The sequence below is a fragment of the Chiloscyllium plagiosum genome, unplaced genomic scaffold (genome assembly GCF_037043375.1).
Source record: "Chiloscyllium plagiosum isolate Xiang-an unplaced genomic scaffold, Cpla_swu_hap1 HiC_scaffold_18, whole genome shotgun sequence".
Lineage (NCBI taxonomy): Eukaryota > Metazoa > Chordata > Chondrichthyes > Orectolobiformes > Hemiscylliidae > Chiloscyllium > Chiloscyllium plagiosum.
Window position 1 is genome coordinate 35667045 of NW_028270156.1, and position 113327 is coordinate 35780371.

The 113327-nt window shown below is 41.6% G+C and overlaps 1 protein-coding gene across 6 annotated transcripts; it reads right to left on the bottom strand.

Annotated features, from left to right (window-relative positions):
• Positions 1 to 15524: 15524 nt before the first annotated feature.
• On the bottom strand, positions 15525 to 100892 carry LOC122557767 (uncharacterized). Of its 6 annotated transcripts, XM_087996481.1 has the most exons (20): positions 100740 to 100890; positions 89313 to 89651; positions 84411 to 84725; positions 83199 to 83309; positions 73455 to 73529; positions 69995 to 70069; positions 69299 to 69370; positions 65588 to 65716; positions 63665 to 63739; positions 62967 to 63029; positions 58018 to 58146; positions 51952 to 52080; positions 48974 to 49045; positions 43696 to 43824; positions 41818 to 41946; positions 37934 to 38062; positions 35989 to 36060; positions 35291 to 35353; positions 27140 to 27268; positions 15525 to 21695 (listed from the first exon to the last, which is right to left on the bottom strand). In XM_087996481.1, exons 1-20 carry the CDS (start codon positions 100789 to 100791, stop codon positions 21676 to 21678), a joined length of 2307 nt encoding a protein of 768 aa, XP_087852607.1. In that variant the 5' UTR covers positions 100792 to 100890; the 3' UTR covers positions 15525 to 21675. The 6 variants fall into 6 exon arrangements, with proteins under 6 accessions (XP_087852607.1, XP_087852608.1, XP_043561672.2 ...); XM_087996482.1 differs by lacking the exon at positions 69299 to 69370; XM_043705737.2 differs by lacking the exon at positions 48974 to 49045.
• Between the last annotated feature and the right edge of the window lie 12435 nt (positions 100893 to 113327).

The following is a 113327-nucleotide window of genomic DNA, read 5'->3' on the forward strand; positions in this document are numbered from 1 at the left end:
GAGGAAGACCACCTCATCTTCCACCTCGGGACCCTCCAACCACACAGCATCAACATCGACTTCACCAGTTTCCAAATCTCTCCCCACCCCCCACCACCTCATCTCAGATCCAATCTCCAACTTGGCACCGCTCTTTTGACCTGTCCAACTTCCTTCCCACCTATCCACTCCACTCTGCCCACAGACCTATCACCATTACCTCTCACCTACCTTAACCCCCCCAGCTCACCCCACCACCCCTATTTAACTCTCAGCCCCCTACCCCCTCCACTTTCCTGATGAAGAGCTTATGCCTGAAACATTGATTCTCCTGCTCCTTGGATGCTGCCTGACCTGCTGTGCTTTTCCAGCACCATACTTTTCGACTCTGACTCTCCAGCATCTGCAGTCATCACTTTCTCCTAAGTTTCTTCATGGAAAGGGGTCCCATTCTTTCAATGTGAGTGTGTTCTGTGATCATCAATTCAACTTGTTAGAAGTTTACATTCAGTAATCTGGGAGCTACCATGATGCCTATATCCTTGAAAGTCCTCATGTTCAAGTCGAGTTTGTAATACTGTCTGGATGGATTGTGCACATATCCTTATATACAGGATTAGATAAAGAGAAAAAGGGAGGTGTATGGCTGATACTGAGAGCTCAAAAGAACAGAAATCTTCAAGGAGAACAGAATGTGCAAGTAGAAATTTTAAAAGGGAATTAGGAGAGCAAAAAAAGGGGGCATGAAAGAATAATGGTAAAATAAAGGAAAATCCTAAATTATTTTTCATACATAATGGATAAAAGTGTACCTAGGAAAAGCTTAGAGCCTATTAAGGACTACAGTGGTTTTCTGTATTCATTCACTGGATGAGGGCATTACTGGATAGGCAACATTTATTGTCCATCCCTAATTGCCCAGAGGGCAGTAAAGAGTCAACCATGTTACTGTGGGTCTCTAGTCACACATAAGCAAGACCAGATAAGGATAGCACTTTCTTTCCCTAAAGGACGTTAGTGAACAAGGTGGGTTTTCTGACATTGGCTTCGTCATCATCATTAGACTCGTAATTCCAGATTTTTTGCATTAAATTGAAATTCCATTATCTGCTGTGACATGGTTCTAAAGCAAGTCTCCAGAACATTATCTGGATCTCTGGATTACCAATCCACTAATATTATTACTAGGCCATCGTCAAACTTGTACATAAAGACAGAGGACATATACAGGGTTTTTAATTTATAGCGGTGTTCACTAAAGGAACAATGCAACTATAGAAATCGGGGAGAAGGACTGTGATATGCTTGAAGAAATTAGCATAGCCAGAAAGGTGGTTTTGAGTGTCCGGCAGTGTTAAAAATAGATAGATCTCCAGGGTTGGATGAAATGTATCCCGACTGTTGAGTGCAGCAAATGAGGAAATAATAGGGGAGCTGGCAATAATTTTCCCTTTCTTTCTAGCTACAGGAGAGGTGCCAGAGGTCAGGAGGACAGCCAGCATGATACCATTACTCAAGAAGATAACAGGATCTAAGCCAGAAATGTGCAGGATAGTCAGTCTCACCTCTGTGGCAAGGAAACTATTGGAAGCAATTCCAAAGAGCAGAATTAATCTGCACTTGGAGAGTCAGAGATTAATCAAGGACAGTCATGATTCTGTTAAGGACTGGTTATAGCTGACCAACTTCATTCAATTTTTGAAGAGGTGATAAAATGTGAGGTTGAGGGCAATGCATTCAACATAGTCTAATTGGACTTCAACAAAGCTTTTGATAAGGTTCCGCATGGGAGATTGATAGTTAAGGTAAGGGGCCATGGGTGCCAAAGAAATTTGGTACATTGGATCCAGAATTGGCTGAGTGGCAGGAGACGGATGGTGTGAAGGGGTGTTTTTGTAATTGGAAGCCTATGTGTCCAGCAAGATTCTGCAGAGCTCAGTGTTGGGGTCCTTGCTGTATATGTACAAACAATTTAGACTTGAATATAGGAGTGTTGATCAGTCCGTTCACAGATGATGCAAAAATAGCTGAGATGATAAATAGTGAGGAGGATCGCCTCAGTACAGGAGGATATAGATGGGCTGATCAGTTTCAAATGGATAAAAACAAATTACTGCGGATGCAGGAATCTGAAACCAAAAGAGAAAATGCTGGAAAATCTCAGCAAGTCTGGCAGCATCTGTAAGGAGAGAAAAGAGCTGACATTTTGAGTCTAACTGACCCTTTGTCAAAGCTTTGACAAAGGGTCAGTTAGATTCGAAACGTCAGCTCTTTTCTCTCCTTACAGATCTGCCAGACCTGCTGAGATTTTCCAGTTTCAAATGGAATTCAGTCCAGATAAATGTGAAGTCATACACTTGGACAGTGCAAAGAAAGCAAGGCAATACATGACAAACAGCAGGATCCTGGCAAACACAGAAAATCAGAGGGACCTTGCTGTGTATGTCCATCAGTCCCTTAAGGTAACAGACGGGTAGATAAAGTGGTTAAGGAAGCATTTGGGATACTTGGTTTATGGTTCCTTTATGGTGATCAGTGGCAGGATTCTGAAGGATCAAGAGATGGAAGATGCACCCCTTCTTTCCTGGAGGAGCTAAACTGGAGACCTCATAGCCAGCAGTGGAGGTCAGCAATCTGGAACATTTGAATATTCTCCACAAATGCAGAAGGGATTTGTACTGGGGCTCCAAAAATGCAGCTTGGTTGCACAGAGGATCTGACTTGTGTTGAAATAGTTTAGTAAGGACAAATGGAACATTGCCCTCCCCCCCCCTCCACAACTCTGCTGCACCCTGAACATTACCCTCCCCCCCCTTCACAACTCTGCTGCACCCTGCAGTCCAGTGTTCCCAGGAACCTGTCAGCAATCTTCCTACTGCAGGCAAAAGGCAAGCCAAGTGTGAATGATGGTCTCCTCTTCCTAGACAATGTATACCACTCTAGGTTACTATCCCAGCTCCAAGGCTGAAAGGCCATCAATCTGTTCCAGGGTCAACGGAGCTGTTATTGTTGTTTCCAGTATCTGGATTGATGCCAGGTGGTCTGCCCAGTTTCATTTCCTGTTTGAAATTTTGTAGTAATAGCTTGCTAGGCCATCTCAGAGAGTGGTTAAGAGTCAACCACATTGCTGAGAGTCTGGAGTCATATGTCAGCCATGCTAAGTAGGGACACAGATTTCCTTCCCCAGACAGTATTAATGAAGTACTTGGGTTTTTCTGACAGCAAACAGTAGTTTATTGATCATTGTTAGATTCCTAATTCCAGATTTTTATTAAATTCCAATATCTACCATGGTGGAATTCAAACCTAGGGTTAATGGTCTAGCAATAATACACAATAATACACATTGCCTCCCTGTGCATTGCATTACAGTGATTATTTATGAATTTAGTGAATCCCTGGAGCCAAGAATAGCTTCTTTAGTTGTTGAGTTTAAGGTGTTTAGTCCCTGATATAGTCTGCAGAGAGAACACTCAGTAAGGTGCCATCTTGTTTGTCCCTCTCCACAAATGCAGAAGGGATTTGAACTGGAGCTCCAGCATTGCAGCTTGATTGAACGGAGGATCTGACTTGTATTGAAACAATTTAGCTACAACCCCCACCTTAATTGAAAATCTGCCATTTGACAGATGACATTTGTGAAAGGAACTTGCAGTGACCACCCGTGTCTCCCATTCCTCCACTCAGAAGATAGCTGGTGGATCTTGCTCAAGAAGGTTGCTCCATATGAACCACTGAGATATTTTAAAAAAATGGGTGGTGGGTTCTTCATGCAGTATCATCTCAAGGTATCGGTTCTTTCTGCATGTCATAAATACTTTTCTGGGTAAATTGATTCCTCTGCAGTTGTTGCCTTTACTCCAGTCTCATTTCACAAGGTTACTGCTGATCATCATTTCAGCCCTTCTTTACTATACTTTACAAGCAGCTTTTCCACAGAAAGCCCCTCCCGTGATGACAGCAACCCAAGAATGATTTCCTGACCAGGAATTTTGTTCCCTAAGATTTCTGATTCTGAAGGCTGTAAGCTTCACGCTTTTCAACTCTGAATGAACTTAACCATGTTATGGCATGGCTCTGTCAGTACGATGTATGTACAGCCAAATGCACTTTACATCTGAGCAAAGCCAGCCATGTTGCTAAATCCTACTGCCCAGGCTGCAGCACTGACCCCATCATAAGGATATGTGATGAAACAGCGCAATCTTGCACAAATAGCTTTGGTAACAGTCTTAATAAATTCCTGATTGGATGGTTGAGAGATCCAACAGGACCTCAGTGGTTCCTTGGAAGGAGACAGTCACATAAAAGTGCAACACAGCTTACACCTTGATTGTCACCCATTCTTTCAGGTTAAAGGTCCCAGTTCTGTAGTAGCCATAAATCTATGGCAGTGACCTAGGAAATGGTTAGTCTGTGCCAACACTGTAACTTGCTTCTCTGGAGGAAATGGCCTTGAGAATAGTTAGCTCTGGGCCTCCGGTAACTCCTCTGTATTCTGAGGGACCCTTCAGCTGTGACCTGTTCTTGTGAAGGCTGGAGGATGCTGTTGGTCCTGGGTTTCATGGTACATCTGTTCCTCCTCCATTTCTCTGTACTTCTTTGCACTACAGCAACAGTGATGAAACCTCTGCTGTGGCTCAATCCATCAGTTATGCTGCCAGTGAATCTGTGTGGGGAGCTGAAGAAATAGAACAGATCCTTTGTTATGTAAACTGTCAACATTCACATCACTCACAAATGATATACTCCTCCTTATAGTGCGATGTGGAACATTCTGACAAGGAATGCCACGAAATGACTCACATTAATGTCTCATTCTGATGAATTCATCTCTGACTATATCATAAAATGACAGATTAAAAGAGTGACATGAGGACAGAACCTTTCTCCTCCCAGTCCTACATCACGGATTAAAAACATCATAGCATATAACAGCCAGTTGCATTCTACTTACAATTCAAATTGAGATGGATTCAGTTCCTTTCCCTGTGCAACTTCTGAGGTCTTGCTTTGGTTTTGTGTTCTTTGGCCCAAAAGAGACTCTTTTGAGGTCACCTGGAATTATTTTGGCTTCACAGAGATGTTTACCTTCAGTCTACAAGGACCAGTAACATGGTCGAGATTCTTTGGGACCAGTATTTGCGCCGCACACAGTGATACACTGCGTGCATTTCACATGCATGATAGTATGATTGCAAATGACTACAGCCAGCACTTCATAGGTACATGGTTGATGCAATTACCCATTGAAAGGCCTCCCATTGCTCAGAAACAGAGTCTGCGCTTTTGGACAGATAACAAACAATGACTGTCCATTGTAGCTGCAGCCACAACCATTTCCCACTGTAGGTCACACCTGGGAATCCAGAGATCATGGATGGCAATGCAGGTCATATGTGGCACAGGATTCCTACGATCATCAGGTTTCCCCTCTCCCCTGGAACACCATGTCCCTTTCTATCTGGAATTCCCTGGACAGCCTATGACTTGTCAGAGAATTGAGCCCAATTGAACAGAGACCACACAAGCACAGATCGGGTAAATTTGACACAGTTTATTACAAGCGATATCATTGTCTACAGATTTAGTACCTGAGGACTGGAGGATTGCAAATGTTGTGCCCTTGTTCAAGAAGGGCAGTAGAGATGACCCAGGTAATTATTGACCAGTGAGCCTTACTTCTGTTGTAGGAAAGGTTTTGGAAAGGATTATAAGAGATAAGATTTATAATCATCTAGCAAGCAACAATTTGATTTCAGATAGTCAACATGGTTTTGTCAAGGGCAGGTCATGTCTCACAAGCCTCATTGAGTTTTTTGAGAAGGTGACCAAGCATGTAGATGAGGGTAGGGCAGTTGAGATGGTATACATGGTCTTCAGTAAAGCCTTTGATAAGGTTCAACATGGTAGGCTGATGGAGAAAATGCAGAGGCATGGAATTGAGGGTGATTTAGCAGTTTGGATTAGAAACTGGCTTTCTGGAAGAAGGCAGCGAGTGGTGGTTGATGGAAAATATTCAGTTTGGAGTCCAGTTACTAGTGGTGTGCCACAAAGATCTGTTTTGGGACCACTGCTGTTTGTCATTTTTATAAACTACTTGGACACAGGCATAGGTGGATGGATTAGTAAATTTGCAGATGACACTAAAGTCGGTGGAGTAGTGGACAGTGTGGAAGAATGTTACAGGTTGCACAGGGACTTTGATAAACTGCAGAATTGGGCTGAGAGGTGGCAAATGGAGTTCAATGCAGCTAAATGTGAGATGATTCTTCACTTTGGGAAGAATAATAGGAAGGCAGAGTACTGGGTCAATGGAAAGATTCTTGGTAGTGTGGATGTCAGAGGGATCTTGGAGTCCATGTGCATAGATCTCTGAAAGTTGCCACCAGGCTGATAGTGCTGTTAAGAAGGCATACGGTGTGTTAGGTTTCACTGATAGAGGGATTGAGTTCCAGAGCCGCAATGTCATGCTACAACTATACAAAACACTGGTGCGGCCACACTTGGAATATTGTGTACAGTTCTGGTCGCCCCATTATAGGAAGGATGTGGAAGCATTGGAAAAGGTGCAGAGGAGATTTACCAGGATGTTGCCTGGTCTGGAGGGAAGGTCTTAAGAGGAAAGGCTGAGAGACTTGGGTCTGTTCCCATTGGAAAGAAGAAGGCTAAGGGGGGATTTGATGGAGACATACAAGATGATCAGAGGATTAGATAGGGTAGACAGTGAAAGACTTTTTCCTAGGATGATGACGTCAGCTTGTACAAGAGGGCATAACTACAAATTGAGGGGTGATAGATTTAAGACAGATGTCAGAGGCAGGTTCTTTATGCAGAGAGTGGTAAGGGCATGGAATGCCCTACCCGCTAATGTAGTCAACTCAGCCACATTAGAGAGATTTAAACAATCCTTATATAAGCACATGGATGATTTTGGGATAATGTAGGGGGACGAGCTGAGAATAGTTCACAGGTCGGTGCAACATTGAGGGCTGAAGGGCCTGTTCTGCGCTGTATTGTTCTATGTTCTATGCACATTCTATGTTCTAAATTGACTAGGCTGACACAGAACTGACAGTCTGTCCAGGTAGACAAAGTGTTTTCTTCCCCGAGCAATGGGCACAGGCAGTTTTATAGGGGTGCAGTAATATGGTGTAAATTACAGTACAGTCAAGAGTAAAACATAATCAATGGGAAGACAATCAGCCATCCGGTAGCAGCAATCAGTCCGTGATTTAGTCAGGAGATTCCGATTCTCTGTGAGAGTAGGTGCAGGCATCAATGGGTTTCCATTGTGGTTAGTCAGCAAGCAAGGTACCTTGGTGCCTTTCAGTCTGAGCATCCTTTGTGGAGTTCCAGTATGTGTGAGGAGTGAGGCTGCCCATAGGGCTTTGGGAGCAGTTGTGCTTACTGAGCACCAGAAGTCTATTGTCAAGCTGTCTTGGGAAATGTATTTCTCAGTCTGGAAGTAGCTTGAGTCATCTCCTGTTTGCGGTCTTGTGTCCTAGTTAGCCTGTTCAGTCAAGGCTGAGGCACCCTGGATAGTTTCTGTTGTGGCTTAGGCAGACATAATTCCTTATGTTCTTTGTGGCCATGCTGAGGGTGGACAGGGTAGTGGATTTTCTCCCACACTACTGAACTCCTACATGTTCCCACCTGGAGCGAAGGCTGCAAATCTGATTATTACCCCTAAAGCCCCAGCTCTGCAGTTTAGTCCTGCCCTTCATTGTGCTCCACAGCACTGAGTTGACGGCTACATCCTAACACCGCTCATGTGAGCTGATAGATCTAGTGTTAGGGCCAAGGCAATTGATAGAATAGATGTCTTTTGGGACCTAAACTGGGAAACACAAAAATCCAGAATTAGGGAAGCAGAAGGAGGAGATCCAAGATGGCAGTGATCCAATAGGTCTGTCCTGCTGAGCTCTGCACCATAACCCAGGAAAAGTGGTGCATTTACCCTCCCTTTCTTAGGTATTGTGGCAAAATTCGGCAGTCTTAGATCCCCAGAATTGCTGTGTGTCAGTTTTGCTGATCAAGGAAGATGAACAAGGGAAAAGGACTGCGAGGATTGCACCATGCAGGGCATTCCCCTGCAGCTATGGACACGCCCGTGACCGCAGCGTTGGCTTCCACGAATGTCCCAGGGGACTTACCTTGGAGCAGAACCTGGTATCGGAGTTCGTGAGCCTCTGAGAGAAGATCAATTCAGCAATGGAGGAGACCTTCACTAGGCTGGAACCGACCTCGGTTACGCTGCAGAAGCCTGACCAGGAGACCCAGCATTTCGGGAAGCGTGTCATGGAAGTGGAACAGCAGACCGCGGCTTCTGAAACTGCAGCAGAATCCCCGGCGGGTCGGGTCCAGGTCCAGGTCCTGGGACAGCAGGTACGGGCCTTTGTAGAGTAGGTCAACGACCATGAAAATTGAGGCGTCAGAAGAACATCCACCTAATTGGACTGGGAAGAGGGAGGCCAGCTAGTCAGTTTTTTGGTGCGATTGCTCCCACAGTACTTGAAGCTGGAAGTCATGGCGGGCCTGATGCAGGTTGAGCGGGCCCATCGGGTTGCAGTGCCCAAGCCCGGATCGGACCAGTGCCCCTGCCTGGTCCTAGTGCGTCTCCAGCACTATAGGGATAAACAATTGATGCTAGAAGCTTCTAGAGCACTGGGGAAGGAGCCAAAGGCTCTGATATACAAAGGATCAAGAATTATGTTTTTCCAAGACTTTTCTGTGGTCATGATCCACAAGAGGAAGGCCTTTGATGAGGTAAAAAGGAGGCTGAGGGATTTAGATATTCAGTACTCTGTAAGATATCCAGCAATAGTACATTTCAGCCACGGAGGATCCATATTTAATTTTGACTCATCGGAAATGGCAAAGGACTTCCTGGAGACCTTAAAACAGACTGGCTGGCTCAAATAATACGGAGAATAGTGTTCACTTTGTTTTCTCTGTGGTTTGCCTGATTTACCTTTTGTTCTTTGAATATGTGGGGGGTCCGTTTTTTTCTTTCTCCTCTCCATTCTTTCTCTCCTCCCATTATCCTTTGTTTTTCTACCATTCCCTTTTCGTTTCTCTTTCTTAGTATGGGATGGAGGGGGATGGGTTGGGGAGGCGGTGGGCGGGGAGCTGTTTCACCAGGATTGACTTGGGTCAGATTATGGTTGGGAAGGGCTGAATGCCCACTTCTAATTTTCTTGTTATAAGATGCATGTAGTTTTTTTTTACTTGTTTTGCCTGGGTTTTGGGTGTGGCTTCAGCTAGAAGGGTTAGTGGGTAGTATGAGCGCCCCCTGTGGGCAAAGGGGAAAGTCTGCTCTTATTTGTTTTATATGTTGGTTCATTGTAGTAGTAGTTGTTAGAAGTTTTGATTTGGCAGCTTTTGTAGTTGTATTTTCAAGTTTATGCAAATTGTTTATTGTTTTCACTCAGCGCGCTATGAGTGGGGTTCTTCCTCCAAGGGGGGTCACGGATTGTCTCAGATGGCTTTGGCTAATAGTTTGTTTAAATGAATCTCCCATTTCAGCTGTTAGACCAAATTAAGGACCAATATGGGTGGTTTGTGATGCTTAAGGCTTTAATACATGGAGAGGAGTAGAGGATTTTGAACGTATGTTGCCCCCTGCCACACCCCCTCAAATGCTTAACAGATGCACTTTCCAGGTTGTGTCATACGATTATAGGTGGAGACTTTAACCGACCTATGGACCCCGAGGTGGACAGGATGCCTCGGGATCTCATGGGCATATACCCGCAATCTAGGCAACTGGTGGACCAGAGTGGGGACCTGGGGTTGGTGGATGTGTGGAGATGTCTTCACCTCGAGGGTAGGGACTTCACCTTTTTCTCTAATCCACACAAGTTCTACACTAGGAGTGACATGTTTTTTACTCCATCGACCTTTTTGGATTCGGTGCTGTCCTACACAATTGGGAACATAGCCATTTCTGATCATGCAGTAGTGTACATGGAGGTTAAGGCCGATGGTGATGGGACAGGCTTGTGGCATTGGCGCATGGATCCTATCCTCCTGAAGGACAGTAAGTTTACTGAGTTTTTCTGCGGGAGTTTAAAATTTTTTGGGATATTAATTCGGGTCCAGCCAGTAACCTGTTGGTGCTCTGGGAGACTGCCAAGACCCATGCAAGGGGTTTGATTATTTCTTACTCGGTGACCTGGAAGCAGCAGAGGGGAGAGCAGCAATGTACGCTCAAGGCCCGGCTGAAGGCAGCTGAGACAGCATACTTTAACAGACTATCTGTAACCAAGTTGCAGTGGATTACAGCCCTCAGGGCTGCTCTGAATGCTGCGCTCACCCAGACAGCAAAGAGGGAGATTTCCTTTGTGAAACAGCGATTATTTGACTTTGGTGATAAATCAGGGAGATATCTGGTGTGCCTGGCCAGAAAGAAGAGTGCCCCCCATTCTATCTCATCCATCAGAGAGTGTGCTGGTATTCTCACTTGCGATTCCAAAAAGATTAACGCTGCATTCGGGAAGTTCTACTCTGAGTTGTACCGGTCGGAGGGCTGTGAGAATAGATTGACAAAGATGGAGTCTTTTTTTAAGACCTTGGACCTCCCAGGTGTAACTTCAGAGCAGGCATCTCTTTTGAATGCCCCTCTGACAATCCAAGAGATACAGGAGGCAGTGACGCAGCTCTAGAGTGGTAAAGGGCCCAGCTCAGATGGATTTCGGAGTGAGTTTTATAAGGAGTTCATAGATATACTGGCCGGGCCAATGTTGGATATATACAATTATTCATGCAGTCAAGACTGCCTCTCATCCTCTCTGAGAGAAGCAAATATCTCCCTTATTCTCAAAAGAGGGAAAGCCCCAGAGGATTGTACTTAATTGCTATTAAACATGGATTTTAAAATTTTGTTGATAGTGCTGGTGTTGAGGTTGGAGAAGACCTTTCCGTCCATCGTAAAGGAGGACCAGGCAGGTTTTATTAGAGGTCACAGGTCCTCTAATAACATTAGAAGAGTATTAAATATGGTTCAGGTATGCCAGCAAGGGTCGATTCCGGGCTTGGTAGTCTCCCTAGATACAGAGGAGAAAGTGAAGACTGCAGATGCTGGAGATCAGAGCTGAAAATGTGTTGCTGGAAAAGCGCAGCAGGTCAGGCAACATCCAAGGAGCAGGAGATTCGACATTTCGGGCATGAGCCCTTCTTCAGGAATCATGGAAATATGGTTCCTGAAGAAGGGCTCATGCCTGAAACGTCGATTCTCATGCTCCTTGGATGTTGCCTGACCTGCTGCGCTTTTCCAGCAACACATTTTCAGCTCCCTAGATGCAGAGAAAGCCTTTGACTGGGTGGAGTGGCCGTACCTCTTTTATGTCTTGGAACGGTTTGGTTTTGGAGAGGTCTTTGCCAGGTGGGTGGCAGTGTTATATAGTGACCCTAAGGCAGCAGTTCTCACTAATGCAATAAGGTCTGACAATTTTCTCATTGGTAGAGGCAGCCTACAAGGGTGCCCCCTTTCACTGCTGCTGTTTACATTGGTGATTGAGCCATTGGCAGAGGCTATCTGGTGGAACCCCAATATAATTGCCTCAGAGGTAGGATCAGGAGGGCATAAGATCACCCTTTATGCAGATGACGTTCTTCTTTTTCTAGCTAAGCTGATGATATCTGTGCCCTGTTTAATATAAGTAATTAATCTATTTGGCTCTTTCTCAGGGTATAAAATTAATTTTATAAAGTTGGAGGCCATGCCTGTGGAGGATCTTGTCAAGAGTACCCGATCTTTGGAGTGGAATCCAATTCCTTTTCAGGTGGCCACAGGGAGGTTTCCTGTATTTAGGCATTTTTATAGCTCTGGCCTTTGATCAATTATACAAAGCTAACTTTGTGCAGATGCTAGAGAAGGTCATTCAGGACTTCAGCACTGGGAGGATCTTCCAATATCCTGGTTGGGTAGAATAGCTCTGGTCAAAATGAATGTTCTTCTTCATTTATTATATCCCATGCAAATGCTCCCTTTGAAGTTGCCAAGGGAAGCAATTAGGCTTAGCAGTTGGCTCAGTTCTTTTATCTGGCATCATAGGTGGCCTCTTATTAACCTTGCCAAATTGCACCTCCTCCAGGGGATGGGGGTTGTGGACTTTTCAGGTTGTAAGAAATGGATGTAGGATTGCTCGCTGAACTGGAAGGTTCATTTTCAGATGTTTTGTCTAGGCAACATCTTCAGTGAACCTCTGGATAAAGCAATGCTGATGATTCCTGTTTACACTACATTCCAATGTAGTGTTTGGATAAACAGGCAGAAAACTAGCCACAAAACGACATGACCCTCTCTCTCACCAATATCCTTTATACTGATAAGGAAGGACACCACATCGACTGGGACAACACATCCATCCTAGGACAAGCCAAACAGAGACACACACAAGAATTCTTAGAAGCATGGCATTCCAACCGGAACTCTATCAACAACATTGAGTTGGACCCCATTTACCACCCCCTAAGAAAAAGAACAGGAAATGATATCACCACAGGAAATGACATCACGAACCCAAAGAAACCTAAACATATAAATAGAAAGCAGGAATCATCAGCAGTGCTTCATCTGGAGACTCACTGAAGGTGTTACCTAGTATGGTGACGAAACATCTGAAAATGTACCTTCTAGCTCAGTGAGCAAACCTACATTCAGAACCTCAACCTTAGCTACAAATCTTCTCAAAACTCGCTACTTTTAAGAAATATCAATTAAGTTCCCTATTATCCTATGTGGCTGATTGCGCTTACCAGGAACTGTGGTCAATTTGGCTGGACATCGAGGCTTCCCAGGCAAAATGGCCCCTCATTAATTTGTTGTTATTTGATGAGGACTGTAATGGAGCATTGCAGAAATCCGATTGTCCTTAACACAGTTAAAGCATGGAAAATGATGCAACAAAGCGAGGGCAATTTACAAAAAACTTCCCCTTTTCCTGCCATAGTAGGAATGTTAGGAATCCGGCCGGGATCAATGGATTCTGGCTTTAGGGTCTGGGAGTCTAGAAGAGTCTCCTGTTTGGGAGATTTATTTGATGGGGAGGTCCTGATGTCTTTCCAGCAGCTGAGCCAGAAGTATGAACTGTCTAGGAGGGTCCTTTTTTGTTATTTTCAGATTAGGGACTTTATACAGAAAAAAACTACATTAATGGTTAGTCCCTGTAAGTCTGATGTGGAGAGAAGAGTACTTCAATTTGTGGGTACTCTCTCGGTCAGCACCCTCTATCATTTATTGGGAGGTAGTATATTGAAGGACATTGAGCAGCTGTGCGGGATCTGGACTCAGGAATTGGGGGTAGAGATCTTGTCAGAGGCGTGGGAGGATATTTAGGAGAATGTAAGGAAGATTTCAATTTGTAATAGGACGCAGGCTATGCAACTGAACGGGGCTTATCTGGCACCAGAGTGGCTTGCAAAATTTAAGACAGGAGCGTCTCTGATGTGCCCTAAATGTAAAACAGATAAATGGTACTCTTACTCATTGCTTGTGGTCATGCCTCAAGCTTTGTAGCTGTTGGGGCACTATAGCGAGTGTTTTGGAAAGGATCTTGGGAACCGAGGTCAAAATAGATCCAGTGTCCTTCCTCTTGGGTCTGTCAAGTCTTCGCTCTTTGGATGCGCATGGGAAGAAACTGTTTAATATTCTTTCATATTGTGCGAGGAAGAACATCCTGATGAGTTGGGTGTCAGAAAACCCCCCAGGACTCTCTGGGTGCTGTAACTTAGTTATGGAGCACATTCCCCTGGACTTACTTACAAATATGGTGCACCAGAAAATGGAACTCTTCTGCAAGACATGGTGGCCCTTTTTGAACTATATAGACGCAGACTTGTCAGCTATATTGGTCAGGGCCTTTGTGAGCCACGAGGACTATGTCTGACAGGCCGGGGACCCCTGGAAGGAAGAATTCCAAACAAATACGGGTATGCCAACTGATGCTCCTGGTGATGGGCAGCTTGGGTGGGGTTGCGCTGAATGTTGTAACTAAATTTAATTTACCTTGGTTCAGTCCGATTTATTTAGTTATTTTTGTTTAATGTATTTATTGAATTGTAGTATGGGTAAGTTTTTGTTTCTTTATCCTTTTTTTAAAACTGTTTGTGGAGTAGTGTAGTAGTTTGTTTACAGTTATTGTTATATTATAAAATTGTTATATTATTTTGTAGTAATTTTACAATTTTGTAAAAAATTCAAAATCTTTTTTTGCAGTAAAAATATTTACAAGAAAATAAGGAAGCAGAAGGATCTCAAGAGATTTGAAACTGGAGCAGGTCTGCTAGATGTCAAAGATCTGTGATCACTGTTTCTGATGTAGACATTTGAGCATTTATAAAGGAAATTTCAGATCATTTATTAAACTTGTTAAGAAGAGATATTTAAATGTGAAATGTTAATAAATTAGACAAAGAGGAATATACAATATGTGTCAATTGGGGAGCTTCAGTGAGCCAATTAAATAACAGGCTGTTGGTGCAGAGGTGTCAATCTCAATCAGGTTATGAAGGCAGCTTATGTTCTTTATCTTAAGTGTTATTCTTTTTAGTTTCTTGCCTCAGTAATTTCTGGTCCATCTTCTATCTGAGGAAGACAACTTCCTGCTGAGAACTGCCACCTGGCCCTGACCACTTGCTGATATGCCCTTTATGTAGGGGCTGCTTGTTTATGCTGTATCAATCACTTGTCTGAATCCTTTGGAGCAATGACCACTGGGCAGCTACTCATGATATCAGGATGACAGTTGTCCGCCTGTCCACCTTCATCTGAAAGCTGATTGTCATGCTTTCTGAGACCAAAACATTGGTCTCCAGACATTGTGTTGATAGTAAGGAGTATATGGCACCAGGTAATTCTTTGAAGTTCGTTCAATGGCACAACATGAACTCAGTGATTCCTGTGACCTTACTTGTACTTTCTCTTTATCTTTATTTACGAGAAATGTGAAAAACTGCTGTAACCAGCAGTGAAATCAGAATTCATGCTACACAGGAAATTGGAAGACAGGTTAGTTTTAAAGGGATGTCAATTTGCAAAGAGGGTTCCAGAGAGTTTATAAATTACAGAAACAAGGAGATGTAAAACTACACAAGGACTTGAAATGAGGGAAAATAATTTTAAAATCAATACTTTCCCAATTTTGTAGCTAACATAGATCGATGAGTACAAGATTAAAAGGTGATTACATCTCAATAGACAACAGGATGCCTGAAATGTCAATTCTCATGTTCCTCGGATGCTGCCTGACCTATCGTGCTGTTCCTCTCAAAACAGAATTCTGGAGCTTGTCTCCATGTAATATCTAAAGACAGCTAACAGTTTTTTTGCGTGAAAAACAATATGAGACCAAGATATGATTTAACAATAAAGGTAACACCACCACCAGTACTCAACACCTTGCTCAATCCAATTCATAAGTTGGTTATTTTGTCAAATAAATATTCAATATTGTAAAATCACTGGATATTTAGTTGGCTGTGAGACAGGATCATTGATAGTTACAAAGACATAACATTGAATACAAGGCTATCATGCATTCATAATGAACCAAAGAAAGATGCCCTGCTAAACTTTACCATCTGCAATCTGAGCTGTACACTGAAAATCTTCTTAATTGGTGCTAAATGAGAATCTAATGTCACAGCACACATCAGTACAGTGTAATGTAAAGCAGCCCAGGCCAGCCTAGTATCACAAATCAGACCATGGGTTTCAAATTGGTTTCTAACCCCTTCATGTGTATTGCTGGAAGGGCAAAACACAAGCATGCTTTTCATTCAGGACTGTCTTTCTTTTGACTTAGATAATGTCCACAGTCTGGGCCACAAACTACAGGAGATCACAGTTCAGTGTTTTGAATACCATCTCTCCCTTGAAATATTGTCTGCCGAAGTTCTTTTGACCACCTTTAGGTGAAACATCCCATGGTTTCTTCTCAGAATCAAAGAGATGTACAGCACAGCAGACCCTTAGGTCCAACTCATCCATGCTGACCATATACAGTACCATTTGCCAGCACTTGGCCCATATCCCTCTAAATCCTTCCTATTCATACATCCATCCTGATGTCTTTTAAATGTTGCAATCATACTAGCCTCCACCACTTCCTCTGACAGCTCATTTTCCATACACATACCACCCGCTGCGTGAAAAGTTGACTGTTAGGTCTGTTTTAAATCTTTCCCCTCTCACCTTAAACCTGTGCTCTCTAGTTTTGGAGGGGAAAAGACTTTGTCTATTTACTCTATCCATGCCCCTTACGATTTTATAAACTTCCACAAGGTCACCCGTCAGCCACGAATGCTCCAGAGAAAATAGCCCCACCTATTCAGTCTCTCTGTATAGCTCAAACAATCGAACAGTGGCAACATCCTCAGGAATCCTTTCTGAACCTTTTCAAGTTTCACAACATCCTTCCGATAGCAGGGAGACTTGAATTGCACACAGTATTCTTACAGTGGCTTGACAAATGTCATGTACAACCACAACATGACCTCCCAACTCCTATACACAATGCACTGACCAATAAAGGCAGGCATACCAAATGCCTTCATCACTATCCAATCTACTTGCAACTCCACTTTAAAGAACAATGAACCTGCGCTCCAAGGTTTCTTTGTTCAGCAACACTCCTTGTCTTAAACAAGGACATAAGGCTGAAAAGCTCAGAGATGTGTGGTGAAAGTTCAGTGAACGGATGGTGTGTAAGCTGCTGATTGTTACAATACCTTTCATGCTTTCAATAAAACCCTGGCAGATATGAGAAGCTGCAACACTCTGGTGCCGGTTGTGCTACATTAGTAACTGCAAAGAACTGACCTTTAGAAAGCAAGCCCAAATAGTTAGGGTAAACAGGACGTGAGGTACTGGCCATTCCTGTTGGCATTATGATATGAAAAATATAAGCTTGACACAAGATTTGATAGTCCCATTAGCTTCTATTGGACTGTTTCTTAGGCAATGTTTAAAACAGAACCCATCACATCTGTAGTTCAAAATGTTTGAATCATTCCCAAGTGCTTAATGAGATAAATTTTAATGTCAGTTCACTTCTGTCTTACTTCAGTCTTAAAACAGATCACTGACCCTTGGAATGATAAACATTGCTGTGCTGAATTGACACAGCCATTCATCCATAAAACTGCAGAGCAGAGACAGCATGTCATATCCTTCAGCTTCTACTTCTATTTGTTCTCAGGTAGCAGCGTGTAATCCACAGTGGAAATTTAGACAGCCAATGAAATTACATCCTTAGCTATCTTTTGATATGTTTGTTTTTCTTTTACATTTTGTACTTAAATGTCTGAAATGTCAGCCACTAATTCTGGATAATGATCCATTTTTGTGATCATATTAGCTTTCTGGTCAAGAAGGATATTTTACACATTAAGCATTAGGTCCGCAGCAGACTCAAACTGTAGAATCCAAATGTTGCTGGTAAGGTCACAAATTCAGGCATAAATATTAAATCTGGTTGTAGTCTCTTGTAAAGTTAAGATCTTCAAGTTAAAGCCCTTGTAAGGAACTTAAAAGATATAAAATATATTTCAAGATCAATATTATTCTGAAATACACTTTCAAAGTTTATTTTGTACAAATTCTTAGAAATATTGAAGCATGTATGTACTAAAATGCAATAGATTGTATGAAATTGATAGGCTTGCCTTATGTCGTACGCTTACACTAATCTTTGGTGTTGTTCCTATTTATCACTGGTTCAAACTGCCTCTCAATTTTTTGAGAGATTTAATTATTATTTTATTCTTTTCACTGACTGGAAATACTGGGAGGAACTTAATGAGGCTGGTGGCTGAACTCAACGATAGAGTTTATTGTACAAGGAAATACTGGAGCTCCAGGGAGAGAAAGACACTAACAGCACAAATGTCAGCTGTGATCCTTCTCTTCCCCCCGGAGCACATGTCAAGATACTTTTATACATTTTATGATATAATAGGTCAGTGATGAGGTTATTGTCTCTATAACATGGCTTATTGTAAACATTGCAGAATCGTTAATAGTTCTGGTGCAGTCATCGTCAATTCCAGCGCAGCCTTTGTTAATTTCAGCGCAGCCATTGTCAGTTTCAGCATAGGCATTGTCAGTTTCAATGTCTGCGCGGAAGTCTATTACTATAATAATGGGCGCTAATCGCTCTTCCTGAGAAGGACGATTACGGCAGCCCTGTCTATTATCGCTCTATATTGAATCCATATCAAACTGTTAACATTTCTTTTAGAGGCTGGACCAAGACACTTCAGCGGGCAGTTTATGCTACTGATGTGTATTCCCTCTCCCCTATCTGCCTTAAACTAATCAACTGGGTTATGAGTGCATTGTGCTGGCATTCTTGTGGCCCCAGGCATGTCTGTGTTTGCTCTGCTGTCTCTCTCCATAAGGTGGTCCAGCGGCCATCTGTTGTGTCAAGTGGCCAACTTATGGCTCAGTGGCCATCTTGTGTGTCCGTGTGCCTGGTGTCACCCTGCTCCATGCCATCTCCCACTTCAGTTTTACGGTAGAAAGATTAAAAGATGCTCAAGAGCAAAGAATTAATGGTGTTAAGATTTAATAGGAAGTTGTGTGGTTGGAGGAGATTCAAACAGTAAGATGTTTTAAGACCATGCAAGGATTTAAAAAGGAAGAATAAGAATTTGAGAACATGGATCGAGTAAATAGACTAGGTCTTTTCCCTGGGGTGGGGAAGTCCAGAACTAGAGGGCATAGGTTTAAGGTGAGAAGGGAAAGATATAAAAGAGGGGCAACTTTTTCACGCAGAGGATGGTGCGTGTGTGGAATGGGCTACCAGAGGAAGTGGTGGAAGCTAGTACAATTGCAACATTTAAAGGCGTCTGGATGGATATATGAATAGGAAGGATTTAGAGGGTTATGGGCCGGGTGCTGGCAGCTGGGACTAGATTGGATTGGGATATCTAGTCAGTATGGATGAGTTGGACCAAAGGGTCTGTTTCCCTGCTGTACATTGCTATGACTCTGACTGAATTTTAGTGAGTACGGTGGAGATGGGTGAAAAGGATTTGGAACATGTTATGGTGCAGGTAACAGAGTTCGATGTCTTGGATGTTGACAAGGACTTTCAAATAATAGGCATATCTGCAGATAATAAAGACATTGAATAGAGTTTCAGTGGCAGATCAACTGAGTTACAGGTTAGTCAGAAGACGTTATTGAGGTAGATATAGAAAGTCTTCATGAAGATGTGATATGAGGTTGGATGCTCATCTCACAATTAAATATGAGTCAGTCTCAGACAGTTGACAGGGAAAGAGATGTGATCAGTGGCTAGGGAATGGATTTTATGACAGGGAAGATCGACAATGGGACAAGTCTTATATGTTTTTAGCTGTGTCATGTTCACGGAAAGATTTTGCTGCAAAACCTAGCAAGATTTCCCACCGCATCTTACTAAACCTACCTCAATATCTCAACAGGTCTGGCAGTATCTGGTATTGCCCTATCTTACCACATGCCGTTCCCAGAACAAATTGCCACGGTAGATATCTGCTCAAAGACAACCGATGAATTTACACCCTTACCCATCCCGTGCACCTGCACCATCGTTCACCTGAACAATTGTTGGCAATCCAGTGTTGTTCTTCACTGGTATTATCATGGCACAATAGCCACAAAGGCACAATGCCCATGGCAGATAGCAGTAAGGCTGATACTCCCTTGCAAATGCCACCCTATTCTTTCACTGTTTAATCATCACACCACACTCCATTGTTACATTCTAAGTACCCTGTTCTCAATGCCCACTGGAAACCCACAACCTGTCACTGTCCAGTAGAGAAATATCACATCCAGGCAAACAATTGGACAAATCTGAATGTGAGCACTTTCATCTGTCAAACTGATAATTACTCTGCCCACCTAGCCATTTTCTAATAGCATTTCACATCTAGAGAATAGAAAGCAAGCTGGGCTCCATCTGGTCATGACAAGCAATCTGTCTGTGTGTCTGCATTCAAGAGACTTTAATACAGCAATACTGATAGCCTTTGGCTCACGTTGAAGTGTCAATGTACAAACAGGCGTGGCATAGCAAGGCAATGCTAGGGATGGACAGCATGAGTATGTGGGTGAGACTGAATGAGTGCTAATACAGCAAGTGAACAGTCCAAAGATGCAACCAGGTTCAATCCATAATTTGGGTGCCTGGCCATGGGTACATAGTTTTGCAGTCCCTTTTGCAGCTTTTCAATGCTTGATGCCAGTGTGTCCCTGCAATGAGAGTCAGTCGTATGCTTCCTAAGCAGTTTACAAATGTATTGAAAGATGGTCATGTGGATTTGACACATACCAAATGCCAATGTCCATGGCTGAGGGCTGTGGTGACAGGTGTGTAAAGAACTGAGTTGCAGTTCGGGTGGAAGTAACATGGAGGTTATTTGGAGTAAGTAGCGAGCTGCTTGTCCATGTCAAGGTTTCTTGATGTCTAGCTTGTTTGTTGAGTTTGTTAAGACAGGAATTGGAATATTAATGAGACAAGTTGGGTCATCAACAAGATGTTTAACAATCAATTGTCCTCTTAATTGACATGTCAGCACCACTCAGTAAGAAACATACCGCATCTCTTGTGACAAGTGTAAAAGGCAACAAGGAGTGTTCCCACCATTAAGCTGGGTCTCACTGGATTTCTTGTCCGATTCTGCCACATGTCTCACTGGAACCCACATTGCTCCGGCTATGATTCTGGCCAATGGCATTGCTTTTCCCAAAACATACATTCATGTGAGGGAAATTTCTGCTCTGCATCATGAATCTGACAGCAAACCTTTGGCAAAAGAATGGCGACACTGGAAAAGATTTTCCTGCAATAAATGTTAGGACCTGGATTACATGGCCTGAGACTTGGGGTGGAAGCAAGGTCAACCAAGATTGTCAAGGTGAATGCAATCAGTATCTGAAGAGATGATAGGTGAAATGGCCTAATTCTGAGCCGCATACAGTCTATAGTTCTGTCCTATACAAAGAATATTTAGAACACATTAAACTTTAAATAATCCACTTTGAAACTCAGAATTGTTTCAACAACCCCTGTAGATTGGCCAGCAGCTCGCATAGACAGGAACTCCTCCCACTGAAGGACAGAGGTACAAATCTTACCTCACAGGGCTAGGTGCAGTGAGGTTTGTGCTGGTGATGGAGGACTGGGGTACCACTGACCTAAAGGTGATGGCTGATTAGGATCAAATTTATTCTGTTGGTGGAGGGGTGAGGGTTGTTGGGCGAACGATATGTCCCCTTTCTCATTCCTGTGAAATTCTGCTCTGTAACTGTAATGTCGCTGCCCAGGGATGTGACTGACCTGATTACCCTGCCATTAGACAAAAGTATTTGATTGGCACTGTTTCCTTCATCATTGCTCCTGACAATCAATTTATCCTCCTTGGAATATCTGTGGTGACTTACATAAAACAATCAAAATTTTCTACCAGAGAGACGAGTGTTAACACAAAACAGGTAATTATAAATTAAGTTCTTCAATATGGCCAGTAACTTCTGCCAATGAAGATCCATCTGAAGTTTCTTCAGTAGCAGCAGAAGGATAGCATGACTCATCTGGTGCAGTTTAAGGTCTCTTCACATCCGTGAGCTCAACATGATTTTACAGAAGACTATCTTGATGTGGCTGAAATGTCGCAGCAAGTGTCCTTATACTTGATGCTTCACGAATGATTTGGACTCTCTATGGAAAGAAAACTGAATTCAATTATTGTAATCCAATGATTCAATTCTATCATCTAAAAAATAACACATTTTCCAGTAATAAATTGGGGAGTTAATTCTGAGTAATTTTCCAGCCAATTATCCTCATAAAGTTAGTCTAAGCAGGAAGGCTTGCTGTCAGCACCATCCATGCATGTTAACAAACTCTGCACTCATGGCAGTATATGTGTTACATTGTAGGACATGAAAAAACATTCAGTAAGTAATAGAGATGTAATAACAATTTAAAAGAATGAAATTCCATAATTTGTTTTTGTTTATTTGCGCATGGGATGTGGATGTCACAGGCATGGCCATTATTCATGGGCGGCACGGTGGCACAGTGGTTAGCACTGCTGCCTCGCAGTGCCAGAGACCCGGGTTCAATTCCCGACTCAGGCGACTGACTGTGTGGAGTTTGCACGTTCTCCCCGTGTCTGCGTGGGTTTCCTCCGGGTGCTCCGGTTTCCTCCCACAGTCCAAAGATGTGCAGGTTAGGTGAATTGGCCATACTAAATTGCCCCTAGTGTTAGGTAAGGGGTAAATGTAGGGGTATGGGTGGGTTTCGCTTCGGCGGGTCGGTGTGGACTTGTTGGGCCGAAGGGCCTGTTTCCACCCTGTAATCTAATGTAATGTAATGTAAAAAGGAGGAAGAGAGACATAGGTTGTGACCACAGTGAAGTGAATCAAATGGAAAAATAAACCTGCACTGCTGTCTGATTCAGCAGTGAATTTTCCAGCTGACTGCCTCGGCTGTTTGATTTTAAGTATCTCTGGACATCAGAATTGGTTCTAAGAAAAATGAACAAATAGCAAAATTCACAGCTGACCTTGGAGAAACTTATGTGGGGGAGCTCACAGCAGGAGAGCAGTTAAATGTCTAGTTTTAAAGTATAACCTTACTTTTTATTTTGTAAATTTAGAATAGTGAGTAAAATGGGTCCTTTTTTGATTATATGTTTTTATTGAGATCTGTCTTTTAAACTTTAAAAAATATAAAAACATAGATACTAAGTTAGTCTGGAGCAGTGTTTTTTAGCACAGCAAGACTATGCTATTTTTTGTGTATGAAGATTGTTAAGATGCAAAAATGGCCTTTAGTAGAGTGATGTGCTCTTCTTATTGCATATGGGAGATTAGGGATAATTTCCACGTTACTGATGATTATGTCTACAGCAAGTGTGTTTGGTTGCAAATCCTACTGGATGATATGGACCGGCTGAAGTGGTAATGAAGAGTTTACAGGATTTAGGAGGGGTGATGGATGGCAGTTGCAAGAAGAGAGATAACCTGAAGATACAGTCAGGAAGATGGCTTACCTCCAGGAAAGATAGGATAGGGAGAAAGGTAGTGCAGAAGTCTCCTGTGGCTATCCCAGGAAAATGTGGGGGTGATGGACTCCCAGGGGAATGTAACACGAACAGCCAGGGTTCTGGTATGGAGACTGTGATTGTGATAGGGGACTCTTTAGTCAAAGGCACAGATAGGCGTTTCTGCAGCTGACAGTGAGAAATCAGATGATGTGCTACCTCACTGGTGCCCAGATTAAGGATATATCGGAAAGGGTGCAGAATATTCTCAAAGGGGAGAGGGACTAGAAAAGGTCAATGTACACATTAGAACTAATGACATATGAAGAGATAAGGATGAAATTCTGAGGAGAGAATATAAGCAGATAGGAAGGAATTTGAAAAGGAGGTCCTCGAGGGTAGTAATATCTGGATTACTCCCGGTGTCACAAACTAGTGAGGATAGAAATATGAGGACAGAGTAAATGAATGCGTGGCTGAGGAGCTGGTGCAGGGGAGAAGGGTTCACATTTTTCGATCATTGGAATCTCTTCTGGAAAAGAAGTGACTGGTATAAGAAGGATGGATTGCACCTGAATTGGAAGGGGACTAATATACTAATGGGGAGATTTGCTAGGGCTGCTCAGGATGATTTAAACTAGCATGGAGGGGTGGGGGTGGAACCCAGGGAGATAATCAGGAAAGAGATCAGTCTGAGACTAGTGTAGTTGGGAAAAGGAGCAAGTTAAACAGTCAGGGCAGGTAGGAACAAAGCAGAGACTCAGATTGGACTGATCAATTAAACTGCATTTATTTCAATGCCAGAGGCCTAACAGGTAAGGCAGATGAACTCAAGGCATGATTGGGAATATGGAAGTGGTTCACTAGGTTGATTCTGGAGTTGAAAAGGTTGGCTTATGATGAAAGATAGAGTAGACTGAGACTATATTCATTGGGAAATCTGGAGGGCAAAAAAGGGAGCTTTGGCAAATGGGGTTAAGAGAATCCAAAGAGATTCTATAATACATAAAGGACAAAAAGGTAATTAAGGAAGGAATACTGCCTGTTAAAGATTAGCCAATGTGTGGAACCTCAGGAGATGCGGGAGATATTAAATGAGTATTTTGTATCGGTGTTCACTGTGGAAAAGGATATGGAAGACATAGAACATGGGGAAATAAATAATGTCTCTGGCGACTGACTGTGTGGAGTTTGCACATTCTCCCCGTGTCTGCGTAGGTTTCCTCCGGGTACTCCGGTTTCCTCCCACAGTCCAAAGTTGTGCAGGTCAGGTGAACTGGCCATGCTAAATTGCCCATAGTGTTAGGTAAGTGGTAAATGTAGAGGTATGGGTGGGTTGCGCTTCGGCGGGTCGGTGTGGACATGTTGGGCCGAAGGGCCTGTTTCCACACTGTAATGTAATCTAAAAAACATCTTGAAAAATGTCCATAACATAGAGGAAGAGGTGCTGGACATCTTAAAAATCATAAAGATAGATAAATCCTTGGGAGAAAGTGAGGACTGCAGATGCTGGAGATCAGAGCTGAAAATGTGTTGCTGGAAAGACCTGCTGTGCTTTTCCAGCAACACATTTTCAACCCAGGATAAATCCTTGGGACCTGATCAGGTGTATCCTAAAACTCTATGGGAAGCGAAGGAAGATATTACTGAACCCCTTGCTGAGATACTTTTATCATCGATAGTCACAGGTGAGGTGCCAGCAGACTGGAGATTGGCTAATGTGGTGCCACTATTTAAGAAAGGTGGTAAGGAAAAGCCAAGGAACTATAGACTGGTGAGCCTGACATTGATGGTGGGTGAGTTGTTGGAGGGAATCCTGAGGGACAGGATGTACATATATTTGGAAAGTCAAGAACTGATTAGGAATAGTCAAGATGGCTTTTTTTTTAATGGAATACCCACTGCATGGAAACAAGCCCACACCAACCCTCTGATGAGCTTCCTACCCAGACCCATCCTCCTAGCCTATTCTTGTAATCCTGCATTTCCCAAGGTTAACACACCTAACCTACACATCCCTAAACAACACGGGTAATTTAGCATGGCCAATCCACCTAGCTTGCACACCTTTAGATTGTGGGAGGAAACCAGAGCAACCTGGGGGAAACCCACGCAGACACAGGAAAAATGTGCAAACTCCACACAGAGAGTCACCTGAGGCTGAAATCAAACCTGGGTCCCTGGCATTGTGAGGCAGCAGTGCTAACCACTGAGCTGCCATGCCTGCAAAATTGTGTCTCACTAATTTGAGTGAGTTTTTTGAAGAAGCAACAAAGAGGATTTATGCAGGCAGAGCGGTGGATGTATCTATATGGACTTCAGTAAGGCATTCAACAAGGTTCCTCATGGTAGACTGGTTCACAAGGCTAGATTTCATGGAAAGTAGGGTGAAATGCCATTTGGATACAGAACTGGCTTGAAGGGAGAAGACAGAGGGCAGTGGTGGAGGGTGGCTTTTCAAACTCAAGGTCTGAGACCAACGATATGCCACAACGGTCAGTGCTGGATCCATTACTTTTCGTCATTTATATAAATAATTTGGATGTGAACATAGGAGGTATAGTAGTAAGTTTGCAGATGACACCCAAAGTTGGAGGTGTAGTGGACAGCGAAGAAGGTAACCTCAGAGTACCACGGGATCTTGATCAGATGGGCCATTGGGCCAAGGAGTGGCAGATGGAGTTTAGTTTTGATAAATGTGAGGAGCTGCATTTTGGAAAAGCAAATCAGGGCAGGGCTTACACACGTAGCAGTAAGGCCCTAGTGAATATTATTGAACAAAAAGACCATGGAGTCACAGGTTCATAGTTCCTTGAAATTGGAGTCACAGGTAGATAGGACAGTGAAGAAGGCATTTGGTATGCTTGCGTTTATTGGTCAACGCATTGAGTATTGGGGTTAGGAGGTCATGTTGCAGCAGAACAGGACATTGGTTAGGCTACGTTTGGAATACTGCATGCAATTCTGGTCTCCAGAATTATAGGAAGGATGTTGTGAAACTTGAAAGGTTTCAAAAAAGATTTACAAAGTTGTTGCCAGGGTTGGAGGGTTTGATCTATAGGGAGAGGCTGAATAGGCTGGGGTTATTTTTTCTGGAAAGTTGGAGGCTGAGAGGTGACCATTTGGAGGTTTATAAAATCATGAGGGGCATGGATCGGGGAAGTAGACAATGTCTTTTCCCTGGGGTGGGGGAGTCCAAAAAGTAGAGGGTGTAGATTTAAGGTGAGAGGGGAAAGATTTAAGGCTCAATGTTTTCACACAGAGGGTGGTGAGTGTATGGAATGAGCTGCCAGAGGAAGTGGTAGAGGCTGATATAATTACAACATTTAGAAGACATTTGGATGGGTATATGGGTATAGGACGGGTTTAGAGGGTATGGGCCAAATGCTGGCAAATGGGACCAGAATAATCATGAGGCAAATGGGACCAGAATAATGAATAATCATCCATTCCCGCCTCAGACGACTGACTGTGTGGAGTTTGCACGTTCTCCCCGTGTCTGCGTGGGTTTCCTCCGGGTGCTCCGGTTTCCTCCCACAGTCCAAAGATGTGCAGGTCAGGTGAATTGGCCATGCTAAATTGCCCGTAGTGTTAGGTAAGGGGTAAATGTAGGGGTATGGGTGGGTTGCGCTTCGACGGATCGGTGTGGACTTGTTGGGCCGAAGGGCCTGTTTCCACGCTGTAATGTAATCTAATCTAATCTAATCTAATCTAATCTAATGTAATGTAATTCAGGATATCTGGTCAGCATGGATGAGTTGGACCAAGGGATCTGTTTCCATGCTGTACAGGTCTATAACTCTATGAGTGTAGGTGTGCTGGGCAAGTAATCTGGGGGAGACTTGGAATGAGCTGTTGGAAATGCAAAGGGAAAATATCATTGAATTTCAATTTGCATTCAGCACAGATATTCTTGGAAAAATGAAGATCTTAAGTACCATACTCAAGTAGATCTCAGATGTTTTCCATATAGATTTAAAACAATTTGAATCTAAATTATCTACCCCAGCCTACCATTTCTTTAAAGTTTTAAACAGAGTCATGTTATTGTACTCCTTTGCTGTATCTCCAAATTATATTGTACAATTTTTTTTAATCATCCTGAGGTTATTACCTTCTGGATTAATTCCACCTTCAGCTTCCTGTTTATTTTCATCTTGCGACTGATCTTGGTTGATGTGATCAGTGACCTCCATTGTCCCGTCCTTATGGCTTTCTTTGCCTGTGCGGATTTCCTGTGTTTCTAAATTCATGCAAAGTAGGTAACAGTGTCAACGGTGTAAATACTGGTGTCAGGTAATTACACACATGAAAATCAATTAAGGATATACAAGGTGGGATTTGCAGCATTAACATAGAAGGAAACCTGTGGGATATATTGGGGTGAAGTATTCCTTTGTCAATCTTTTCCCCTTTTTACACCTTGTTTTTCCCCCCAAGAGAGACTCTGTTTCACTTTCTCCAGCTGATGTCCCACACTGTCATGACCTGCTGATGGAGGATGTCCCAACAAACTGCTGAGCTCTCTTGCTCAGTGCTCTCCAACACCATCATCACCTGCTGCTGGAGGGTCCATCACACACAAGTTTGGTAAATGAAGCAGTTAAGAAGGATTTTAAGAGTTAGGTAGAGCAGAGAGAAATATGTCAAAAATATTAGACCTTAGGATCTAGGCAACTGAAGGCAGAACCATCAGTGGTAGATCAATTTCCTAGGTTTTTGCAAGATTTCAAGATGGATAGAAGGTGGAGCTCTAAAACGGACAAGAGAGAGCTAACAATACAGGGTGCATTGTCACAATGGGAGGAAGTGGAAACAGGTTTGAAAATTACCAGGCCTGGAGCCAAAAGTAAGCAATGGGGTAATGGGCAAACACACATTGGTATGAGTTATGGACTAGTGCAGATTTTGTATGAGCTTACATTTCAAGAGGGTGGAAGATGGGAAGCTGGATGAAAGTACAAGAGAATAGTCAACCCTACGAGTGACAAAAGCATGGATGAGTGTTTTAGTAGCAAACAAATTGACATAGAGAAAGATTTGGACAATATTTCAGACATAGAGGTTGGTAGCCTTGGTGATGAAGTGCATGTTTGGAAAGCTTATCGTGATGTCGACTTGAGACAGTTATCAGAGAGAGGAATGGAGGTGATGTCTAGGGAATCAAACCTTCTCAATATTTAGTTGGGGAAAATTTCTGCTCCTCTAGTACTGACCAATCAATGTGACAAAGTGGTAAAAGTAGTTCTTCCATGAAGTTGCTGTAGACAAAAACAACTGGAGAAGGATAATGATAGACCCTTAGGAAACTCGAGATAACAGTATAGGAGCATGAAGAAGTAGGTGACTCTCCAGCTACAAATGGACAGATATAAATGAAACCAAGTGACCTCAGTCCCACACAGTTGGTTGAGCGAGCACAGGGAGATAGTGTGTCCAATCCTGACAAAGGCAGCCGGCAAATCAGGGAAGAGGAGAGATTGTTTACCCTTGTCACAATCACACTGGAAATCCTTGTGACTCAACCTCCATGCCAAAGATATCTATGAAAGTCTTGCACATGTTTCTGGAGGTGAAAATGAAGAAGGGGGTGATGGTTTAAACAGACATTTTGCAGTGACAGGAACCCACAGGTTATCTTTGAATTTTAGGGTGTTCCTAAAATACAGTCTACACAGTGCAAGAGAAAGCAGGATCACCTAGTGCTCTGTATGGTCCAACCACACCAGGTAGTGAATTGTTAAACCAAGTGTCCATCAGGCCTTCGAATTCAAGAAACTGAGGTAAGAGGCTTGTTACAGATGGGGCATGGTTGGTTTCAATTGAGCCAAAGACATCTCAGCTCGAGCTGTAGGTATGACTGAGAAGATCTGCACGTTCAGAAATGTCATGATGAATAGATGGTCAAAAGCTAAGCAGTGGGAATTTGATAACACTACTGCAAGTGAGTTGAAATAGATACAGTAAGGTTGAAAGAGGGCTTGTGAGTTGAGAATGATACAAGGAAATGATCAGTGATAGCATTATTTACAGCTGAGAAGATGGGAGTAGCGACAGTAAGGGTGAATGTGTGTTAGGGTAGTTTATATGAAGGTGAAAGTGTGAGTATAGATTGGCAGTGAACTCAGAAAAGGGAGAGACCATAATAAATTGAAATAATAGTTCAAATCACCAAAGATGAGAAGTTGTTCAAGGGAGAAGTTGAGGGAAGAAAATAATCATGATGTCCTTGAGAAATATGGTATGTTCGAAAATTGGAAACCATAGAATGGGGATTTTAAATAAGAATTGAGTGGGGTGGAAAAAGATATTTACAAGTGGTGAACCTGCCAGAATTAGTTACCACAAGGACTACACTGCCAGCAGATGGCGGTGGAGAACATCGACAGTTTGAGAAGCTTCATGAACGGGAAGTTGTCATCCTCAGTCGGGATTCCATCAAAACCATGATGTCAATAATATCATTCACAAAGTGCTTATGGAGGTAAGGCCATTTGGAGTCAAGCAGTTGTAGCTAATCTGCTTAAAAGGGTCTAAAGTGTCAGTGCTGGGAGTGGGTGGGGAATTAGATTGGCAGGTTAAACCCCATTTGGTAGAGCCCTATGTGGGGGAGCTCACAGCAGGGAAGCAGCTCAGTGGCTCTTTAAAGTGTAACCTTACTGTTTGTTTATGTAAATCTACATTACTGAGTAGAGTGAGTTCTATTTTGATTTTACGTTATTAAAGTTTTAAAATAATGAAAATAGGTAAGAGGTTATCTTGGAGCAGTGTTTTTTTAGAGCAGTATGACTGAGCTATTTTTCTGGGTCTGAAGATTGTTGAGGTACACAGATGGCCTTCAGTGGAGTGATGTGCTCTTCCTGTCAGATGTGGGAGATTAGGCAGAGTTTCCATGTTACTGATGAGTATGTTTGCAGTTAGTGTACATGGTCACACGTCCTATTGCATTGCATGGATTGGTTGGAGCGGCAGTTTGAGGCAATGAGGAATTTATCAGAGCTGGGGGATGAAATGATGGCGACTGGAGGATGAGAGAAAAACCAAAGAAAAGTCAGGTAGATGGGTTGCCTGCAAGAAAGGTAGGCGAGGAAGATAGGTAGTGTAGGAGAGTCCAGTTCCTGTTTGGATGAAAGGCAAGACCAGTATGTGTAGGGAATTTTGGATGACGTGAGAAATTGAGGTTTTGGTCAAGAATAAGAAGGAAGCATATGTCAAGCATAGACAACAGAGATCTACTAAATCCCTCAAAGATTATAAAGGCAGGAGAGAAAACTTATGAGAGGAAATCTGGAGGGGAAAGTGGAGACATGAGACAGCTTTGGCAAATTGAGTTAAGGAGAATCCAAAGCGATTCTACAAAATATGAAGGACAAAAGAGTAACTAAGGAGAGAACAGGGCCCCTGAAAAATCAGCAAGGCCAGCTATGTCTGGAACTGCAAGAGATGAGGGAGATATTAAATGAGTCTTTTACTGTAGAGAAGGATATGAAGGATAGAGAAAATGGGGATATAAATATTGAAAATTCTTGAAAAATGTCCATAATACAGAGGAGGTGGTGCTAGACATCTTAAAACGCACAAAGGTGAATAAGTCCCCAAGGCCTGGTCAGGTGTACCTGAGAATTCTGTGGGAATTTATGGAAGTGATTGCAGGGTCCCTTCCTGAGATATTTGTATCATCGATAGTCACAGGTGAGGTGACGGAAGACAGGAGGTTGGCAAACCTGGTGCCACTATTTAAGAAGGGTGGTCAGGAGAAACCATGGAGCTATTGACATTGAGCCTGACATTGGTGGTGGGCAAGGTGTTGGAGGGAAACCTGAGGGACAGGATTTACATGAATTTGGAAAGGCAAAGATTGATTAGGGATAGTCAGCATGGCTTTGTGCGTGGGAAATCATATCTCCCTAACTTCGTGCAATTTTCTGAAGAAATAACAAAGTGGATTGATGACGGTGGTGCACGTGATCTGTATGGATTTCAATTAGGCGCTTGACAAGGTTCCTCATGGTAGAATGATTAGCAGGATTAGATGACATGGAATACAGGGAGAACTAGCCATTTGGATACAGAACTGGCTTGACAAATGAAGATAGAGGGTGGTGTGGAGGGTTGCGTTTCAGACTGTAGGCCTGTGATCAGCGATGTACCACAAGGTTTAATGCTGGGTCCACTACTTTTCGTTATTTTTAAAATTACTTGCATGTGAACACAGGAGGTATGGTTAGTAAGTTTGCAGATGGCACCAAAATTGAAGGTGTAGTGGACAGCGAAGAAGGTTACCTCATAGTACAGTAGGACATTGATCAGATAGGCCAATGGGCCAAGGAGTGGCAGATGGAATGTAATTCAGACAAATGCGGAGTGCTACATTTTGAAAAGGCAAATCAGGGCAGGACCTCTACACTTAATGGTAAGGTCCTGAGGAACGTTGCTGAACAAACAGACCTTGGAATCACAGATTCATAGTTCCCTGAAAGTGGAATCCCACAAGACAGGATAGTGAAGAAGGCATTTGGTATGCTTGCCTTTATGGTCAGTACATAGTACAGGAGTTGGGAGGTCATGCTTTAGCTGTATTTTTGAGATCACCTTTGGAATATTGCATTCAAATCTGATCTAACTCTTGTATGGGAAGTATTTTGTGAAACCTGAAAGGGTTAAGAAAAGATTTATAAGGATGTTGTTGGGATTGGAGGCTTTTTAGCAAAAGGGAAAGGCTGAAGAGGCTGGGGCTATTTTCCCTGGAGTGTCGGAGGGTGAGAGGTGACCTTCTAAAGGTTTATAAAATCATGAGGGGCGATGTTGGTACCCCACTTTGTCTGGGTCCTGGGCAGAGCTCAGTAGACTCAGACCTACTGGGTCGCTGTCATCTTGAATCCACTAATGCGCTTTTAACAAAAGAGCAGAAGTTAGTTATAACTGAAAGGAAAATAAAACCAAGCTTTTAATTTTTTTTAAAGATTCTGTCAAAAGATAGCTGAAAGAAATATGCAACCCTTTTTCAAGCAATATCCTTCACAGACACTGAACTTCAGGGAAGTATCACTCCTACAATCCCTTTAAAACTTAAAAACTAACTTGACAAAGATGCAAATTAAGCCTTTAGGTGTCTTTGTGCTTATTCACTTTATGTCATTCTCTCCATCCTTCTCGAAGACACAGGGACAGGTTAACTGACGGACTTTGCTCTGACCTCACTACTTGTTGCTGCAAAATTGCTCAAGATTTAATTCCCACTCAGATGGCCTGAATGTATTCATTGATTAAAAAAAGACTGTTCTGCTGGAATGGATCTTTTCTTATGGACTCAGTCTGCTCAACCTTCAGTCCCCACTAAATGCTTTAGATTACTTAGTGTGGAAACAGGCCCTTCGGCCCAACAAGTCCACACCAACCCGCCGAAGAGCAACCCACCCAGACCCATTCCCCTACATTTACCCCTTCACCTAACACTACAGGCAATTTAGCATGGCCAATTCACCTAACCTGCACATCTTTGGATTGTGGGAGGAAACCACAGCATCCTGAGGAAACCCACACAGACACACAGAGAATGTGTAAATTCCACACAGACAGTTGCCTGAGGCGGGAATTGAACCCAGGTCTCTGGCCGCACCGTGCCGCCCACTTTCCCTCACTATATCCTTCCTTCCCATTTGAAGTAATTTTGCTTCTAATCAGTAAGGCTCCTCCACAGCCTCTGTCATTTTTCTGTCTGTTCTGTAACTTTATAACCTGGAATATTTCGTTCCCGGTCCTGACCATCACACAGCCATGTCTCAGTCATGGCTCTTACATCATATCTACAATTTGTATCTGTGCCTGCAGCTTGTTTAATTTATTCCTTATTCTCAGTGTATTCATGTAATAAACTCTGATTTGGACCAAACACTATAACCTGTCCCTCAGCACTGATGCTTAAATCAGGTTGCTGGGCGCAGGCCCGAATCGAACCATGGTCTCTGCCCGGTCCTAGTGCAACTCCAGCACTACAGGGAAAAGCAAATGTTGCTGGAGGCCTCCAGAGCTTTGGGGAAGGATCCCCAAGCTATGATATATAAAGGATCGAAAATAATGCTGTTCCAAGACTTGTCTCTGGTTGTAGTACACAAGAGGAAGGCGTTTGACGACGTAAAGAAGCATCTGAGGGATTTAAATATTCAGTATTCCATACGATACCCCAGCAACGCTGTGCTTCAGTCACGGAGGGTCTGTGTATAACTTCAGATCGCCGGAAAAAGCAAAAGAATTTTTGGATGCTCTCAAATAGTATGGAGGACTTGAACTATATGAACAATTATTTATTTTTACCCCATTTTTCCTCCTCCTTTCCCCTTTCTCTTTTACATCTTTCCTGGGTGGTGGGGGGGGGGTCCTTTAACTCTTATTTAGAACTTGCTGGGTTTATCTGGTCATTGGGGGATATTTTTGAGTTTTCCTTTAATATTTGCTGGGATTGTAATTTTATATAATTTTATATATTTTATTTCATGTTGCTGCTTTGTCAAGAATGCCTAGGGTAATAATCTGGAGGGGGCGGGTTGGTTGCATGCTTTTAATTTCCTGGTTATAAGACATTGATATTTGTTTATCTTACTTTGTGATGTCTGGGCCTGGGGCATGGATCTAGCTGGAAGGAGTCATGGTGGGATTATTGGACGGTAGGAGTGCTCCCTGTGGACAAGGGGGAAAGTCTCCTTTTAGTTATATCCTATTATTTCTTAGGAGTAGTTCTTAGTAGTTTTGATTTAGTTGTTTCAAAGGTTGTATTTTTAAATTTATGTGAATTGTTTACAGTCTCTACTCAATACTTTTTGTGCAGGGTTCAGGGGGCGGGGGGGGGGGGGGGGGGTCTCAGATTTTCTTGAATGATCATGGCTAGCCATTCATTTAAATGGTGCACCTGGAATGTGAAAGGGAGCCACTCACCAATTCAAAGGAAAAAAATACTATCAAGAGTTAAAAAAGAGAGAGGGTTGATGTAGCCCTTTTACAGGAGACACATTTAATTGATAAGGAGCATTCAAAGCTGTAGCAGGGAGGATTTGGTCAGGTGTTTATTTCGTCTTTCAATTTGAAAAGTAGGGGAGTGGCCACTCTTATCCGGAAGAATCTTCCGTTCCAAATGTTAAGGCAGTTAAAACATGAGTCCGGATAGTTCATAATACTTAAAGCTCTAGTATATGGTGAGGAGAATGGGATTTTGAATGTATATTGCCCCCTGGCACATCCTTTTAAATTCATAACAGATGTGCTCTCCAGGTTTATAGCCCTTGGGGTGCATCACATAATTATAGGGGGAGATTTAATTGTATTATCGATCCCAAGGTGGACAGGATACCTAGGAGCTCTGAGATCTAGGCAGTTGGCTGATCTGAATAGGGAATTGGGGCTGTAGATGTGTGGACGTGTCTTCACCCGGCGGGTGGAGATTTTATCTTTATTCTAACCCGTACAAGTGCCATATCAGAATCGATATGTTTTTTGTCCCTGCGAACTTTCTGAATTTGATATTGTCCTGTAAAATAGGAAAGATAGCTATTTCCGACCATGCAGCAGTGTATATGGAGGTCAAAACTAGTGGTGACAAGATGGGCTCCCGACATTGGCGTATGGACCTTTTGCTATTGAAGGATAGTAAATTCATAAAATACTTCTCGCAGGAATTTAAAGCTTTCTGGGACATTAACTCAGGTACAGCCAGTGACCCATCGGTGATGTGGGGGACTCCTAAAGCATAAGCGCGTGGCTTGATTATCTCATATTCTGTGTCCTGAAAACGACAGAGGGGAGACCAACAGCGTCTGCTTGAGGCTTGCCTGTTGTATGTTGATAGGTCATCTATTACTAAATTACTAAAGAGAATGAGTGCTTTGATCCAATGATCTTCATTAGAAGAGGTGAAATGTCCTCACCTTAAAAATTAATTTTGTTCCTCACCACAGATTTAACCTTACCTGCTGAATTTTCTGGACTGTCCTGTGGTTATTTTGGGTTTCCAGCATCTGTAATCATTTTCTTTTGTGTTTGTAATAATTTTATCCATCATTGACAATGCTTTCCATCACACAAATACTTCCTCAAGTACATGGTGTTGGATTCTATTCTGTGATACTATGCAAAACTTTGAGACTAGGAATAGTTTGCAAGTTCCTTTCCAATTGAAATGCACCCTGAGATTATTTGGAATCTTATTGTAATAGAATATATGACTGAGTACACAAGTCAGAATGGAAGTTATGTTTTTGGCATGAATACTTACTTCTTCTGGAGGAAGTAACTGCTTGACCGATATTGTTTTCATTTTTCTTCGGTGTTGATTGTCCTTTAATAATAATGCAAAAAATGTACATGAGCGAGCTGCTGAAGATTCGAATTTTTCTGAATGTGACGTTATTACAAGCAAACCATTCAAAACTATTCTTGAAGTTCCCTCTATGATGAAGTTCTGATAACATTTCAACAAAACATTTATCTTAAGTCTTTCACCGCTCATTATAATGTTGCAGAACCAAACATTGAAGTGTTGTAAATATTAAAGTGAAACCTTTAATATAATTGTTACTACTAATTAGATTGCCACTGTTCAATTATGTTTAATTTGTTAATGTATTAATCTGTTAAAATTAATTTAATTCCTCACTACAGATTTAACCTTATCTGCTGAGTGTTTCTGGACTGTCTTGTTTTTATTTTAGGTTTACAGCATTTTCTTTTGTATTTGAAATAATTTTGTTCGTTATTTACAATAACACAAATATTTCCCAAGTACATATGCAATTCTGACATAGTCCTATATACTATTCTGTGATACAGCACAAAGCTTTGAGGCTGGGAAAAGTTTGCAAATTCCTTTACAATTGAAGAGCACGTGAGATGACTTGGAATCTAATTGTAGGAGAATGTAGGACTGAATACTTGAGTAAGGATGGAAGTTGTGTTTTTGGCATTAATACTTACTTTGTTCAATAACAGCAACCCTCTGCTTTACTGGTATTAGAGGACAATTTTCACTTTCTTCAGGTGATGGTCCTTTAATAACAATGGAGAATATTGATATTAGTGAGCTGACAAAGATTTGGATTCTGAATGTGATATTTTTAGAAGCAAATCATTCTACATTATTGTTGAATTTCCTTCTGCAATGAAATTTTGATAACATTCCAACAAAACATTTGTCTCAAGTCTTTCACTGGTGAAGTATAATATAGCAGAACCAAACATTGAAGTATTGTAAATATTAAAGCGAAACCTTTTATCTAATTGCTATTGTTAATTTATTTGCCACTGTTCAATGATGTTTAATTTGTTTTAATTGTACACAATTGCAGAATCAAAACGTGTGGCACTGGAAAAGCACAGCCGGTCAGACAGCATCCGAGGAGCAGGAGAAGCAACATTTTGAGCATAACCTCTTCATCAGGAATGTGGTGAGGTCCAAGAGGGCTGAGAGATAAATGGGAGGGGGATGGCTCTGGGGGAAGATGGCTCAGAATGCAGTAGGTGGATGGCAGTGGGGGATGATGGTGATAGATCGGAGTGGAGAGGGCAGTGGATAGGTGGGAAGCAAGATGGACAGGTAGGACAGTGTAAGAGGGCAGTGCCGACTCGGCGGACATGCAAGTCCTGGGCCTGCTCCACCACCAAATCCTAGAAACATGATGCCTGGAGGATGAACACCTCATCTTCAGCCTTGGAACACTGCAACCATATGGAATCAATGTTGACTTCACACGTTTCCTCATCTCCCGCACCACCCACCCCTCCCCCCAACCATCCCCCCACCTTATCCCAGATCCACTCCCTGAACTTGGCAACTCAGTCGTAAATTGCCTACCTGTCCATCTTCCTTCCACCTATCCGCTCCACCCTGCACTCCACTTGAAACCCCGCCCCCACATTCTTGATGAAGAGTTTATGTTCGAAATGTCAACTTTCCTGCTCCTTGGATGTTGTCTGACTGGCTGTGCTTTTCCAGTGCCACACCTTTGACTCTGATCTCCAGCATCGGCAGTCCTCACTTTCTCCAAAATTGCAGGATCACAGCTGAAAGTAATAATCTTTAAGCAACAATAATAACAGCAGAGGCCATATGTGGCAGAGACAATTACAGTAGTTTCCACAATTGATATAGATATTTATAATGAAAGAGGTAAAGGACTATAGCAACATTCACCGGAGTTAGTCCAGTAAATGTGATTGAAAATGATTGTCAGGGACTAAATTAATATGTACAGGAATTTTGGTTCCTTCAAGAAAACCATTCTTTTCCCACCATTGTGAATAATATCCTCAGGTTGAAGAGAAGCAAAAAATAACTCCTTCAACAGACCCCGTTAGCTTGACTGCCTGTTATTATGATTATTATTAATATTATTATTATTATGCAAAAGATTATGCAAGACTTCCAACATTGCATTCCAGTAACTTTCAAAGTTTATTAGATGACTGTAAAGTGTTAAATGACTGTAAAAAGTGTCATAAATAAATTAATAAAGAAACTGGGAGCAGAACATTCGGAGATGGCTGAGGTATTAGTTTTGGGGAACAAAATGTCTACCAAAAAAGAAAGGCGACTGACCAGAAGCTAGAAGTGAAATGAAGGACGGATGGACTACATCCAACAGTTCTGAAGGTGCAAGTTGAAAAGACTGTAATGGTATTGGTGATGATCTTTCAGGAATCACTGCAATCATCACAGATATTCTTGGAATGATGAAATCTTGAAGATCTTACATACCACACACAAGTACATTTGAGAGACTTTTTCCATATAAAGTTACAGTAATTTGAACTTAAAGTATCTCCCCCGGAATATCTTTCCTTTTAAGTTGTAAATAGAGTCATGTTACTGTACTCCTTTCCTCTGTCTCCAATTTTTTCTCAATTGTCCTGCGATTATTACCTTCTTGATTAATTCCACCTTCAGCTCCCTGGTTATGTTCATCTTGCAACTGATCTTGAGTGATGCGATCAGTGACCTGCATTGTCCTGTCCTCATGGCTGTCTTTGCCTGTGTGGATTTTCTGTGTTTCTACATTCATGCAAAGTAAATAACAGTGTCAACAGTGTAAACCTCAGACTGGAGAAGGAGGACCAGTAATCGTGCTGTTGGCTAATGTCCAAAGATTATACATGCACAGCAGCCTAAAATACAACTTGTGAAACAGTTGTGAAACACTGCTAAAATACATATCTATGCTTTTGTCATTTGTAGGGTTGAGGGTTGGTTTTAATGGAACCAAAGACGTCAAACGTCGAACTGTGGGTATGGCTGAGAAGATCAGCACGTTCAGAAATGTCATGATGAATGGATGGTCAAAAGCTAAGCAGTGGGAATTTGATAACACTACTGCAAGTGACTTGAGATAGACACAGTAAGGTTGAAAGAGGGATTGTGAATTGAGAATAATAAAAGGAAATGATCAGTGATGGCATTATTTACAGCTGAGAAGATGGGAGTAGCGACAGTAAGGGTGAATGTGTGTTCGGGTAGTTTATATCAAGGCAAAAGTGTGAGATTGGCAGTGAACTCAGAAAAGGGACAGACCATAATAAATTGAAATAATAGTTCAAATCACCAAAGATGAGAAGTTGCTTCAGGGAGAAGCTGAGAGAAGAAAACAATCATGATGTCCTTGAGAAATATGGTATGTTCAAAAATTGGAAACCATAGAAAGGGGATTTTAAATAAGAATTGAGAGGGGTGGAAAAAGATATTTACAATTGGTGAACCTGCCAGTTAGTTAATACAAGGACTACACTGCCACCAGATGGCGGTGGAGAACACAAACAATTTGAGAAGCTTCATTAACGGGAAGTTGTCATCCTCAATTGAGTTTCCACCAAAAACATGATGTCAATAATATCATTCACAAAGTACTTATGGATGTAAGGCCATTTGGAGAGACAGGCTAAACCCCATTCGGTAGAGACTTGTGTGGGGGCTCACAGGGAAACAGCTAAGTGGCTCTTTAAAGTGTAACCTTACTGTTTATGTAAACCTACATTAGTGAGTAGAGTGAGTTCTGTTTTGATTTTGTTATTATTGAAATCCGTCACTTGATTAAACTTTTAAGGTAATGAAAATAGGTGCTAAGTTATCCTGGAGCAGTGTTTTTTAGAGCAGTATGACTGAGCTACTTTTCTGGGTCTGAAGATTGTTGAGGTTCACAGATGGCCTTCAGTGGAGTGATGTGCTCTTCCTGTTGGATGTGGGAGATTAGCGAGAGTTTCCATGTTACTGATGAGTGTGTCTGCAGCAAGTGTGTATGGTAGCAAGTCCTATTGTATTGCATGGATTGGTTCGAGCGGCAGTTAGACGCAGTGAGGAATTTGTTGGAGTTGGGGGATGAAATGGATGGCCATTGGAGGAAATGAGTAAAACTGATGATACAGGCAGGTAGATGGGTTGCCTCCAGGAAAGGTAGGAGAGGAAGGCAGGTAGTTCAGAAGAGTCCAGTTCCTGTTCGGGTGAAAGGCAAGACCGGTAGGTGTATGAATGCTGGATGATGAGAGAAATTGAGGTTTTGGTCAAGAATAGGAAGGAAGCATGTGTCAGGCATAGGCTGCAGAGATCCAGTTAATTCCTCAAACAATATAAGTGCAGTAGAGAAAACGTCTGAGAGGAAATCTGGAGGGGAAAGAGAGGACATGAGAGAGCTTTGGCAAATCGGGTTAATGAGAATCCAAAGGGATTCTCCAAAAATGAAAGACAAAAAAGTAACTAGGGAGAGAATAGGGCCTCCAAGAGATCAGCAATGCCAGCTATGTCTGGAACTGCACGAAATGAGGGAGATACTAAACGAGTCTTTTATTGTGGAGAAGGATATGGGAGATAGAGAACATGGGGTTATAAATATTGAAAAATTTTGAAAAATATCCATATTACAGAGGAGGTGGTGCTAGACATCTTAAAATGCACAAAAGTGGGTAAATCCTCAAGGCCTCACCAGGTGTACGCTAGACTTCTGTGCGCAGCTATGGAAGTGATTGCTGAGATATTTGTATCATCGATAGTCACAGGTGAGGTGACGGAAGATAGGAGGTTGTCAAACCTGGTGCCACTATTTAAGAAAGGTGGTCAGGAAAAGCGACCTGACCACCTTTCTTAAAGGTGAGCCTGATATTGGTGGTGGGCAAGTTGTTGGAGGGAAGCCTGAGGGACAGGATTTACATGTATTTGGAAAGTCAAAGACTGATTAGGGATAGTCAGCATGGCTTTGTGTGTGGGAAATCATGTCTCCCCAATGATGCAATTTTCTGAAGAAGTAACAAAGAGGATTGATGAGGGTGGTGCACATGATCTGTATGGATTTCAGTAAAGCGTTAGACAAGGTTCCTCATGGTAGAATGGTTAGCAAGAATAGATGAAATGGAATATGGTGAGAACTAGCCATTTGGAATCAGAGCTGACTTGAAGATTGAAGACAGAGGGGGGTGGTGGAGGTTGCTTTTCAGACTGGAGGCCTGTGACCAGTGGTGTGCACAAGGATTGATGCTGGGTCCAGTAATTTTTGGCATTTTTGTAAAATTATTTGCATGTGAACATAGGAGTTCTGGTTAGTAAGTTTGCAGATGACACTAAAATTGAATGTAGTGGACAGAGGAGAAGGTTACCTCATAGTACAACAGGCCATCGATAAAATGGGTTGATGGGGTGAGGAGTGTCAGATGGAGTTTAATTTAGACAAATGCATGGTGCTGCATTTTGGAAAGGCAAATCAGGGCAGGACCAACACACTTAATGGTAAGGTCCTGCGGAGTGTTGCTGAACAAACAGACCTTGGAGTCACAGATTCATAGTTCCCTGAAAATAGAATCCCACAAGACAGGATAGTGAAGAAGGTATTTAATATGCATGCCTTTATTGGTCAGTGGAGAGTATAGGAGTTGGGAGGTGATGTTGTGGCTGAATTGTTGTGATCACTTTTGGAATACTGCATTCAATTCTGATCTACCTGTTTTGGGAAGGATTTTGTGAAACTTGAAAGGGTTCAGAAAAGATTTACAAGGATGTGGTTGGGGTCGGCGGCTTTTTAGCAATAGGGAAAGGCTGAATAGGCTGGGGCTACTTTCCATGGAGTGTCAGAGGCTGAAGGGTGACCTTCTAAAGGTTTATAAAATCATGAGGGGCATAGATAGAGTGCATAGCCAAGTTGGTGGGCTGGTGGAAACCAAAACTGGAGGTTTAAGGTGAGAGGGGAAAGATTTAAAAGGGACCTAAGAGTCAACTTGTTCACGCAGAGAATGGTGCATGTATGGAATGAGCCTCCAGAGGAGGTGGTGGAAGCTGGTACAATTACAACATTTAAAAGGCATCTGAATAGGTATATGAATAGGAAGGATTAGGAAGGACATGGGCCAAATACTCGCAGATGGGACTAGAACAATTCAGGATATCTGGTCAGTATGGATGTGTTGGACCAAAGGGTCTATTTCCATGTTGTACAGGTCAATAACTCTATGAATGTAGGTGTACTGGGCAAGTAATTTGGGGGAGACTTGGAATGAGCTGTTGGAAATGGGAAAATGCAATTGAATTTCAAGTTGTATTCATCACAGATATTCTTGGAACGATGAAAATCTCGAGCAGCCTAAATACTATACATGAGTAGATCTGAGAGACATTTTCTGTATCAACATCAAATAATTTGCAGCTTGAGTCTTTCTCCCAGACTATCTTCTACCTTTCCTTTAAAGTTCCAAATAGAGTCATGTTATTGTACTCCTTTGCTGTATCTCCAAATTATTTTGTACAATTTTTTTTAATCATCCTGAGGTTATTACCTTCTGGATTAATTCCACCTTCAGCTTCCTGTTTATTTTCATCTTGCGACTGATCTTGGTTGATGTGATCAGTGACCTCCATTGTCCTGTCCTTATGGCTTTCTTTGCCTGTGCGGATTTCCTGTGTTTCTAAATTCATGCAAAGTAGGTAACAGTGTCAACGGTGTAAATACTGGTGTCAGGTAATTACACACATGAAAATCAATTAAGGATACACAAGGTAGGATTTGCAGCATTAACATAGAAGGAAACCTGTGGGATATATTGGGGTGAAGTATTCCTTTGTCAATCTTTTCCCCTTTTTACACCTTGTTTTAACCCCAAGAGAGACTCTGTTTCACTTTCTCCAGCTGATGTCCCACACTGTCATGACCTGCTGATGGAGGATGTCCCAACAAACTGCTGAGCTCTCTTGCTCAGTGCTCTCCAACACCATCATCACCTGCTGCTGGAGGGTCCATCACACACAAGTTTGGTAAATGAAGCAGTTAAGAAGCATCCTAAGAGTGAGAAGTAGAGGCAAAGAGAAATATATCAAAACTTTTAGACATTAGGGCTTTGACAACTGAAGGCCCAACCATCAATGGTAGAACAATTTCCTAGGTTATTTCAAGAATCCAAGATGGGAGGAGTGTGGAGCTCTTAAACAGACAGGGAGAGTTAATAATACAGGGAACAATGACACAAGGGCAGGAGATGGAAACAAGCTTGAAAATGACCAGTCCTGGAGCCAAAGGTAAGCAATGGGGTAATGGGCAAACAGACATTGGTATGAGTTAGGACTGGTGCAGATTTTGTATGAGCTTACATTTCAAGAGGGTGGAAGATGGGAAGCTGGATGAAAGTACACTAGAATAGTCAACCCTACAAGTGGCAAAAGCATGGATGAGTGTTTTAATAGCAAACAAACTGACACAGAGAAAGATTTGGACAATGTTTCAAGCATGGAAGTTGATAGCCTTGGTGACGAAGTGCACATTTGGAAAACTTATCTTGATGTCAGCTTGAGACAGTTATCAGAGAGAGGAATGGAGACGTTGTCTTGGAAATTGAGCCTTCCCATTATTTAGTTGAGGCAAATTTCTGCTTCTCTAGTACTGACCAATCAGTGTGACAAAGCAGTAACTGTAGTTGGGTGCAGAGTTGTGGTGGTGAGTTAGAGCTGAGTGAAGAGCCATGATCCATAAGTTGAAATTTTGTACTTGAATGAAGTTGCTGAGGAGCAGCCTGTAGACAAAAAAAAATCAGAAAATGACAAGGATAGATCCTTGGGAAACTCCAGAGATAATAGCATGGAGCATGAACACGTCGGTGACTCTCCAGCAAGTTTTTCGCACAGAGGGCGGTGAGTGTACGGAGTGAGCTGTCAGAGGAAGTTGTGGAGACTGGTACAATTACAACACTTAAAAGGTTGAACATATGACCAGGAAGGGTTGAGAGGGACATGGGCCAAATGATGGCAAATGGGACGAGAATAATTCAGGATATCTGGTAGGCATGGATGAGTTGGACCAAATGGTCTGTTTCCATGCTGTAGAGCTCCATAACTCTATGAGTCTAGGTGTGCTGGGCAAGAAATTTGGGAGTCTTCGATTGAGCAGTTGGAAGTGCAAAAGGAAAATGCCATTGAATTTCAAGTTGCATTCATCACATATATTCTTGTAATGATGAAAATCGGGAAGATCTTAAATACCATGCACATTGTCAATTTGAGAGAGTTTTATTTTATGAATTTAAAATAATTCGGACACAAAGCATCTCTACCAGACTTGCTACTATTTTTCCATTAAAGTTTTAAACAGAGTCATGTTACTGTATCCTTTCCTGTATCTCCAAATTATATTGTACAAATTTTTTTAATCGTCCTGAGATTATTACCTTCTTGAGTAATTCCACCTTCGGCTTCCTGGTTATGTTCATCTTGCAACTGATCTTGGGTGAGGTGATCGGTGACCTGCATTGTCCTGTCATCTTGGATTACTTCGCCTGTGCGGATTTCCTGTGTTTCTACATTCATGCAAAGTAAATAACAGTATCAACAGTGTAAATCTTAGACTGGAGAAGGAGGACCAGTAATCGTGCTGTTGGCTAATGTCCAAAGATAATACATGCAAAGCAGCCTAAAATACAACTTTGTCAAACAAATGCAACAACTTCCATTTATACACCACCTTAAAGCAGTAAAATGAGCCAAGGTACTTTCCAAGGGGAAATGGTAAATAGGCAAAGTCTTTTCCCTGGGGTCTTGGAGTCCAGAACTAGAGGGCATAGGTTTAGGATGAGAGGGGAAAGACATAAAAGAGACCTAAGGGGCAACCTTTTCAAGCAGAGGGTGGTACATGTATGGAATGAGCTACCGGAGGATGTGGTGGCGGCTGGTATAATTGCAACATTTAAGAGGCATTTGGATGGGTATATGAATAGGAAGGGTTTGGAGGGATATGGGCCGGGTGCTGGCAGGTGGGACTAGATTGGGTTGGGATATCTGGTCGGCATGGACGGGTTGGACTGAAGGGTCTGTTTCCATGCTGTACATCTCTATGACTCTAATTGACACCAAGTAGTACATGACATTAGTAAGGCTGATGACCATAAGTAATATGAAATTTGAATTTACTGATGACCGAACGATGGTGAAGCAGAGTTCTTTATTCCACAGGTATCAGGTAATTACAAACATGAAAATAAATTAACGATATGCAAGAAATTATTTACAGCATTTACATGGAAGGATGTCTGTGAGATAATTTTGGACTGAGGAATGTTTTTGCCTATCTTCTCCTCCTTTTACCAAAGACCCCTTGTTTTATTTTCCCCCCAGTGAGACTCTATTTAACTGCTCCACCTCATGTCCCTCACTGTCATGACCTGCTGGTGGAACATGTCCCAACAAACCGCTCAGTTCCGTTGGTCAGTGCTCTCCATCACCTGCTGCTAGAGGGCCCAACTGATGGGCAAACTAACCTCTGCACCATGGCACAAGAGGCTATTCAAGTTGGGGGAAGTGATAATATTAGAAGAAGAAGAAGAGAGATCAGAAGAAAAGTCATAATACTGGTGTATTCTATAATAAGACATACACATAGCATCCATTGACAGCAAAGTTGTGCTTGGTGTGTTGCCTGCCTGGTGCCAAAGTAAGAGACATCTTCAAGCAGCTTGAAAGGATATTGGAATGAGACAAGGAGGATCCAGTTGTCATAGTCCATGTTGAGACCAACAATTGGCACCGCGTCCTGTCCGAGGAATATCAGGAATTCGGAGCAAATTAAAGAACTGAACCTCAAGCGAATTGACATAGACATAAGAAAATTATGGAAGTAAACACATGGTTAAAGGAGAGATAGAGGAAAGAGGGATTTCATTTTGTGGGGCACTGGCCCCAGTATTGGGACAGAAAGGACTTTAATACTGGGATAGGCTGCACCTGAACCAACCTGAGACCAATATCTTATCTGAAAGGCTAAATAGGGTAGTCATGGGTACTTTAAAATATTCAGTGTTGTTTGGAAAGGTTATTATAGTTTCTAATTCAAGGAACATGTCAGAGAGCCAAAAATCTGTCAGGAACCCTAATTCAGGCATGAGGGCGAATGGCAGTATTATAAGATGTTTCTTCTTTAAACTTCATTGGACTTAAATAATAATCAAATGATTTAAGCATCAGTGCTGAGGGTCAGGTTATAATGTTTGGTCCAAATCAGAGTTTATTACATGAATACATCGAGAATAAGGAATAAATTAAACAAGCTGCAGGCACAGATACAAATTGTAGACATGATATAAGAGCCATGACTGAGACATGGCTGTGTGATGGTCAGGACTGGGAACAAAATATTCTGGGTTATAAGGTTACAGAACAGACAGAAAAATGACAGAGGCTGTGGAGAAGTAGAAGTAAAAGTATTTCAAGTGGGAAGGGAAGATATGGTGAGGGAAAGCATTCAGTGGAGACTGAAGGTTGAGCAGATTGAGTCCATAAGAAATGAATCATTCCAGCAGAACAGTTTTTTTTTGTCAATGAATACATTCAGGCCATCTGAGTGGGAATTAAATCTTGAGCTATTTTTGCAGCGACAAGTAGTGAGGTCATAGCAAAGTCCGTCAGTTAACCTGTCCCTGTGTCTTGGAGAAGGATGGAGAGAATGACATCCAGTGAATAAGCACAAAGACACCAAAAGGCTTCATTGGCAACTTTGTCAGTTTAGTTTTAAATTTTAAAGGGAAAGTAGAAGTGATACTTCCCTGGTGTTCAGTGTCTGTGAAGGATATTGCTAGGAAAAGAGTTGCATTTTCTTTCAGCTATCTTTTGACAGAATCTTTAAAAAATTAATGGCATTGTTTGATTTTCCTTTCAGTGAAAATTAACTTCTGTTCTTATGATAAAACAACATTAGCAGTCTCATATGAATATGTTTAGTGCCTGGTCAATGCATTACCCAAAACGGACAAATAAACCTTATCTTCTATCAAGTGAGTTTTCACACTGGAATCTGAGTTGTTCAGGCAACAACCAACTCATTGATGTTCCGTTTCTGCTATGGCTATGCAGTTCCTGACCTCAATAAAATCTTCATCAAGCATGGAGAAAAGAACTGAACTCAAGAGATAATGTGAGAGTGATTGTCCTTGACAACATGGCAACATTTCACCAAGGATGGTGTCAAGGAGCCCTGCCAAATGTGGATACATTGTGAAATGGAGAACAAATCTCCACTGGTTGGAGTCTGAAAGGAGGATGGCTGCTTCTTGGAGGCTAATCATTTCAGCTTTAGGATATCACTGCAGGCTGATGTCAATGTACACCTAACCATCTTCAGCTGCTTCATCAAAGATCTGGCTCCATCATAAGTGAGAATGATTGTCAATGTTTGCACAATGTTCAGTCCCAACCAAGACTCTGTGATACTGAAACAAACTGTGCCTGTAAGCAGCAAGTCGGATAATAGGCAAGATGTGGAGGTGCCAGTGTTGGACTGGGGTGGACAAAATTAAAATTCACACAACACCAGGTTATAGTCCAACAGCTTTATAGGCATGTAACATTGGCACTACACAAATGTCATACATTTACTATCTCCAGCAACATGAGGATCTAACCTTCTTCCTTCTTGACATCTAATGACATTAGCTGAATCCATCACTGTCAAGATTCTGGGAGTAACTTTTGACCAGAAATTGATCTAAGCCAAGAATTTGTCATAGGCTTTCAATTCTGTGGAGAGTAAATCCTCTAGTGACTACTCTGGTTCACCATTAACAAGGCCGAAGTCAGGAGAATGATACAGTACTCTCCTATTTCCTGGATAGTGTGATTCTAACTACACTCAAGAACCAGGACAACATCCAACACAAAGCAGCCCATCCGAATGGCAGCTTAGCCCTCCGCTTAACGTTAAACTCCCTCAATCACAAATATACAGTGGCAGCAGTGTGCACCCTGTACAAGATGTACTGCAATAACCTTCCAAGTCTCCTTTGACAACACCTTCCGGACTTGCAATCTGTACCATCTGTACAAAGATAATGGTACAACATCTTTGGATACATTAGAATACAGTGAAAAGCTGCAGGAATGTGAAAAGATGTTGCATTGTTGTCATGGTAACTCATCTTTGTTTGCATGAAAACTGATATATTTGTGATGTGTTTGTGATACTTTCTGTTCTATGAATATCTCCACTGAAACCTCTTGCTCCCCCTCCTTCCCACTGTTATACACAACATTCAACACCTCGAGACTGACCACTGTAACTTCCCAACTCAGAGTTAGTTTGCTGACCATCTAAGATTTCATAGTGTTTCTTGATATCACTAATTGTCAGCAGATCCACAAAACAGATAAATACAAACATGATACAGAGACTTTTCTTCATGTATCCCTTCAGTGTTCTTGTTTAAATTCTAAACTGAATTCAAAGCAACAGTTATTGTGCAATCAAATTTGGGTAATTTGGTTCTGATTTGCTGTTGAGTAGGGTTTTCTCTAAATTACACACAGTGTATTCTCAAATTGATTTAGTTTCTTTGGTTGCAATCTGCTTAATTAAGAACGTGACGACCCACAAAAAGTGAGAATTTTCAGAGTACTTGGTAGCAACTTCTCAAACAGCATGTTGAATGTACCAATCTTATGGTAACCTTGCATTTTACTGTATACACACACACACACTTCCCTGTTTGAATATTTACTGAGGCTGGGAATATCAGGATCTCCAGACAGTTCCAGAAAAGACCTTGAGGTCATTACTATTCTGCAGCCTAAATGTAATGGCAAGATATTGCATTCACCGTTGTGACTACTTTGCTTAAAGGTTGTCTCTGCGACATATCTACTGGCACCTCAGTTATTCAGCTGATTCTGCTTATTGCAATTACTTTGTGTTTGTGAGTAATAGGAGTTTGCATTCAAGCTTCACCCCATGATGTCAGCATTCAATTCAGGTGAGTTTTCAGTATTCTACTGAAGGAGTACTATAAATGGCTTCATCATGGTTCTGTCACATGGTGAGTCTTTTGAGCTCGCTGCAACAGATCTTACTCTTACATATCTTACAGAGTTGAAAATGCTGATTTTTAAAATTGCACTGAATGAGGGACCCATCCAACTGCTCAGGTGCGTGTAATAGTTCCCTGACATCATCATGAGGATGAGGAGAATGGTCTCTGCTTACAGTGAAAATTATTCTCCTCAAACAACACACTTTTTATAATGAAAGCAGTAACAGCTTGAAATACTGAGCAGTCTCTATGGAGACAAAGAGAATGAGTGCTTTGGTCCAATGATCCCTCATTAGAACAGGTAAAATGTCCCAATCTTAAAAATTAACTTTGTTCCTCACCACAGATTTAATCTTACCTGCTGATTGCTTCTGGACTGTCCTGTGGTTATTTTAGGTTCTATAATTGTTTTGTGTTGTGTTTGTAATAATTTTATCCATTATTGACAATGCTTTCCATCACACAAATACTTCTCAAGTACATGGTGCTGGATTCTATTCTGTGATACTGCACAAAGCCTTGAGACTAGGAATAGTTTGCAAGTTCCTTTCCAATTGAAGTGCACCCTGAGATTATTTGGAAGCTTGTTGTAATAGAATATATGATTGAGTACACAAGTCAGAATGGAAGTTATGTTTTTGGCATGAATACTTACTACTTTTAAAGGGTGCACCTGCTTGACTGTTATTGTCTTCATTTTTCTTCGGTGTTGGTTGTCCTTTACTAACTGCAAAAAATGTACATTAGTGAGCTGACGAAGATTCAGATTTTTCTGAATGTGATGTTATTACAAGCAAACCATTCGAAACTATTCTTGAAGTTCCTTCTATGATGAAGTTCTGATAACATTTCAACAAAACATTTATCTCAAATCTTTGACTGCTCATTATAATGTCAGAGAACCAAACGTTAAAGTATTGTAAATATTAAAGTAAAACCTTTAATATAATTGTTATTACTAACTAGATTGCCACTGTTCAATTATGTTTAACTTGTTAATGAATTAAATTGTTAATTTGGGCGGCACGTGGTACAGTGTTTAGCACTGCTGCCTCACAGCACCAGAGACCCGGGTTCAATTCCCGCCTCAGGCGACTGACTGTGTGGAGTTTGCACATTCTCCCCGTGTCTGTGTGGGTTTCTGCCAGGTACTCCGGTTTCCTCCCACAGTCCAAAAATGTGCAGGTTAGGTGCACTGGCCATGCTAAATTGCCCGTAGTATTAGGTGAAGGGGTAAATGTAGGGGAATGGGTCTGGGTGGGTTGCACTTCGGCGGGTCGGTGTGGACTTGTTGGGCCGAAGGGCCTGTTTCCACACTGTAAGTGATCTAATCTAATCTAATTAATTCCTCCCCACAGATTTAACGTTACTTGCTGAGTGTCTCTAGACTGTGCTGTTTTTAATTTAGGTTTCCAGCATCTATAATCGTTTTGTTTTGTATTTGAAATAATTTTCTTCATTATTGACAATAACACAAATACTTCCTAAGTACATGTGCAATTCTAACATGGTCCTGTATTCTACTGCTTTGACGCTGAGGAATGTTTGCAAATTCCTTTACAATTGAAGAGCATATGAGATTACTTGGAAGCTAATTGTAGGAGAATATATGACTGAATACTTGAGTAAGAATGGAAGTTGTGTTTTTGGCATTAATCCTTACTTTGTTCAAAGTCAGCAGCCCTTTGATGAACTGGTTTTCGATAATTTTCACTTACTTCAGGTGAATATGATATTAGCAATCTGACAAAGATTTGGATTCTGAATGTGATATTTTTACAAGCAAACCATTCTACATTATTGTTGAAGTTCCTTCTGCAATGAAATTTTGCTAACATACCAACAAAACATTTATCTCAACTCTTTCACTGATGAAGTATAATATAGCAGAACCAAACATTGAAGTATTGTAAATATTAAAGTGAACCTTTTATGTAATTGTTATTGCTAATTTGTTTGCCACTGTTCAATTACAGTTAATTTGTTTTAATTGTATAAAATTGCAGAATCAATATGTGTGGCACTGGAAAAGCACAGCCGGTCAGGTAGCATCTGAGGAGCAGGAGAAGCAAGATTTTGAGCATAACCACTTCTTCAGGAATGTGGTGGGGTCCAAGGGGGCTGTGAGATAAATGGGAGGGGGTGTGGGCCTAGGGGAAGATGGCTCAGAATGCAATAGGTGAATGGCGGTGGGGGGTGATGGTGATAGGTCAGAGTGGACAGGGCAGTGGATAGGTGGGAAGGAAGATGGTAGGACAGTTCAAGAGGGCAGTGCCGACTTGGTGAACATGCAAGTCCTGGGCCTCCTCCCCCATCAAATCCCAGCAACATGACGTCTGGAAGATGAACACCTCATCTTCAGCCTTGGAACCCTCCAACCACATGGAATCAATGTCGATTTTACCAGTTTCCTCATCTCCCGCACCCCCCCCCACCACTACCACCCACCTTATCCCAGAACCCGGCACCTCACTCATGAATTGTCCAACCAGTCCATCTTCCTTCCACCTAACTGCTCCACCCTGCACTCCAACCTATCACAATTACGCCCCACCTTCATCCATCTATTGCCTTCCTAGCTACCTTTCCCCAGCGCCACCCACTCCCATTTATATCTCAGCCCAATTGGGACCACCCCCCTCCCCACATTCCTGATGAAGGGCTTGTGCTCGAAACGCCAACTCTCCTGCTCCTCGGATGCTGCCTGACCTGCTGTGCCTTTCCAGTACCACACCTTTGACTCTGAACTCCAGCATCACTTTCTCCAAAATTGCAGGATCACAGCTGAAAGTAATAATCATTAAGCAACAATAATAACAGCAGAGGCCATATATGTGGCAGAGACAATTACTGTAGTTTCTACAATTGATATAGATATTTATAATGAAAGAGGTTAAGGACTATAGCAATATTCACCGGAATTAGTCCAATAAATGTGATTGAAAATGATTGTCAGGGACTAAATTAATCTATACAGGAATTTTGGTTCCTTCAAGGAAACCATTCTTTTCCCATCATTGTGAATAATATCCTCAGGTTGAAGAGAAGCAAAAAATAACTCCTTTAACAGACCCCATTAGCTTGACTGCCTGTTATTATGATTATTAGTAATATTATTATTATGCATATGATTATGCAAGAATTCCAACATTGCATTCCAGTAATTCTCAAAGTTTAAAAGATGACTGTAAAGTGTTAAATGACTGTAAAGTGTCATGAAATAAATCAATAAAGAAACTGGGAGTAGAAAATTAGGAAATGGCTAAGGTATTAGTTTTAGGGGACAAAATGGTTACCAAAAGGGAAATGTGCCTGACCAGAAGCTAGAAGTGAAATGAAGGACAGTTCTGAGGGTGCAAGTTGAGAATGGAATGGTATTGGTGATGATCTTTCAGGAATCACTGCAATCGTCACAGATATTCTTGGAATGATGAAATCTTGAAGATCTTACATACCATACACAAGTACATTTGAGAGACTTTTTCATATAACTTTAATGTAATTTGAACTTAAAGTATCTCCCCCGGAATATCTTTCCTTTTAAGTTGAGAATAGAGTCAAGTTACTGTACTCCTTTCCTCTGTCTCCAAATTATATGGTACAATTTTTTTTCAATTGTCCTGCGATTATTACCTTCTTGATTAATTCCACCTTCAGCTTCCTGGTTATTTTCATCTTGCAACTGATCTTGTGTGCTGCGATCAGTGACCTGCATTGTCCTGTCCTCATGGCTGTCTTTGCCTGTGTGGATTTCCTGTGTTTCTACATTCATGCAAAGTAAATAACAGTGTCAACAGTGTAAACCTCAGACTGGAGAAATGTTGTTGGTTAATATCCAAAGATAATACATGCACTGCTGGCTAAAATACAACTTGTGGAACAAATGCAACAACTTACATTTATACACCACTTCACAGCTCTAAAATGAGCCAAGGTACATTGCAAGGGGAATTGGTAATCATCATTTGACACCAAGTAGCACATGACATTTGTAAGGCAGATTATCATAAGTAATATGTAATTTGAACTTTCAGATTACCGAAAGATGGTGAAGCAGGATTATTTATTCCACTGGTGTCAGATAATTACAAACATGAAATTAATTTAAAGTAATGCAATAAATATTGGAGCAACTGGGCTTGTATACGCTTGAGTTTAGAAGGCTGAGAGGGGATCTGATTGAGATGTATAAGATTATTAAAGGATTGGACACTCTGGAGGCTGGAAGCATGTTTCCGCTGATGGGTGAGTCCTGAACCAGAGGACACAGTTTAAAAATAAGGCTAGGCCACTTAGAACAGAGTTGAGGAGAAACTTCTTCACGCAGAGAATGGTGGGTGTATGGAATGCTCTACCCTAGAAGGCTGTGGAGGCCAAGTCTCTATATACTTTCAAGAAAGAGTTGGATAGAGCTCTTAAGGATAGTGGAATCAAGGGTTATGGGGATAAGGCAGGAACAGGATACTGATTGAGGATGATCAGCCATGATAATAATGAATGGTGGTGCTGGCTCGAAGGGCAGAATGGCCTACTCCTGCACCTATTGTCTATTGAAGCATTTACTGCATTTACAGAGAAGGAAATGTGTGGGATAATTTTGGGCTGAGATATTCCTTTGTCTATCTGTTCCTCCTTTTACACCTTGTTTTTCCCCCCAAGAGAGACTCTGTTTCACTTTCTCCAGCTGATGTCCCACACTGTCATGACCTGCTGATGGAGGATGTCCCAACAAACTGTTGAGCTCTCTTGCTCAGTGCTCACCAACACCATCATCACCTGCTGCTGGAGGGTCCATCACACACAAGTTTGATAAATGATGCATTTAGGAAGCACCTTTGGAGTAAGAGGTAGTGGCAGAGAGAAATATGTGAAAAATATTAGACTTCAGGGTCTAGACAACTGAAGGCACAACCATCAGTGGTAGAACAATTTCCTAGGATTTTGCAAGATTCCAGTTGGGTGGAGGGTGGACAGGAAAAGTTAATAATAGAGGGAGCAATGACACAAGGGCAGGATTTGAAAACAAAGTTGGAAATTACCAGGCCTGGAGCCAAAAGTAAGCAATAGGGCAATGGGCAAACAGACATTGGTATGAATTAGGACTGGTGCAGATTTTGTATGAGCTTACATTTCAAGAGGGTGAAAGATGGGAAGCTGGATGAAAGTACACTAGAATAGTCAACCCGACAAGTGACAAAAGCATGGATGAGTGTTTTAGCAGCAAACAAACTGACACAGAGAAAGATTTGGACAATGTTTCAGACATGGAAGTTGGTAGCCTTGGTGATGAAGTGCATGTTTGGAAAGGTTATCTTGATGTCAGCTTGAGACTGTTATCAGAGAGAGGATTGGAGGTGATGTCTAGGAAATCAAACCTTCTCAATATTTAGCTCGGGCAAATTTCTGCTCCTCTAGTACTGATCAATCAATGTGACAAAGTAATGACAGTATTTGAGTGCAGAGTTTTGGTGGTGAGTTAGAGCCGAGTGAAGAGTGTATTTGATGCAGCAGTTAAAATTTTGTTCTTGCATGAAGTTGCTGAGGAGTAGTCTGTAGACAAAAAAAACAGAAGGATAAGGATAGATCCTTGGGAAACTCCAGAGATAGTAGTATGGGACCATGAAGAAGTAGGTGACTCTCCAGCTACAAATGGACAGATATAAATGAAACCAAGTGACCTCAGTCCCACATAGTTGGGTGAGCGAGCACAGGGAGATAGTGTGTCCAATCCTGACAAAGGCAGCCGGCAAATCAGGGAAGAGGAGAGATTGTTTACCCTTGTCACAATCACACTGGAAATCCTTGTGACTCAACCTCCATGCCAAAGATATCTATGAAAGTCTTGCACATGTTTCTGGAGGTGAGAATTAACAAGAAGGGGGTGGTGGTTTAAGCAAACATTTTGCAGTGAAAGGAACCTACAGGTTATCTTTTAATTTTAGGGTGTTCTTGAAATACAGTCTACACAGGAGAAAGCAGGATCACCTAGTGCTCTGTATGGTCCTACCACACCATATGGTGAATTGTTAACCCAAGTGACCTTCATGCCTTTGAATTAAATAAATTGAGATAAGAGGCATGTTACAGATGGGGCATGGTTGGTTTTAATGGAGCCAAAGACATCAAACTTCGAGCTGTGGGTATGGCTGAGAAGATCGGCACATTCAGAAGTGTCATGATGAATGGATGGTCAAAAGCTAAGCAGTGGGAATTTGATAACATCACTGCAAGTGACTTGAGATAGACACAATAAGGTTGAAAGTGGGATTGTGAGTTGAGAATGATACAAGGAAATGATCAGTGATGGCATTATTTACAGCTGAGAAGATGGGAGTAGTGAAGGCAAGGGTGGATGTGTGTTAGGGTAGTTTATATGAAGGCGAAAGTGTGAGAATAGATTGGCAGTGAACTCAGAAAAGAGAGGGACTATTATAAATTGAAATAATAGTTCAAATCTTCAAAGATGAGAAGTTGTTCAAGGGAGAAGCTGAGGGAAGAAAATAATCATGATGTCCTTGAGAAATTTGGCATGATCGAAAATTGGAAACCATAGAAAAGGGATTTTAAATAAGAATTGAGAGGGGTGGAAAAAGATCCTTATAAATGGTGAACCTGCCAGAGTTAGTTACCACAAGGACTACACTGCCACCAGATGGCGGTGGAGAACAATGACAGTTGGAGAAGCTTCATTAACGGGAAGTTGTCATCCTCAGTCAGGATTCCATCAAAACCATGATGTCAATAATATCATTCACAAAGTGCTTATGCAGGTTAGGCCATTTGGAGTCAAGCATTTGTAACCAATCTGCTGATAGGGTCTAAAGTGTCAGTGCTGGGAGTGGGTGGGGAATTAGATTGGTAAGGCGGAACCCCATTCGGTAGAGACCTATGTGGGGGAGTTCACAGCAGGGAAGCAGCTAAGTGGCTTTTTAAAGTGTAACCTTACTGTTTATTTATGTAAATCTATATTAGTGAGTAGAGTGAGTTCTGTTTTGATTTAGTGTTATTATTAAGATCCATCTCTTGATTAAAATAATGAAAATAGGTACTACGTTATCCTGGAGCAGTGTTTTTTAGAGCAGTATGACAGATATTTTTCTGAGTCTGAAGATTGTTGATGTGCATAGATGGCCTTCGGTGGAGTGATGTGCTCTTCCTGTTGGATGTGGGAGATTAGGGAGAGTTTCCATGTCACTGTTGAGTGTGTCTGCAGCAAGTGTGTATGGTCGCAAGTCCTATTGCACTGCATGGATTGGTTGGAGAGCAGGTTAGAGGAATTTGTCGGAGCTGGGGGATGAAATGGATGGCCATTGGAGGAGAGAGAGAAACCGAAAATACAGTCATGTAGATGGGTCACTTCCAAGAAAGGTAGGAGAGGAAGGCAGGTAGTTCAGGAGAGTTCAGTTCCTGTTCAGGTGAAAGGCAAGACCAGTAGGTGTAGGGAATGCTAGATGATGAGAGAAATTGAGTTTTTGGTCAAGAATAAGAAGGAAGCATGTGTCACGCATAGACAGCAGAGATCTACTAAATCCCTCAAAGATTATAAATGCAGTACAGAAAACTTATGGGAGGGAATCTGGAGGGGAAAGCAGGGACATGAGACAGCTTTGGCAAATCGGGTTAAGGAGAATCGAAAGGGATTCTACAAACCATAAAGGTCAAAACGACTCGTGAGAGAATAGGGTCCCTAAGAGATCAGCAAGGCCACCTATGTCTGGAACTGCACGAGATGAGGGAGAAACTAAATGAGTCTTTTACTGTGGGGAAGAATTCGGAAGATGGGGAACATTTGGCTATAAATATTGAAAAATCTTGAAATATGTCCATATTACAGAGGAGGTGGTGCTAGATGTCTTAAAACTCACAAAGATGGATAAATCCCCAAGACCTGGTCAGGTGTAATCTAGAATTCTGTGGGAAGCTATGAAAATGATTGCAGGGTGCCTTGCTGAGATATTTATATCATCAATAGTCACAGGTGAGGTGACGGAAGATTGGAGGTTGGCAAACCTGGTGCCACTATTTAAGAAAGCTGGTCAGGAGAAGCCAGGGAGCTATTGACGGTGAACCTGATATTGGTGATGGGCAAGTTGTTGGAGAGGAACCTGAGGGTAGGATTTACATGTATTTGGAAAGACAAGGACTGAATAGGGATAGTCAGAATGGCTTTGTGCGTGGGAAATTGTGTCTCCATAACTTGATGCAGTTTTCTGAAGAAGTAACAAAGAGGATTGATCTGTACGAGATCTGTATGGATGTCAGAAAGGCATTTGACAAGGTTCCTCATGGTAGGATGTTACACAAGATTAGATGACATGGATTACAGGAAGAACTGGCTTGAAGATTGAAGACAGAGGGTGGTGGTGGTGGATTGTTTTTCAGACTGAAGGCCTCTGACCAGTGGTGTGCCATGGTGATGGATCCACTGCTTTTTGTCATTTTTGTAAATTATTTGCATGTGAACAGAGGAAGTATGGTTAGTAAGTTTGCAGATGACACCAAAATTGGAGGTGTAGTGGATAGCGAAGAAGGTTACCTCATAGTCAAGAGAACATTGATCAGATGGGCCAATGGGCTGAGGAGTGGCAGATGGAGTTTAATTTAGATAAATGCACAGTGCTGCATTTTGGAAAGGCAAATCAGGGCAGGACCAATGCGCTTAAGGGTAAGGTCCTAAGGAGCGTTGCTGAACAAAGACCTTGGAATCACAGATTCGTAGTTCCTGAAAGTGGAATCCCAGAAGACATGATAGTGAAGAAGGCAATTTGTATGCTTACCTTTATTGGTCAGTGCAGAGTATAGGAGTTGGGAGGTCATGTTGTGGCTTAGTGTTTCAGCCACCTTTGGAATACTGCATTCAATTCTGATCTACCAGATGTGGGAAGGATGTTGTGAAACTTGAAAGGGTTCAGAGAAGATTTACAAGGATGTTGTTGGGGTTGGAGGCTTTTTAGCAATAGGGAAAGGCTGAATAGGCTGGGGCTGCAGAGTCAGAGGGTGGCCTTCTAAAGGTTTATAAAATCATGAGGGGCATGGATAGAGTGCATAGCCAAGATCTTTTTCCTGGGATGGAGGAATGCAAAACTCGAGGGCATTGGTTTAAGGTGAGAGGGGAAAGATTTAAAAAGAACCTAACAGTCAATTTGTTCATGCAGAGGATGGTGTGTGTGTGGAATGAGCTGCTAGTGGTGGTGGAGAGTAGTACAATTACAACATTCAAAAGGCATCTGGATGGGTATATGAATAGGAAGGGTTTGGAGGGATATGGGCCAAGTGCTGGCTGATGGGATGAGAATAATTCAACGTTCTGGTCAGCATGGATGAGTTGGACCAAAGAGTCTGTTTCCATGCTGTACAGCTCCATAACTCTGAGTGTAGGTGTGCTGGGCAAGTAATTTGGAGGAGACTTGGAATGAGCTGTTGGAAAAGCAAACAGGAAAATGCCATTGAATTTCAAGTTGCATGCATCACAGATATTCTTGGAAAGATGAAAATCTCGAACAGCTTTAATACTATACACGAGTAGATCTGAGAGACATTTTCTGTATCAATGTAAAATAATTTGCAGCTTGAGTATCTGTCCCTGACTATCTTCTACCTTCCCTTTACAGTTTTAAACAGAGTCATGTTACTGCACTCCTTTCCTGTATCTCCAAATTATATCATACAATTTTTTTTTAATCGTCCAGAGGTTATTACCTTCTTGATTAATTTCACCTTCAGCTTCCTGGTTATGTACATCTTGCGACTGATCTTGGATGAGGTGATCAATGACCTGCATTTTCCTGTCCTCATGGCTTTCTTTGCCTCTGTGGATTTCCTGTGTTTCTACATTCATGCAAAATAAATAAGTGTCAATAGTGTAAACCTCAGACTGGAGAAGGAGGACCAGTAATCGTGCTGTTAGCTAATGTCCAAAGATAATACATGCACAGCATGCTGAAATACCACTTGTGAAACAAATGCAACAACTTTCATTTATTCACCACTTTAAAGCAGTAAAATGAGCCAAAGTACTTTACAAAGGGAAATGGTAATCATCAATTGACACCAAGTAGTACATGACATTAGTAAGCCAGATGACCATAAGTAATATGAAACTTGAATATACTGCTGACTGAAAGATGGTGAAGCAGAGTTCTTTATTCCACTGGTGCCAGTTTATTACAAACATGAACATAAATGAGGGATATGCAAGAAACTATTTGCATGGAAGGATGTCTGTGGGATAATTTTGAGCTGAGCAATGCTTTTGCCTATCTTCTCCTACTTTTACCAAACACACCTTGTTTTTTTTTTCCCCAGCGAGACTCCTTTTAATTGCTCTATCTCATGTCCCTCACTGTTATGACTTGCTGGTGGAACATGTCCCAACAAACTGCTCAGTTCCATTGGTCAGTGCTCTCCATCACCTGCTGCTAGAGGGTCCAACTGATGGGCAAACTGACCACTGCACCATGGTACAAGAGCTATTCAAGTAGGTGGATCAGGAAGAAAAGTGATAATAGTAGTGCATTCTATTATAAGGGATATACATAGCATCCATTGTCAGCAAGATGCAAAGTTGTGCTTGGTGTGTTGCCTGCCTGGTGCCAAGGTAAGAGACATCTTCAAGCAGCTTGAAAGGATATTGGAATGAGACAAGGAGGATCCAGTTGTCGTAGTCCATGTTGAGACCAACAATTGGCACACGTCCTGTTTAGGGAATATCAGGAATTCAGAGCAAATTAAAGAACTGGACCTCGAGCGTTACAATTTCTGGATTATTAATCGAGCCACATTCAAATTGACAAAGACATAAGAAAATTATGGAAGTAAACACATGGTTAAAGGAGAGATAGTGGAAAGACGGATTTCATTATGTGGGGCACTGGCCTCAGTGTTGGAACAGAAAAGACCTGTAATACTGGGATGGGCTGTACCTGAACCAACCTGGGACCAATGTGTTATCTGAAAGGCTAAATAGGTAGTCATGGGTACTTTAAAATACTGAGTGTTGTTTGCAAGAAGTTATTACAGTTTATACTTCAAGGAACATGACAGATTGCCAAGAAACTATCAGGAATCCTAATTCAGACATGAGGGCGAATGGCAAAAGAATAAGAAGTTTCTTCATTAAACTTCATTGGACTGAAATAATAAATAGGTGACTTAAGCATCAGCGCTGAGGGACAGGTTATAGTGTTTGGTCCAAATCAGAGTTCATTACATGAATACACTGAGAATAACGAATAAATTAAACAAGCTGCAGGCACTGATACAAATTGTAGATATGATGTAAGAGCCATGACTGAGACATGGCTGTGTGATGGTCAGGACTGGGAACAAAATATTCCGGGTTATAAGGTTACAGAACAGACAGAAAAATGACAGAGGCTGTGGAGGAGCCTTACTGATTAGAAGTAAAATTACTTCAAATGGGAAGGGAGGATATAGTGAGGGAAAGCATTCAGTGGGGACTGAAGGTTGAACAGACTGAGTCCATAAGAAAAGATCCATTCCAACAGAGCAGTCATTTTTTGTCAATGAATACATTCAGGCCATCTGAGCAGGAATTAAATCTTGAGCTATTTTTGCAGCGACAAATAGTGAGGTCAAAGCAAAGTCAGTCAGTTAACCTGTTCCTGTGTCTTGGAGAAGGATAGAGAGAATGACATCCAGTGAATAAGCACAAAGACACCACAAGACTTCATTGGCAACTTTGTCAGTTTAGTTTTAAGTTTTAAAGGGATGGAAGGAGTGATACTTCCCTGGTGTTCAGTGTCTGTAAAGGATATTGCTAGGAAAAGGGTTGCATATTCTTTCAGCTATTCTTTGACAGAATCTTTAAAAAAATTAAAAGCTTGGTTTGATTTTCCTTTCAGTGAAAATTAACTTCTGTTCTTTTGTTAAACGCACATTCACAGTCTCATGTGAACATGTATAGTGCCTAGCCAACAGAGTTCCTAAATCGGAAAAATAAACCTTATCTTCTATCAAGTGAGTTTTCACACTGGAATCTGAGTTGTTCAGGCAACAACCAACTCATTGATGTTCAGTTTCTGCTAAGGCTATACAGTTCCTGACCTCAATAAAATCTTCATCAAGCATGGAGAAAAGAACTGAACTCAAGAGATAATGTGAGAGTGACTGTCCTTGACAACATGGCAACATTTCACCAAGGATGGTATCAAGGAGCCCTGCCAAATGTGGATACATTGTGAAATGGAGAACAAATCTCCACTGGTTGGAGTCTGAAAGGAGGATGGCTGCTTCTTGGAGGCTAATCGTTTCAGCTTTAGGATATCACTGCAGGCTGATGTCAAGGCAGTGTCCCACACCTAACCACCTTCAGCTGCTTCACTAATGACCTAACACCATCATAAGGTCAGAAGTGAGAATGATTGTCGATGATTGCACAATGTTCAGTCCCAACCAAGACTCTGTGATACTGAAACAGACTGTGTTTGTAAGCAGCAAGACTGATAATAGGCAAGATGTGGAGGTGCCAGTGTTGGACTGGGGTGGACAAAATTAAAACTCACACAACACCAGGTTATAGCCCAACAGCTTTATAGGCATGTAACATTGGCACTATACAAATGTCAAACATTTACTATCTCCAGCCATAGAGGATCTAACCTTCTTCCTCCTTGACATCTAAGGACATTAGCTGAATCATCACTGTCAAGATTCTGGGAGTAATATTTGACCAGAAATTGATCAGAATCACGAATTAGTCAGAAGCTTTCAATTCTATGGCAAGCAAATCCTCTCCTGATTACCCTGACTTGATTCACCATTAACAAGGCTGAAGTCAGGAGAATGAAACAATAATCTCCCATTTCCTGGATAGTGTGATTCTAACTACACTCAAGCACCAGGACAATATCCAGCACAAAGCAGTCCACCCGAATGGCAGCTTAGCCCTCAGCTTAACGTTAAACTCCCTCAATCACAAATATACAGTGGCAGCAGTGTGCACCCTGTACAAGATGCACTGCAATATCTTGCCAAGTCTCCTCTGACAACATCTTCTGGGCTTGCAATCTGTACCATCTGTACAAAGACAATGGGACCAACATCCTTGGATACATCACCATACAGTGAAATGCTGCAGGAATGTGTAAAGATGTTGCATTGTTGTCATGGATACTCAGCGCCAAGTGCTCATCTTTGTTTGCATGAAACTGATATATTTGTGATGCTTTTGTGATAATTGCTGTTCTCTTGTGAATATTTCCACTGGAATCTACCAGTGAAATAGCCTATTTGTTCTTGCTCCCCCTCCTTTCCACTGTCATATAAAACATTCAACACATCAAGACTGACCACTGTAACTTCCCAACTCAGACTTGGTTTGCTGACATGTAAGATTTCATGGTATTTCTTGATACCACTAATTGTTAGCAGAGCTACAAAACAGATAAATACAAACATGATGTAGACACTATTTTTTCATGTTTCCCTTCAGTGTTCTTGATAAAATTCTAAACTGAATTCACAGCAACAGTTATTGCTCAATCAAACTTGGGTAATTTGGTTCTGATTTGCTGTTGTGTAATTTTCCCTATATTACACAGGGTGTATTCTCAAACTGACTTAGTTTCCTTGGTTGCAATCTGCTTAATTAAGAACGAACACTCACTCTCTCACTCACTCTCTCTTCCCTGTTTAATATTTACTGAGGCTGGGAATATCAGGATCTCCAGACAGTTCCAGAAAAGACCTTGAGGTCATTACTATTCTGCAGCCTAAATGTAATGGCAAGATATTGCATTCACCGTTGTGACTACTTTGCTTAAAAGTGGTCTCTGTGACCTATCTACTGGCACCTCAGTTATTCAGCTGATTCTGCTTATTGCAATTACTTTGTGTTTGTGAGTAATAAGAGTTAGCATTCAAGCTTCACCCCATGATGACAGCATTCAATTCAGGTGAGTTTTCAGTATTCTACTGAGGGAGTACTATGAATGGCCTCATCATGGTTCTGTCACATGGTGAGTCTTTGTGAACTCGCTGCAACAGATCTTACTCTTACGTACCTTACAGAGTTGAAGATGCTGATTTTTAAAACTCGCACTGAACGAGGGACCCATCCGACTGCTCAAGTGCATGTAATAGCTCCCTGAGATCATTATGAGAATGAGGAGAATGGTCTCTGCCTACAGTGAAAATTATTCTCCTCAAACAAAGCCACCGCAAAACACTTTTAAATGAAAGCAGTAACAGCTTGAAATACTGCTCAGTCTCTATGGAGACAAACAGAACGAGTGCTTTAGTCCAATGATCCGTCATTAGAAGAGGTGAAATGTCCCAATCTTAAATATTAACTTTGTTCCTCACCACAGATTTAACCTTATCTGCTGAATGTTTCTGGACTGTCCTGTGGTTATTTTAGGTTTCCAGCATCTGTAATCATTTTCTTTTGAGTTTGTAATAATTTTATCCATTATTGACAATGCTTTCCATCACACAAATACTTCCTCAAGTACATGGTGTTGGATTCTATTCTGTGATACTGTGCAAAGCTTTGAGACTAGGAATAGTTTGCAAGTTCCTTTCCAATTGAAGTGCACCCTGAGATTATTTGGAAGCTTATTGTAATAGAATATATGACTGAGTACACAAGTCAGAATGGAAGTTATGTTTTTGGCATGAATACTTACTTCTTCTGGAGGAAGTAACTGCTTGACCGATATTGTTTTCATTTTTCTTCGGTGTTGATTGTCCTTTAATAATAATGCAAAAAATGTACATGAGCGAGCTGCCGAAGATTCGAATTTTTCTGAATGTGACGTTATTACAAGCAAACCATTCTAAACTATTCTTGAAGTTCCTTCTATGATGAAGTTCTGATAACATTTCAACAAAACATTTATCTTAAGTCTTTCACCGCTCATTATAATGTTGCAGAACCAAACATTGAAGTGTTGTAAATATTAAAGTGAAACCTTTAATATAATTGTTATTACTAATTAGATTGCCACTGTTCAATTATGTTTAATTTGTTAATGAATTAATCTGTTAAAATTAATTTAGTTCCTCACTACAGATTTAACCTTATCTGCTGAGTGTTTCTGGACTGTCTTGTTTTTATTTTAGGTTTACAGCATTTTCTTTTGTATTTGAAATAATTTTCTTCATTATTGACAATAACACAAATATTTCCCAAGTACATATGCAATTCTGACATAGTCCTATATACTATTCTGTGATACAGCACAAAGCCTTGAGGCTGGGTAAAGCTTGCAAATTCCTTTACAATTGAAGAGCACGTGAGATTACTTGGAATCTAATTATTGGAGAATGTAGGACTGAATACTTGAGTAAGGATGGAAGTTGTGTTTTTGGCATTAATACTTACTTTGTTCAATGTCAGCAACCCTCTGCTGTACTGGTATTAGAGGACAATTTTCACTTTCTTCAGGTGATGGTGGTCCTTTAATAACAATGGAAAATATTGATATTTGTGAGCTGACAAAGATTTGGATTCTAAATGTGATATTTTGAGAAGCAAATCATTCTACATTATTGTTGAATTTCCTTCTACAATGAAGTTTTGATAACATTCCAACAAAACATTTGTCTCAAGTCTTTCACTGATGAAGTATAATATAGCAGAACCAAACATTGGAGTATTGTAAATATTAAAGTGAAATCTATTATCTAATTGCTATTGTTAATTTGTTTGCCACTGTTCAATGATGTTTAATTTGTTTTAATTGTACACAATTGCAGAGTCAAAACGTGTGGAACTGGAAAAGCACAGCTGGTCAGACAGCATCCGAAGAGCAGGAGAAGCCACATTTTGAGCATAACCTTTTCATCAGGAATGTGGTGGGGTCCAAGAGGGCTGAGAGATAAATGGGAGGGGGGGTGGGTCTGGGGGAAGATGGCTCAGAATGCAGTAGGTGGATGGCAGTGGGGGGTGATAGTGATAGATCGGAGTGGAGAGGGCAGTGGATAGGTGGGAAGGAGATGGACAGGTAGGACAGTGTAAGAGGGCAGTGCCGACTCGGCGGACATGCAAGTCCTGGGTCTGCTCCACCACCAAATCCTAAAAACATGACGTCTGGAGGATGAACACCTCATCTTCAGCCTTGGAACACTGCAACCATATGGAATCAATGTTGACTTCACAAGTTTCCTCATCTCCCGCACCACCCACCCCTTCCCCCCAACCTTCCCCCCACCTTATCCCAGATCCACTCCCTGAACTTGGCACCTCACTCATGAATTGCCGACCTGTCCATCTTCCTTCCACCTATCCGCTCCACCCTGCACTCCAACCTATCACAATTACACCCCACCTTCATTAACCTATCGCCTTCCTGGCTATCTTTCCCCAGCGCCATCCACCTCTCATTTATATCTCAGCCCACTTGGGATCCCGCCCCCACATTCCTGATGAAGGGCTTATGTTCAAAATGTCAACTTTCCTGCTCCTTGGATGTTGTCTGACTGGCTGTGCTTTTCCAGCTCCACACCTTTGACTCTGATCTCCAGCATCGGCAGTCCTCACTTTCTCCAAAATTGCAGGATCACAGCTGGAATTAGTCCAGTAAATGTTATTGAAAATTATTGTCAGGAACTAAATTAATATGTACAGGAATTTTGGTTCCTTCAAGAAAACCATTCTTTTCCCACCATTGTGAATAATATCCTCAGGCTGAAGAGAAGCAAAAAATAACTCCTTTAACAGACCCCGTTAGCTTGACTGCCTGTTATTATGATTATTATTAATATTATTATTATGCACAAGATTATACAAGAATTCCAACATTACAGTCATCTAATAAACTTTGAGAGTTACTGGAATGCAAAGTGTTTAAATGACTGTAAAGTGTCATAAAATAAATCAATAAAGAAACTGGGAGTAGAAAATTAGGAAATGGCTAAGGTATTAGATTTAGGGAACAAAATAGAATAAAAACAGAAAGGCGAAATACCAGAAGCTAGAAGTGAAATGAAGGTCAGATGGACTATGCCTGACAGTTCTGAAGGTGCAAGTTGAGAAGACTGTAATGGTATTGGTGACGATCTTTCAGGAATCACTGCAATCATCAGAGATATTCTTGGAATGATGAAATCTTGAAGATCTTACATACCATACACAAGTACATTTGAGAGACTTTTTCCATATAAAGTTAAAGTAATTTGAACTTAAAGTATCTCCCCCGGAATATCTTTCCTTTTAAGTTGTAAACAGAGTCATGTTACTGTACTCCTTTCCTCTGTCTCCAAATTATATGGTACAATTTTTTTTCAATTGTCCTGAGCTTATTACCTTCTTGATTAATTCCACCTTCAGCTCCCTGGTTATTTTCATCTTGCAACTGATCTTGTGTGCTGCGATCAGTGACCTGCATTGTCCTGTCCTCATGGTTGTCTTTGCCTGTGCGCATTTCCTGTGTTTCTACATTCAGGCAAAGTAAATAACAGTGTCAACAGTGTAAACCTCAGACTGGAAAAGGAGGACCAGTAATCGTGCTGTTAGCTAATGAAATACCACTTGTGAAGCAAATGCAACAGTTCCATTAATGCACCACTTTAAAGCAGTAAAATGAGTCAAGGTACTTTACAAGGGGAAATGGTAATCATCATTTGACACCATGTAGTGCATAACATTAGTAAGGCAGATGACCATAAATAATATGAAACTTGAATATACTGATGACCGAAAGATGGTGAAGTAGAGTTCTTTATTCAACTGGTGCCAGTTCATTACAAACATGAATGTAAATTAAGGATATACAAGAAACCATTTACAGCATTTACATGGAAGGATGTCTGTGGGATAATTTTGAGCTGAGTGCTTTTGCCTCTCTTCTCCTCCTTTTACCAGACATCTTGTCTTTTTTCCCCAGCGAGACTCCATTTAACTGCTCCACCGCATGTCCCTCACTGTCATAACCTGCTGGTGGAACACGTCTCAACAAACTGCTCAGTTCCGTTGGTCACTGCTCTCCATCACCTGCTGCTAAAGGGTCCAACTGATGAGCAAACTGACCACTGCACCATGGCACAAGAGGCTATTCAAGTAGGGGGAGCAAGAAGAAAAGTAATAAAAGTAGTGTATTTTATTATAAGGGATACACATAGCATCCATTGTCAGTAAGATGCAAAGTTGCACTTGGTGTGTTGCCTGCCTGGTGCCAAGGTAAGAGACATCTTCAAGCAGCTTGAAAGGATATTGGAATGAGACAAGGAGGATCCAGTTGTCACAGTCCATGTTGAGACCAACATAGGCACCAGGTCCTCTTTGGGGAATATCAGGAATTCGGAGCAAATTAAAGAACTGGACCTCAAGTGTTACAATTTCTGGATTATTAATTGAGCCACGTCCGAATTGACATAGACATAAGAAAATTATGGAGGTAAACAAATGGTTAAAGGAGGGATAGAGGAAAGAGGGATTTCATTATGTGGGACACTGACTTCAGTATTGGGACAGAAGAGACCTGTAATACTGGGATGGGCTTCACCTGAACCAATCTGGGACCAATGTCTTAACTGAAAGGCTAAATAGGGTAGTCAGTCACGGGTACTTTAAAATCATCAATGGAGTGGCAGTTGTGTGGGGGGTTGGCGTGGAAAGGGAGGCTGATGTTTCTTGGAGGAGGTTATTACAGTTTCTAATTCAAGGAACATGACAGAGAGCAAAGAAATTGTCAGGAATCCAAATTCAAACATTAGACCTAAAGGCAAAATTATAACACATTTCTTCTTTAAATTTCATTAGACTGAAATAATAAACAGATGATTTAAGCATCAGTGCTGAGGGACAGGTTATAATGTTTGGCCCAAATCAGAGTTTATTACATGAACACACGGAGAGTAAGGAATAAATTAAACAAGCTGCAAGATATAGGAAAGCATTCAGTGGGGACTGAAGGTTGAGCAGACTGAGTCCATAAGAAAAGATCCATTCCAGCAGAAGTCTTTTTTTGTCAATGAATACATTCAGGCCATCTGAGCGGGAATGAAATTTTGAGCTATTTTTGCAGCAACAAGTAGTGAAGTCAGAGCAAAGTCAGTCAGTTAACCTGTTCCTGTGTCTTGAGATCGATGGAGAAAATGACATCCAGTGAATAAGCACAAAGATACTAAAGGCTTCATATGTAACCTTGTCAGTTTAGTTTTAAGTTTTAAAGGGATAGTAGGAGTGATACTTCCCTGGAGTTCAGTGTCTGTAAAGGATATTGTTTCGAAAATGGTTGCATATTGCTTTCAGCTATTTTTTAACAGAATCTTTAAAAAAAATTAAAATCTTGGTTTTATTTTCCTTTCAGTTAAAATTAACTTCTATTCTTTTGTTAGAAGCACATTTGCAGTCTCTGAATATGTTTAGTGCCTGGCCAACACAATAACCAAAATGGAATCTGAGTTGTTCAGACAACGACCAATTCACTGATGTTCAGTTGCTGGAGAAAAGAAATGAACTCAAGAGATAAGGTGAGAATGATTTGTCCTTGACAACATGGCAACATTTCACCAAGGATGGTATCAAGGAGCCCTGCCAAATGTGGATACATTGTGAAATGGAGAACAAATCTCCACTGGTTGGAGTCTGAAAGGAGGATGGCTGCTTCTTGGAGGCTAATCGTTTCAGCTTTAGGATATCACTGCAGGCTGATGTCAAGGCAGTGTCCCACACCTAACCACCTTCAGCTGCTTCACTAATGACCTAACACCATCATAAGGTCAGAAGTGAGAATGATTGTCGATGATTGCACAATGTTCAGTCCCAATCAAGACTCTGTGATACTGAAACAGACTGTGTTTGTAAGCAGCAAGACTGATAATAGGCAAGATGTGGAGGTGCCAGTGTTGGACTGGGGTGGACAAAATTAAAACTCACACAACACCAGGTTATAGCCCAACAGCTTTATAGGCATGTAACATTGGCACTATACAAATGTCAAACATTTACTATCTCCAGCCATAGAGGATCTAACCTTCTTCCTCCTTGACATCTAAGGACATTAGCTGAATCCATCACTGTCAAGATTCTGGGAGTAACTTTTGACCAGAAATTGATCAGAATCACTAATTAGTCAGAAGCTTTCAATTCTATGGCGAGTAAATCCTCTCCCTATTACCCTGACTTGATCAACCATTAACAAGGCTGAAGTCAGGAGAATGATACAATACTCTCCTATTTCCTGGATAGTGTGATTCTAACTACACTCCAGCACCAGGACAATATCCAGCACAAAGCAGCCCACCCAAATGGCAGCTTAGCCCTCAGCTTAACGTTAAACTCCCTCAATCACAAATATACAGTGGCAGCAGTGTGCACCATGTACAAGATACACTGCAATAACTCACATGGTGACTCTTTGTGAGCTCGCTGAAATAGATCTTACTCTTACATATCTTACAGAGTTGAAGGCGCTGATTTCTAAAACTGCACTGAACGAGCGACCCATCCGACTGCTCAGGTGCATGTAATAGTTCCCTGAAATTATCATGAGGATGAGGAGAATGGTCTCTGCTTACAGTGAAAATTATTCTCCTCAAACAAAGCCACCACAAAACACTTTTATAATGAAAGCAGCTTGAAATACTGAGCAGTCTCTATGGAGACAAACAGAACGAGTGCTTTGGTCCAATGATCCTTCATTAGAACAGGTGAAATGTCCTTACGTTAAAAATTAATTTTGTTCCTCACCACAGATTTAACCTTTCCTGCTGGATGTTTCTGGACTGTCCTGTGGGTTATTTTAGGTTTCCAGCATCTGTAATCATTTTCTTTTGTGTTTGTAATAATTTTATCCATTATTGACAATGCTTTCCATCACACAAATACTTCCTCAAGTACATGATCGTGGATTCTATTCTGTGATACTGCACAAAGCTTTGAGACTAGGAATAGTTTGCAAATTCCTTTCCAGTTGAAGTGCACCCTGAGATTATTTGGAAGTTTATTATAATAGAATATATGACTGAGTACACAAGTAAGAATGGAAGTTATGCTTTTGGCATGAATACTTACTACTTTTAAAGGGTGTAACTCCTTGACTGGTATTGACTTCATTTTTCTCAGGTGTTGATTGTCCTTTACTAACTGCAAAAAATGTACATTAGCGAGCTGACGAAGATTCGGATTTTTCTGAATGTGACGTTATTACAAGCAAACCATTCAAAACTATTCTTGAAGTTCCTTCTATGATGAAGTTCTGATAACATTTCAACAAAACATTTATCTTAAGTCTTTCACCGCTCATTATAATGTTGCAGAACCAAACATTGAAGTATTGTAAATATTAAAGTGAAACCTTTAATATAATTGTTATTACTAATTAGATTGCCACTGTTCAATTATGTTGAATTTGTTAATGAATTAACCTGTTGAAATTAATTTAGTTCCTCACTACAGATTTAACGTTATCTGCTGAGTGTTTCTGGACTGTCTTGTTTTTATTTTAGGTTTACAGCATTTTCTTTTGTATTTGAAATAATTTTGTTCATTCTTGACAATAACACAAATACTTCCCAAGTACATTTGCAATTCTGACATAGTCCTATATACTATTCTGTGATACTGCACAAAGCCTTGAGGCTGGGTAAAGCTTGCAAATTCCTTTACAATTGAAGAGCACGTGAGATGACTTGGAATCTAATTGTAGGAGAATGTAGGACTGAATACTTGAGTAAGGAAGGAAATTGTGTTTTTGGCATTAATACTTACTTTGTTCAATGTCAGCAACCCTCTGCTGTACTGGTATTAGAGGACAATTTTCACTTTCTTCAGGTGATGGTGGTCCTTTAATAGCAATGGAGAATATTGATATTAGTGAGCTGACAAAGATTTGGATTCAGAATGTGATATTTTTAGAAGCAAATCATTCTACATTATTGTTGAAGTTTCTTCTACAATGAGGTTTTGATCACATTTCAACAAAACCTTTATCTCAAGTCATTCACTGAAGACATGTAATATAGCAGAACCAAACATTGCAGTATTGTAAATATTAAAGTGAAACCTCTTATCCAATTGTTATTACTAATTTGTTTGCCACTGTTCAATTACGGTTAATTTGGTTTAAGTGGACATTATTGCAGAATCGATATGTGTGGCTTTGGAAAAGCACAGCCGGTCAGGCAGCTTCCGAGGAGTAAGCGAGGCAACATTTTGAGCATAATCTCTTCATCAGGAATATAAGAGGACGTCCAAGAGGACTGAGAGATAAATGCCTTGTTTTTGTAAATCTACATGAGTGAGTAGTTCTGTTTTGATCTCATGTTTTTATTGAGATCCGCCTCTTGATTAAACTATAAAAATAAAGAACATACATAGTAAGTTAGCCTGGCACTGCAAGTTTTAGAGCAGTATGATTGAGCTTTTTTTTGGGTCTGCAGATTGTTAAGGTGCAAAGATGGCATTTCAGTGGAGTGATGTGCTCTTCCTGTCCGATGTTAGAGATTAGGCAGAGTTTCCATGTTACTGATGATTATGGCTGCAGGAAGTGTGTTTGGTTGCAAGTCCTATCGGATTGCATGTATAGGTTGGAAAGGCTGTTAGAGGCAGTGAGGAATTTGTAGCAGCTGTGGATGAATGGATGGCCATTGCAGGAAAGGAGAAAAATCGAAGATACAGTCAGATAGATGTGTTGCCCCCGGGAAAGGTAGGAGGGGAAGACAGGTAGTGCAGGAGCATCTACTTCTTATTCGGGTGAAAGACAAGGCTGGTAGGTGTACGGAATGCTGGATGGCTCGAGAAATTGAGGTTTTCATCAAGAGTAAGAAGGAAGCATGTGTCATCCATAGACAGCAGAGATCTAGTGAATCCCCAGAAAAGTATAAAGGCAGTGGAGTATACTTAAGAGAGAAATCCAGAGGGCAAAGTGGGGACACCAGATAGCTTTGGCAAATAAGGTTAAGGAGAATCCAAATGATTTCTGCAAAACATGAAGGACAAACGAGTAACTAGTGAGAGAATAGGGCCTTGTTAAAATCCGCAAGGCCACCAATAAGTGGAAGCACAGGAGATGGGGGAGATGTGAAATGAATATTTCACTGAGGAGAAGGATATGGAAGGTGGAGCACGAGGTGTATTAAATATTGAAAAATCTTGAAAAATGTCCATATTACAGAGGAGGTGGTGCTGGACATCTTAAAACGCACCAAGGTGGATAAATTCCCAAAGCCTGATCTGGCATACCCTAGAACTCTGTGGGGAAGTGATTGCTGGGCTCCTTGCTGAGATATTTGTATCATCGATAGTCACAGGTGAGGTGCCAGATGATTGGAGGTTGGCTAATGTGGTGCCACTGTTTAAGAAATGCGGTAAGGAAAAGGCAGAGAATTAGTGAAGGTGTGCCTGACATTAGTGGTGGGCAAATTGTTGGACGGAATCCTGAGGGATAGGATATACGTGTATTTGGAACTGCAAGGACTGATTAGGGATAGTCACCATGGCTTTATGCGTGGGAAGTGTTGTCTCCCTAACTTGAGACGGTTTTTTGAAGTAACAAAGAGGATGACGGTGGTGAACATAATCTACATGAACTTCAATCAGGCGTGCGACAAGGTTCCCCATGGAAGACTGGTTAGCCAGACTAGATGACATGGAATATAGGGAGAACTAGCCATTTGGATACAGAATTGGCTCAAAGATTGAAGACAGAGGTGTTGGTGGAAGGGTGCTTTTCAGACTGGAGGCCTGTGACCAGCGGTGTGCCAAAAAGGTTGGTGCTGGGTCCACTCCTTTCCATCACTTATATACATGATTTGGATGTGAACATAGGAGGTATGAGTAGTAAGTTTGCAGATGACTCCAAAATTGGAGGTGTAGTGGACAGTAAAGAACGTTACCTCATAGTACAACAGGACAATGATCAAATGGGCCGATGGGCTGAGGAGTGGCAGATAGAGTTCAATTTAGATAAATGTGAGGAGCTACATTTTGGAAAGGCAAATCAGGGCAGGATGTATACACTTAATGGGAAGGTGCTGAACACACAGACCTTGGAGTCACAGGTTTATAGTTCCTTGAAAGTGGACTCTCAGTAGATAGGATAGTGAAGAAGGAATTTGGTATGCTTGCCTTTATTGGTCAGTACATTGAGCACAAGAGTTGGGAGGTCATGTTGTGGTTAGGTCACTTTTGGAATACTGTATTCAGTTCTGATCTACCTGCTATAGGAAGGATGTTGTGAAACTTGAAAGGGTTCAGAAAATATTTACAAGAATGTTGCCGGGTTTGGAGGGTTTGAGCTACTGGAATAGGCTGAATGGGCTGGGACTATTTTCCTGAGATTATTGGCAGATGAGATGAGATATAAAATCATGACAGCCATGGATAAAGTGAATAGTCAAAGTCTTTTTCCTGGGCTGGGCGAGTCCAAAACTAGAGGACATTGGTTTAAGTTGAGACGAGAAAGATTTAAAAGGGACCTACGATGCAACTTTTTCACATAGAGGGTGAGTGTATGAAATTTGCTGCCAGAGGAGATGGTGGAGGCTGGTACAATTACAATATTTTAAAGACACCTGGATGGGTATATTCCTGAAGAAGGGCTAATGCCCGAAACGTCGATTCTCCTGTTCCCTGGATGCTGCCTGACCTGCTGCGCTTTTCCAGCAACACATTTCCATCTCTGATCTCCAGCATCTGCAGACCTCACTTTCTCCTGGGTATATGATTAGAAAGGATTGAGAGGGACATGAGCCAAATGATAGCAAATGGGACCAGAATACTTTAGGATATCTAGTCAGCATGGATGAGTTGGATCAAAGAGTCTGTTTCCATGCTGTACAGTTCTATAACGCTATGAGTCTAGGTGTGCTGGGCAAGACATTTGGGAGAGACTTGGAATGAGCTGTTGGAAATGCAAATGGGAAAATGCCATTGAATTTCAACTTGCATTCATCACAGATATTCTTGGAATGATGAAAATCTTGAAGATCTTAAATACCATGCATAAGTAAATTTGAGATAATTTTTCTATATAAATTTAGAATAATTTGAACCTGAAGCATCTCTTCCAGAATATCTTTCCATTTAAGTTTTAAATAGAGTCATGTTACTGTACTCCTTTCCGGTGTCTCCAAATTATACAGTACCATTTTTTTAAATTGTCCTGCAATTATTACCACTTGATTATTTCCACCTTCAGCTTCCTGGTTATGTTCATCTTGCAACTGACCTTGGGTGATGCGATCAGTGACCTGCATTGTCCTGTCCTCATGGCTGTCTTTGCCTGTGTGGATTTCCTGTGTTTCTACATTCATGCAAAATAAATAACAGTGTCAACGGTGTAAATCTTAGACTGGAGAAGTACTGTTGGCTAATGTCAAAAGATAATACATGCACTGCTGGCTAAGATACAACCTTGTCAAACAAATGCAACAACTTACATTTACACACCACCTTACAGCAGTGAAATGAGCGAAGGTACTTTACAAGGGGAAATGGTAATCATCATTTGACACCAAGTAGTAAATCACATTAGTAAGGCAGATGACCATGAGTAATATGAAATTTGAATATACTGATGACCTAAAAATGATGAAGCAGGGTTCTTTATTTGACTATTGTCAGGTAATTACAAACATGAAAATACATTAAGGACATACAAGGAACTATTTACAGCATTTGCATGGAAGGATGTGCGTGGGATAATGCTGGGCTGAGCAATGCTTTCGCCTATCTTCTCCTTTTACCAAAGACCCCTTGTCTTTTCTTCCCCAGTGAGACTCCATTTAACTGCTCCACCTCATGTCCCTCACTGTCATGACCTGCTGGTGGAACATTTCACAACAAACTGCTCAGTTCCGTTGGTCAGTGCTCTCCATCACCTGCTGCTAGAGGGTCCAACTGATGGGCAAACTGACCACTGCACCATGGTACAAGAGGCTACACAAGTAGGGGGAGCAAGAAGAAGTGATAATAGTAGTGTATTGTATAATAAGAGATACACATAGCATCCATTGTCAGCAAGATGCAAAGTTGTGCTTGGTGCGTTGCCTGCCTGGTGCCAAGGTAAGAGACATATTCAAGAAGCTTGAAAGGATATTGGAATGAAACAAGAAGGATCCAGTTGTTGTAGTCCATGTTGAGACCAACATAGGCAACATGGGGAATATCAGGAATTTGGAGCAAATTAAAGAACTATATCTCAATCATTACAATTTCTGAATTATTAATTGAGCCACATCCGAATTGACATAGTCATAAGAAAATTATGGAAGTAAACACATGGTTATAGGAGTGATACAGGAAAGAGGGATTTCATTATGTGAGGCACTGGCCTCATATTGGGACAAGAAGGACCTGTAATACTGGGATAAGCTGCACCTGAACTGACCTGGGTCCAATGTCTTATCTGAAAGGCTAAATAGGGTAGTGACTGGTACTTTAAAATAGTCAATGTGGTGGAGTTGGGGAGTGGGTAATGTTGCTTGGAGGATGTCATTACAGTTTATAATTCAAGGAACATGACAGATTGCCAAGAACCTCAGGAATCCTAATTCAGGCATGAGAGCGAATGGCAAAATTTTAAGGCGTTTCTTCATTAAACTTCATCAGACTGAAATAATAAACAGATGACTTAAGCATCAGCGCTGAGGGACAGGTTATAGTGTTTGGTCCAAATCAGAGTTCATTACATGAATACACTGAGAATAAGGAATAAATTAAACAAGCTGCAGGCACAGATACAAACTGTAGATATGATGTAATGGTCATGACTGAGACATGGCTGTGTGATGGTCAGGACTGGGAATTAAATATTCCGGGTTATAAGGTTACAGAACAGACAGAAAAATGACAGAGGCCTTGGAGGAGCCTTACTGATTAGAAGCAAAATTCCTTCAAATGGGAAGGGAGTATATAGTGAGGGAAAGTATTCAGTGGAGACAGTGTTTGGAATGATGAAGCAGGGTTCTTTATTTGACTATTGTCAGGTAATTACAAACACATTAAGGACATACAAAGAACTATTTACAGTAAATAATCTAAAATAAATGCTGTGTCCAGACCCCCTGGTAGCAGCTCCAAAGTGCTGATATTAGACAAGTGTGTAGCAAAGCCAGAGCATAATTAATGGGGATTCTAACTTTAACTTGGATTGTCAGAAAGATAGTGAATGTTTGGAAACTGACTGAGATTTCCTACAGTGATATATCCTGGATGCAACTCTGGATTTAGTGACGAGTAATGAGCTAGATTTAATTAGTAACATAATTGTGCATGAACATTTCTCAAATAATGATCATAATATGATCAAGTTCAATGTAGTGTTTGAAAGTGAAAAGCATAAATCATGAATGTAAACTGGATTTGAGTTCTCAGTGTTGTGAGGAGACCTGACCTGCTTTTCAAAATAATGATCAGATTTCCATTTGAAAGAAATGATAGCCTTCCCAAGAAGTCACTGGATCTGCTGTGCTTTTCCAGCACCACACTCTCGAATCTGACCTCCAGCATCTGCAGTCCTCTCTTTCTCCTAATTAGCCATGAGATAAGGTCTTCTTATTGTTATCTAGAGTTTTTATGTACCACAGCGAGACAGATGACTAGAGGACACAAGCAGTTTGAGTCTATAAGAATAGACCCATTCCAGCAGAACAGTTTTTTTTTGTCTATGAATACATTCAGGCCATCAGAACCGGAAAGGAATCTTAAGCTATTTTCATAGCCACAAGTTGTGAAGTCAGAGTACAGTCAGTCAGTTAGCCTGTCCCTGTGTCTTGGGGAAGGATGGAGTGAATGACATTCAGTAAATAAGCACAAAGACACCAAAAGCCTTCAGTGGCAACTTTGTCAGTTCAGCTTGAAGTTTTAAAGGGAATGTAGAAGTGATACTTCCCTGGAGCTCAATGTCTGTAAAGGGTATTGCTCAGAGAAGGGTTGCGTATTTCTTTTAGCTATTTTTGAGGTTCTTAAAACAAAGTTAAAAGCCTGGTTTTATTTTCCTTTCGCTAAACTTAACTTCCATTCTTTTGTTGAAAGCACATGAGCAGTCTCAAGTGAATATGTTCAGTGCCTGGCCAACGCAGTACCCAAAATGGAAAAATAAACCTTTTGGTCTACCAAGTTAGGTTTCACTCTGGAACCTGAGTTGTCCAGTATTAACAACAGCTGGGATCATAACGAAGTGGGAAGTCTTAGCAGGATAGAAATCTGTGAAACTTAACAGAGATTTGTGAATCTTTAAAGAGACAAGTAAATGGAGATACTGGTCATAAAATCGAAGTTGCTGTGAAATTTGTTACACAGATTGTAATTTGAAAATGGTTTTGGCTGGTGCTGATTTTTTTTTCTGGAAGTAGAAAGTATCACAGTGGATTCTTGGATTGTTAACTAAGACTGCACTGAAAGAGTTAGAACATAATTTGAAGTTTGAAATTAAAAGAGGAAATTCAAATAATGAGATGCTTAGAGGGATTATCCACCAATTCCAATTGAGATGACACCACCCTAGCTAGGGGCTAGGGTTACTGGCATAAATAGAGGATTGGTTGACTGGTAGGAGACAGAGAGTTGGGATAAAGGGGTCTTTTTTTAGGATAGGAGCCAGTGACAAGTGGAGTTCCTCAGGGATTAGTGTTGGGACCACAACTTTTCATGATTCACCATTCATCATGGTCATGGCTGATCATCCAACTTAATAGCCTAATCCTGCTTTCTTCCCTTAACCTTTGATCCCATTCACCCCAAGTGTTATATCTAGTTGGCTACTGAATACATTCAATGTTTTGGCATCAACTACTTCCTCTGGTAATGAATTCCACAGGCTCATCACTCCAGCGAAAACAATCCTAACCTGGTCATTCTATTCTCATACATCAGTCCCTCCGTCCCCAGAATCAGCCTGGTAAACCTTTGCTGTAATCCCTTCAGAGCAAGAGCATCCTCCCTCAGCAAAGGATACCAAAACTGCATACAATATTCTAGGTGTGGTCTCACCAAGGCCCTGTATAACAGCAACAACACATCCCTATTCCTGTACTCGAAACCTCTCGCAATGAAGGCCAACATACCGTTTGCCTTCTCTACCATCTGCCTTCTCATCTTTAGCAACTGGTGCACAAGGACACCCAGGTCCCGCTGCACACTCCCCTTTCCCAACTCTGCCTTCTTGATTTTGCTTCCAAAGTGAATAACCTCACATTATACAGCATTTGCCATTGATATGCCCACTTACCCAACCTGTCCTTTAAACATTTCCCCTCTTACTTTAAATCGATACACCCTAGTATTTGACATTTTCATCCTGGAAAAAGATTTTGATTATCTACCCTATCCATGCTTCTCAATTTTATATACTTTTATTAGGCTGCTCCTCAGCCTCTGGCGCTCTAGCAAAAACAATCCAACTTTGTCCAGACTTTCCTTATCGCCAACACAGTGCAATCCAGGCATCATTCTAGTAAACCTCTTTTGCATCCCCTCAAAAGCCTCCACGACCTTCCTACAGTGTGGCGACCAGAACTACACACAATACTCCAAATGTGACTTAACTAAAATTTTATACATCTGCAACTTAACTTGTCAACTTTTATACTCAGTGCCCTGATTGATGAAGGCAAGAATGCCATACGCCTTCTTTAGCACTTTATCCACTTCCAGTGCCATTTTCAGGGAACATGGACTTGCACCCCAAGATTCCTCTGTATATCAATGCTCCTAAGTGTGCAGCCATTAACAGTACAGTTTGCTCTTGTACTTCACCTCCCAAAATGCATCACTTCACACTTGTCCAGATTAAACTCTATCTGCCATTTCTTCACCCAACATTTCAACCTTGAAAGTGGAGTCATAGGCAGTTAGGATAGTGAAGAAAGTGTTTGGTATTCTTGCCTTTATTCGTCAGTGCATTGAGTATAGGCATTGGGAGGTCATGTTGCCACTGTACTCGACATTGGTGAGGCCACTATTGGACTTCAGGTACAGGAAGGTTGTTGTGAAAATTAAAAGGGTTAAGTAAAGATTTGCAAGGATGTGGCCAGGGTTGGAGGGTTTGAGCTGTAGGGATATGCTAATAGATTGGGGGCAATTTTACTTGGAGCTTCAGAGGCTGAGGGGTGACCTTATTGAGGCTTATATAATTATGAGAAGCATGGATAGGGTAAATAGGGTCTTTTCTCCAGGGTGGGCGAGTCAAAAGATAGAGAGCATAGGTTTAACCTGAAAGGGAAAAGATTTAAAAGGGATCTAAAGGGCAATGTTTTCACACAGAGGGTGGTACGTGTATGGAATGAGCTGCCAGAGGAAGTGGTGGAGGCTGGTAGAATTGCAACATTTAAAAGGCATCTGGATGGGTATACGAATAGGAAGTGTTTAGAGGGATATGGGCCAAATACTGACAAATAGGACCAGATTTATTTCGGATATCTGGTTGGCATGGACAAGATGGACCGAAAGGTCTGTTTCCTTGATGTATGTCTCTATGACTCTATGATCTATATCTTTCTGCATCCTTTCACAATTTTCCTCACTATTCACAACTGTCGTCTGCACACCTATCACCTACATTTTCATCCAAATAGTTTAGATATATTACAAACAATAGAGGTCCGTGTACTGATATTTGCAGAACACCACTGATCACAGACCTCCAAGAGAAAATTACCCTGCCATAACTATACAACTTTGTATCCAAATTATAAACTCGCCATGGATGTCATACAACTAACCTTCTGGATCAACCTACCATGAGGAACATTGTCAAATGCTTTAGTAAAATGCATGTAGATAACATTCTCTGCCCTTCCCTCATCAACAGTTTTTGTTACTTCCTCAAAAATCTCTAAAATTTGTGAGACAAAACCTCCCTGCATTAAAACATGCTGGTTATCCCGAGAAAGTTCATTCTTCGCCAAATGCAAGTAAATCCTGCTCCTAAGATTATTTTCCAATAATTTTCCAACCCCTAATGTAAAGTTTACTGGCCTATAATTTCCTGGATTATCCCTGTTGACATTCTTCAAGAAAGGAACAACACTGGCTTTTGTTCTGTCATCTGGGACCTCACCTGTGGCTAAAGAGGACACAAATATCTTTGTCAAGACTCCAGCAATTTCCTCCCTTTCCTGCTTCAGTATCCTGGGATAGATCCATCAGGCCCTGAGAACTTACCTACTTTAATGTTTTTCCAACATTGCCTCGTCCTTAATATCAACATGCCCAGAGTATCACCAAACCCCCTCTCCAATCTCACCATTATCCATGTTCACCTTCTTGGTGAATAACAATGCAATATACTTAACTACTTCCTCTGTCTCTATACATAATTTCCTTCCTTAGTCCAAGAGCAGATCACCCCTTTCCCTCATTACCTGCTTGCTCCTAATATACATATAAAATGCCTAGGGATTCTCCTTAAACTAACTTGACAAAGACACTTCATGGCACCTCTAACCCTCCTCATTTCTTTTTTATATTCTTTCCTGTTTCCTTTCTACTCCTCAAGAGCTATGTTTGATTTCAGCTTCCTAAACCTTCCTATGCCTCATTTTTTGATGAACCCTTCAATATCTGTTGTCATCTAATGTTTCTGAAGCTAGTCATCCTTATTTTTCAACCTCACAAGAACATACCCATCCTGAACTCTAATCAACTGGCCTTTATCCTACATGTCAAATGTGGATTTACCTTCAAACAGCCACCCCCAATCTAATTTCTCTACTGCCTGCCTAATATTGTTATAGCTGGAAATGTGTTGCTGGAAAAGCGCAGCAGGTCAGGCAGCATCCAGGGAACAGGAGAATCGACGTTTCGGGCATAAGCCCTTCTTCAGGCTTATGCCTGAAACGTCGATTCTCCTGTTCCCTGGATGCTGCCTGACCTGCTGCGCTTTTCCAGCAACACATTTCCAGCTCTGATCTCCAGCATCTGCAGACCTCACTTTCTCCTCTAATATTGTTATAATCAGCCTTATCCCAATTTAGCCGTTTCACCTGAGGACCAGTCTTATCCTTATCCATAATTATCTTTAAAATTTATAGAATTATGATTGTCATTCCCAAAATGCTCCTCATTTAAACTCTGATCATCTGGCCAGTCTCATTCCCCAATACAAGGTCTAGTACAGTCCCTTCCCTAGTTGGATTATCTATATATTGTTTCAAGAAATCCACATGGAAGCACCGAACAAATTCTGTCCCATCTAAGCCCCTGGCACTAAGACATTCCCAGTCAATATTGGGGATGTTAAAATCATCCACTACAATCCTCTATTGCTCTTACATCATTCAATGATCTGCTTACATATCTGTTCCACGACCTTCCACTGGCTATTTGGAAATTGATGGCATAACTCCATCATAGTGATTGCACTTTTCTTATTCCTGGCCTTGCCCGATGAGCCCTCCAAGACATCCTATCTTAGTCCAGCTGACATTCTCCATAATCAGTGACAGAACTCCCCCCCGATCCCTTTCACATTCCTCTTTATCTCACCTAAAACATCTAAACACCGGAACATGGAGCTGGCGGTCATTCCCTTTTCTCAACCAAGTTTCTGTAATGGCTACCACATCATAGTCCCATGTTCTAATCCAGGCTTTAAACTCATTTGCCTTACCTATTATACTCCTTGCATTAATATAAATACACTTCAAACCACTTGTCCCACTGTGTTCGTTATCCTGGCCCAGCTTGCTCTTCCTATTAGACTACTTGACTTAATAGTGGTCTTTTCCTCAAACACACCACACGGATTCGGAAAAGATTGACAAGGATGTTGCCAAGGTTGGAGGATTTGAGATATAGGTAGAGGTTGAATAGGCTGGGGCTGTTTTGCCTGGACCGTCAGAGGCTGAAGGGTGACCTTATAGAAGTTTATAAAATCATGAAGGGCATGGATAGGATAAATAGACAAAATATTTTTCCTGAGATGGGGAGTCCAGAACTAGATGGCCTAGGTTTAGGGTGAGAGGGGAAAGATATAAAAGAAACCCAAGGGGCAACTTTTTCACGCAGAAGGTGGTATGGAATGAGCTGCCAGAGGAAGTGGTGGAGGTTGGTACAAATACAAGATTTAAAAGGCATCTGGATGGGTATACAAATAGGAAGAGTTTAGGGGGATATGGGCCAATACTGAAGGTGTGAGATAGAGTGAATACAGAAAAATTGTCTTTGGTTGATTAACAAAGGGTACCAATGTAAAGTGATAGGCCAGAGATGATATTAGGAACCATTTTTTCCCCATAGTGAATAGTTAGGATTTGGAGTGGACCACCTTAGAGGCTGGTGAGTATGGCTTCAATCCTGGCTTTCTGAAGGGAATTGAATTGGAACATTAGTGTCAGGGGTATGGAGAAATAGCTCCGTGGTGAGACTAACTGGATTGCTGTTTGAAAGACTGCCAGAGACCTGAACACTAGAATGGCCTCCAAATCTGCTGTAGCATTCTACGTTTCTATTAAGCTAATTAGAGGGAAACCAATTTATGCAGAACATCACTGAAGCTTTGAAGCAACCACTTCTTTGTTAAATCCCATACTAGTGTAGAACTTTCTGCACAAAAAAGGACATTTGACCCAACATTATAGAGGTTTATTAAATCATGAGAGGCATGGATAGGGTAAATAGACAAGGTCTTTTCCTTGGGGTGGGGGAGTCCAGAACTAGAGAGCATAGGTTTAGGGTGTGAGGAGAAAGATTTAAAAGGGATTAGATTAGATTAAATTACAGTGTGGAAACAGGCCCTTCGGCCCAACAAGTCCACATCGACCCGCCGAAGCGTAACCCACCCATACCCCTACATTTACCCCTTACCTAACACTACGGGCAATTTAGCATGGCCAATTCACCTGACCTGCACATCTTTGGACTGTGGGAGGAAACCGGAGCACCCGGAGGAAACCCACGCAGACACGGGGAGAACGTGCAAACTCCACACAGTCAGTTGCCTGAGGCGGGAATTGAACTCGGGTCTCTGGCGCTGTGAGGCAGCAGTGCTAACCGCTGTGAGGCAGCAGTGCTAACCACTGTGCCACCGTGCCGCCCACAAAGGATCTAAGGGGCAACCTTTTTACGCAGAGGGTTGTGCATATATGGAATGAGCTGCCAGAGGAAGTGGTGGAGGCTGGCATGTTTACAACATTTAAAAGGCATCTGGATGAGTACAGGAATAGGAAGGGTTTGGAGGGATATGAGCCGGGCACTGGCAACTGAGACTAGATTATGTTAGGATATCTGGTCAGCATGGGTGAGTTGGACTGAAGGGTCTGTTTCCATGCTGTACATTTCTATGACTCAAGGTTGACTGACTGCTTCGCACCCTCCTGCCACATTTCTTTACACTTTCCCAAGTGGCACCAGTAAGCCTCCCTGCAAGGAAAGAGGTGCCTCTCCTGCTTAGGTTATAACTATAGGTATTGAGTAGAAAAGTAAAACAGCAATGAAGAATTGTTAAGGCATAATAAAGAAAAGCTGATTGTATAAGGACTAGATAACATAGTTTTAAAGTTTCATTTGGAGATACAGGGAAGACAATGATAAGAATTATTTAGTGAATTGAATGGCACTGCCTTGGAACTTACCCCTAGCAGCCCGTTGGAAGTGGAGGTAATCAATGATTTTAAAAAGTAATCCAATGTGTACAGGGAAATAAACCTGCAAGGATATAGCAGATGAATGGGACTAACTGGATTCCTCCTCATGGACTAGGTATAATGAATGACTCTGTAACTTGTAATGAAACAGCCTTGCAGTGAAACCAATAATGATGATAATGGGACTGACCAATGTTATTCAAAACCACTGTCAGAACAATAAAGCTATCTATACATTGTAACAACTTGCCAAGAAATAATTCCCTTTTCACATTACGACAAATACTCAACATTTTTACAAAAGTTGACATGCAAAGATCTAATAACCAAATAGCTCTCATCTAAGAGTACATAGCTCATCTCTATGAATGCAAAAATTACTTTACCTTTCGATTTTTTGTACCAGATTCGAAGTCCCACACAAAGTCCTACACATATTGCACACAAAATAAAGCCAACGATGCCTCCAATAATTTGGTACACTGCTGGTATTTTATCTGTTAAAGTAAGGAACACGCAGAACTCTTTCAAAACTTGACAACAGCCAAATTGTAGCATTTGCATATTTCATTACAAGCTTAATTGTCCTGTTCTGCTTATCAGATCAATTTATTTTCAAGAAAATATGGCAGAACTGAAATAATTTATGTAAACGTGTGATATCTGTTCAACATTGTGCATTGTTTGAAACCAATCTTGTGTGCATTTAGTGTTATGCTAAATTAATTAGTGCTTTTTGGTCATCAGGCAGATACCTAAAACAGGCATCTGGCTTTTGGATATGTTCCTTAGAGTCTACTCTTGGCTGGAAGAGCCCACACTGGAAAATGAGTGAAGGACTTGCTTTGTCCTGAATAAGAATTCTTCAGTAACCCCAACAACAAAAATTTACATTTTCAAAATCAAACTTTCTAAAGAACTCAGGAGCAGCAACAATGCAGTTCAAATTCCAACCATACCCATGCTCAATGATCAGTTACAGTGCAGAGACCAAAGTTCATACAATGGAGCTACATGTTTGTGTTTGACACATTCTATTTTGACTTTAGCATGACAAGCTGTGGCATGTGGATGTCACCTGCTTTGCAAAGAATAGTGGCTTGTATTGGGGTGATGCTAATATCTTGAACAGCTGGGCATGGCAAATAAAAAGATAGAAATACAAATTTAGGGGAAGGCAGTAACAAAGTGCTAATTTCACTGCAGATCCTCAGACTAATGTTGTGGGGACATGGTTTCAAATCCTGGTGAAATTTGAACTTAATAAAAATCTGGAATCCAAAGATTACCAAATGGCAACCATGGAACCATTGCCAATTTTGTAAAAAATTCTTCTAGTTCACTAATGTCCACTACAGGAGGAAATCTGCCAACCTTACCCAGCCTGTCCTACATTTGATTCCAGACCAACAGTGATGTGTTGGCTCTTATCTACCCTCAGGGCAATTAGAGATGGGCAATGGATGCTGGCCAGGCCAGTAATGCCCACATTCCATGAGTGAATAAAAAAAACTGGAAAGGCCATATAAACAACTAAATATTACAAGGTTATAAAATTACAAATTATAAGCAAACTCTGTACTCTCACTAGGTCTTACCTGTAACACTGTCAGCGTCCAATGTAAAATTGTCAGAAATGGTTTTATGTTCCACTACACATCTGTAGTCAGTTTGTTCATCCCACGTTGGTTCAGTTTTTATTTTAGTGGAAACACTGAATGTTCCATCACTGTTCGTAACTATATCCTCAGTGGACTGGCTTGTTGAAACATATTCCATTTTTCCATCTGATAATTTGAACCAACTAACTTTGATTGGCTTAGGATAAAATTCCTTAACATCACATTGCAAAAAGTGTTCTGTACCATTTGCAGTACTAATTTCTTGCACAGACATGCTGACCTTCGGTTGGACTATGTAAAAGAGAATAAGACATGTAAATTGTTAACATATCATTATAAACATTTTACTAATTCTTGCTCTAAGAACCTAGCAGTGCTTCAGTTCTTTGCTTCTTTTGTTATTTTAATTTGTTTTAACCTTCAGGATGATCAATTGAAATGTGAACATTGATGGAGTGGGAAGGTAAGGATTACAGGACCCTTTAATAGTTGTGGAAGGCAGGGAAAGAGTGAGAGGAGAAGTGCATAAAATGGATTGGACACAGTGGAGCACCCTGCTAATCACATAGGGGTTGACTCTTTGATTGACAAAAAGGATGCCATAACCAGAAATGCTCATCTGGCAGGTTGCATTATTGAAATAGGTCTGACAGAGAAATTGGAAGAATACAATGGAGTCCTTTCAGGAAGCTGGAGGTGAGAAGTGTGGTCAAGATCATCCTCGACAATTCTGCCTCTGTCAGCATAATGCCACTGCCAAACACATCTTCCCTGGCCATCTTCAATATTCTTAAAGTATCATTCACTCTGCAATGCCCTGGTCCACTCTGTAAATATTTGGAAACTCAACTTCTCCACTTCCAATTTCCATGGGATACCTTTCCATGCAAATGCAGTGGATGCAAGACTTAGCCTTTAGATCTGCCTTTCACATCATCTAAGTTTCAAAAGGCTTCTTCAAAGGCGCTCATCAGGATCAGGATCCTGCCTGATCAAGGGACCCAGCATCAGAAGGCATGGGACCCACTAGACCAAATTCACACTCACTCTCCTGTGATACCCCCATCCCACCTTCGCAAACCTTTGGCCTTAAGTCCGTTGTTGATCTTCAGACAAATACGTCACTGATAACTAAGTGGTGCAGTTGGCAATGGACTACTGCTGGCCTCTGATGTGTCTAATATGCATTGAAAATTGGAGGGCCTTCACTAATGGAGCTGATGTGGGCTCCTGCCAGGTCTTCATCCATCAAACAAGACCCTATTGCAGAGTAAATTATGCTGTTACTTCTATTTCTTTCCACAACTGAGAAATAAGGAAGGGATGATAACCTTATTGGGATTGTAGACCCCCTCATAGTCAGAGGGAAATTGAGAAACAAACTTGTAAGGAGATCTCACATATCTGTAAGAAAATAGGGTGGTTATGGAAGGGGATTTTAACTGTCCAAACATCGACTGGGACTGCCATAGTGTTAAGGGTTTAGATGGAGAGGAATTTATTAAGTATGTATAAGACAATTTTCTGATTCAGTATGTGGATCTACCTAGTAGAGAAGGTACAAAACTTGACTTACTGTTGGGAAATAAGGCAGGACATTTGACTGAGGTGTCAGTGGGGGAGCACTTTGGAGTCATTGACCATAATTCTATTAGATTTAAAATAATGATGGAAAAGGATAGACCAGATCTAAAAGTTGAAGTTCTAAATTGGAGAAAAGCCAATTTTGACGGTATTAGGCAAAAACTTTCGAAAGCTGATTGGGGGCAGATGTTCGCAGGTAAAGGAACGACTGGAAAATGGGAAGCCTTCAGAAATGAGATAATGAGAATCCAGAGAAATATATTCCTGTTAGGGTGAAAGGAAAGGCTGGTAGGTATAGGGAATGCTGGATGACAAAAGAAATTGAGGGTTTGGTTACGAAAAAGAAAGAAGCAGATGTAAGGTATAGACAGGATAGATCGAGTGAATCCTGAGAAGAGTATAAAGGAAGTAGGAGTATACTTAAGAGGGAAATCAGGAGGACAAAAAGGGGACATGAGACAGCTTTGGCACATAGAATTAAGGAAAATCCAAAGAGTTTTCATAAATACATTAAGGACAAATCAGTAACTAGGGAGAGAATAGGACCCCTCAAAGATCAATAAGGCGACATTTGTGTGGAGCCCTAGAAAATGGGGGCGATACTAAATGAGTATTTTGCATCAGTATTTACTGTGGAAAAGGGTATGGAAGATATAGACTGTAGGGAAATAGATGGTGACATCTTGAAAAATGTCCATATTACAGAGGAGGAAGTGCTGAATGTCTTGAAACACATAAAAGTGGATAAATCCCCAGGACCTGATCGGGTGTACCCTAGAACTCTGTGGGAAGCTAAAGAAGTGATTGCTGGGCCTCTTGCTGAGATATTTGTATCATTGATAGTCACAGGTGAGGTGGGGGAAGACTGGAGAATGGCAAACGTGGTGCCACTGTTTCAGAAGGGTGGTAAGGACAAGCCAGGGAACTATAGACCAGTGAGCCTGATGTCGGTGGTGGGCAAGTGGTTGGATGGAATCCTGAGGGACAGGATGTACATGTATTTGAAAAGGCAAGGATTGATTAGGGATAGTCAACATGGTTTTGTGCATGGGAATCATGTCTCACAAACTTGATTGAGTTTTTTGAGGAAGTAACAAAGAGGATTGATGAGGGCAGAGCAGTTGATGTGATCTATATGGAATTCAGTAAGGCATTCGACAAGGTTTCCCATGGGAGACTGATTAGCAAGGTTAGATCTCATGGAATACAGGGAGAACTAGCCATTTGGATACAGAACTGGCTCAAAGGTAGAAGTCAGAGGGTGGTGGTGGAGGGTTGTTTTTCAGACTGGAGGCCTGTGACCAGTGGAGTGCCACAAGAATCGGTGCTGGCATTTACATAAATGATTCAGATGCGAGCATAAGAGGTACAGTTAGTAAGTTTGCAGATGACACCAAAATTGGAGGTGTAGTGGACAGCGAAGAGGGTTAGAAGATGTTTGGTATGCTTTCCTTTATTGGTCAGAGTATTGACTTCAGGAGTTGAGAGGTCATGTTGTGGCTGTACAGGACATTGGTTAGGCCACTGTTGGAATATTGCATGCAATTCTGGTCTCCTTCCTATCGGAAAGATGTTGTGAAACTTAAAAGGGTTCAGATAAGATTTACAAGGATGTTGGCAGGGTTGGAGGATTTGAGCTATAGGGAGAGGCTGAACAGGCTGGGGCTGTTTTCCCTGGAGTGTCGGAGGCTGAGGGGTGACCGTATAGGGGTCTACAAAATTATGAGGGGCATGGAAAGGGTTTTCCCTGGGGTTGGGGAGTCCAGAATTAAAGCGCATCGGCTTAGAGTGAGAGGGGAAAGATATAAAAGAGACCTAAGGGGCAACGTTTTCACAGAGGGTGGTACGGGTATGGAATGAGCCTCCAGAGGAAGTGGTGGAGGCTGGTACAATTGCAACATTTAAGAGACATTTGGTTGGGTATATGAATGGGAAAGGTTTGGAGTGATATGGGCCGGGTGCTGGCAGTGGGATTAGATTGGGTTGGGATATCTGGTCGGCATGGACGGGTTGGACCGAAGGGTCTGTTTCTATGCTGTACATCTCTATGACTATGACTGTAAGTGCTGTCTGGTGTATTGAATATTTCCAGCATTTTTCATTTCTATTCCATTACCATTTTTTGATTCCTTTTCATAATATTTCAATTACCTTTGTGCCTGGACGCCAATTTGTTAACACCCCAAATACCTCTAGCTTTTCATCATTTAGAAATTACACTGATCTATGCATTTTAGGTTGCAAGTCAATGATCTCATTTTTGCCCCTTCTTGAAATCCATTTGTCACAGTTTTGGCCATTCACTTAAACCAATAAATTTCAGGCTTCAATCCACACTGTTGACAATGTTACTATTTTTGTGCCATCAGCAATTTTGAATGCATGCCTCTTTATCTGATTAAGTGCAGCTTTTGTGTATTTTTGGCAGTACAGAATCAATGGGCCAAAGGGCCTCTTCTGAGCTGTCTGATTCTATGAATATAAAGTAGATAATATTTATAGTAAATGCCTATGGTCCAGTTGGACACCATTAGCCATATTCTGTCAAATGGACTATCTGCACATTACATCATTCATTCTGTTTTCTATTGTGCAGTCAATTTCTTAATATGGACAATAATTTAACATTAATTCCATAAGCTTCAACTTTAGTAAACTGCCCTTTACCAAATTTCTTCTTGAAGGTTGTAGAGAGAACACATTTAGAACTTCCCTTGGTTACTACTTAAGTTGCTGATAAGAAAGGTATGACTTTACAACTCAATACTGACTCTCTCTATGATCTGCTGAAAGTTTTCAAGGTGTTCAGCTATTTTATCTTTAATTATATGATGTTCAAAAACCAAAGTAACAGCTAACAGATTTATTATTTTTCTGGTTTCCATGTTTCAACTATCCAAGTTGCGAACTTACATGAAGAATATTTTAAAATTCTGGATATAGGCATCGCTGGGACTATTGCTGTTATCAGTTATACATTTTCACAGTTAAATTGTTCCTGGGCTCTTTTTTAATTATCAAGATTTTGTATGATTTTGATATTCAATGTTTCGCTTCACACTTTCTTTTTTGATACTACTTACTATTACTGTTCCAACCAAGGTCAGTTAGCTTCATAAAAACTGCAAAATTGATGGCTGTTATTAACTGGAATGCTTACTTAGCCATCAGCTGAGTCAGAACTTTAATGATTTTACAGATGGAAATAAATATTTTTTGCATAGAGCAGTAAATACCCAGTACTGTGAGTAAAATTGCATGTTATGGAGCTGAAATTGATTTTGTCTCTCCTACCTGACACTTGCATCACTGAACTCTTTTCTTCTTTATGGGGAGTAACAAAAACAACGCACGTGTATGTTCCTTCTTCATAACGTTGCACATTTGGAAGGTAAAGTGAAGCATTCCCTTTCTGTAAAGCATTGTCAAACATCTTTGCACCATTTCTGATTGGTTGATGCTTTCCTCCATTGAATATATACACATCTTTCTTGGCTGTTTGCGATGTAAAAGTCCATCGAACAGCTACATGTGAGAGGTCAGATTCTGGTTCTTTATATTTGCATTTTAAAAGAGCATCTTCATTTGCTAAAACTTCCAGTGGTGCAGGAAATATCTCCACTTCTAAAGGTCCTAGAAAATAATTTAATATTTTAAAATAGTAAAATGCCTAAACATGCCTCAAATATTGCAAATAGGTGGAGAGCTATTGTTATAATCACAGCAGGGATCAGTATCAATTTTCTAAATAGAACTTTGAAATTTTCAAAACACACAAAATCACAAGATTTCATGGTTAAAACAGATACATTTTTATTATACAGGAATCAAATAAAGCATACACTAAATGCTTTCATTAGCCTCTATGCTCTATACCCAGAATTAGTATTAGATAAATGTGAAGTAATAGACAAATTATGGTTGGTTATAAACTATAAATTACACATTAAAGGCACTTTCAGAAGTTATGACTTGGTATGGTAATCCACTCAGCATAAGTCTAATCAGTTTCAGTGACAGAGCATTTTTAAAACTATGTCTTCCTCATAAGATGTTCAGGTATTCTCCTCCTAGTTCTTCAACACTATAGTTCCAAACAAATTAATCTCCAAACTCTGAGACCTGCCCTCTGCAAATGGATCCTCAGCTTCCTGATCCACAGACTGCAATCAGTAAGAATAAGCACGATAATCCTCAATACCAGCACCCTGCATGGCTGCGTACTCAGCCCCATACTATACTCCCTATACACTCATGCCTATGAGGCCAAATTTCGTCTTTAACTCCATCTATAAGTTCGTTGACGACACAGATGAGACAGAATACAGGAAAGAGACACAGTACATGGTGGTGTGGTATAAAGATAACAATCTCTTTCTCAATGTCAGCAAATTGAAAGAGTTGATCATTGACATTAGGGTGCAAGGTGGAGGGTATGCCCTTATCTACATCAATGGAGCTGAGGTGGAGATGGTTGAGAGAATCACATTCCCAGGAGTGATGATCACCAACAATCTGTCCTAGTCAAACTGCACTGAGGTGATGGTCAAGAAAGTACCACAACATCTCTATTTCCTCAAGAGGCTAAGGAAATTCAGCATGTCCATAAAGACACTGACCAATTTTTATAGATGCACCTGTAAGATATTGTGTTATGACACATTGTGTTATGGGTTATCTTTATTAACCCATGCACCAGCTCGCTATATTCATTAATACCGGGTTCCTGTTCATTTATTCATAACCTTTTACTTCCCTATTATTTACTATAACACGGTTTCATTCATTCATTCATAAAACTGCAGTTCTGCAGTATCCAAATTTAAAAACAACCCTTTCAAACTCATTAGTGCATTTCCACATCTTATCATCTCTTGCCACAAGCAGTGTTTTCTTCTGGATAAATGAAGCATACAGAACAATACCATCCCCATCAACCATTATAATATTAATCAGCACTTACTAACCATCTTCTGGACCTGAATAGATTAGGTACCTGTTAAATATCTTTTAACTTGGCTATTGTCCCTTTAAGAAACTAACTGACAAATCAGCAATTCTATGAAATTGCATGAATGAATGAAACTCATACCGGCAAATAGAAAATAAATCTCACAACCCAGCTACAGTAATCAGCTTAATACCCTTTATTCTTTTATTCCGTATAGGTACAATTTTTAACTTATTTAGAGCATATAGGCCTAGCATTTTTACTAATATTTACTAACTTAAAAGACAAAAAGACTGACACCTCCCAATTATGCAAGCAGACCAGACAGATGTCCCATCAGAAGTAGCAGCCAGCACTTAGCACATGTTTTAACCCATCTCCTGTTTCCCAGGTCAGAAGCCCTTCAAAACTTTGTGTACTAGAGATAAAAATTGTAACACCACGGTAATGGAATTTTACTATATGTAAGAACTGTGTATAAAGGGTCTCTTGTAAGAACTGTATTTTGGGATTTTATAGCTGCCTCAGACTTTAACTGTGAGTGCTGAATAAAAGAGGCTATTTCCGCTACTTATCAATTCCAGTCATTATATGAACACAACACAGAAAGCATTCTATCCAGATGCATCACAGCTTGGTGTAGCAAATACACTGCCCAGGACCATAAAAAAACTACAGAGGGAAGTGAACGCAATTCAGTCCATTACACAAGCCAATGTTTCATACATTTACTCTATCTATCAATCACGCAGCCTGGGGAAGACAGCCAACATAATCAAGACCACTGTCATCCTGATATACTGTAATCTCTTCCAAACTCTTCCATCAAGCAGAAGAAGCAAAAGCTTAAACACACATACCACCAGGTTCAAGAACAGCTTCATCCTTGCAGTTGTTAGACTTCTGAATGGTCCTTTCAAATCTTAAATTTGATGTTGAACTCGCTCTTTGTGCACCTTCTCTGCAGCCATAAGAGTCATACAGGTATACAGCACAGAAACAGATGCTTCAGTTTAACTCATCCATGCCGGTCAGATGTACTATATAAATCTAGTCCCATGTGCCAGCATTTGGCCCATGTCTCTCTAAACCCTTCCTATTCATATACCCATTCAGATCCATTGTACCAGCCTCCAACACATCCTCTGGCAGCTCATTCCATTTGTGCACCAGCCTCTGCTTGACAAAGTTGCTCCTTAGGTCCTTTTTAAATCTTTCTCCTCTCATTTTAAACTCATACCCTCTAGTTTTGGACTCACCCATTCCGGGAAAAAGACTTTGCTTATTTATCCAATCCTTGCCCCTAATGATTTAATAAACATCTGTAACATCACCCCTCAGCATCCAATGCTCCAGCCTATTCAGCCCCTCCCTATAGTTCAAACCCTACAACCCTGGCAACATCCTCACAATCTTTTCTGGACCCTTTAAAGTTTCACAACATCCTTCTTAAAGCAGGGAGACCAGAATTGCATACAGTACTCCAAAACTGACCTAACCAATGTCCTGTACTGCCACAACATGACCTCCCAACTCCTATACTCAATGCACTAACCAATAAAGGCAACCTGTGACTCCATTTTCAAGGATCTATAAACCTGCACTCCAAGGTCACTTTGTTCAGCAACACTCCCCATCCTTACCATTAAGTGTATGAGCCCTGCCCTGATTTGCCTTTCAAAATCAGCACCTAACATTTGTCTAAATTAAACTCCATCTGCCAACCCTCGGTCTATTGACCTATCTAATCAAGATCCTGTTGTCCTGTGAGGTACCCTTCTTCACTGTCCACTACACCTCCAATTTTAGTGTCATCTTCAAACTTACTAACCCTACCTCCTGTGTTCACATCCCGGCTGAAAGGGAACATAAAACAGTTTTGGCAAATAATGTTTTGGAGAATTCGAAGGGATTCTACAAAAACATTAAGGACAAAAGAGTAAGTAGGGAGAGAATTGGGTGCCTTAAAGATCAGCAAGGCAGCCGATGTGTGGAACCACAGGAGATGGGTGAGATACTAAATGTGTATTTGTGCATCAGTGTTTACTGCGGAGAAGGATATGGAAGGTATAGAATTTGGGGAAATAAATAGCAACATCTTGAAAAATGTCCATATTACAGAGGAGGAACTGCTGGATGTCTTAAAATGCATAATGGTGGATAAATCCCTGGGACCTGATCAGGTGTACCCTAAAACTCTGTGGGCAGAGAGGGAAGAGATTGCTGGGCCTCTTGTTGAGATATTTGTATCATTGATAGCCATAGGTGAGGTGCTGGATGACTGGAGATTGGCTAACATTGTGCCACTGTTCAAGAAAGGTGGTAAGGAAAAGCCAAGGAACAATAGACTGGTGAGCCTGACATCAATGGTGGGCACATTGTTGGAGGGAATCCTGTGGGACAGGATTTACATGTATTTGGAAAGGTAAGGACTGATTAGGGATAGTCAACATTGCTTTGTGCATGGGAAATCATGTTTCACTAACTTGATTGAGTTTTCTGAAGAAGTAATGAAGAGGTTTGATGAAGGCAGAGAGGTGGATATGATCTATACGAATGTCAGTTAGGCGTTCCTCTTGATAGACCGGTTAGCAAGGTTAAATCACATGGAATACAGGAAGAACTAGCCGTTTTGATAAGGAATTGGCTCAAAGGTAGAAGACAGAGGGTGGTGGTGAAGGGTTGCATTTCAGATTGGAGGCCTGTGACCAGTGGTGTGCCACAAAGTTTGGTGCTGGATCCATCCATGGCATTGTATTCCTCGTTCTGTTCTATTACCTTTATGCACTTTGTATGGTATGATCTGCCGGCACTGCGGGCCAAACAAAACTTCTCACTATGCTTAGGTAGATGTGAATAATCAATCAAATCACATCAAATCCTAGGATTTAGCCTCATCTCTAGCCAACAGCCAACTTGTTTTAACCAAAACAAGTTCAATGGCATGGTCTTGATTAAAAATGGCTTATGTATGCAGAACATCCTCAATTCTAATTGGATGATAAAATGCCACTATCTTGAAGTAATGGAAACAGTTGAGCAATCATGATCATTGCTTATTAACAGTTTCTGGATCTAAATTCTTCAACCTGCCTGCCTGTACTGCATAGCTAGCATCATCATTATCCATTACTGAAATCAGGCAGCATTTTTAAGTATTCCATAACTATAAATCAAACTGTTTGGGCTGTAGGAGGATGGGACATTGTGATAGTGTCACTGAACTAAAAATGAAGAGACCCAGGCTAATGCTCTGGGGATGTGGGTTCAACTCCCAACTCACAGCAGCTGGAATTTAAAGTTAATGATAAGCTGAAGCTTAAAGACTGGCAATTGTAAAACTCCATCTGGTTTACTGATGTCCTTCATAGGGAAGACAATCTACATTCTACAGTCAGGGCTTCATGTGACTCCAGATCCACAGTAATATTAGATTAGATTAGATTACTTACAGTGTGGAAACAGGCCCTTCGGCCCAACAAGTCCACACCGACCCGCCGAAGCGTAACCCACCCATTCCCGTACATTTACCCCTTTACCTAATACTACAGGCAATTTAGCATGGCCAATTCACCTGACCTGCACATCTTTGGACTGTGGGAGGAAACCGGAGCACCCGGAGAAAACCCACGCAGACACGGGGAGAATGTGCAAACTCCACACAGTCAGTCGCCTGAGTCGGGAATTGAACCCGGGTCTCTGGCGCTGTGAGGCAGCAGTGCTAACCACTGTGCCACCGTGCCGCCCAATATGGTTGATTCTGTCGTACTGATCAAAGGTATTCACTGATAGGCAACAAATGCTGGCATTGCCAGAGATATCCCGAGGCCATTAAGAAATATTTAATAAAAACTATCCAACCATATCCAGTATTCTTAGAAAGTTTCCTATTAGTTTCAGTCTCAGTTTCTGTAGAAACTGGAAGGGTCAGTTTCCTTTCTTCATTTCCTTCTTCAATAAAAAGTTGAAGCCACCATAGTCCATGCTTTCATTAAAGGGCATGATTCGGAGATACCGGTGTTGGACTGGGGTGTACAAAGTTAAAAATCACACAACACCAGGTTATAGTCCAACAGGTTTAATTGGAAGCACTAGTTTTCTGAGCGCTGCTCCTTCATCACCTGATCAATTAATAGTGATCAAGGCTTACAAATTTTGCTGAGGAACAGTTCAACAATGATCTCACTGACTTGTGGAAAAGTCTTGAAGTGCTGATTGATCAACATTTTCACTGACTGCTCCAGGGTTACCTCATGCCAAATGTATTAAGAATTGATACATTCCATGACTTAGACAAATAATTAAACAGAATAGCCACCCCATGTGCTATAAACAACAATTTAACACATTCTCTCACTTTTTATAAAGGAAAAATGGCACAAATTCCACAGAAATCAACTTTTTTTCAGTGAATTTCCTGTGCTGTTACTTATCTTTCCCCTTTTGTAATGCTCTGGATGTTGCAGAAGCAAAACTGTCAGCTGTCAGCCTTATTATTCCTCCAAAGGAATTCAGCATATGATGCCAAATCTAGAATGCATACAGTCAGAATAATGTATGCAGTTTTGGGATCCATGATATAGAAAGGGAACAGCCAAATATTAATTCATTAATTTGCTTCCTATTTGCATAATCTCAACTACAAAGACTTGGACAATGATGCCTGTTTTCATTGGATTTTAGGTTTTGAAATGATGATTTGGTAAACATTTTCAAGTTAGAAACACAGTGTATGTCGAAAGATTTTCTACTGAATCAATGAGAATGCAGCAACACAAAATACATTTAAGTGATTTTGGATGGCGATAAGGATTTTTTTTTGAAGTACAAATCTTAGAAATATATAGTGGTTGAGGCAGAGAACATTTCAGCATTCAAAACGTTAGATAGATGGTTGAGGGATAAAGGAATCTGGAAACAAAGCAAGTGCATGGGATTAGGACAATGCTTGAATAGAAGATAAACTTGAACATGCACTGATTAAATGGCCTGCTCATGAACAAAGAGATCTTGGAGTGCAGGTTGAAAGTAGAGTTGCAGGTAGATAGGATTGTGAAGAAGGCATTTGATATGCTTTCCTTTATTGGTCAGAGCACTGAGTACAGGAGTTGGGAGGCCATGTTGCGGCTGTACAGGACATTGGTTAGGCCGCTGTTGGAATATTGCATGCAATTCTGATCTCCTTCCTATTGGAAGGATGTTGTGAAACTTGAAAGGGTTCGGAAAAGATTTACAAAGATGTTGCCAGGATTGGAGGATTTGAGCTATAGGGAGAGCCTGAATAGGCTGAGGCTGTTTTCCCTGGACCATCGGGACAGAGGGGGTGTGCTTATAGTGGTTTATAAAATCATGAGGGGCATGGATAGGATAAATAGACAGGTGTTTTCCCTGGGGTGGGGCAGTCTAAAACTGGAAGGCATATGTTTAGCATGAGAGGAGTAAGGTATAAAAGGGACTTAAGGGGCAACTTCTTCATGCAGAGGGTGGTGTGTGTATGGAATGAGCTTCCAGAGGAAGTGGTGGAGGCTGGTACAATTACAGCATTTAAGAGTCATCTGGGTGGATACATGAATAGGGAGTGTTTAGAGGGATATGAGCCAAGTGCTGGCAAATGGGACTAGATTACGTTAGGGTATCTGGTCAGTATGGACAAGTTGGACCAAAGGGTCTGTTTCTGTACTGTCTATCTCACTGACTCTATGACTCTATGTGCACGTTAGGTGAACTGGCCATGCAAAATTGCCCATGGTGTCAGGGATATGTAGTTTAGGTGGATTAGTCAGGGGGAAATGCAGGGTTGCAGGGATAAGGGATGTGTCTGAATGGGATACTCTTTGGAGGGTTGGTGTGGACTTGATAGGCTGAATGGCTTGCTTCCACACTGTAGAGATTCTAACCTAAACTGGCAGATTAGGTTAAGGGAAATGCAAGAGAGATGTGGTGACAAGCATTTAAGAGAATATTACAAATACAGAGGATAGTTACATTTGAAAAGAAGGACAAATTTCAAGGCAAGATCAACATTCTATGGTTAACTAGAAAAATTATGTCAAACTTTATGAAAAAGCATATAATTGTGCAAAGTTGATTTGCAAGTCAGAAGCATGGATGGAACATTATAAAAGGTAAAGAATGACAAAAATGTTAATAAGGAAGGAGAAAGTAGAGTCTGAGAGAAAGTTAGGTTAAACATTAAAATAGCACAGAAAATTTGAATATGAGAAAAAGTGAGCAAAAATAAAAATAGATATTTCTATAGACATTTTCAAAAGAATAAAGTTAATAAAGTGTACATTGGTTCCAGAAAAAGTGAGTCTGGTGTGTTAATAATGGATAATAAAAGAGCAAAATGTCCAGATTACAGTGGAGGAAGTGCTGGATGTCTTGAAATTGGCAAAGATGGATAAATCCCCAGGACCTGATCAGGTGTAACCGAGAACTCTGTGGGAAGCTAGAGAAGTGATTGCTGGGCCTCTTGCTGAGATATTTGTATCATCGATCGTCACAGGTGAGGTGCCGGAAGACTGGAGGTTGGCAAACGTGGTGCCACTGTTTAAGAAGGGTGGTAAGGACAAGCCAGGGAACTATAGACCACTGAGCCTGACCTCGGTGGTGGGCAAGTTGTTGGAGGGAATCCTGAGGGGCAGGATGTACACATATTCCTGATGAAGGGCTTTTGCCCGAAACGTCGATTTTACTGCTCCTCGGATGCTGCCTGAGCTGCTGTGCTTTTCCAGCACCACTCTAATTTAGACTCTGGTTTCCAGCATCTGCAGTCATTGTTTTTACCTATGTATTTGGAAAGGCAAGGACTGATAGTCAACATGGCTTTGTGCATGGGAAATCATGTCTCACAAATTTGATTGAGTTTTTTGAGGAAGTAAAAAAGAGAATGTGATCTATATCGACTTCAGTAAGGCATTCGACAAGGTTCCCCATGGGAGAACGATTAGCAAGATTAGATCTCTTGGAATACAGGAAGAACTAGCCATTTGGATACAGAACTGGCTCGAAGCTAGAAGACAGAAGGTGGTGGTGGAGGGTTATTTTTCAGACTGGAGGCCTGTGACCAGTGGAGTGCTACAAGGATTGGTGCCGGGTCCTCTATCTTTTGTCATTTACATAAATGATTTGGATGCGAGCATAAGAGGTACAGTTAGTAAGTTTGCAGATGACACCAAAATTGGAGGTGTAGTGGACAGCGAAGAGGGTTACCTCAGATTACAACAGGATCTTGACCAGATGGACCAAAGGGCTGAGAAGTGGCAGATGGCGTTTAATTCAGATAAATGTGAGGTGCTGCATTTTGGGAACGCAAATCTTAGCAGGACTTATGCACTTAATGGTAAGGCCCTGGGGAGTGTTGCTGAACAAAGAGACCTTGGAGTGCAGGTTCATAGCTCCTTGAAATTGGAGTCGCAGGTAGATAGGATAGTGAAGAAGGCGTTTGGTATGCTTTCCTTTATTGGTCAGAGTATTGAATACAGGAGCTGGGAGGTCATGTTGCAGCTGTACAGGACATTGGTTAGGCCACTGTTGGAATATTGAGTGCAAGTCTGGTCTCCTTCCTATTGGAAAGATGTTGTGAAACTTGAAAGGGTTCAGAAAAGATTTACAAGGATGTTGCCAGGGTTGGAGGATTTGAGCTATAGGGAGAGGCTGAACAGGCTGGGGCTGTTTTCCTTGAAGCGTTGGAGACAGAGGGGTCACCTTATAGATGTTTACAAAACTATAAGGGGCATGGATAGAGTAAATAGGCAAAGTCTTTTCCCTGGGGTCAGGGAGTCCAGAACTAGAGGGCATAGATTTAGGGTGAGAAGGGAAAGATGTAAAAGAGACCTAATGGGCAACTTTTTCACACAGAGGGTGGTACAGGTATGGAATGAACTGCCAGAGGAAGTGGTGGAGGCTGGTACAGTAGCAACATTTAAGAGGCATTTGGATGGGTATATGAATAGGAAGGGTTTGGAGGGATATGGGCCGGGTGCTGGCAGGTGGGACGAGATTGGGTTGTGATATCTGGTCGGCATGGATGGGTTGGACTGAAGGGTTTGTTTCCATGCTGTACATCTCTATGACTCTAGATGACAGATGAACTGAACAGGCATTTTGCAATTGGTCTTCACTGTACAGCATACAATTAATATCCTGGAAATTGCTGTAAATCTGGAAATGGAAGTCAGTAAGGCAGTCAAGAAAATTATAGTTGCCAGTGAATTGGTACTAAGCAAACTTTTGGAACTGAGACTGACATGTCCCTGGGTCCTTGGTAGGTCAAACCTTGGTCTTAAAAGAGATGGCTAGTGATATAGTGGATATGTGGTTTTAACATTCCAAGACTTCCTAGATTAAGGAAAAATTCTATTAGATTGGAAATGTAAATGCAACTCCTTTATTCAAAAAAAGAGTAAGACAGAAAATAAGAAACACCGATGCAATTAGTCTGACGTGTCATGGGAAAGATAACAGAAGCTTTTACTAAAGTGACAGCAGGACTCTTTAGGAAAGTTCACGTTAATCAGACAGGATTAACAAGATTTCGTGAAAGAGAATTCAGGTTTAACGTATTTATTGGGCTTGTTTAAAGACGACTTACTGCAGACAAAAGGGAACCTCGATGTACTGAAATTAGATTTCAAGAAAGCAGCAATCAAGTCAGCCAGTTATTGAATGGTGAAGTATTGTAGTCTCAAAGGGTTGCTCCTGACCGGTTATGTCCGTACAACGTTAAAAATCACACAACACCAGGTCATAGTCCAACAGGTTTATCTGGAACCTGCTGTTATAATCTACATTACTTACAGTGTGAAAACAGGCCCTTCGGCCCAACAAGTCCACACCGACCCGCCGAAGTGTACCCACCCCCCAGACCCATTCCCCTACATATACCACTGCATACTACAGGCAACTTAGCATGGCCAATTCACCTAACCTGCACATCTTTGGACTATGAGACGAAACCGGAGCACCCAGAGGAAACCCACGCAGACACGGGGAGAATGTGCAAACTCCACACAGTCAGTCGATTGGGGGCGGGAATTGAACCACTGTGCCACCGTGCCGCCCACAAATGTTCAATGCAGAAAATAATATAAATTATTTAACCTCGTTTCAACAAACAAAAACTGTGTTCACACTGTTGCATTTATGACTTCAGTTTATAAAGTGGGATGTTAGGACAAATCACTTCAGTAATATTATTTGAATGAAAACAAGTTCTGAAGAGTTTATACCAAAGTGGAAACATTAACTCGGGTTCTCTGCCCACAGATGCTGGGGAGTTTCAGCAGTGCGCTCTATGTTTATTTCAATAATATTTACTGGATGGACATAGTCAAAACAAGGTGACCACACACAAAGCTGAAACTTCCGGGTGGAAGGAGAAATGCCGTCATCTCAATTATATTTTCCCAAGAGGTCACATATCTCTGAAAACTTGATGTTTACCAACAGTTCCGAGTTACTGATTTTATTACTTCCCTCATTACACAGTCACGTATTTATTCTGACCGCGAAAGGTCAATTGAGAATCAAACTGTACGATCCTGTCACATTTGACATTCAAATAAAAATCACGACAAGCTTCCTGAAAAACGTTGTAAAACATCGTTATTAAAAGCTAAATCCACGCAGTATAGCAAAAACCGTAGAACCCTCCCCGCGTCTTGGCCTGAAGCAGAATTAAAGTTCGGACTTAGTCCTAACAGACTTATTTGTTTAGAGTTTCCGATGCCTACGATCAAGAGACACCAAAACTCGTATACTCTTACCTACTAATGAAGTGAAAAATATGATGACAACACAGAAAAGTAAGATTTCCATCCTTTTAAACAAATACAAACATTTTCATCCAGAGAAAAGATTCTTCAGGTTTCCAAACCAGATATTATTTTTACTTTCGCTTCATCGAACACGCCCAGCTTTATGGAATCAAATGACAACTTTACTGCAATTCGGGATATTCGCCGCACAGTGACACGGATTTTATTCGAAATATAAAACAATATTTTTGTTTACACCCAAGCGAAGTGATTATTTAGGATTTTACACAAGATTGTTTTTTTTGTGCATGGACATGCAAACGAATTCTTGAACCCATTCGATGAGCAGCTGGCGGGAAAACAAGATTTTAAAAATCGATTTGTGAAATTCAGCCTCAAAGGAACGACAGCGGCACCGTGCTTGAGACACTCTCGCTCAATGGGTCATGTATTTGAACATTCATACAGGTTCCACAGACATTGCATGGAGCGCTTTGCAAAGTATCCAACGCCGCTCAGAAACTACAGTTCTAATGAAGAAAACTATGATTCCAATTTAAATCCATGTGTTATTGCACCTCTATGTACAGGCATTTAGCTATTTCTCGTGCACACCTCTATCCTTCCATCACTTCTCAGCTGATTGTGACGAGTGTACGAACAGTAGTTTGGCGCACAGACCTTCACACCGCTGAGGCCAAACGCCAGCTCGCTGATACCTCCTCCTACTGCCCCCTTGACCATGACCCCACCCCCCACCACCAAACCATCATCTCCCAAACCATCCATAACCTCATCACCTCGGGGGATCTCCCATCCACTGCCTCCAACCTCATAGTCCCACAACCCCGCACCGCCCACTACTACCTCCTGCCCAAAATCCACAAACCTGACTGTCCCAGCCGACCCATTGTCTCCGCCTGCTCCTGCCCCACTGAACTCATCTCCGCATACCTTGACACCGTCCTGTCCCCCTTAGTCCAAAAACTCCCCACCTACGTTCGGGACACCACCCATGCCTTCCACCTGCTCCATGATTTTCACTTCCCCGGTCCCCAACGCCTTATTTTCACCATGGACATCCAGTCCCTGTACACCTCCAACCCCCATCACGAAGGACTCAAAGCCCTCCGCTTCTTCCTTTCCCGCCGTACCGACCAATACCCTTCCACTGACACCCTCCTTCGACTGACTGAACTGGTCCTCACCCTGAACAACTTCTCTTTCCAATCCTCCCACTTCCTCCAAACGAAAGGAGTAGCCATGGGCACCCGCATGGGCCCCAGCTATGCCTGCCTCTTCGTAGGATATGTGGAACAGTCCATCTTCCGCAACTACACTGGCCCAACCCCCCCACCTTTTCCTCCACTACATCGATGACTGTATCGGCGCCGCCTCGTGCTCCCACGAGGAGGTTGAACAGTTCATCCACTTCACCAACATCTTCCACCCCGACCTCAAATTCACCTGGACAGTCTCAGATTCCTCCCTCCCCTTCCTCGACCTTTCTATTTCTATCTCAGGTGACCGAATCAACACGGACATCTACTACAAACCGACCGACTCCCACAGCTACTTGGACTACACCTCCTCCCACCCTGCCCCCTGTAAAAACGCCATCCCATTCTCCCAATTCCTTCGTCTCCGCCGCATCTGCTCCCAGGAGGACCAGTTCCAAAAACGTACAACCCAGATGGCCTCCTTCTTCAAGGACCGCAATTTCCCCCCCCTCCCGACGTGGTCGACGATGCCCTCCACCGCATCTCTTCCACTTCCCGCTCCTCCGCCCTTGAGCCCCGCCCCTCCAACTGCCACCAGGACAGAACCCCACTGGTCCTCACCTACCACCCCACCAATCTCCATGTACAGCGCATCAACCGCCGTCATTTCCGCCACCTCCAAACGGACCCCACCACCAAGGATATATTTCCCTCCCCTCCCCTATCAGCATTCCGTAAAGACCACTCCCTCCGTGACTCCCTCGTCAGATCCACACCCCCCACCAACCCAACCTCCACTCCCGGCACCTTCCCCTGCAACCGCAGGAGGTGCAAGACTTGCGCCCACACCTCCCCCCTCACCTCCCTCCAAGGCCCCAAAGGAAACTTCCATATCCGCCACAGATTCACCTGCACCTCCACACACATCATCTATTGCATCCTCTGCACTCGATGTGGCCTCCTCTATATTGGGGAGACAGGCCGCCTACTTGTGGAGCGTTTCAGAGAACACCTCTGGGACACCCGGACCAACCAACCCAACCACCCTGTGGCTCAACACTTCAACTCCCCCTCCCACTCCACCAAGGATATGCAGGTCTTTGGACTCCTCCATCGCCAGACCAACAACACGACGGTTGGAGGAAGAGCGCCTCATCTTCCGCCTAGGAACCCTCCAACCACAAGGGATGAACTCGGATTTCACCAGTTTCCTCGTTTCCCCTCCCCCCACCTTGTCTCAGTCAAATCCATCAAATTCAGCACCGCCTTCCTAACCTGCAATCTTCTTCCTGACCTCTCCACCCCCACCCCAGTCTGACCTATCACCCTCACCTTGACCTCTTTCCACCTATCACATTTCCAACGCCCCTCCCCCAAGTCCCTCCTCCCTACCTTTTATCTTAGCCTGCTGGACAAACTTTCCTCATTCCTGAAGATGGGCTTATGCCCGAAACGTCGATTCTCCTGTTCCCTGGATGCTGCCTGACCTGCTGCGCTTTTCCAGCAACACATTTTCAGCTCTGATCTACAGCATCTGCAGACCTCACTTTTTCCTCCTGTGCGAACAGTAAACTTATCAGAGACTCAGAAGCTGTGAAATCATGGTAGGAATCAGTGTGGTCAGTGTTGTGGAGAAAATATAGAAAATCACCTGGAGACAAAGAGAGTTCTTCAAGAAGTAGGTCTTTTATTTGCAAACAAAAAACCGTGACACCGAGAAAGCAGATTCTCGAATGCCCACGTACCTCAGGGTCCTTGGATTTTTTAAAATCATGTTTCTGTTAGCTTATCAGCATGTCCAACTATATATTAATCAAAGTACCTCACTCTAGCTACACAATAAACCAGTGATGTTAGTTCCCATTATCTCTATAGTTATACATTCTACTTAATGTTATTCTAGATATTTATTGCTAACTCTGCTACAGTGATCTTACATTCCAGACTAACCTTTCATGATAGATATTTAGCTATTCCAATCTATTATAATAGTCTCCTGTCTCAAGCTGACTCTACTAACTATTAATTAGATATTTTAATGTCATGTCCCAAATATTTTGGTCCCAATCCTGTCATAATAACACTTCAGAGAAACTTGCTTTATTACTTGTTTTATCTCATCTCGCCATAGTAACCTTTCAGCCTTAACCTTACTCTGCTAATTGGTGTAAGAGCATTCCACTATTCTTATTCCATCCTGCCTTCCACAGACCACAGATTGCCAGTGGTCTTCATGCTTTAACCCTTCCCATGCTTTCATGTTCTTTATTTTCCATGTCAGTTCCAATGGAACCTTAACTGAAGTGCCCTGCTCCATTTGAGTTGCCAGAGTAACACTTCAATTTGGGGGTTTTCATAAGGAAAGACTACATATTATTAGACGTTTTTAATGGTCTGGTGTTCAGAGCAAAACTTGATCTCTTATACATTGTTGCTCATTAAGATACTCGAAAGTTAATGAAACGTGGTGGCCAGTGCAGAGAGGGAATAAAACAATAAAAGTAGGGTCATGAGTATTAGAGAAAACAAAACCAAATCATAAATGGGAATGTATCAAGAAATCATACATCACACAAGGTGCCCCATATTACCTTGATCAGCATTGTTAGTTTGGATTTTATTTTTTTTTCAATAAGGAAGACAAATAGCAATGGAATGAAGGTGAGCATCATTCATAGATCTGTACAACACAGCAAGGCACCTCCCGGCTGCGAAAACACAGATAGTTTGCTAACTTGGCCAAACAGCAAGGGATGCTGGGTACATTGGCCAAGAGGAAATCTCTGAAATCACAAAGCTCACACATCAGACAGTACAAACATCACAGCCAGGTGCTAATGACATGAGTGTAATGTAAAAGGAAAGTTATCCTAGACTGACATATTCCCAACTTATCCACCAATCAAAGGAGGGCCCAGACAGAAAGGTAGTGGGTCTTGCTACACAAAGAAACTAACAGTAGCATACCATCCAAATGACTGACATAGTTTCAAACTATTGAGTCTTCCTGATTGTCACAAAGTATAGAAACTTCCAGGAAATCATCTAATAAGTTACAAAATTAGGGTTCACCCACACATCACATTCTTCAACCTTCTGGAGTCCCTCTGAGGCAAGAAGCAGAGACCAGTTGTCCATCCAGAGAGAGAGAGGGAGACAGGGGAAGAAAGAAAGCAGCTTCGCAGACCCAGATACAAACCCAGAGTGGGAGCAACTGTGTAAATCTACAAGAGACTTGGGAAGTATTATAAGCTGAAGGCAGTGAATAGGAACAGAGAGAGGATATTAGAACGTTTCCTTATAAAGTTGAGACTGTTTTGCATTGGTACCAACTTGTGTTTGTCATGATTTAACTGCTTTGCTATTGTGGGATGCTTAGGCAAATACCTTCATAACATTTTTATCAGTCATCTAATTTGTTTAAGGAGGAACTTGTATATACTCATTTGTAGGTTAAATTTTGAAGACTTTTTAAAATCTGAAATTAGGAAGGTCAACTTATACACGAGGTATTGTTTTTGAGAGGGTGAATATTTATCTACAAAACAGATAAAATGGGAAATTTACCTTCCCAGCACATCCCTAGTCCCTGGTTCTGGAACGTTCCCTGTAATATGTTCGGGCCACGGTAAACCGCAGGTAACAGAAACCAACTCCACGGATACGGCAGTTGCCTTGTTCTGTTGTACCATGACAGTAAATCTGAAAACCTGGGGCAGAGCCTGATGGCTGGTGGACTGGAAGACCCAGAATGGAGTGATACAGCCAGTAGACTGAAAAGTCGAAGTAGAGTGCAATGGACTTGCTCACTGACTCATAAATGTTGATCTCTAACTGTGAAGAGCTAGGGTCGAATTATACTTGAGATATATGAAAATACAAGGTTTTCTGGCCAAAAATAAGGGGTCTACTTATACATGAGATTGACCCATGCATGAGTTTATATGGTAGATGACAATTGGCATTCCTGAGTGCTCTTTGATAAGAAGTGACTGTCAGGTCCTCCAAACTCACCTTTGATGTTGAAACTGCTTGGTATCCTCAGAATTCAGTCTAAACTGTATTAAGAGGGTAAATAACCCACATGAAAACCAGGATTCAAATGAATAACTGAGGATACAGGCAGCCGACCAGAAATTGGCCCATCAGCCAGGAGTTCTACAGCGATACTGAGTAAAGCAGGAGTTGGAAATGGGTATGGAGGGACTCTAAGGAAGTCAGCATGGAATAGGATAGGTGTTTATCTCTTGTGTGGAAACATGAGAGAGATTTTGAAAGAACCATGGGTGCTTTTATTCTAAACCCCTCTTGTCCCTGTTCCAGAAGTGTTTACTGGGGTTGGTGGGAAGGGAGCTTTATTTTATTTGTTTTCAGTTCCAATGAGTAGAAGAAATTTTCCTCTGAATTTTAAACCTTTGTTGTCCCCATCCCTGCGGTGTTTGATGGGGATGGAGCTGGGGTGTTTGATTTTTAGTTTACTTTGGGTTCGAATGAGTAGAAGAAAGTCTGTATTTTGATTCCCTGTTGTCCCTACCCATAGAATGGTTGGTGGGATAGAGTCGAGGGAAAGTCATTCTTTACTTTCACAATTGAATGAATTTTATTTTGAGTTCAAGAGATTTGAGGCAACTTTTAGTTCCAAAGAGTCAAGGAAACTTTACTTCTCTGTTTAAGTGGAATAGAAACATTGGCAGCTGTTGACACCCCAACTTACCCTACTACCCCCACTTACCCTATGACTGCTAAGTGTTTTAAAGAGTACCTGGAACAAGGAACCTGAGACTGGATCAGGGACCCAGAGTAAAAGAAGTTGGGTATAGAGTCAGGGACCTGTAGTTTGGCAAGAAGCCAGAGATTGAGTTAGGAATCCAGGGATAGAGGTAATACACTGGTGTAGGAAACTCTACATTCAAGTCATGAGAAGTGGTTAAAGACCTACCTTTGGGTAGTGTTAGAAGGGGTCACCATGCTTTAGTTTTGCACACCTCAGACTTCAAGAGGCTGCAATAAAAATTTAGCTGAAGCCTTACCCCAAGTACAGCCACCTCCCATAACCTAATATCATAAAAGAGAAACCCAGTAAAGGATCCAGCAATAATATGCTTGCTAGCAAAATGGGCCAAGTATCCCCTCATCAGACTCTCCCAGACAATTTTTTTATGAAGTGTTTCAAATGGACAGAATTCTGTAGCGGCCCAGACTGGCCCTGAACAATGCGTTCCATGGCCTCAATCATATGGCAAGAAACATGTAACGGATTAGAAACGAAGGCCACTAACCTAACCACCACAATAGCACGTAGCCGAGAAAATAACTCACAGCTGACCAGCTGAGATTAGATCACTATGGGAGCATTTAGAAATTACTACTGATGAACTGGAAACATTAAAACTTGTAGTTATACAGCAGAACATCAGAATTCAGGAAAACCTAATCCATATGGGACTGTTCCAGTCACAATTTGAAAGAGTCTATTCCAGTGACAGGAGGGTCAGTAAGGACCAGGAGACAGCCTCAGTATACATTGACAAGCTAGAACAACAGTGTAGAGAGCTCCAAGCAGTTGTACAGGTTCTCTAAGCCAACAATGCCAAGCAATGCACATCAGGCCCCCTAGTACGGAGCATTCAAAGTCCCAAGAACAAATGCAATTCTAGTGAACTAGGCCTCCACCCAGAATGGGATAATATGTACCTTGGGGTCTTACCTCCCAAGGGAGTTAATGAGAAGCCCCGCAATGACACATCTGCTTCCAATTCACCTCTGGCCCATATCCCTGTCACCTTTCTCCCAGCTGATGGTGTCTCCAACACTGCCCCTGCCCCACAGCCGAAACCAAAACCCATGCACATAAGCGTGGTTCAGACTTCTTATAGCCCCCCTCTAATTTGGAGGACTGAAAGAAGGGACAGGATTACACTCAGGAGTCCCAAACAGACTTCCCCTCCATTCAAGTCCCCTGCCCCCAGAAGAAGGGAACTCCTTCCCAAACCCAACCTGTGCTTCAACTGTGGAAGAACTGACCATTTCACTCAGGACTGCTGGACACCAGAGACTCCAACCTACAACAGGAAGTTTGGGAAAAGTGGCCAACACCCAGGGTACTATCTTGGCAACAGCAGCGAAAGCAAAAACAGGCAGTGGCTTATATATTGAGGATGACAGGGGCAACTCCATAATGGAAATAGCTCTAAAGCTCCCCAGCCACCTGAGAACAAATGCTGCCATGTGGCAGCTAATCAGGAACAGCTCCCTGTACTGCTAAACATCCATTTGCACATTGGGTGACAACTCATCCCTCCACACCACATCCTGTATACAGGGCACATTTATTCTACCCCCTCCCCTTTTGTGTTTAATTTTCTCTCTGGCAGAGAAGCAGGCCAGCCATCAATTAGTGACTGTTTGACAGGGTCACACCAACACAATTAATCAGATTGTCCAGGGCAAAATCAAGGATCTCAGTGAGCAGCAAAATCATCCTCCACAAAGTATCTACAGTAACTAGATGACTGAACAGCTGAGGGAGGACCTAAGGCAGGTTAGTCCAGGGAAGGTGCTGTCCTGGATCAGTAATGAACAGCTCGAACATTTGTTCCAGGAGAGAACCCACACTCATATCTCCAGCTGTCAGTTGTGGCAGCTCAACAAAGTGTGGCTTAATGATTGCCAGATATTGAACCAACATATTGACAGAAAGTACTCTTGTTCTTTTTCAGTAAGTGATATTACAAGGCAGCAATTCCAACACTTACAGGGTGTTTTTTGTGCATTATGTATTATTATAATGACTTACCCAAAAATGTGACATGGGCAGAAGGGAAAACAATGTACTCAGGATACCTATGGTATGACCACCAGAACCCCTAGTGCATAGATGGGATCCCCTCGGTCCACTCTGTGCAATTGGTGGTATTCAGGTGGAAGAATCAGTTCGTGGTGTACAGGACATGCTAGGGGAGTTCAATATTGTGTTATATTAGTGCAAGGATCCCAGATGATTGGTGGGGTGTTTCTGAGAACAGGTGCATGGTAGTGGCTTGATGAGAGATTAGAGTACTTACAGTGTGGAAACAGGCCCTTCAGCCCAACAAGTCCACACCAACCCGCCGAAGTGCAACCCACTCAGACCCAATCCCCTATATTAACACCTTCACCTAACACTACGGGCAACTTAGCACAGCCAATTCACCTAACCTGCACATTTTTGGATTGTGGGAGGAAACTGGAGCACCAGAGGAAATGCACGCAGACACAGGGAGAATGTGCAACCTCCACACAGAGAGTCGCCTGAGGTGGGAATTGAACCCGGGTCCCTGGCGCTGTGAGGCAGCAGTGCTAACCACTGTGCCATCATGCCGCCCACTGTGCTTAGCACATAGTCCAGACAAGGGATCACAGGGAGGATGGCCTTGCCCTAGAAGCCCTGCCAGGGAGAATTCCTTGAGGATGAAACTAAAAACTGGCTAAGAGCGGGAGTGAAGACTCCTCCTCCATAATTGATGTATCAAGGATAAAGTTAATGGAATGACGTCGTTCCCCAATAAAACAATCATACTTGCACCATGCCCACAGAATAATGGGACAAGCGGCAGGGAGCTGTGATAGAAACCCAGTCCCGCAGTTAATCAATGAAAGAGAAGGGAGCTCCTTAATGATCTAGCCACGGCATATGGGGCAGGAGTATCAACAGTCAACACCCTTGATTTGGCTCATTTGGACAATAAACTCAGGATCTTGCCCAAACAAACTAAATGAGCCAGGAAAGGACTGAGTACAGACAATCGACAAGAGACCACGGGATAACTAGTGGAGAGTCAGGGTAGCCACCACTGGGTGATCAAACTACAGGGTCAAGGCAATTAATCTGATCATCCAAGGCAAAAGCAGAGATGACGGTAAGCAGCAAAACTGCACCATGTACAGCAGCGACGGTAACTGGATATTGATCAGGGAAAGGAGGACTTCAGGCAGGCTAGCCAAGGGAGGTCCTGTCCTGGATTAGTGATGAACAACTTGAACATTTGTTCCAAGAGAGCACCCACAGTAATATCTCTTGTTGCCATTTGCAGCACCTGACCATGGTATGATTTAATGCGATCTGTAAGGACATTCACCCTTACATTATCCCCAGTGACAAAATTGTGTTGAAGACTTTTGAAGGTGAAAATGTTGGAATTATGAATAAAAATTGTATTTGGATGGGGTGCGATGACACAATCCCATATGGTGTGGAGACATAGGGGACATAGATAAGGAGCAATCGAAGTAAATGTGAACAAACAGGCCACACCTACAACATGGTTAGCCATGAATTCAGCTCCTCTCATATCTAGCTGTGCTCCTAATTGCGCTCACTTTGATATACTTCAGGATACTGGTGATTCAGATTGCATGCTGAGAAAGACAGTTATCTCAAGAGCTTGGTGGCCTCACTATGAATAATCCCGCACCTGATCACAAGGGCTGTAAGATAGATGGAACTCCCAAAGTTATCTATTGTTACTTCTTTTCGTTGCGATTACTGAATGTTGTCTTCGCACCACAATCCTGAATGGATTATTGTGACAGGGGTTTTCATTTTCATACACATAATTATATTGTAGGCTTGACCAATGTGCACAATGGCTTTCACATGAACACATAGCCTTCCCTGACAACAAACATAACCAACTTTGAAAGTTAGGTTTGAACTTCATTTGCATAAGTATTTTGCCATTCAAAAGGGGGGAAATGTAGCAACCTCCTGGCTGCTAAAATACAGACAGATTGCTAACTTGACCAAACAGCACTGAATGCTGGGTAAATTGGACAAATATCATGGCCATGTGTTAATGACATTAAACATAGTGTAAAAGGCAACAGTTATCCTGGATAGACATAGCCCCAACAATTTATCCACCAAACAAAGGAGAACCCAGACAGAAAAGCACTGGGTCCTGTTACACAAAGAAACTAACAGTAGCATGCCATCTAAGTGGTTGACACTGTTTGAAACTATTAAGTGATTGGTCAGAACTGCAGGAAGATCCAGAAAAAATCTTAAAAAGCTACAAAAACAAGGTTCACCTACAGACCGACATAAAGCAGTGAGAGAGAGAGAGTGCGAGAGAATGAAAGGATGGACGACACAATGCAGCTTTGCAGAGACAAAGCCAGAGAAAAAGCAACTCTGCACATCGACAGAAGACTCAGAAGAACAGTAAGCTTAAGTGACCTCTTGGATTAGACAGTGTATGTATAGTATGAAAGGTTATTGTAACTTGGTTTCTAATAAAGTTGTGCATTCGTACCTGTGTGTGTTTGCCATGATTTGACCGCTGCAGTATTGTGGGACACCTGGGCAAATACATTTATAATATTTTGGTTGGAGTTGTCGAACTTGTTTCAGGAGGATTGAGACGACACTAGATATAAAATATTATGGCTACAAGGGCAGGTCAGGTACTAGGAATCGTGTCATGAATAACTCACCTCCTGAACATCTACAAGACACAAGTCCAGTAGTATGACTGAATACTGTAGGCCCCACTTATCTGGATGAGTGCACCTCCAACAACAATCAAGAAGCTTGACACCATTCAGGACAAAGCAGCCCACTTCACTGGCATCACATCGGCAAACATTCACTTGCCCCACCATGAAGCTCAGTTGCAGCAGTGCTGAGTGAATACAGTGCAGAAATTCACCAAGACCTGAGTCAGCATCTTCCAAACATATGACAACTCCCACCTAACAAGTCAAGGGAAGCAGATACACGGAAAAACCATCATCTGCAATGTCAGATTGTGTTCAAATAATGACCGAAATTGGTGAGTGGCAAAAATCGCCTCCTATATTCAGCAACCGCAAGTAGCACAAGTTCAAGGTGACAATAGAATCCTGAAATACAGCTGTTACACTCGCCTTTTTATACACAGCTCTTACATTTAATAAATTCCATTACTATGGTGTTACATTGTTTTATCTGTAGTACACAATGATTTGATGGGCTTCTCTCCTGGGAGACAGGAGATGGGTTAAAACATGTACTGGGGTACTAAGTGCGGGCTGTTACTTCTGATGGGAAATAGAGTGTCTGTCTGGTCTGCTTGCATAATTTAAAGTGTTAATCCTTTTGTCTTTTAAGTTAGTAAATGTTAGTAAAACTACTAGCCCTATATGCTCTAAATAAGTCAGAAATTGTACCTGTACTTAATAAGAGAATAAGGGACGTTAAACTGATTACCACAGCAGGGTTGTGAGATTAGTTCACTATTCACTGGTGTGAGTTTCACTCATTCATGCAATTTCACTTGAGTGTCGTCTTGACAGTTAGTCTCTTAAAGAGATAATGGCCCAGTTAAAAGGTATTTAACAAGTACATACTAACTGCTGCAGGCAAGGATGCCTTGAGGCATATACATTGGCAAGACTGAGCAGATGCTACGATAACGGTTGATTGGACACCGTACAACAATCACCAGGCAGGAGTGTTCCCTCCCAGTTGGGGATCAGTTCAGCGATCCAGGACATTCAACACACACACACACCCCTGCACTCACGCTACCACATGCACCCTCTCACACATACCCCATCACACTTAATCAACTTACACACACACACATATATACACACACTCTCTAGCACATACACTCACACCCACACGCACACATCAATTTGTCACTCGTACATGCACACACATATAAGTTTATGAGGGGAATTTCTTTCTGAGCATTACATTTTATTTTGCTCAAAAACTGCATGAATCCATGTAAAACTCTGTAAAACTATACAGAGGATTTATCCACAACCACCTGAAGAAGGAGCGGCACTTGGAAAGCTAGTGCTTCCAAGTAAACCTGTTGGACTATAACCTGGTGTTGTGTGATTTTTAACTTTGTACACCCCATCTCCAAATCATAAGGATTTGACAGCCTGACATAGCATTGGACACAGACAGACTTCACACCTATTGTTCAAAAAGCTGAGCTAATTTGAGAATGTAATTTAAAAGAAGTTCTGGGATTTACATATCAAAGAACTGAAACCAACATATCCCATTATAAAAGATGAAAGTTTTAATCTAAGATTGTTTACTGCATCACATGTCCATGACACTGAACCCCTTTGGCTATAAGTTCTATGAGCCTGTAATTAATCTTCACAACCACCTGTTGAAGGAGCAGCGCTCTGAAAGCCAGTGCTTCCAAATAAACCTGTTGGACTATAACCTGGTGTTGTGTGATTTTTAATACTAATTGGGGAAACTGTTTGGTTTTCTGTAATCTATTCAGGTCCGTGAAATGGTTTGTAAGGGCTGATTAACATTATCATCTTTTGTGGAGACCTGATGGGGATGGTATTGTTTACAATAATGGCACCTATTCTGAGGTAG

Coding starts and splice junctions, on each gene's coding strand:
- LOC122557767 (XM_087996481.1), bottom strand. CDS start 100,791: ATGGAAATCTTACTTTTCTGTGTTGTCATCATATTTTTCACTTCATTA. Junction 52,081..58,017: donor AGGTGAAATTAATCAAGAAG/GTAATAACCTCT, acceptor GCATGAATGTAG/AAACACAGGAAATCCACACA. Junction 21,696..27,139: donor AGGTGGAATTAATCCAGAAG/GTAATAACCTCA, acceptor TTCTTTCCATAG/AGAGTCCAAATCATTCGTGA.